Here is a 108825-nt window from a genome sequence, read left to right as displayed (position 1 = left end):
TTTTCTTTTAGGTCACAGATTTTCATGAATAACATGTCCTGTTATTTTAAGTGATGTCACAGGCCATAAACAGTGATAAAACATCCTGAGTCATGTCACAAATTCTAAGTAAACTCAAGTTCTAAACCCCTATTGTTTAGTTGTCCAGTAGCAGAGCTGTATGGCCCAGACAAGCTGTTTTTTTTTTCATCTAAGCAATGCCTTTTATTTATTTATTAATGCACTTACCTGTCAGACCTTTAATTCTTCTCTTCACTGGTGAAATTGAGACTTAGTCCAAAGTGAAACTGAGCTAAAGCTGTTTCCATGTGGGTCAGCCAGACCTGACTCTTCCTGTTCCAGTTTTCTCCAGTTTCCAAGAGTCTTTTGAAGTGTAGGTGTAGGAAACAGTACTCATTGCTCTTTGGCTTCATCTGAAATTTCTCTAAAGAAAAGACTTAAACTTTTAATACTTATAGAGTTATCTGTGTTTTGTGTTTTTTTTTCTAGTTATTATGATGAAAGTGTGAATGTGCTATGTGTAAGTGTGTAAAGGCTGCACTAGAGAGTGCAGTGTTACAATATGTTCCAATACTGCTTTACTACAGATTTTACTTTTTCACATTAATGCCAGGTTGGTTTGGATTGCTTAAAATTTTATTTAAAAACTGTTATTTATATTTTCTTAGGTTATCTTTGTCTGATATTAACGTTTATTTGATAATCTGAAAAATGTAAGTTTGACAAAAAATCCAAAGAACCAAAGAAATCTGTACTTTTTACCATGTTCTACTAAATATTTGCATGACTTTACACTTTTCAGTAATATATTGCTAGTGAAGTTACATATTCCACCTGAATGAGGTTATACCATGTGATTTTACCAAGTATAAACAGATCATTTCATTTATGGCACTTATCTGACGCTCTTATCCAGAGCGACTAACAGGTTATTCCTATTACAGAGGTAGGTATGTACATAGTGTTAGGAGTCTTGCCCAAGGACCCATATTGATGTGGCACAGCATAAAGTCACCCAGAGCAGGAATTGAACCCCCGTCTCTCACATGAGAGGGTAGCTCAATGGCATATAATGGTGTTATCCACTGTGCCACACCAACCACATATAACTTATCTTATCTTGTTTACTTTTTCACTCATTCACTGTTTCACTAATTCACTTTTCACTCATTCACTACAGAAGTTTTCTATAAAGTGAACTAATTGAAGAATAGCCGTTCAGACTGACCATTGTAAAAGAGCTGACACTGTATAAAGTGAGATTCCAAACGCAGGTTTTAGTGAGGTCACAGTTTCTGCTGATTCCTCAGAGGTCCGAGAAGAAAAAGCAGAGCGCTGTTCTTTGGTTCCGTCTCGTTTTCAGGAGCGTGTTCTCCATGCTGTTTGTGTTCCATATGAATGAAAACACAGACATTCCCAAACCTCCGCAGAGCTCTGTGGAACTTAGCGTAGCTCCAACGGCCTGAGGCTCCGTTCTCACGTGTCACTCTATACCTTCTCCTCGAGTCGTGGCAGAAAGTTGGACGACAGTGGCCGGGGGTCTCCGCTCCACTTCGCAGGGGTCCGATCGCTTCAATAACACACTCATATAAGCGAAATTACTGAATCATGCAGAATGAATGACTGCATAGCCCGAGCGCTGTAACGTTATAATCAATGCTAAACGGCGGCGAACAAAAGCAGCCTTTGTTTTTCCAAAACGCTCAGCGTCTGGCGAGGAGCCACCGAGCTGATGGACAACACAGCACCCATCCAAAAACATGTCAGATCACTCCAGCTCACAGAATACAGTATTATATCTGGCAGACGCTCTGCTCTGCTATCAGTCTAAACACACCCGCGCACTAAAACATCTCAACTTTACAAGGAGAATAAAATCAGCGAAGATACTGTAGGACTTTATTCTTTCACTAAAATACTTGTTTCTTTGCCTGAAGCAGGACTGCAGCTCTCAATAGGTGACTGATATGTACTTCAGTAGAGGAGGATCTGCAGCTGCCCTGAGGGCAGGAACACAAACAGTAAAATTATACTTAAGTTTTATGCACCTAATTACATCATTATAGATAATTAATATCATCAATAAGATTCTCAATGTGTCAGAATATTGGAGCTGCATATTGGAGCACCATTAAGAACCTCTACAATTCTTTACCTGCTGAGATGCATGGTATGTTGCTTTTCACATGCGTTACACATATGTTACACACTACTATATATATATTTCTACATTTATACATGTACTGTATATAAATTGTTAATAATAACAATATGTGACTTTTTAACTGTAACATAGGAGATTGGAAAAATGTTATCAACTCTGTTAGGAAGCTGTAGAATATGTCAATTATTGAGTTAATAATAAGTACTTTTAGTAGATTTCTATTGGTCTATTCACACAGAATTATTTACAGAGTGCACAAATCAGCGACAGGATTCAAAGGATGGGTGACCTATGTGCAGAACAATTTTAATCTTCAGTATTTTGTGAAGAAATTCACAATGAAACAGCATAATGCAATCAGCTGCATTTTTTTTTTCATTTTTCCAAGTTCCATCACAAGTAGTCTGCCTCAATTACAAGTGGAAGGGCCTTTTTCATTTGTAAAAAAATTATTATACCTTTTCATGGGGCAACACTGAAGATATGACCCTTTGATACAGTGTAAAGTAGTCAGTGAACAGCTTGAATAACAGTGTACATTTGTTGTGCCCTCAAAATATCTCAACACAGCCATTACTGTCTAAACTGAGTACACCCCTCTGTGAAAATGGCCTAGTTGTGCCATTTTTACAAAATGTGTGGAGTGTATCACTTTTGTTTGTGTTTGTATCGAAAACTATTACAAGCAAAACTGATCTGAAAGGAGTAAAATTATGTTTAAACACTGCAAAAAAACCCATTTGCAAAATCTAGACAGTATAACTAAAAATTGAGTCTTACAGAATATGCTCATATTAAGCAAAAAAAAAATATCTGTAAGCAAATTTTTGCTTGGTAAGATAATTTAAAATAATAAAAAATAATAAAATAATAATAAAATAATAATAAAATCTTAAAATCCTGTTGTAAGTTTTCAATCAAGAAAAATATATTTTATCTAATTTGAACATAACAATCAGAATAACTAGACTAGAGACTTTCTGTGCTAATTTTGAGTTTAAATGACTTAAAATTAGGTAAAAATTAGTAAGGTTGTTGTTCCAAAATGTTTTGCCTTGAAATGAGATAATTTCACTCTCTAAGATTTTTTTTTAATTATTATTTCTTTACAGTGCATCGATTAAACCCTCTTGTTTTATTCCATCAGGAATTGGTGTGTAGTGAAGAACTGAGCACTGAGTGCTGATCCAGTAAAAAAGGCTGGCAGGACTGAGCCACTAAAAGCAGATCAGAAAGCGTTTAGAGAGATCGCAGCACTGCCAGGATTGATCGCCAGTCTATTAATAAGGCCGAGTGGGGATGTCCCGCTCCGATTTGGAATAAAAGTGCTTGTCATGGTAATTCACTGCTCAGTACTGCTGCCAACAGAGCCTTGTTTAAGATGCCATTCATCCCGTCCAGTCTCCTCCACTCTACACACTTTACAGCCAGACGAAAATCCAGACTTCCAGTCAATCTCATATCCATATCCCGTTGCCTCTTCAGAAACTAAATTACAGCCTCTGGTGATCAGTGACATTCTGAAAAAGCCTCCACACGTTCTCTACTGGAGACAGATCAGGACTGCAGGCAGGCCAGTCCAGTACTCGTACTGTGTAATCATAATACTGATTCTGACATAATACTGACACCAATACATATTTCCACTATTGCTGGGCGGTATGACCAAAATTGCATATCACAGTATTTTGCAAGATTCTGATGCTTTCATGGTATATCACAACATTTTTTTATTATTATTATTTATATATAGTTTTTATTTTTCATGACTGGGCTTTAATATAGGGTTGTGACTTTACTGTACTGTTAGGAGTACATATTATATAAAACAATAAGGCTTTAAATTAAGGCTTTGATTAGTGTTAGGTTTACTTTGTCCCACAAACTTACACAATACATAAAGAAATCAGACTTTATTAGCAGAAAATCAGCTGAAGAATGTAAACAATAGACTTTAAAAAGAGATACACCAACAACTTAAACACAGCTTTCTTTACAAAACTAAATATTTTATATAGTTCCATAAACATTATAAATGAACCTAAAATATTCAAAAGTATTTAAGAGATATTTTTCAAAAGCTTTATTGCACAAATAAAGTCTCCAGTTAACAAAAAACATTTAGTTCTGTTTGCATTAATATTATCCTTCACTCTACAGTATTAATATATTTAAAAGGGCTATAGTTACTCATAATGTAATGTAAGGAATAAGAGCAGAGACTGTAGGAGTTCTTGTTTTCATGTTTCTCCAGGCAGGACAGTGTAGGACTAAGCTAAGCCACCGTTTCTGTGCTTCTTCTACACTTCTAAACAGCGCTCTGCAGCGCCTCTAGTGGTATGGTGGTATGTGAAAAAAACACACCAGTTCTGAATTCCCCTCCGGTATACCGTATGAAGCAGAGCTGTCCATCTGAGATGCCTCTAAGCCCAGAAGTTGATGCCATATCTGGACATAGCTAACATAACTGCCTTTTGTGGATAGTGCTTTCATATCAAATCAAATCATGATAACAATCATATCATTAAAAAATCATATAAATTACCCCTGTTTTTTTGTTTTGCAAGCATGACATGCTGGAATGAATGTATATTAATGAATAAAATTAAGTTGGTGAAAGAAAACATACTGTTTCCAATCAAGTAAACGTAAATGTTTTCCATACTTTATCAATATTTTTTATTTATTTGGGGTTGTAAATCCATTTTAATTTCAGTAAAATCCCATCACCAGCCAGGAATGTCCTTGACCTGGCTGTAGCTATGAAGGACACCACCAGGTGTCTCTAGCCTCCAAGCAGAACTTCTCCATAATTACCAAAAAGGAAAAATAGACATAACTGACTGACCCTATACTTAACTACTACACTTAAGACCTGCCCTGGGGTCCTGCTGTTTGATTAGAACAGCTGAGCGAAGATCCGAGCGAATGAAAACATTCTAAACTTGGGCCTCAGCGCTGCCCACCATGGAATTTGCTTTATTTCACGCCCGCCGTGACCCGTCCTTTCCTGAGAGACGGATATTCAGCAGGATTGGAGTCGACACCGTGTTTGTTTGCTTTGCTTCCATTTCAGATGAAATGCTTTTACTCTGCTCTGGATGATGTTTTGTTTTTGGACCGGACGTATAACGGCGCATTCGCTCACCCGAACGGTGACCCTGCCTTCCCTAAACTCAAAAAAATCCTCCCTGGGTTTAATTTCACTGTTTACAGACCGGCCTTCTCTTTCTTGTATCAAAGTGATTCGCTGGACCACCAGGAGAGCACAAAACACTGTAGCGTCTACACCAGAGACAGAATTCCAATCTTCTGAAACGCTCACACAGAGAGAGAGAGAGAAGAGAGAGAAAGAGAGAGAGAGAAAGAGAGAGAGAGCGGGCGAGAGAGATTCCTTCTGGCTGAGGTGCTGACATCTGCTGTAGGCTTTGGGGATGGAATGTGATCCTCTCCCACAGACGGCGGCTCACAAATTCACAGAGCAGACCCGCCACCAGATCCTCCTCAGTACACTCAGCACTGCAGCTCAGCTTCCAGAAACATTCACTCTACTGTTACTTTTGTCTTCCCGGATTGATCTACAGAAGGAGACACCTCAAACAACATCAACACGACTACCAAACCTCACCTCAGCATACAAATATACAGTAGCTATCACTGTAACATACTCAGCTACTACTGACCATTCACTTATTATACACTATATGTCCAAATATTTGTGGACACCCTTTGTAATAAATGCATTTCCCTACCTTAATTGGCATCCATTGCTGACAAATAGCATCCCCAACAGAACAGGAGATCTCTCTGTAGATAAACAAACATGTACCTATTGTCATTATGCCTAATGCCATGTGTGTTAGAGGGATATAGAGGGGTGTAAAGCCCCCATTGAGCTGTGGAGCAGTGAAACTGTGTTCTCTGACTGGAATTATGGAGCTCCATCCAGTTATTTTGGATTGGATGAGTTGGGGAGTTTGGGAATTAACTGGCATGGAGGTCATTATCCAACATCATGACCTCACTAATGCTCTTGTCACTGAAAGCAATCAAGGGTATTTAAAAAGGTTTATCCTGCTTTTGTTGGATGAACTGTCTCTACTGTCTATGGAAGGCTTTTTGCCAGACTTTGTCTAAGAGCTTCTCGATGATGTTGCATGATGATCTCCATCCCAGTTCATCCCCAACTCCCCAGCTCAGCAAGATTGAACACTGTAGCATCAGGCCAACACACAGTCAACACCTCAATAAAGTACACAGCTCTTACGACCAACATTACTGAGACCACTTCATTTTCTGAATCAGTTTTTATGATTTTTAAGATTTTGCTGTTTATAGGTATATGTTTGAGTAAACTCAACATTGTTGTTTTATTCTATAGATGAAGGACAATATTTCACCCAAATTCCTCCCAAAAAAGAAGAAAACAATTAATAAAATTTTATTGAGTTCAGAAATCAATATTTGGTGGAATAACCCTGGTTTGTAATCACAGTTTTATGCATTTTGGCATGTTCTCCTCCACCAGTCTTACAAGCTGCTTTTGGATAACTTTATGCCACTCCTGGTGCAAAAACTCGAGCAGTTCAGCTCGGTTTGGAGGCTTGTGATCACCCACCAATTCAATTTGGTGAAATCAAAGAATCTCATAATTTTAAGTGGACTCTTATTTTTTTCCAGAGCTGTATATAATACAAAAGGGCATAAAGAGAAGGTAGCTTTGTGGTGGGAGGACACAGACAATTTGCAAATATATGGTGCCAGAATCTAACGGGAAAAAGGTATGTAGGTTTTATTAACCAATACTGATGGAAGAGCCTTGGCACATGAAAAGTTAGTTGGTTGAAGACATTTTATTGAGTTGTAGTGGCTGGTAATTCACTTTTTAGAGTGTAGGACATATGGTCACCCTGCATTAAAAAAAAAATTCCGGCATTTAATAGCACAATGCTAAGAAGTGGTGCTTGTGTAAGCACAGCGTTGCAAGTTTTTGCTATTAATCAGTGCAGATCGCAGCACTGTTCACTGGGCCAAAAAAACTCCTCAGCATTTGAGGTGTGCCGATGTCAGCTGGATTCCTCCCTGATTCACCCTCTCTAGTCTTCTTCTTCTCTCTCTGTCTCTCTCTCTTTCTCTCTCTCTCTCTTTCTCTGGGGCTAAAAGTGAAATTGCTTTGCCATTGCATCATCTGTCTGGCAGAATCACTTCAGTGTGTGCCCCGGCTCTGATTGTTTAGTCTGCCATAAGGAGAGTATGGGGTAAAGGAAGACGTAAGGAACCCATTGGCAGTGGGCAGATGAGATTAGCCACATGAAAAGGCTTTTATGAGGTGATGTATTGAGTCGGCGAAAGGAAATGGCTTACACGCAGGGTGGGGGGGACCCGCCGTCCACTGCTTTGATAAGACAAATTGAGGAGTCCTCCGCCGTTTCCCCAAAGACACATTACATATTGTTCTCCGCTCACAATGGAGGAATCCCCAAATGAAGCTATATGGAAGTTATTAAGGCGCTAGACATAATCGTGGCCGGGAGCCAGCTCATTTAGAGCAGGGGATGTTCAGGAAGCCTCATAAACCTCCTAAATCTACAGGGGTGAGTGAGTATGTGTGCTGGAGGTACCCGGGTCATGAGGCTTCAAGCTATTTATCTGATTGGCCTGAACTCAAATACTGTAACTACTTTGAATAAGAAAAATGATCTGATGCAAAATTTTAGTTTAATTCAGGTTTTGCAAGTTTTCAGCTTTTTGAGGAAACCGTTTAAGAAGATTCAGGAACATTTTGTTCTAAAAAATCTCAAAGAGTTCTACAAGTTTTAAAGTGACAGTCTGTGACTTTTAGGAATTTAAGAATTTAGAAACCTCTCTGGTGACAATGTGTCCTTGCAACAAACATATGAAAAAGTGTTTTTAAAACATGCTTAATTTTTTAGAGCAGATGAAATCTGCGGATTTTATGAAGCTTTCAATGTCTTTACAAGGACGCTCTTGATTTTTAATTCTGGGTTTTTAAACAGATAAAGACTGAATTTATCATGCTCCTAACTCCAGGTTTGCAGTAATAAATTGGCAGCATCAAGGTTTCTCAGGTAATCAGCAAAAACACCCAGGAAAAAAAAACCCCTTGGACACTCCAGACACCTGTTTTTTTGTTCATTTGCCTTCACAGGGATGGTTGCAGAAGCACATTGATACATCTATCAATACAACTGCTTTCATTTTAAAATAAAAAAAGTCTTAGAAGTAAATACTTAGAAGTTAAACTTTAAAATATAACTGTGAAAGGCACTGTGCTTGATGAACATTTAGTGTTACTTCAATTTAAAACTGTAAGGGAAACTCTTGAGGTCATTTCAGGAACCTTTAAGAAAAGTTTTGGGAAAGATGTTTCCTGAAGGTCCCTTGAAGCTCCATAAGGATTTCCTCCACAGTTTGAGCATGCTTGTACACTGTAGGTTATTAACTGGTTTCCAGATCCACATTATGTCCAGATCCAGACTATGGAATATGTAGAAATGCTTAAACCCAAGTATAGTAACTTTAATACCAACTTAAGAAGAAAAAAACAATGTATACACTTCAAAAGTCAGAAAAAACTGTACAGATGATGTCACCAAATCACTAAGGTTAAGAACTCCTCTTTCTTGCGATCTTAAAATGACAGATTTAGTCAGGATCCCAGCTTATATTTGTTTGTATGAGAATACAAAAAGATGTTATCAGAAATAAAAGTTGTGACCATTAATATTTTTACCTACTGAAATTTGATTACTCCTGAAATAATGTTATTCTAACTTTTGCATAACAAATTTGACAGTGTAAAGATCACAGTATGTTATGCAGATTTGCAGTACATAGTATGCTAATATAACTTATAATAATAACTTATAATAACTTAATGCTTAATGCTTTTCTACAGTTCTGAAACCGATTCCTCAGCAGCAGCAGCAGTGAGTACCGGGTCTCCGCCTTCTGTAGAGTTTTTCCTCCTTCTTTCTGTTTTTTTCTTTCCTGCTGAGTTTCCTTCCAGTGCAGCACCTGTTGGGTGGCCAGTCTTCCCCCAGCTTTCCAGCAGCTCAGCTCCCAGTCCGCTCCACACTCCAGGTTACAGATTCCAGCTCCCGGCGGCGTTCCCTGAACTTTTTCTTTTTTTGTTTTGAACTGAAACTGAGATTAAAGCATCTATTAAAACTTCTGTACGCGCGCTTCAGGAGCATGCTGGACCCTGCTCTCGCGCGGCTGTTGGAACTCCGTTCCTCGGATCCGCGGAGAAACTGGGGAGAGACGCGTTTCCCGGAGCTTTCCGAGAAGAGCACCGCGCTGCTCTCTGGATGTTAACGGATCAGGAAGCGCGCGCTGCGGGTTCTGCTGCGGGCGGGTTCTAGGACTGTTCTGGACGGGTTCTGTTCAGGTTCTTGCTGTGTTCTGACTGTTGGAGAAACTTTAGTTTAAGTGAAGAAGCGCAGAAGTTGAGACAGTGCGCAGGTGCGCGCTCCCCTCTCCTCTCCCGGGACTATGAGGGTTTCAGCCCGCGCTGTCTCGCGCCTCAGGTGTCCGGACCCGGAGAGCTGTATTAGGACAGGTTAAAGGCTCACCTGACTCAACGCTCCGCCGCCAACCGCCAGCCAAATGCCGCCTCTCCCGATACTCTGCCTGCTGTGGTGTTTCCTGCGGAGCTGCTGGGCCGAGTCCGCTCTCATCTCCAAACTGCAGCACGGAGAGGCCAAGGAGCTCAACGGTGAGTCCCGTTACACAGCCCGAGACCCATTACACAGCCGTTACACAGCCCGAGAATCCTTACACAGCCGTTACACAGCCCGAGAATCCTTACACAGCCGTTTTACAGCTCGAGACCTGTTACACAGCCTTTACACAGCCCGAGACCTGTTACACAGCCGTTACACAGCCCGAGACACGTTACACAGCCGTTATACAGCCCGAGACACGTTACACAGTTGTTACAAAGAGTTACACACCCCAAGACACGTTACACAGCCGTTATACAGCCCGAGACCTGTTACACAGCCGTTACACTGCCGTTACACAGCCCGAGACCCGTTACACAGCCGTTATACAGCCTGAGACCTGTTACACATCCGTAACACTGTCACTGAGCTACGTTTTTAAATTTACAGTTAATGATTCAGAGTTACACAGTTATAGCTTCAAAGTTAGAGTTACAGATTCAGAGTTACAGAGTTACACTTTCAAGTTTACAGTACAGCTTTAAAGTAAGAGTTACAGATGTACATAGATGCAGTTTCAGATTTACACAGTTACAGAGTTACAATTAGAGTTACAAATACTTTCAGATTTTGTTTTAGTAGCGTTAGAGTTTTAAAGTTACTATTGCACAGTTTCAGTTTTGACTTTACACAGACTTAAAAATCTTGCAAAAGTTGACATTGCTATTTCTATCAAGTGTTATAAAGCAAAAAGCCATAACAAAAATTTGAGTAATAATATATTTTAAGTTGAGAACAATTGTAACAATGTAGTAACAAGTTTTGTTTGTGTTGTTGTGCAAGATATCACTGGGTACTGAGTTACACAGTTACACACTTACAGATGTTGCAGAGTTTGTTTAGTCAGGTTCCGTTTGAGTTACAGTTTCAGATTTAGAGAGTTACACAGTTACAGATTTACAAATGTTGCGTATGGACAGGTTCAGTTTGGGTTACATTTTTAGATTTAGAAAGTTACACAGCTACAGTTTGTCATAGAGTTACAGTCACACACCAATTTACAGAGTTACATTTTCAAGGTTACAGAGTTACACAGTTACAGTAACACTGATCTGCTCTAAAATTAAAACCTTGACTGCTGCTTGTCTGTCCATCTGTCTGTCTTTCTGTCTGCCCCTACTTGTCTCTCTATCCCCACACCCACCCCCCTCCTCTCTCTCTCTCTCTCTCTCTCTCTCTGAATGAGCTCGTTTGTTCGCCCCGAGCCCCATTATGGCAGGTAGGATGTGGAAATTACCTTTGGCTTTAAACTCTATCCGTGTGTGTGTTTAAGTGTCCCGGGGGGCGCTGCCGCTCTCTGATGGCAGAATGAGTGTATTCATGTGGCTGCTGATGTGCTCACCTCTACAACCCCCCCATCCCCTACCCGTCACACTCAGACACACTCGTGCACACACACACATCACTTACACACTCTGTAAAACTCACCAGCTTCTCTGTTTTTAATGTGAAGCTGAAATGTAAACATGGCTTTGATGACAGTTTGGATAAACACAGGTTGGTGGGAGAACTGGACCTCCAGCATGACCCACGGTGTTCAGGAAAATTCAGGGCAGCAAGAGTGTACAGTGGCGGGGGTCACCGGGGGGTTTAGCACATGCTGTGTTTATAGCTCTAGGTATATATATTTACTGTATTTAAAGCTTTTAAATATGGTGCTACAGCAGTTCTATTGATCTGCACATTAGATTGGTTTTTCTGGCATCACAGACTGATTTTACAACTTAATTACTTTCACTGCCTGCAAAATTGTTGCTATGTGGTTGCTGTGGTATTCAAGGGGTTGCTATGATGTTGCTAGCTGGTAGTCAATGTATCCCATGTGGTTAATATGGTTCCCCATGTGGTTGGTTGGGTATTACAGTGCAGTTTGAAAGTATGACTATAAAAATTGTTTGTTAAAATATTTAATTTCTAGTACATATGTGTTTTTATGCCACATTTAGATTGATGCATGCACAGCACACATGAAAATATCATAATTATAGCTTTTTCACACTATGTACAGTAGAAGGGCTGCACAGTATTGGGAAAAAACATACATATTATATTCATATTATTTTCATGAAAAAAAATCACCGGAACCAGAATGATCTATGGTCTGACATGTCCTGATATTATTAATGCACTGAATCAAAACTGGAGGTAAATAAATGAAGCTGAGCAGATATATTCTGCTTCTGATAGATACTCATAGACAAGCCATGGATTCGTCTTTAAATACAAAATTATTCATTTTGCAACCTGATATATGTGATGTAATTTGACATTGCGCTTGGCATGGCATTTCCTGCGATGTATTGCAATTGCATTTCGTGAGACAATACTGAGATGAATGGATTACAGCTCTGGAAAAATAAAGAGAGCACTTCATTTCCTGAATTTCCTGAATTTTCTGATTTTGAAGAAAAAAGAAAGTTGTTGAATGGCTGAAATAACAAAAAAGCTGCAGAGATATGAGACCTTTAAAAATGCAAAGAAAACAAATTCAAATTCAAAAAGTTCAGAAATCAATATTTGGTGAAATAACCCTGGTTTTAATCACAGTTTTCATGCTTCTTGGCATGTTCTCCTCCACCAGTCTTACACACTGCTTTTGGATAAATTGATGCCACTCCTGGTGCAAAAATTCAAGCAGTTCAGTTTGGTTTGATGGCTTGTGATCATACATCTTCCTCTTGATTATATTCCAGAGGTTTTCAATTTGGTAAAAGCAAAGGAACTTTTAAGTGGTCTTTTATTTTTTTCCAGAGCTGTATATTGTGTAACCCTACTGCATGGTGAATAGATTCAAGTAATGGCCCGAAGTGAACTGCAATTTTCAGCCTCATTGTCCTGCTGACATTTCCAAAAGCCTAAAACCCACAATACAATAAAGCATTATGCGCTGAATGACTCTCAGACTCTACAGCCTGTACTCCAGCTTCTACAGTACCTTCACTGCCACTAATATATTGTACCTTTCATTCAGATTCATTCCAAAATAACTGGAATTGAACTGAATTGGCTGTTCCAGCTCTTTTATGCAGCTCTTTTAATTCTGGGCCAGGTTTTGTGAAGGTTTTGGACAGGTTAGATGGGGCACCAGGTTCTACCTGCCCTCCCTTATTCCCCTGTGACCCTCAGAAAGAAAGAATGGAGGTGAATGAGTGCCATACGCTGCCAACTGCAGCTGAAAGGTGAGGCTTGTTCTCTAGTCCTCTTTTATCACCTCCACAATGGCCGCCTTATCACAGCTGTTCTTTACTGCTGCTGATAGAAGCTGCCACTAACTGCTGATTTGGGACTGGGCTGCTTCTCCAGCTGGAGAACTGAGCGCTAAAAGAGACCTTGTGACCTGTTTGGGCACTGGGTCAGCAAGTTTTTGGACAAATTTGGGTCTGATGAGGGAACTCCAGAACCTGCTGAACTTACTGACAAGCTTTAATAAAGTATTCAGTAAAGTATGGGCAGATTTATTGATCAAAATGTCATGGTGCATGAAGTATCTTGCCCAGAGAAGACTTTCTACTATATTAGGTTTGGAACTTTTCTGTCAGTATTTGATTGCTTTCAGCAACAAGAGCATTTGTGAGGTCCCCAACTCATCCCATCCATTTCACAGCTTAATACAGGAGACTGGAGATATATATATACAGCCATGGTTTCATTGGCTTGATTATTGGTTGTCTGCTCCAGGAAATCCTATACTATTGGCAGTACTTCTATACAGGGACTAAACAAGCTGTGTAAGTAAGTGTATTTGCACATCTGTGTCAGCAATGGGTTCATCCTGACACAGCTGAATGCATTCATTAAAAGAAGTGCCCACATATTTCCTCACATTAAAATAAATATGTTAAATTGAATCAATATTTTTTGATGATGCACTAATGATTTATTTAAAAAAAAATCATATTTGAATCAGATAAATAAATGCATTAAAGTGCATTAAGTTGCATTAAATTCTTAAAGGTTGAAGGTACATTTCAAACAGTTCATAAAGAAACACTTCTGACTTTTTCTCTTTTATTTCTCCCAATTTTGGCTATCCAATTGTCCCACCCCTTTGTGCATCCCCATCACCAGTGGCGCCTGTGACCCTAGGAGGGTGCGGTTAAGGCACACGCCTCCGCCGACACGTGTGAAGTCAGTTACCCCTTTTTTCGAGCTGCTGCCGATAAATCATTGTCAGAGCGGCTAGCGCGCTCTGTGAAAAATGCAGCGACTAGGATCCAATACATTTGCACAAAGATGCCTTGTGCTGCCCAGTGCCACCTTTGATGGGGGGAGAGCGCCATCTACCCACCCGGAGGGAGTAAGACCAATTTTGCTCCCTCTGGGTGTCGGAAGCTGATGGCAAAGCTACATAAACAGGATTCGAACGTGCGACCTCCCATTCATCGTGGCAGCACATTAGACTGCTGGACCACTCGGCACCCTGAAACATTAAATCATTTGATTAAGATTTTTTTTTTTTTTTACCGTAGAACTGTAGTGAAATTTAATAACACATCAAAAAAATTCTAAAGAATCATACTGTGGTCAAACATATTAATTTAAAGAATTCATTTTAATTTCCTAAAGGATTAGAAATGAATAATGCTGAATTTTAATTGTTGCAGTGATTGATTAGAGGTGATCAGTGTGTGTGTGTGTGTAGGCTGGAGAGGTGTTGACGGGTTGGTCGGGAGGTTCTGCAGATTGTGTGTTCTGTAGAAGCAGATTTACTCAGTGTTGAGGAATGCTGGATGAATGAGGCCCAGCGAGGATTAAATCAGTGTGTTTAGCGTATAGCTGCTCGCTGCGTGCAGTTTACGTGAAATCCCGTGTTCTGGGATGTGAATGGGCTTATTGGCAGATTTCTGCAGGCTGAGCTCAGGCTGTGATATTAATCAGTAGAGGGTAATGTGGCTCTGGGGATGTTAGTAATGGTATTTATACATATGTTAACAGAGGCTCTCTGAACCTTCTGACACCCATAACTTCTTAGTGTTCAGGTGTAATTTGAACAGTGTGGATGAGATTAGGAGTCGAGACATAAACAGAATGATCTAGAGTGGGTTTGGCACGAAACACTTAATTCTAGACTTAAAACATTCTCACAGGGACGTCCAATTTGATCCAAAAGCCATATTTTTAATGCACTAATTTAATGCATTATCCCAATCTTTACTGGAATTATTGCCCAGCTAACAGCACTGAGAAGAGTTCTCAAAAGGCAAATCAAATAGATAAGTTAGAGTCTGCAATGTTGAACCATTTTATCATGGAGCATAAAAAACATACCACATCATACAGCTCTGGAAAAAATAAGAGACTTATTTATGATGAGTTTCTTTGATTTTACAAAAAAACAAAAAAACAAAACTGGAATATAATCAAGAGGAAGATGGGTGATCACAAGCCATCAAATCAAACTGAACTGCTTGAATTCTTGCAACAGAAGTAGCATTAAACTATCCAAAAGCAGTGTGTAAGACTGGTGGAGGAGAACATGCCAAGATGCATGAAAACTGTGTTTAAAAATCATGGTTATTCCACCAAATATTGATTTCTGAACTCTTAAAACTTTATGAATAAGAATTTTTTTTGCATTATTTGAGGTCTGAAAACCTATTTCTCATTTTCTCTAAATGACAATATTTTAATTTGGAATTTGGAAGAAATGCTGTCCGTAGTTTATAGAATAAAACAACAATGTTCATTTTACACATATACCTTTTTTCCAGAGCTGTTTGTATGTACAGTACATAATAAAAAATAGCTGGAACTATTTAAAACCAACCATACAGAATGTTTCATTATGTTAAGTACTAAAAATAAAGTAATTTTATCTCAGTATTAATTAGCAGCATGTTATCTAACCTGTGAGGAGGTTGCATTATATTGAAATATAATTGAACAGATATTGATATCATTATTATTGATACATGGATTAAATATAGATATTTTTATTTAAACGTGGGCACAATAAACTTCCTAAGACCCCCACGCCCCCAATTTGACGCACTAAAGTTAAAGTTACTGTTTCTTTACTTCACGTGGTGGCGCTAATCAGATGATACCGTTACTCTGATTGAATGTATACATCCATTTAAAAAAAAAAAAAAAAGATCAACATAAACAGTAAATGCCACAATTCATAAACAAAAACCTGTATTACATTAAACGGGGCAATTTTGTGATTGGATCTTAATCATAAAGAAAAAGTAAAATATTGTGTGAAACATATGGATATGCTATGGAAAAACTCTTCTTTTGAAAGGTCGCTGTTGGTTTGTTGAGACTTGTATCTGGATCCTCCCTGTGAGCGTTATGTACTCGATCAGCGCTGACTGCGTTCAGCTGCAGGCATTTTGTATTAGAGCCAAATTATCCCTCATTAATCTGCTGTAGTCCCTCCAGCATCACTGACGGAGAGAACAGAGCACAGGGGTACTCTTTAGGACCACCAGCAGCAGCATTATTCCTCATTTCCGGCTTTTATTGGATTTACTGGATCACCCAGGGAGGAATGTGGTTAATGTGCCGTTTAGGTTAACTGGGAAATGCAGGCTGTTCTTCTGCTCTTTTTTTTATTTCACAGGATGCCACCTACACCATGCTGTCTGCCATTTAGTTCTAATTTCCCCTGCAATCGCCTTATAATCAGTCTGTTTCAAAGTGACAAGTTATTTTATTTTGTTTCAAGAGAAACAGAAAAAAGACAAAGCTCTAGAACTACATGGTTTATTTTAAATGATCATGTTCCACTACAAAACAGTAAACCAGACTGCAGACCATAAACTGTTCTGTTATTCTTCTGAGAACTCTCCTTACGGCTACGAGCTGAGAATAATGTGCGATAATAGGGTTTAGAGGTTGTCAGAGGGCATTGTGTTAAAGCAACCTGGAAAAAATAAATAAATAAGGAATTGTCAGATAAAATAAAGATTACAAGAATCAGTATTATCTTCACTTTTAGATGCCATTGCATGCCATTAATAATAACTAAATAATATCACAATAATGCGATTAACCCTTCTTACAAGGGCAATGAATGATGATGTTTGGGTGATGTAGATTTTAAGTTTAATTTGTGTCTTATTATTATGGACATGTCAATATATTTTCTTATTAGTCAGTAATGTGATTTTTCTGACCTCCATGCAATATTGGGAAAACTTTTTTTCTGCAATATATTGCAAGCAGATTTTTTTTTACCAGAAGTCAACTGAAGTCAACAAGGCAATGTCATCATTTTAGTAATCTGTGTAGGCAGTGTCATATAGTGTAAAATAAATGATATAAGCCTTATAATTGAAAATGTAATTGAAAAGGAAAGAAAATTTATTTGTAACCTTTATTAAAGTTTCTTTACTTTACACGTGCAGACACTCCCGTCACTCCCAGAATCAGCCCAGTGAGTTCATTACAGCACATCTTAGCTCAATTAGTGAGTAATATCTCAGATATTAGCTGTGTTTTACAGCCCGGTGCAGAGGGGAGAGTATGGCAGCTGGCAGAACTCGGTCTTGGCTGCCAGTCTCCACATTACCAGTGTGTTGTGTTAAGTGGTTTCCATAGCTTGTATCTAGTGTGCATTTATTGTGCCACTGTTGTAACGAGCGGGACATTGTGCCAAAGGATTTTCAGTACCCAGCAGTGCTGTAAAATGAAACAAACTGGGACAAATAAGTCCCTGTTAAAGTAAGAGTCCACCCTGACCCTCGTTTCTACACCCGGCACTCCTGGCTGCCAGCCTGTAAGCACTGAGACTAGCTGTCAGTCGACACTCGCTGCCCTGCCAACTCAAAGTCGCCTTTCTAAAAGCTGAAAAGGCAGCAAATGCAGAGTCTCTGGAGACTCAAACACAGTCAATGCTTTAGAACTACAGATATTATGTTAGAATCTTCTTTAAACTTAAAAAAAAAAAAACTGTTTTACACTGCAGACTCTAAAGTGTCCTGTTATCTTCTGAAAAAACTCCACAGTCCATTAAAGGGGCCTAGAGAAAAATTGCATCATTACATGTTACTATTTTTTGTCACTGCCAGGAGAAGCTGAAGCTCAAAGACAGCTTAATGACAGATGCTATAAATACTGTATATCCTTGGCAACTCAAAAATTATATTATTATAGCAAGTGTTTGTCTTGGAATTCTGCGTTTTTAAAACTCAAAGTTTTTAAGACCACAGCACCTCATTCCAAAATGATTCTGGCTTGTCCAAATGTGCTTTAGCATACCTGAAGCGACTCTGTTTGTGTGCTCAGAAAAGGCTTCTTCTTCATTACCCTCCCATACAGCTCCTCCTTGTTTAAAGTGAGCTGAATGGTTGAACGTTGCACAGTGACACCATCTTCAGCAAGATGATGTAGGTCTTTGGAGCTGGTCTGTGGGTTGACTATGACTATTCTCACCATCCTTCTCCTCTGCTTATCTGAGATTTTTCTTGGCTGCCACTTTGGGCCTTAACTAGAACTGTGCCTGTGGTCTTCCATTTCCTCACTATGTTCCTCACAGTGGAAACTGACAGCTGAAATCTCTGAGATAGCTTTTTGTATCCTTCCTCTAAACCATTATGTTAAAGAATCTTTGTTTTTAGGTCATTTGAGAGTTCAGGTTGTTTTGAGGCTCCCATGTTGCCACTCTTCAGAGAAGATGCAAAGAGGAGGAAAACTTGCAATTGGCTACTTTAACCCTTTTTCATAATTGAATTCACCTGTGTGAATGTAGGTGAAAGGTCAATGAGCTTCAAATAATGTTTTTTTTATAATTATTGCTAATAGTATTTAGATCAATAAAACAATAAGGTTGCCCTATTTATGCACTTGCCTAATATTGATTAAATGATTATTGCACACTTTCTGTAAATCATATCGTCGTCCTATGAATGTTCTATGAAAAACATTTATCTCCATTTTTTATCTCCATAATTTAAACAAACAAACTGTCCCTTACACTGTGCCAAAATTTCTTGATGAATGGACCAATAGACACTCTTTAAAATTACCTGAAATTAACTCTTTTTACATTGACTTACATTGAAAGTTTACAAGGTTTTTTCTCTCTCCTGTAAAGTTGCTGTTTTGGAGATAAGTGTTTTTCATTGGACAGCGATGATGTAAACTTTTTATATTTAAAGCTGATTTCTATAAGTTTAGGATTTAGGGCCCTCTCTGGTCAGAATGGGTAATTTCGCCGGGCATGCAGAAGAATCATTTTAAACTGGGCGGGTGTGATGCGGTCTCCTTTCAGAGCGGATGAATCCGATTCCAGGTTATGTTCAGTCAGAAAGAGAGAGAGAGAGAGAGAGAGAGAGAGAGAGAGAGAGAGAGAGAGAGAGCGCGCTCAGTCAGAAACTTCACTTCAACTATACACTTTGGATTAACTATGAGTGAATAGTTAGAGCTACTAAGCTCAGAGTTTCCCCTTCTGAAGTCTCCATTGCTCCACCAGTCGCTCGTGTTCAGTAAAACTGAGCCGGAACCTCTTTCAGAGGCTGTACAAATAACTGGCAAGAAGAACTCCCGGGAAATGCGACTCTACACCCCAGTTTTTAGAATGAATATACATGTATTAGGCTTGGCAGGGATGGTTGTTCCAGCACACTGGTACCATTAAACAAAATATTTTTTCCCTTCTCCATTGAGAAATGCTTCTGCTTTTAGTTTAGAAACAAAATAATACAGACTGGCATTTTAATATTTAACTGAAATTGCTGTTAAAAAAAAAAACAATAATTTATAAAGGTAAATCATGAAAATGATCAGGGGTGCACAAACTTTTTATACTACTGTAGTATCATTATACTATAATGTGATATATTGAATCGCAAACCCTATGTCTTGATACATACTATGTTGCCATATTCTTGGCAATACACAGCCTTTATTAAAATATATCTGGATCCCAAAATCCCATAATCCCAATCCACTGGATCAGACCAGGACATCCCTACTTGTATGAATACTGGAGCTGTTTTTGGTGCGACATGTAGAAACAGTTTAATCCTGTAGGCACTGAGTTCAGCTGTCAGTCTACACTCGCTGCTCTGCCAAATCAAAGTCTTGTTTCTAAAAACTGAAAAGGCCGTAAAAGCGGATTCTCTCGGGACCTCTGGAAGTGAGAAAAGAAGCCCTGGCACACAGAGAGCATTAAATATACCCACAGCATGGCACACGTGACGGTGCGAGGGCGAACCTTTGGCTGTAGGACTCGTAGACGGCTGGAGATTACAGGGTAACTGTGTCCAGCTCAGTCTGGCAGCGGGACAGATTCAGCAGAAGAACAAGTCGGTGCCTGCCTGATGTTTGCCGTGTCGGCCCGCCCGCTGGCGCACACATGCCTGTCCGTAACAGGACCCCGGGCTGAGGGACGGAGTGCAGGAGTGCAGGTCCCTTAAAGAACTGTGTCAGAGCTCTGATTTGTTTTCTGTTTTCTTGTCTGTTCTGTCTCACACTTTTAGATCCAGAAACATGTTGAACTTCATTTTCTTTACTTCCTCCCATCAACTCAAAATGCATTTCCTGCAGGACTATTGTTGCTGCCACATTATAATAAGAGTCTCTAATAACTGTGTACTTACACAGTAACAATCCATGTAATAACTAATGTAACTACTGATGAAGTACATATTGGTACAGGTTTATTACAGTTTTACAGGTTATGTTGTTGCACACGTGTGTAAAAGTACATTTTGTAATTATGTATGTGTCATGTTGTGTGATTTTGCTTTGGGAAACTGGGATAAAATATTTTGCTATACCTAACTGGCTCTGATAAACATGTAAATACATAACCTGTATGACTGTAACAAATATATGACTATAACAATATGTACTTTACCCACAGCTACACTGTTATTACATAGATAATTAATTTGTAAATAGACAGTTATTAGAGAGAATTAATATAAAATATAATTTTATTATAAGTGTCTCTTAAACATATATTTTCTCAGAAGTCAAAATCTTCTTAAGACTCTAGTTCAACAGTGTCTCAGCCTTCAGGTAGTGTGTGTGTAGTGTATTCATAACAATAATCTATTAGGTGTAATGGCATTATTCTCCCCAGATGCATTGTTTCATTCACCACTACTGTGAACAATTTTGATGCAAAAACAATCTGAAAAGGATACTATATTAAACACATTATAAGAAAAAATAAATAACTAGAAATTGGGAATGATGTATACATCTATAAAAAAATTTAAGCAAATGGCAAAACAACTGTACAATATTATACTGTATTCACATATCATATGCTTTTGTGCTCATGGCAAGGCCAGGTGAATTATGAGACTTAGATTAGAGGGTAGAGTCAAAAATCACAAAACATGTCCACGTTCAATGCAGGAGACCACATCCACATGTCTCACAGGTCAGTACAACATTCTTTAGCTTCCATGGGACATGTCAAAAGTCACAGGACACAGTTACTGTATTCTATACAAATTGTAATATTTTATATATGTTGTAAAAAACTGTTAAAAAAGTGATGAATTTGATTCTTTACTTATATATTTAATTATTTAAGCCTTTTAAAAAAAATATAAATATTATGTAATTTTTTTCTCCTTCTGAAAACTTTTTAAACTTTGTATTGTAAAGATGTGATGCAGTAGCATAATGCACTAGGACACTGAATAAAAATAAGCATTTATTAATTAGTCTGTCACTCATCAATAAGTCTAAATCCTTTAATCCAGGGTCAGTCGTAACATGTCCATTAACCCCGTCTCACTCTGAGATCAGCACCATCAGTCTTGGTCCTCGCCGGCCGTTTGATTGATCCGGACATCTGTTAAAATCTCTTTGATCCGCAGAGGGCAGAGGTTCCTCTGAGATAATGACGGGTTTAGAGTGACAGGCCACGCCCCTCGAATCAGCGAGGGAAGACCCTGTGAAACGAGAGATAAAGAAAAATAGAAATGAGGCTGGAAGTCTGTAATCAGGCAGAGCTGCTTCCTCTCGCTGGTCCTGCTGGAAGATTATATGTTGTGATAAGCGCCGGTCGGTGTTTTAGCGTAGCCGCGGGCAGTGGAAGAGCTCCTGTAGAGAAGTTTCTGGGTTTTCTGAAAGGAAGATATATTTGACTTTTTGACCATTTAAAAGATTTCCAGTTGGAATTAGATTATACGACATTTCAGGGCTGAGATTTCAAACTTTTAATGTGGGAAACTGCTGAGTCCCTATTGCGTTTTACTCCATACTCAAGTATAACATAGACGCATGTAGTATTTCCTCATGTGCTAAATAATTGTGCCATACATGCAATAAATTATAATTCTACAAATATTTGTTTAAATCTATAAATCACTCCATAGCAACAAGGCAAAATGTGATAAAAAGCTCCTTGCAGCATTCACCTAAAAACGTACAAAAAAGACCAAAAAATGTAAACAAAAAAAAAAATGTTTAGGTTAGGGGTGTATAATGTGGAACTAAAATAATGTCACAAAATTTTTATGGTATTTTAGAGATAGCAATATTTTTGGCTATAGGATAAAACGTTGATTTTTTAAATTTATTTTAAAAAAATTATAATTTTAACAATATACAAAAGCAAAAAATAAATATTTAACATTTATTAAGTAAAAGCATAAGCATGTCTTACAGTCGGTAGGAACAAACTAAAAAAAAAAAAAAATATATATATATATATATATATATATATATATATATATATATATATATATATATATATATATATATAAACTATAATTAACCAATACCCTGATTTTGTATAAAATGTTAATGATGTAACAAAAATAAAAAAGTAGTGTAACAATAAATATCTACCACAAAACTAAAGTGCAGGATATTCAGTGCATATAAACTGTACTCATGAACAATTAAAAATAAATACAATAAATAGCTAAATAAATACATATCAGACTGCTTAAAAAAAAAAAGATAATTCAGAATTGTCATAGCAGAATTTCTGATAATGTTTTTGCATATGATACAATATGCAGAACCCTTATTTAGTTTATTTAATTTAAAAAAACATTTTAAAACATTTGTGCATGTATTTCATGATATATATAGCAGTAAAAGCAGTATTTACAAATATTCTGAAATATCTAAAAATGTCTTAACATGTATGAAAATAAATATATAGTAAAAATGAATGCTTTATTTGTCTATTTAAATAAATATATACTGTGGTAAAATGTAAACAAAATTATGAAAAAAATCAGTTTATGTAATTCTTTAGAAACTGATAGATAATAATACACACTGTATCATATATCATGAAAATGTAATCAAGTATTGTGATGTCGTCTTTCTAATATATTGCCCAGTCCTCCATTCTCCATTAATATAATTATAGAAGGCACAGCCGTGGAGGTGATACAGGCTGTCTGACGTCCTGCTGTTTGGTATGGATGATCTGGAGTAACGGGCCCTCAGGTCGTACTTACCTGACTCCATAAATACCCGTCAGCCTCTCTCCCAGACGACAGCACTTCCTTCACCTTGACACCTTTATACTGTTCTTCACACCCGTCATCCATCAAACACTGACAGCCTTCAGACGGGCGTCTCTGCCATTTTTAACCCAGACCGGCCGTCCTGCCAACAGCACCAAATTCAATGTTGTCCTTAGAGAAGAGTGATTTAAATCTGTGCCCCAATCAAACATAACATTATGACCACCGTGACCATATATTTTTAGCTTTGCTTATTATATAGGACATTATAGAATTACAGAATTCTTTAATTACAGACTCATATCACATATTAGAGTAAAATCCTTTAACATTACTTTAAAGCCTCAGTCCACATACTTCTCTTACCTATAGTTACACTTCTATATCTATATCAGCTTGTCCAGAAAAGTAAGTGTAAGACATGTCCTTTAGGGAAGGCTCAAATACAAATTATAGATTGTAGTCCTGTTTCTGTTTCTCTTATTTGGACTACCAAATAGCAGCTATAATAAGTGATGGGTCATTCATTTTTCACCACTGAAGCAGTGCTGCTGGAGTTCTTAAACACGGTGTAACTCACTGTCCTTCATTCAATTTGACACTCCTACCCACTTTAGCTTTAGATAAAGGAAAGACAGAGAAAGAAGCTCTGAATCTGTTGCTGCACAGTTTGTGTTGGTCATCTTCTAGTCCTTCATCATTGGGCTCAGGATGCTGCCCGCAGGACACTGCTCACAGGACGCTATTGGTAGTTCTTATTTCTGCAATGACACTGAAGTGTTTAAACCATCATGCTAATCAGTGTCTACACAGTGCTAAGAATATTATGATTCACCACCCGAACACAGTAATAGCTGCTCTGTGGTGATCTATCCTGTGAGGTCCTGAGCATTGAAGAACAAGGTAAAAGTAGAATAATAAAGTATACAGAGAAACAGATACAGGACTATAGTGTATATATGTTCATGGACGGTGAATGTAGAAACAAGGAGGTGGTCTCAATACCCCTAGTTATGCTTAATCAGTGTATCTCCTTTTCTAACATATAGGAATGTTTATTGAGGACTGTATCTCAGTAGATGAGGTCATGCTGAGTCTGGATATCATGTAAAATGCAAAGATAGGCAAAACCATGAGCTTAACCATTGCCTTTTTTGGTGTGGTTAGTGCCGTTTGAGGCCAGCGAGAATGTGCGTACGGTAGATGCGTACTTGGCCCAGGGTAAGTCACTGTTCTGAAAGCCTGCCTCAGGGTCGAACTAAATCCCCCCACGCTGAAACAAGAGGATAACCTGTAACTGTTTGTGATTGCTTGCACCCTGCCGGAACAGATAATTCTGCGCTATTAGCCGTAAGCTGTCTGTGGATATTGCCTGTTTTCAGAGCAAACGGAATTCCAGAGGCTTTAGAGGGTTTTGGCAGCAGGTAAATGTGACGACTTGACCTTGGTTACCATCTCTTCCAGGCATGTCTACATACCTTGGCAGATTTTAGCCCTCGCTGTCAGAGAGGTATTTTGAATGCACCCCCAGCCACCCCCCCTTCTTTTCCTTTCTTTCCCTTCTTTCTTTTTGTGACTTTTCTCTTTTTTTCGTCCACTTTCTCGTTTCCTTTTTTACTGCTCATTCTCTCCGTCCCCCTGTGAGTCATTTTTATCCGAGCCGCTGTGTTTCGGCCGCCTGCCACTGATGAGTGATGTCTGAGTCTGCCCTCGAACCGTGTTGTGAAAGCGGAGGCGTGAAAGCAGGCAGATGATTGGCCGAGAAGGGCGTTTATAAGTAGCCGTGTTCATTTCTATGAAACGAGGATATCTATCAGGGACTCAAGATTATTTTCTATTGTGATTTAGAGCTGCTGAGGAGATCATTCTGTCAGTCAGCCAACATCAGCAAACTGCTCTTCTATTTTCACTCAGAATCACCTTTATACTCCCATTGACAAAAAAAATAAAATATATATATATATATATATAAGATACAAGATGAGATACGGTACTATTGGGCATAGAGGCATACAGGCACCATATGATTTTCCTTGGTTTAAGGGTAATACGTTTTTAAATAGTGATTTGAAAAATGCTGGTAGGAAGCCCTGCCATAAGAACCAGCACAATTGTCCTCAGAATGTCCTACTCCTATCACTAAGCTGTTAGTGTCCATCGTATCACTTCTAGGGGTGACTTATTGTCTTATACAATGTCTATAGAAATGTACAGTCAATAGAATAGGACTCTCTGGAATATACTTAATACTGTATAGTATAAGTTCAGAGAGGAAAGGGTGAGGTGATGATCTTTATTACAGGCCCTTTGGCAGCACACGTTAATGAGGTCCTGCGATCAGTGGCCCTACCTTTTCTGAATGCACACTCTAGTGTGCTTTTCCAACAGGGCAATGCTCGTCCATATACTGCTGCCATCTCAGGATCTTGCCTTGAAAATAAAGATACTATACCATGGCAACATGCTTCAGCATTCCTATCTCTGATTGAAAATGTCTGTGATGTTATTGGACATGCTGTCAACACCTAACTCCACCCCTACCGCAAAATCTGCAGGAACTGTGTGATAATATTGGAGCTGTATGGGATGGATTATTATAGGACTCCATTAGGAACCTCTACAACTCTTTACACGCTGAGACATCTGGCATGCTGCAGTGTTGTTACACATGTGTTACACATGCATTACACACTACTTCTGTATGTGTAGCTTAGTAAATATGACTAAAAGTTACCCATATCAATCTAAATTTGTAATCATGTATTTTTGTAAATGGTGTCCTGGTAAATTTTACCTTCCTTTTAAATAGCATTGCAATCCCATACCTCGTTCCAGGTACAACTACAATATTTTTGCAGCTATTTTTTGACAGTGAGTATATTTACTGTATACATTTTTTAAAAAATGGGATAGAACTAAATATCGATATCGATTTTTTTTGTGATACATTATTGATTTGTGGCATCAAATATGGATGTATTTGTTGAAACATAGGCACTCTAAACTTCCTAAAACTCTCCACCAATTTTACTTGTTACAAAAGTTACTGCTTCATTACTCCATGTGATGGCGCTACTCAAATGAATATAAGGTAAACTTGTGGTGAAGAATATTAGTCATTGATTTCTTTAAAACTGACACCAATAAATCCATAATTCCTGCCGTTATGTACCATAAAGGATTGCATGGTGATATGTAGGGTATTGCAGAATCACTATATCATGAAGGGCAATATATTGTGATATATCGTTTGGCTGAGGTGCCCTGTGATTCCCACACCATTTGGAAAAAAAAGTCACATTTATAAGAATCATAAATCATGAAAATATCATTACACCCCTAACAGTGCAGCCACCTGTTCTGAATGAGACTGGCACGCTGTACGTGTTGCACAACCGCGTCTGCAGCCTGCAGACTGTGCGGATGTGTCTGATGGGTGGTGAAGGCTTGGCACTGAAGCCCATAGGCTTTAGATGATCCCTATAATTAGGGCTTAAAGATTATGTATGACCATATTTCGCTTGTTTAGTGTTTAGCTTCTGAGAGAGTGACTGATATGAAGAGCTTTGAGTGTCGGGAAGCGATGAGGCCGCAGACTGTTCGTGTGAAGCTGAGCGCTGCTGTTCTTACGGGAAGATATCCGCACCGCGCTGAGCTGTGTGTTACCTCAGTTCAGCTTGAGGCTTGAGTGCCAATGAATGAGTGTATCAGCCCACACAAACACACACATACATACACACACACACTTACTTCCAGTAGTCTTTAAAAAAACTACTGTCCTTCATTGTTCCCTATATCTACACTATATTCCCAAATGTTTATGGTCACCCACTGTTCTAATGAATAGTGCATTCCAGTACTTCAGATTGCATCCATTGCTCTGGAGGCAGATGTGCAAATGCACACAAACAGCTTGTCTATTCCCTGCATTGTTTAATCTTGCCAGTAGGCAATTGCTAATAGGCTCTCTGTGGAGTATATAAACCATTACCAAACCTGTTGTCACTATGATGGAGCTCTGTCCAATGGATAGATGGAAGACGACATAGATTGGAAGGTTTTTGGGTCTTCTCTGGACAGTAGAGGTCGTTACTTCAATAAAAGCAGGATAAACTCTTTTTATCCCCTACATTTTGTAAAAATATTTAGAATTTATATTTAGAACACAATTTGTGCATCTCTAGTAATTGCACACGTAGTATGAAGTAGTACATAGTTTGTACACAATGTGAAATAATTAAAAAACAAAAACATATAATTCAGAAAGTTACAACATTCTTTGGTTTGACTCCATTTGGTCAAGTCATTCATTTCTGTTACATAACTGATAACTGCTGAAGCTCAGTGTATTAAATTATCAGTTCTGGACCAACTGGAATACCAGAGCAGTTGCCTTACAACACCCTTGCAACCACAAGAGATACCATATCAATGTGTTAGCAACACCCTAGCAACTAGATCTGCACAGTATTGGGTGCAAAATTGTATTATGGTATTTTGTTGTTCTGATTTATGTCATGATATTTAAACATACAGTCAGTTTTAACAAGATACATTTTCCCAGAAGTCAGTAATCCAACATGTCCTGATAAAAATGTCCCCTGTATACCTGTTGAATATTGAATTTTCATTTTCTCTCAATTTGCTTTACATGCAATGAGATATATTATTGCTGAAAGAATATATATATATATTATGTAGCCCTACTACACTTTAAGCCTATAAGTTAAAATTGCTTAAATAATTAAATAATTTGATGCAATTTTTGCCTAAATTATTATTTTTTTTTTCAATTCACTAACTAAAAAACTTGACTAGGTTTCTCTTTAGTATTTTTTTATTTATTTAAGAAAAACATAGATTAAAAATAGATATTAGAGGATTAGATGAAGGCAGAAAAGGCTATAGAATGAACAGTTTAGCATACGGTCAACACAGTTAGAGTTAACAACTTAGAAAATGATGCTTGCTCTTATAACCTATAACATAGAGGTCAGGCAGTTCATCATAACACATTAGCTACTAAAAGTTTACTTAAGGTAGCCTGGGGGGTATTACTACACACTGATGGTTAGTGTCAGAAGCTGGGGGACACACCCAGTAAGCTACAGATACCAGCTTAGTACCAAAAGCCAATAGAAAAGAAGTGCTCAATGATCAAAGATTGCTGTTTGAATGTACACTATATGTGGCCACAAATGTTCACCAATCTTTAAAAAAGTTGAGTTATGTTTAGAAATATCCAATGGTATGTAAATGAATGAATTAAATTCAATTTAACTGGGTTTACAATGTTGCAGCCACCACAGATACCTTGGCAGCAACCTATAGGATCTGGTTTTAATTATTCTTTTATGTGTGATAAGAGCTGAGAACTTACAATTCTAAACACCAGCTTTTCTGTTTTGCAGAATTCCGTGCTGTAAAAGCTCTGTGGTATCTGTCGGTGCTTTGCTCTACGGTTCTAAAGGGAAATGAATAATAACTGGGTGGCAGGATTGGGTTTTTCCAGTAAAAAGGCTGTGTAGTTCTGTTTTTGGCCTCAGTGAGTAACTCTGCGAGAGCGAGTGAGGTAGGAAGTCGCTAATGAGTAAATGAAGCCAGAGGATGCTGAGCCGGTCGAAGCCGGTGTACAGCGGGGGGAAATGGCTGTGTTCAGTCTGCGCTGTAGTGACATTCCTGTGGTTTCGGAGAGGTGGGATCATTCATGTGGTTTAGCAGATGAGCCTAAATCACTATTTAAAGACGTATTACCCTGAAACGCTGACACTGCTAATAATGAAGAATGACTAGAAGGAAGCAGTTAGCGCTACACAAACAGTATCATGCTAATAGACCCCTGCTAACTCAAGAATGAATGATAATATTAGCTATATCTTTGTGTAAAATATTATTTTAGCCCAAATACTGTAAGTGTAGAGTAGTTTCATTGTGCTTTAGATTGGAACCTTATAGAAAACCACAGCAACTATGTTGGAAACCCAAGAAAAAATCCGGAATATAACCTATATTGCATATATATATATAACATATATGTAGCCTATCAACGCCAACACAAATCACCAGAGATACCATTATAACTCCTTAGCAACACCCAAGCAACCACCTGGGATACTAATACAATCAGAGATACGGAGACACAGCAGCCATACTGTATTAAAATAACCACCAGAGTGAACATTCACAGTCAACTAGCTATCAACACCCTAGCAAACACCTGAGATACCATTCAATCCATTTAGCAACACCATATCAACCATCAGAAATACCATGTTTATCTGTTAGCAGTTATCACCACTTATCAGCCATTGGAGACTCTTGAAAACTCTTCTAACACATGCTTTCCATTAGGCATGGTGATCTGCCCTGTCAATATTGGCACTAAACACCAGAGATACCACATCAACCATACCACTATAACCACCTAAGCAATAGCCACCTGAGACACAACTGCAAGCAGCTATAGGATATACCACATCAACCAGAGAGAACACAACAACTAACAACCGCCTGGGATACCATTCTATCCACCCAACACCATGGTAGAAACCATTACAGATTACCACATAGCAACTATTAGAACAACCAAACTAAACCCTCCAAAAGTGTTCTATTACTGCAGCTAACAGAGTGAACATGTAACTAGTTATCTACACCCTAACAACCATCTTGAATACCGTTCTAGCCACCTATCAACAATATAGAAACCACTGTTAACCAGACAACCAATGCAATCATTTGGCAAGTGTTGTGTTAGTGCACCCACCTAGCAATCCCATAGCAACCGACAGAGACATCATAGCACTGTAGGCTGATGAGCAACCAGGCCATACCAAACTCTACACCGTTAAAACCTTCAAAGATAGCATTTAACTAGTTAGAATTTACTACTACCACTGCAACCACTTAACAAACATCAGATGCTGTATACCACAGGAACCAGGTGCCACCAACTAAGTATAATGCTGTTGCCATCAGTAGAGAGACTGTTTCAACTACCTTGTCGTCTGCACCATGGCAACCACCTGTGATACCATTCAATCAACCCCAAACAACACCATATCAACCATAGCTGTTATAACCTTTGGGTTCACTTTTACATTAAAATTTATGGCAGTTAGTTAAAGGTTATTTTTATTACAGAGGTGGGCCATTGTTGTGTTTTGGGAGTATTGCCCAAGGACTTTTATTGCTGTAGCACAGTATAGTCACCCAGTCTGCAACATGATTTGGTAGCTAACTGGCAGGTAGGAGTGTTATCCACTGTGCCACACCAACCACAAGAAGGCAAGAGCCAAATTAACCCTAAAGACATTACTTATCAGCGGCTGGTAACAAGGGTGTAATAAACTGGTTGGCATGGTCTCCTCTTTGGTGCTTGCTAGATACCATAGCAGTCATCCTCACCAACTCTAAGTGTTATATGACAGCAACCACTGAAGAGACCATGTAAACCAGTTAACTACACACTAGCAACCACCCACTGATATGTCCTTAGGGTTAATTTTGGCCTCCTTGTTGATGGTGGTTGATGTTCCTGTGGCACCTGCAGTAATTTTTCATGCGGATCTTCGAGATATCTCAGAAAATACCTTGCGATGTTCCGCTATGATTGCTGGAATGCGACGCTCAGTGGCCTCATCATCAGTCTGTCAGCAGCCGGGCGCTCGCCGCTGAAATATGGACATTATATTTGCGGAGGAAAAAAAAGTAACGGGCACACCTGTCGCAGGACTGCGCCGGCGGAGCGGCGGGCAAATTGCATTATGCGGCCGCACACATGCTGTGATTTGATATACGGCCGTGTGTCACACACCCCGGCGTGTGTAACTCAATCACGCGGGGTGTGAGGAGAATGCCTGGCTTTGGGCCCAAGCACAAATAGGTTTTCTGTGCACGCACACACACGCACACATACATAACACACACACACACTGCAGGGATGCTGGTGGGTCGGTCCTGGCGCTGCCACTTTCCCTGGAGACCGCAGATCCATTTCTTGGGCCGCAGGTGGAGGAGCAGCAGCTGTCTTCCTGTCGGCTCAGGCGGAGTCAATGCCGTGATTTATGGCGCGCTGCTTTGTGGCCGAGCGTGTCGGAGTCAAGAGACTTCAATCAAGCTCTGGCTGAAGCTCTGTCTATGTAACGAATGATCAGAGACGGGTTTAGTGCCAGGAAGAAGTGGGCAGCCCCTGCCAGGGACCTCATTACATTGATACATTTTAGATAGATTTTTTTTTTAAACAGATAAATTATATAGGATTTCTACCTTATAATATCAGCTTCAGATCATGCTGATGCTTCACTTGGGGGGAATAGTGTCTATATATCAATGCTACTGTGGGCTCAGGACATTGCTAACTGCGCTATGTAACTCTGGTGAAAGTCGACACTATGACTCTCCAGAACTGTGTAAAATTGCGTAACCTGAGTTATATTAATGCAGAATCCTTTAATATTACTCTTCTGCCCAGTTCACACGATTCTTTTACTTTTAGTTACACTTCTGTATCTCGCAGCTTGTCCAAAAATGCATGTGTAAGATGTGTCCTTTAAGGGTGGCTAAAAGCACAAATTATAGACTGTAGTCTTGTATCTGTTTCTCTGCATTCATTATTTTTATTCTCTTTTCACACTGTTCTTTACAATGCTCAGGACCCCACATGACCACCACAGCGCAATTTGGGCTATTTGGGTGTTGGGTCATTCATTCTCAGCAATGCAGTGACAGTGATTGGCATGGTGGTGGTGTATAAGGTTTTAGTATGTGTTATGCTGGTATAAGTGGATTTAAACAACAAGTGTGTTCACACGCTGTTTCTGCTTAATGGATTATTCTTAGTCAAGTAGTGACACTAAAGTGTTTAAAAACTAAAGCAGCACTGCTGCATCTGATCTATACAAGGGTTACAAGGTGTAAAGCAGATGTACTGTTTTTCACTTTATTTACTTACTTATTTAAAAAAAAACAATATAGTTTGAAAACTTGATTTTGTCCAGTTAATTTGTATATTGTTGGCAACAATCACTGCATTCTTCACTAAACATTACAATCATTGCTTTCAACTCATTCTAATCCTATAAAATAGGTTCAGATAGGAGTGTTCTCACTCTATGTTTCCAGCTGCAATACTGAACCATAAAACTATATTGAGTTGATCCGCTGGGGTGACTGCATGCTGGCTGAGGTTGGCATCATCTGGTGAGATTCTGAGAGTGGAACCTCTCTGCTGGGCACCTGAGTCTGAAATAGCTGCACAGACTCTTCTAATGAAGGCACCTGGTGCGCTCGGTGCAGACCTGACACAGCACCAACATCTGTCTGCACGTGTTGCCTTAATACCCTGTGTCCTCTGTGGCCCAATTTCTTTGTTGTGCCTCATCATTTTGGTGAGATTCGGCTAATTCCTCTTCTGCCGAGAATACTGGGGCTGGTTTCTATAAATGAAGATTTATATACAGCTCTGGAAAAAAATAAGAGACCACTTACGTTACTAAATTAGTTTGTCTGATAAAAATATTGTCATTTAGTGCATTTATTTGCAGAAAATGAGAAATGGCTGAAATAACACAAAAGATGCAGAGCTTTCAGACCTCAAATAATGTAAAGAAAACAAGTTCATATTCATAAAGTTTTAAGAGTTCAGAAATCAATTTTTGGTGGAATAATCCTTGTTTTTAATCACAGTTTTCATGCATCTTGGCATGTTCTCCTCCACCAGTCTTACACACTGCTTTTGGATAACTTTATGCCTTTACTCCTGGTGCAAATACTCAAGCAGTTCAGCTTGGTTTGATGACTTGTGATCATGCATCTTCCTCTTGATTATATTCCAGAGGTTTTCAATTTGGTAAAATCAAATAAACTCCTACTTTTTAAGTGGTCTCTTGTTTTTTCCGAAGCTGTATATATGAACCTCATTTCTACCACAGGACTAGACTGCCATGCGGCAGCATTCAGACAGGATGGCATAATGGCAAACAAGTTCAACCATTTATTGGCATAAGGGTCTTTCAGGTCTCTTTACTGGGTCTGTTTTGGAAATACCCAGCTACCCAAAACATTTTTCCTACATGTTTTAAGAATGCTTTTTTTTTAAGGTTTTAAATATTCTGGTAACGTTGTTGCAACATCACTTGTGTTTTAAATTTTAGTTCTGAGAATTTAACTTTTTAAATTTTCATAATGTAAGTATTCGTCTAGCTGAAAATGTAACATTGTGATACAAATCATTATTATGACTTACAAAAGTGCATTGTTGTTTATCTCAAAATTATCCTTAGCTAGTTTGTAAACACTACAATTATAATAATGTTGTTAAATATTCTCTGTTAACTGGGTTAGTGGTAAAACTGGCTACAACTGTACATCCAAGACTCATATATAGATTAGGAATGCACCAACATTAACTGACAAATAAACCAAAGCATAAAAATTGGCCAAATTCTGAATACTGAACACATTCATTACAAATCAATTCTTTATGAAACTTAATGCAACTGTGTTACTAAAGAGAGAAAATACTCCTAAGTAGGCAAAATGTAGATTTTTCTGTCCTACCCCTAATGGAGAAACTTTTGATTTGTAAAGAACCTCCATATTAGGAGAAGGAAGGTTACATTTAAGGTAACATTATGTAGGAACATAAATGCAAACACAAATAGAATTGCATTGTCCTGCTCACTTCACCAGAGTTACATAGTGCAGTAAACACCATGCTCACAGGAATGTTCCAAATTCTAATAGGACAGCTTCCCTGGACAGTAGAGACAGTTATTCCAACAGAAACAGAATAAACTTGACATAATACCCTTGATTTCAGAAAAAACATTATACATATATGTTTGTGTCCAATGACTAGCCCGGCCAAGCAAAGTTAACCTGTCGTTAGGACTATAATAAATCACTGTGATTGGTTTCAGCCTCAGTACAGCATCGGTTTTCGTTATCAGCTCAGAAAACTGGTACTGACCCGTCCCCCCGGCTGGAGCCGATACTGTTGGACGAGTGTGCGTTTGTGCAGCGGTGTACGTTTCTGTATGCATTGTGAGATTTATGTAACAGCAGTGCAAACACTTCTCGGAGCTGAAGTCGTCCTTTCATAGCAGCAGGGAGGGTCCTGGAACCCGACCAGCAATTTGGGAACGCCTCTCAAACTGTGTGCACTGCTAACCAGCAGAGTCAACAAGGCCGCCTGAGGGGCGTGGCCTCCGTCCGGCTGATAACGAGTGATGAATGAGGTCTTACAGATTAAAAACGGATCTGCAGAACTTCTGAACAGTGCAAACAGGTCGGGTACACAGCTCGTGCAGGAGTTCATTCAAGAACAATTACAGTGAATGGAGCTGAAGTCAGCTGGCAGCCGATTGCAGCTTCAGGTGTTTGATGTGTGTTATGGGTGTAGAACACGCCTCTGTGTGGTATGTAGCGTAATGAACGCGGGCATACAGGTACCTAGCAGTAAACAGTGAACAGTAAGGTGCAGGGTGGGGTTATAAAAACTTTTTTTGGATGCTTTAATCTAGTAATGATTTGAGATGAATCACTGTTAACAATAGAATATCAAAAAAACATATGGCTTTAATCAGCCATAAGATTTAAGCCCACTTACTCTATAATAATATTGTGTAGATCCACCTCATGCTTCCAAAAAAGCACAAGAGCAACAGGCAAGTAGGCAAAGAATGTTCTTTCTCAGATATATGTGAAGAAGCCACCAAAAAGTGAGCTCAGTTTTTCTCTTTGGAAATACTGAACTTACGGTTGGCTATGGCATCACCTCTATGCCTAAACTCTATTCTGCTCTTCTTATATTTCCTCTTTTATCATCCAGCCTCCAGTCCCTCACATGTCTGATTATTATGGAAGCAGCTCGCTCGCTCTCTCACTCATTTTTTACACTCGTTTCCCGTCGGCCCGTTTTGTTTGTGCGCTTTAATTGGATATTTGGAAAAGCTATCAGTCAGACATGATTGAGCAGCTGTTTTATTAGCATCGTGCTAACAGTGAGTGGCTGACAGATTGGGGCACTCTGCTGCCTAATGATGTGTGCCGGCTGTAAAAACACAATCAGACACAAAGTGTTTCTGTTTCTCACGCTTCCGCCGCTCTTGTTTACCTGCGGGTTCTGAGTGTAATTGGGACAAAAGTAGAACATCAGAAACCCATTAACTGCAGTTATCATTTATACAGAGGGAGATGGCAGCTTTCCTTTCCTGTGACACAAACGAGTCTCTAGAAGTGCGGTATTGAGATAAAATAGGTCCTGATACACTTTTTTTTTTTAAATGATGGCTACAGCATATAGCCTGTAAATGACAGGTGCATTACAGATTAACTACATATCACTGTCAGGCACAAACCTTGTTTCTCCATGTTTTCCTTTTTTTTCATTTATAGCATAATGTAAATCTGGCAGTTGTTCTAACATATCAGGATTTCATAATTCAACAGAAATGCTCCAAATGCTAAAAATGTTTCTATACATATACTCTAAAAATATGGTGAAATTGAATGTATGTTTATTTTATGAATATAACACATGGCTAATTTAAATGTTTAACCTCCTGAAACCCAGACTTTTGCTTGGAGTTTATTTATACTTTATCCTAGCTATTTTTTGATTAATAGAATCTAACAAGTATTAAAACTAAACTTTATTAAACAGAAAGTCGTTTTTGCAAAAAAAAAAAAACATAAACAAAAAAAACAATGTTCTCATATAAGTACTTTACAGTGTTTTAACATTTAAAAGTGATCCTTGCCATTTGGGATCAAAATAACCCACTTAGTCCAAAAAAAAAACTTTCAAACATAAAATACATAAAAAAACATAAAATTGGATAAGAATGTTTACCTGACCCATGTTTCTGTCTTGACTGGCTGTAGAAACTTTTGACTGGGCTTCTCGCCATCTTATGTTCAATCAATTATGTTTAATGTTGCCATGTTACCACTGTGTGGTATGTTTTAAAAAAGTATCATGGTGCAGAGGGGCAGAAATGTAATGTTATAATAATATCATGTTTAATGAATAACCATACTTAAATGATTTATGTATTTTTTTAAAGATTTTTTTAAAAATCAGTACCCTAAAAAATTATTGAGTTAAATATAAACATTTCAGTATTGTTGTAGTAAAAAAAAAGGTCTCAAGTCTTGGTATTGTTTTAACCAGGCAGTAAAATGTCCTGATCTGACTCGTTTGAAACCCCTGATCAGTGGTTAGCGTTGAAGTTGATGAGATTGTAAATGCTACCCTGGTTCTGAAAGGCCTTCATTTGGGTTTCCTGTACTGGTTGAATTTGGCTTTTCTCCAGCAGAGTGCCAGCTTTACCCAGCCCTGATCTGATACACCAGAGGAGCATCAGAGTAACCCAACAAGGAAGAGAATCTACTAAAATCAGTGTAGCGTTACAATTACTGATTCAATCAATCAATTAACCTTTGTTTAACCTTAAAAGCACATTAAGCATGCTGTTTGTTTAGAGTGCAGCTAAGCTAATACACAAAATATGGATACGGAATTTAAAATGACATAAATAACATTATAAACATTTTTGGACAGACAGTGTAAATTAAAGTAAATACAATAATAAAAACAAATGTAAAAAGGTAAAAACGTAAAATGCACACACAATGCTATAAATTATTTAGTCTCTCGCTGAATTGACATAGAGTTTGTACGGTATGTTTTTCCCAGTATTACATTAATACCAGTAAACAACTGTGATTTTGGAATCGGGGTAAAAAAAAGTGGCAACACTTTACTTGGATGGCCCATTTTATGGCCTTGTTGATGCTCAACTGACATTCAACTAACACTGAATTTAATGTCCATTAAATTTAACTTAACCCTATGTTGAATGTAAATGATTTAAAATAGAATCTAACCGTACACCTAACCCTAACCTTAACCCTTAATCAACCACAAAATCTAACCCTACACCTAACACTAACCTTAACCCTAACCTAAACTTAAAATCTAACCCTACACCTAACCCTTACCCTAACCCTAACCTAAACTTAAAATCTAACCCTACACCTAACCCTTACCCTAACCCTAACCTAAACTTAAAATCTAACCCTACACCTAACCCTTACCCTAACCCTAACCTAAACTTAAAATCTAACCCTACACCTAACCCTAACCCTAACCTAAACTTAAAATATAACCCTACACCTAACCCTTACCCTAACCCTAACCTAAACTTAAAATCTAACCCTACACCTAACCCTTACCCTAACCCTAACCTAAACTTAAAATATAACCCTACACCTAACCCTTACCCTAACCCTAACCTAAACTTAAAATCTAACCCTACACCTAACCCTAACCTTAACCCTTAATCAACCCTAAAATCTAACCCTACACCTAACCCTTACCCTAACCCTAACCTAAACTTAAAATCTAACCCTACACCTAACCCTAACCTTAACCCTTAATCAACCCTAAAATCTAACCCTACACCTAACCCTTACCCTAACCCTAACCTAAACTTAAAATCTAACCCTACACCTAACCCTTACCCTAACCCTAACCTAAACTTAAAATCTAACCCTACACCTAACCCTAACCTTAACCCTTAATCAACCCTAAAATGTAATCCTACACCTAACCTAATTTACTTTAACCTTTTAGTTCATTTGCATTTAATAGACATAGCTGAATGTTAGTTGAATGTCAGTTGAGCATCAAAGAGGACATCAAATGGACCATCGAAGTAAAATGTTACCAAAAAAGAATCTGAATATGTAACAATTGAACCTGAAACCTTCTTTATTTAGTTTGTTTTTCCTGTTTACGAGACTCTGCACATCTCTAAATATCAGAAAGGAGAAGTAATAACATGGCAGATCAGTTATGTAAGCTAAACAGAGGGAAAACCACAGGTTTTGAGAAGTTTTACTGGACATCAGAAGTGCTGGACAGAGTTTTTGTTCAGCTGTAATTTTAGCAGTGTGTGGACTGGCTCTGCAGACGTAAACATGCAGTTGTGGCTGGTGTTGCGTCATCTGTGCAGCCCTCAGCCCTGAGAATTAAAGCTTAAAATAAACCCAGCGCTTAAAAATCACCATTTTCCTCACGCATCCTGCTTATTCTGGACCAGAACAACACTGAGGGATGATGCAACACCTGTCCTGCTCTCCTGAGTACCTAACTCTAACCTAACATCTCTCACAGCTCCTTACACTACAATCCCAGTGTTTGGTTAGTAACATGGTTCAATTAACATTCAATCTGACAAGTTTTCTGGATGTTCTTAGAACATTTTTATTTGACATTTTTTTACATTCTGGAAATGTCGCTGCAACATCACATGTTTTAATGGTTTGTTTAGGAATGTTACTTTTAATGTTTCCAGAATGTTAGTATTTGTCTGGCTGGGAATGTTACATATGTCACGTTTTAAGAACATTTCTGAAATACTATTTCTGTAACATTCCTGCAAACTTTTCAAACTATTGGTAAACGTTATTTAAAAGGGTAACTAAATCCCCTGATTTTTGCTGACTCCATCCTTCAGCTCAAATCTGAGGGGTGGTTTGGGAGGGGCACTGAGTGATGTATGGGTTTAGAGGCAGGGTGGGAGTAAGCGCTGATTGGTTGCAGCAGTGTGCCTCTGATAGCAGTTTCTACTCTAACATCTAGAAGAACAATTCCTTCCTGCATGGTACAGACAGTTATTCCAGCAATAATATCCTTGGTTTTGGAAGAAACAATAAATGAGCTGATGTATAAATACTTTTGTCCATATAGTATACAGATATTATAATGTATGTTCCTCTCATTTTCTGTGTCGTTAGGGACACAGCCGTCTTCTCACAAGCTTCTGAAACTCTTTTTTTGAACCTTGGTTTCAGAAGAGACAATGAATAAACATATGTCCCAATACTTTTGCACATATAGTGGACATTAATGACTAATTATTTGAGTTTTAAAGTCTTTTTAATGTCCTTTCGGTTCGTTCTCGTGTTCTTATATGGTTCGAACACAGCCATATTAGTTACCAATTATCGGCGTTTTTAAATTTATTTAGTTTTCTTTTAGTTTGTTCTCGTTTTCCTGTTTGGTATGGGACACAGCCATTCTTTCACTAGGCTTTTTAAACAAGTTCTAATACCTTTAATTCAATTAAACAGTAAAAGAGTGAATAGGTTTCCAAACACATTTTTTTATATATTGTAAAGTTATTTAAATTGCTAAAAAGTTTGAGTTTTTTTTATGTTCCTACTGTTTCCTCTCATTTTCTCTCTGGTTTGGAACAAAGCCGTCTTTTCACTAGCTTCATAAACTCTGTTTTGCACCCTTGATTTCAGAAGAAAGAATGAATGAGCAGGTGTCCTAATACTTTTGTCCATGTAGTGTATGTGGTTAATGTAAAGTGTGTGAGTGTATGTGTGCGTTTAGCTGAGTGATTAAGTGACAGGGTGGGCGGAGTCTATGAGTGTTTGTTTCGTTAATCTTCACTTCCCTCCGTCACCTGATCTGGCCTTAGGTCTAATGCCGTTCCCAGCTGCCAGCGAGCGGATGATGAATTCCCTTCAGGAGAAGGAGGAGAAGGCGACGCGGTCGGGTCTCAGATTAATCAGACGCTTTTAAGGACGAATACTGAACGCCTGATCCCGTCCCGCCGATCCGGCTGTTTGAACAGTGGTTAGCCTGAGCTGTCCATTAACCCCGTGTTGTGAAATGTAGAGCCTGCGGAGGGGACGGCTGTGTCTCAAACAAGACAAGGAGACGAGAGAAAACTGATAGAACATTTAAAAAGATATTTAACAAGGACAAATACTATATGGACAAAAGTATTAAAACTCCTATTCATTCATTCATTCATTGTTTTGTTTTTCAAAAATCAAGGGTTTTAAAAAGATTACAATAATATTATAATATATAATATAATAATATATATATATATATATATATATATATATATATACTAATATAATAAATAATTACTACTTACTTTACCCTATGCTATACCCTTTTTGTCATGGTCAGAACAGAATAGCAGACAAGCGCAGATACTGATAAAAACAAAGTAGGTTTATTATAATAATAAACAGATGTAATCAGGGTCGATACAGAAATATGGTTGATCACCAGTAGACAGAGCAATGCAGACAAAACCATACCATAAACGAGAGACAGTCCAGAGTTCATACACAAGCAATCCAGTATCAGAGATAATCCAAGAGGCGGTGGTGAAAGTACAGTCCAGGTCATACACAAACAATCCAATATCAAAGGCAGAGGCAAGAATCGGCGTCGAGAAACAAAAAGCAAGGTCATACACAAAGTAAACTGAGACAAGAGATAAGTAACGCTTTGTATGAGGATAACCTACAATACGCGGCGATGAAGTCTGTTTGGCGTGCACCTTTATAGTGCCAGTAATCAGTATTCGGGGCTTCCTGGTGGAAGCAGGTGAGGTGTCACGTGATCAGGTGAGTGCGTGATGTCAGCGGGTGGTGCATTCTGGGTAGTGTAGTTGTTAACCTGAGAACCTCCGTTAGAGCTTGGTGTGGAAGGGACAGAGGAGCTAACAGCACCAGACGTGACAGTACCTCCCCCCAAGGGAGTCGGAACGGAGCCGGAACGGGGACGACCACGACGACGCCCACCCGACGGGCAGGGAGTACCGGCGGGAGGACCAGGCGTAGCCTCAGAGGTGACGGGCAGGCGGGGGTTGCGAGACTGGGAACCCCTACGCACCGGAGCCGAAGAAGAGAGTGAGCGCTTGGGACGCCCACGGGGTCGAGGAGCAGGCTTACTAGGGTACGGGCATGAAATTCGGCCAGTAGAGCAGGATCCAGCACGTCACCGGCGGCAACCCAGCAACGCTCCTCAGGGCCGTAACCCTCCCAGTCTATGAGGTACTGGAGCACACCGCCACGCCTGCGTGAATCCAACACCTCTCGAACCGCATAGGTAGACGAATCCTCCCCCTCCACTGCTGCGGGCGGCACGTCATCTGGAACACCCTCAGCAAGCGGACCTGGGACAAGAGGCTTGAGCAGAGAAACATGGAACGAGTTATGCACCCTGTACTGAGCCGGCAACTCGATCTTATAAGTCACCTCATTAACCTGAGACAACACTTTAAATGGGCCAATATACTTAGGCAGCAGTTTCCTACAGGCCCCTTCAAACCTCAAGTCCCGGGTCGACAACCACACCCTGTCTCCGGGTTGGTATTGGGGGGTGGTACCACGGTGTCTGTCGGACTGCTCCTTATATTTCCGTAAAACCTCCGAGATTTGCTGATGCGTCTCCTCCCACACCTGCTCACTCCGCTTCATCCAGTCGTCGACAGCGGGGATCTCAGTGGATGATGCTGTCCACGGAGCTAACGGAGGCTGGTAACCCAGAATGCACTGGAATGGAGTGAGACCAGACGTGGAGTTAATCAGGGAATTCTGAGCTATTTCAGCCCAAATTAAATACTGAGACCATTCTGACGCATGCTTAAAACAGTACAATCTTAAAAACTTTCCCAACTCTTGGTTAACCCTCTCACATTGACCATTACTAGTGGGATGAAACCCAGAAGTGAGACTCACGTGTACACCCAAATGTTCAAAAAACGATTTCCATACCCTAGAAGTAAATTGAGGACCTCTATCTGACAAAATGTCCTCCGGGACCCCATAATGTCTGAAAATGTGTGTGTATATAGCTTGGGCGGTCTGAAGAGCAGTAGGAAGAGCAGGAAAAGGGATAAACTTAACACCCCTAGAAAATCTGTCTACAACAGTAAGGACAGTAGTGTAACCTTCAGATTCAGGTAAATCGGTAACAAAATCTACTGCAATATGTGACCATGGTCGTTCTGGAACAGGTAGAGGACATAGCTTACCGGCTGGAAGGGTTTTGGGTGTTTTGCATTGTGCGCAGATAGAACATGAAACCACGAAAGTTTGAACGTCAGCTCGCATGGTTTCCCACCAGTACCGAGCTGAGATTAGTTGTAGCGTGCGTGTAACGCCTGGATGACCGGACGTAAGGGCAGCATGTGCCCAGCCAATGAGCTGATCGCGAAACTGCTCAGGTACGTAAATCTTGTGAGGAGGGCAACCCTCCGGAGGTTGTGTGTTAGCTTGACTCTGCTGAATAAGGTCATCGAGTTCCCATCTAATAGCTGCTACTTTCACAGTGGGTGGCAGAATGTGTTCGGGTTCGGAAGCGTGGCATGTGTCGTCTGGGGCACTGAAAACACGAGATAAGGCATCAGCTTTAGTATTCCGGTTACCTGGACGAAACGAGATCGAAAAATTGAAACGGGAGAAAAACAATGACCAACGAGCTTGACGGGGGTTTAGACGTTTAGCAGTACGGAGATACTCTAGGTTCTTGTGATCAGTAAGAACGGTGAATGGATGTGCAGCACCTTCCAGCCAGTGACGCCACTCCTCTAGAGCTAGTTTTACAGCCAGCAGCTCTCTATCCCCTATCCCATAATTACGCTCCGCTGGTGACATTTTCTTTGAGAAAAAGGCTATGGGGTGAAGCTTAGGCGGTGAACCGCTGCGTTGTGAGAGAACTGCTCCGATGCCAGTATTAGAAGCATCGACTTCAACAACAAAGGGTAAATCTGGATTAGGATGTGTGAGAATGGGGGCAGAGACAAAGGCGGCTTTTAACGCTTGGAAAGCTTGGTCAGCTTCAGGGGACCACTTGAGAATTTTGGTAGCATTCTTAGTTAATGCTGTAAGGGGGGCAGCTATGGTACTGAAGTTGCGTATGAAACGCCTGTAGAAATTGGCGAATCCTAAGAAACGTTGGAGATCTTTGATAGATTGGGGAACAGGCCAGCTAGTAACGGCGTCTACCTTCGAGTCATCCATAAGGACTCCCTGGGAGCTGATAACATAGCCGAGAAATGCGACTCTCTGAAGGTGGAACTCGCATTTCTCGGCTTTAGCATATAGATTGTTCTCCAAAAGTCTCTGGAGAACCGAGCGCACGTGCTGCACGTGGGAATCAAGGTCTGAGGAATAGATTAATATGTCATCTATAAAAAGCGTAACATACTTGCCAATCATGTCTCTAAAAACATCATTCATAAATGACTGAAACACTGCGGGGGCGTTAGCGAGACCATAGCTCATAACTAAATATTCGTAGTGGCCATTGGTGGTGGTAAACGCTGTTTTCCACTCGTCCCCCTCCCTAATGCGAACCAAATTGTACGCACTACGCAGATCAAGCTTGGTAAAGTAAGTAGCCGTACGCAGTTGCTCGAGAGCACAAGGAATTAAGGGCAAAGGGTAAGCAAATTTCTTTGTTATGGCATTCAAACCTCTATAATCAATACAAGGTCTCAGTCCCCCGTCCTTTTTCTTAACAAAGAAAAACCCAGACCCGACAGGGGACTTCGACGGCCGAATGAAACCCTGGGCTAATGCTTCGGTGACATAATCATGCATAGCCTTTTCCTCATCGAGTGTAAGGGGGTAGACTCTAGCTTTGGGTAGGGTGGCACCCTCCACTAGGTCGATGGCACAATCATAAGATCGATGCGGAGGTAATTTAGTAGCGTTTTCCTTGCTAAACACTTCTAAAAACTCTGAATATTCAGGGGGTACAACAACGGGATCAGAAATTTCAGGACTCTCTACAGAAGTAGACTGAATAACTAGACTATCCAGAGCTAAACAATGTTCATGACAGTGAGCAGACCAAACCGTGATATCCCCATCGCGCCAGGAGACAGTGGGATCGTGAGTCTTCAGCCATGGCATGCCCAGGATAACTGGATGCTCGGTGCAGGGAAGCACGAAAAGTGGTAGTTCCTCAAAATGAAGGGCGCTGGCTTGTAGAGTGATGGGCAGAGTCTGCAGGGTAACCGGCTTGGAGCGGACAGTCTTTCCATCAACAGCATGGATGGCCAATGGACGTAGAAGTTCTCTGGTGGGCACTCCATGCTCCTTAACTAGGTCCTGGCTGATGAAGTTCCCCTCCGACCCGGAATCTACAAGCGCTGGGACAGAGAGCATACCAGTAGGTAACATAATATTAACAGGCAAAGTAAAACATTTAGAGCGAAGGATTGTGTTGTGCTTACGTACCACGTTAGCGCGTGGAGAGCACTCCACGCGCTGTCCCAGGGCTGGAGCTTTCACAGGTCGGGTCAGGAGACCACACTCAGCCTTGAAATGCCCGGCCTCTCCACAATAAAGGCATAGGCGAAGCCGGATTCGACGCTGCCGCTCCTCTGGAGTTAGCCGGGTTTTCTGGATATCCATGGGCTCTGGGGCAGGCAGCGCAGCTTTCTCTGGAGTGGGAGCGCGGGGCAGAGACACAGGAGTGTGTTGAGTGCGAGGACTGATCTCGGGTCGGCGCGAGAGAAGTTGATCCAACCGGATCGACAGTGAAATGAGCTGATCCAGGGTCAGGGAATCATCTCTGCAGGCTAATTCCCTCTGTACATCTGGATTAAGTCCGCATCTAAACACGTTGATCAAAGCAGCGTTATTCCACCCACTACCAGCCGCGAGAGTGCGAAACTCCAGCGCGTAGGAAGCCACCGGCTTCTGACCTTGCTTAAGAGCCAGCAAAAGTTCTCCATTAGACTGTCCATAACGCGAATGATCAAAAACTGAGCGGAAAGTAACCAAAAAGTCAGTGTAACTAGCCCCAGAAAGGTCTTCCCAAATAGCTGTAGCCCACTCGAGTGCCTTACCAGAAAGCCGTGAGATAATGAAACCGATCTTAGCTTTATCGGTTGTAGGCGGTGAATTACTGAAAAACACGGAGCATTGTAAAAGAAAACCGCTGCATTTTTCCGGATCCCCATCAAACAACTCCGGTTTAGAGACAGAAAATCCAGGCACAGAAGAGTTAGCGTTAGGCATACTGGGGGCAGCTAACGGGCTAGGGCTAGGCTCAGTTACGCCTCTGAGGTGAGCTAGCAGCTCAGCTAGTTGTTGCTGCTGCGTGGTTTGCTGGCGGGCTAGCTCAGAAACAGCTTGGGTCACACCAGCGAGCGTTTGCTGGTGCTGACCGAGTAGCCTCCCCTGGTTGGCTAAACCAGATCTAATAGCCTCAGTATCTGCTATCTGATTTAGTTCGGCCGCGTATTCTGTCACGGTCAGAACAAAATAGCAGACAAGCGCAGATACTGATAAAAACAAAGTAGGTTTATTATAATAATAAACAGATGTAATCAGGGTCGATACAGAAATATGGTTGATCACCAGTAGACAGAGCAATGCAGACAAAACCATACCATAAACGAGAGACAGTCCAGAGTTCATACACAAGCAATCCAGTATCAGAGATAATCCAAGAGGCGGTGGTGAAAGTACAGTCCAGGTCATACACAAACAATCCAATATCAAAGGCAGAGGCAAGAATCGGCGTCGAGAAACAAAAAGCAAGGTCATACACAAAGTAAACTGAGACAAGAGATAAGTAACGCTTTGTATGAGGATAACCTACAATACGCGGCGATGAAGTCTGTTTGGCGTGCACCTTTATAGTGCCAGTAATCAGTATTCGGGGCTTCCTGGTGGAAGCAGGTGAGGTGTCACGTGATCAGGTGAGTGCGTGATGTCAGCGGGTGGTGCATTCTGGGTAGTGTAGTTGTTAACCTGAGAACCTCCGTTAGAGCTTGGTGTGGAAGGGACAGAGGAGCTAACAGCACCAGACGTGACACTTTTTTTAATCAAGTTTATTAAAAAGAATATTGAAGGTGAATGGGAGGACAGCTAGTGGCCCAAATTAGTCGAGAAAACGAGAACATAATGGAAACAAAACATTTTTAAAATTTCTTTACAACTCTCTTTACAACATAATTACTATACACTACATGGACAAAAGTATTTGGACACCTGCTCATTTAGTGATTTTATCTTAAATCAAGGGTATTAACAAGAGTGTAAAAGCCCGGTGAGAAGAAGGCTGTGTCCCAAACAAAGCAGGGAAACATGAGAAAACTGGTAGAACATCTTTACAACTCAAATAAATAACTATTAAGGACTTTGTATAAGTATATGGCGTCTTGGGAAAAGTATTGGGACTTCTATTTGTTAATGTTAATTTTATTTTTTTTCTAATATCAAGGATATTAAAAAGAGTATTAGAGTCTAGTGAGAAAAAATGGAAAAACGTAAAGAAAATTTCTTTACAACTCAAATAATTAATAAATTATCATTATTATATGCTATATAGACAAAAGGATTTGGACACCAGCGCATTCACTGAATTCTTGTAAGATCAAGGTTATGAAAAAGAATGTAAAGGCCTGGTGAGATGGAGGCTGTGTACAAAACAGAACATAACAGAACAGTAGAACATAAATATAAGACTTTTTACATCTCAAATTAATAATACTTACTTACACAAATATTGGGACACCTGCTAATTTATGCTTTCGTTTGACATTAAGTGTATTAAAATAAGTATTAGAGCCCATGAAGAAGATGAGAAGAGGCCAAAATGTCCAAAATAAGATAATATAACTGATAACTGAAAATTCATTCTTTCTTCAATATACTGTATATATATTTCCAGACAGATTAGACAGTGTTTTATTCATCAACCAACATTTAACTAGATTCTCAAGGTCCAGTTAAGTAGTTTAACCAGGTCAGGTTTAAATTCAGGGGCCATTCTCAGTCATCCACAAGACCATCCTGTAACAATTAATCAACTAATATTAATCGTTAACCAAGAGACATTCAACCACAACGTAAACACTCTCCTCGTCTGATGTGTGTGTGTGTGTCTTCATTCTGATGATGGATAAACTCTTAATAAAAAAGGTAACAATACAGTATATAGAACCATTTGAAACAGGTTGTGCTTATATAGTATATTTTTAAGTTGAAGTGAGTTTGGGCAGAATGTAATCAAACCCTCACAGCAGGGCTCCAAATTAGAGACAGTTATTTCAACAAATTCAGGAAAAAAAACTCTTTTTAATTAATTCATTTTATTTCTAATTTTTCCCATTTTCTCCCCAATTTAGCATGGCCAATTACCCAACCCACTCACTAGGACTCCCCCTATCACTAGTGATGCCCCAACACACCAGGAGGGCAAAGACTAGCACATGCTTCCTCTGATACATGTGAAGTCAGCCACCGCTTCTTTTCGAGCTGCTGCTGGTGCAGCATTGCCAAGCAGCATCACAGCACGCTCGGAGGAAAGCACAACGACTCGGTTCTGATACATCAGCTCACAGATGTCCTGTGATGTGGACATCACCCTAGGAGTGATGTGGGGAGAGAGCCCCATCTACCCACCTGGAGGGAGCAGGGCCAATTTTGCTCCCTCTGAGCGCCGGCAGCTTGATGGCAAGGCTGCATGAGCTGGGGTTCAAAAAACTCTTTTTAATAGCCTTAATTTTAGAGCATCTCATGATACAATATTATCACGAAACATTGGCCACGATAACAATGATATTATGATACTTTGATACTGTGATTCTCAAAATATTACAAGACAATTCTGTACGATACTTAATGATATCTGTGATACTGAAGAGTATAAAATAATGTTACATACAGATTACAGATATGGGAGTTTACAGCGCATATGTTTCAATAAATTTATCCATATCTGATGCCATATACCAATACGATATATCGCAGAAACGATATTTTGTCCCATCCCTACCATATAGTGTACATACATATGTGCTTTAGTGTTTGCTGACAGGGTTATAGCACTGCTTAAAAAAACCCTGCTTTTCTATTAGTGTCATTACAGCTGCTCTACAAACCACACACACACACACACACACACACATGCATAAAGATACAGATGGTACTACAAAGAGCCCACAGCCATCCCAGTGGAGAACCAGCACAGCTGTGCTAGAACAACTCGGAGCGTCTTGTGTCTATCAGAGTGGTCTGGTGTTAGGATGGATACAGATGTTTTCAGTGTGTGTATATGTGTGTGTGTGTGTGTGTAAGAGGCAGCTGGGTAAAGTGTGTTGGCGAGGGTGTATTTAAGTGGAAAATGAGAGTGTTTAAGCGTTGGCGAGGCGAGCGCACAGGGTAATGCATTCTGCTGACGGCTGGCATGTCCTGCAGGTGGTCCACTGTAATACGAAAGCTTTATCTCCACAGTGGACCTTCACTCCAGCAGGTTAATGTGAGATTAGGAAGGCTTCGTGACATTCATTTGGCCACCCACCTCGATGAAAATGGATCAGGCAGTATCCCTTTTTCTCAGGAAAGTGGAAAACTGACACATAGGCAGTTCATTTGTGAAGCTCTGGTTGGGCCTATTAGCCACTATTAGCCAGTAGTGAGCAGACGTTCTGACATTTCCTCTGAGAGGATAAATAGAACCTGACTGGAAAAAGTATTAACAGGTCTTAAAGGATCCTTAACCTCCAGTTCTAGTGTAAGAGATGTTTATAGATACATATATCTCCTATTATAGCATAAAGGAGTGTTTATTGCAGTGTTTATGGACTAATACATGATATTGTGACATATAAAAGTGTTTAAAGAAGATTTTTATAGACTAATACCTACTCTTCTAGTGTATATGAGTGTTTGTTTTTGGCATTTATGGACTAATATTTAATATCCTAGTGCACAGGATTATGTATTATGGTTGTTTTTAGAATAATATATCATATTCCAGTGCATGAGAGTGTTTATTGTGGATGTTTATGGACTATATCTCCTAGTCTAGTGTCTATGACTCTTTACAAAGGTGTTTATGGACTAATATCTTTTATTCCAGTGTATGAAAGTGGTTTTTAGGGTGTTTTTGGGCTAGTATCTACTATTCTAATGTAAATAAGTGTTAATTGAGGGTGTGTATGGACTAATATCTGCTATTCTAGTGTCTATGACTCTTTATATAGGTATTTATGGACTAATATCTCTTATTCTAGTGTGTATACTGTAAGTGTTTATTGTAGGCATGGATGGACTAATATCTCATATTCTAGTGTAAATGAGTCCTTATTAAGGGTGTTTATGGACTAATACCTCTTATTCGAATGTATAAGAGTCTTTATTGAGGGTGTTTATGGACTAATACCTCTTATTCAGGTGTATAGGAGTCTTTATTGAGGGTGTTTATGGACTAATACCTCTTATTCGAGTGTATAGGAGTCTTTATTGAGGGTGTTTATGGACTTATACCTCTTATTCTAGTGTGTAGGAGTGTTTATTCTGGGCATGTATGCACTAATATCTCATATTCTAGTGTATAGGAGTGTTTATTGAGGGTGTTAATTGACTAGTATCTCCTAATCTAGTGTAAATTAATGTTTATTGAGGGTGTTCATGGACTAATATCTCATATTCAAGTGTATAGAAATGTTTATTGATGTGTTTATAGTCTAATATTACTTATTCTGGTGTCACACAACATGAAATTATCCAAAAAGTAAAATGCAAGGACAAATGTCACTAATTTAGGTATAAAATGTCTGTAGAAAGCCGAAAACGTATGGTATCGTACGTTTTGGTGTGTCTGAGATGAGGTCATGTCTAAGAGTAGTCTGTCGGGGTCAGAGGTCAGCTGTAGAGGGCGGAGTTATGTGTAATGAAAGAGTAGGAGCACACAGGGCAGGACCTATTACAGAGTCCCGACATGTGTGTGTTTTAGGCTAATTGGAGTCTTTCCCAGCTGTTTAAAGGATCTGGAGCATTAGCTGCAGTAGCAGCAGCAGCAGTGTGTGGCCAGAACTTCAAGGAGCTGCTGAAATAACTGCCTCAATCTCACCATTTCTGCAATTTTCTGCAATTTACAGCATGAGTAGAGACATTAAAGATTAAATATGACATATGGAATTTTACTCTATGTGGAACCAAACGTGTTAATGGCATCACATCCGCCATTCGTGCTGTGCTTTATATTTTCCCCAAAGGCCCCCTTATGATACAGGTGTGGGTTTATATGATAAAACCTCCCAGAAGTCCATATTTATATGACCATTTTTCAACTATAAACTGTGCTATATGGACAAGAGTACTGGGACACATGCTCATTCAGTGTTTCTTCTAGAATCAAGGGCTTTGAATAGAGTCCATTGAAGACTTTCTACTAGAGAGGACACTAACACTCCTAATTCTTTCAATGCAGGAGTATTGAACAGGACACTGTCATTCTAGAGAACAGTACTTTCACTGCTCCACAGTTTTATAGTTTTATAGTTGCCCCAGAGAGTCTTATTCTACTGGAAATCCTTGGCATTTACCATTTGTACATCTGTGTCAGCAATAGGTGGAACTCTAAGCAGCTGAATGCATGCAGCAATCCAAAAGTGTCCACAAACATTTGGACATATAGTGTATTTTGGTGTATTTTTAAGAAAATGTTTCTATTTTTTTATTCAATCTTAAATTATATTATACACCTTTAAATACAGCTCTGGAAAAAAATAAGAGACCACGATGATGTTTTTCCTTGATTTTACCAAATAAAAAAAACTCTGGATTATAATCAAGAGGAAGATAGATGATCACAAGCCATCAAACCAAGCTTAACTGCTTGAATTTTTGCACCAGGAGTGACATAAAGTTATTTAAAAGCAGTGTGTAAGACTGGTGGAGGACAACATGCCAAGATGCAGTAAGACCAGGGTTATTCCACCAAATATTGATTTCTGAACTTTTAAAATTTTATGAATATGAATATGTTTTCTTTGCATTATTTGAGGTCTAAAAGCTCTGCATCTTTTTTGTTTCTCATTTTCTGCAAATAAATTACAATATTATTATTTGGAATTTGGGAGAAATGTTGTCCGTAGTTTATAGAATAAAACAAAAATGTTTATTTTACTCAAACATACACCTATAAATAGTTAAATCAGAGAAAACTGATTCAGAAACTTAAGTGGTCGCTTATTTTTTTCAAAGCTGTATATTGAGGGGAAATACACAAATGAAGAAAATGGAAAAATGGAGAAAAATTGGTTTGAAGGCCAAATACCATTTTATGTACAGTTGCATCATTAAAATACCACTTGAAATGGTTTATTGAATACTGTATATTTTATTTTTTTAACAAATTGAAAAAAAAAATGTTTGCTAAATAATTTAGGTTGCCCAATATTTGATTTATCCCATTTCAAAATGTTTTGAAAACAAAAAAGGAAACACAATTTAACGTAAATGTTCCACCCCATTGAAAGCCCTAAAACATTCATATTAAATCCTTTGTTTTGGACATTCTCTGTTGCATTCTTGAAACTTTTTTGTCTTCTTTATTTTTAGTCTTTGGTTGGACGTGGCTGGTATTCAGACTCAGCAGAACTTTCATAACCATAAACACTGAGTTCTGTGTCCTGGAGCCACACAGACTGTAAACCAACGTAGCATTGTTGCAATTTCACAGTGAATACGTGATGTTAGAAACCAGTGATCATGTATTGTTCTGTACTGACCACTGCATGCTTTTCAGATCTTACACCACTGGCTCCTTGGTTTGCTCATTACGGACAGCTCAGCCACACATGACAAATGACCTTACGCTTACAACAACAGTCTGCACTGCACTGCAGTCTGTACAGACTGATTGGTCTGGACTTCAACTGAGCGTCACAGAAATCGCTGCAAAAAAGCAGAAGGAAGTGTGGGATTGTAATACTATTCAGAAGGAAGCTAAACATTACCAGTAACAATAAACTTCTACAAATGAAGACTAAAGGAACAACTTTTGGTCATATTTATTGAGCTACACATACAGGAGTAGTGTGTAATGCATGTGAAATTCACATGTAAAACTGCAACATGCCAGATGTCTCAGCACTGTAAAGTTGTAGAGGTTCCTAATAGTGTCCTATGATAATCCATCCCATTCAGCTCCATCATTTTAAAACAGTTCCTGCAGATTTTGTATTATGGGTGTAGGAATGTTGATATTTCATCTAATAGCACCCCACATATGTTGTCAAAGTCGATTCTTTTTGGGTGCAACTACATATTTATGCAGATAAGTGTATAAATAGTATATTGTACATTAATATACTGTACATACAGGGGTTGGTCAATGAAACCGAAACACCTGTCACTTTAGTGTGGGAGGTTCATGGCTAAATTGGACCAGCCTGGTGGCCAATCTTCATTAACTGCACATTGCACCAATAAGAGCAGAGTGTGAAGGTTCAATTAGCAGGGTAAGAGCAGAGTTTTGCTCAAAATATTGCAATGCACACAACATTATGGGTGACATACCAGAGTTCAAAAGAGGACAAATTGTTGGTGCTCTGTGACCAAGACAGCAAGTCTTTGTGATGTGTCAAGAGCCACGGTATCCAGGGTAACGTCAGCAAACCACCAAGAAGGATGAACCACATCCAACAGGATTAACTGTGGACTCAAGAGGAAGCTGTCTGAAAGGGATGTTCGGGTGATAACCCGGATTGTATCCAAAAAAACATAAAACCACGACTGCTCAAATCACGGCAGAATTCAAAGTGCACCTCAACTCTGTTTCCACCAGAACTGTCCGTCGGAACAATAAATTATTGTGGTCTAAAACCAGGTGTTTCAGTTTCACTGTCCAACCCCTGTAGAAGGGATGGGAATCGCAGGATATCTCACAATACAATATTATCATCATACATTGACTATGATAATGATATCACAATACAGTACTTTTTTAATATTATTAAAAAAATATTACAAGACAATTATCTACAATACTTCACAACACCGGTGTTACTAAAAAGGATAAAATACTCCTAAATAATTAAATACCAGGAATTGTGTATTTTTATCATTGGTGTCAGATTTTAACAACCAATATTCTTAACTGCAGTGCCACCATGTAAAATAATGAAATAAAAATGAATAAAATATTTTTAAAATATAAATATTTGACGCCACATATCAATACGGTACCATACAGTCAAAACGCCACAATATATCAATATATTGTCCCACCTCTAATTTATAGTACATACTGTGTTATTCCGACCCAGACTAACACATACACACACACACACATGAAGCTGTCAGTGAAGCGCTGCCAGCATGGCTGGTGTGAGCTGGGCAATATGATCTGCTGTCCGGATGTTGTGGTGCGCTCTAATAGAGTGTGTTAACGGACGAGTGTTGCTGTGTGTGCAGTGGTGAGGGTGCAGCCACAGCCGTGTTAGGTTTCTATGCATGTGGAGACACTCACACACACACACACATACACACACACACACACACACACAAAAACTCTGTCATGTCCTGCACCTGCTCCCACAGTGCTTTGGGACAGTCGCGCCGGCCTGTAAAGCTTTATTTTGGGGTGCATGTGAGCTTAGGAATGGTTTATAGCTCTTTTGTAGGTTCCTCACCGGTTCTCTATAGGGGTTTTTGTTCCATTAATATGTCAGAAGATACAACAATAAATACTAAATGATTGTTCAAGAGGTTAGAGCTCAAAAGTTTAGCTATAAGTTCTTCACATGTATTTTTTAAGTATTCTTTCATATATATTGGTCCCAGAGTTTCAGGCCAATCACAGGACATAGAGGCAGGTTATCATCTCCCATTAAACAATAGAAGAAGAAAAAGATAAGGTGCTGTGCCGAAATCTGACTCCCCTTGGCGTGCAGGCATGTCACCCAGCTGTATAGGTACAACAGGTTACGCTGCTGATTCCTGTATCTACTGTAACTGTAAAATTAACACTAAATTATAAAAATTAATAAAAAGAATCTGAGAGGAATTTGTTTTGTTTATTCTGCTGCAGGACGCTTTTCCAGCGGAGTCAGATTCAGTCAGGGAGGCAGAATACGGCACGACACCTGGAAAGGCAATGCATTGAATTAAAAGCATGCAAATGTTCAACACAAGCTCTTCTACAAATCAGGCAATTTTGGATAAATGAAGACTCCACCCTATAGCATTAGGGAAACAGAGCCAGTGTGCTCATGGTAAGGCCAGGTGAATTATGGGAGTTGGAGTGAGGTCTAATAGTGGGTGCAGATGGATGGGATGTTCCATTTTTGAAGTTCAAAGCACAGGAATACACCATAGATGGCTAATTTACCACCTGCAATGGGCAGTGCAGTGCAGTGAGTGGTAGTGATGGGGGCCGGCAGCTTCTAGCTAGAATTGTCCATGTAAACAGACAAATTACATCTACATTCAATGCAGGAGACCCTGTCCATATGTCCTAGAGGTTAGTGCAGTGTAGTGTTCTTTAGCTTCCACTAGAAGACATGGCAAAAGTCATGGGACATGATATTGGTTCCTGTCCAGTGACGTGTAAGCTACTGAGCCCTGGCTGATACCAGGCAGAGTTTGCCACTTTTTTGTGTGTGTGTGTGTGTGTAAATGTGTGTGTGTGTGTGTAAAAAAGTGTGCGTGTGCCAAAAGGATTCAGAATGTGATATTTGACCTGTTGCTGAGAGGTCAGAGACTAACAGGCCAGGGTCACGCAGTTCACCCTGCCCTGTCAATCACTCTGCCATTGATTTTAGCCTCGACTGAGGCCTCGGGGGTCTGTGGATTGCTGGTGGTCCGGAGAGTTCAGGAGCTGAGAACTGTTCTCAGGATGGTTCTTTGTTGAACTGAGGGACAGGCATTATTAGGGATGCTCTGAAGGTTTGGCTATAGAACGTTTTTAGACAGAAATAATTTATTTAAATTTTGGGGTGATGAAAGGTTTTTAACAAATTTCACTGAAATTAATGTTTCAAAAATTAAATGCAATATTTGTGTAATACTTCATATTAAATATTAAAGAGGTAAGCAGTCATTACAGTGGTAATGGGAATTCATTAACCAATCACTGATGACTGAACTTTCTACAGAACTGTTTAGATGTGCTTAATTATATGTGTGTTTGTGAAAACAGAGCACCCAAACTGTTACAAAAAGGGGCAACCTGATCATGAGCTTACTCTCTCTTTCTCTTTTCTCTCTCTCTCTCTCTCTCTCTCTCTCTCTCTCTCTCTCTCACACACACACACACACACACACCTTCTTGTACACTGTTTTTTATTTTGTGTTCTTTTTCTCTCCATCGTTTTCTTATTGTTTTTTTTGTCTAATTTGCTCTTTATTTTCTCATTATTTCTCTCTTACAAACATTCTCATTTTTATCTTATTCTTTCTTTTCATCATTTTATTCTATCATCTTCTCATGCATTTTTCTTTTCCTGTCTCTATTTTCTCTCTTCCACCTGTTCACTCTTCTCTTGCATTCTCTCTCACTTTTTCATTCTCTTTTCTCTCTGTTGTAATTCCCTCTCTCTCTGTTCTTTTCTCTGTATTCACTAAGAAATCACTCATTTTTTCTCTCTCCCTGCTTATTATGTCTCCGTGTTTCTCTCTCTCTCTCTCTCTCTCTCTCTCTCTCTCTCTCTCTCTCTCTCTCTCTCTCACATTTTCCTTTGTTTTCTTTTTGCTTGTTTTGTCTTTTTATCTGTTACTTTATTTCTGTTGATTTTCTTTCCTTTGTTCTTGTTTTACTTCTTCACATTTTATCTCCATCTCTCTATCTCTACTTTTGTGCTTGTTGTCCTTCAAACATTTCTTTCTTCTCTCTGCTTTTTCTGTTTCTCTCTCTCTCTCACTCTCTCTCTCACACCTGTTCTTGTAGGCTAGTTTTTATTCTTTTTCTTGTTCTCTCCATCATTTTCTTGTTGCTTTTCTTGTCTATCTTGCTCTTTCTTTACTCATTATTTCTCCTGCTCACACATTCTCATTTCTATCTCACTCTTTCTCTTTTATCACTGTACTCTCTCATCTTCTCATGCATTTTCTTGTCCTGTCTGTATTTACTTCTATCTCTTCTAGCGCAACGTTTCCCCTTTTCCACCTTCCAGCTGTTCACTCTCCTCTTGCATTCTCTCTCACTTTCTCATTCTCTTCTCTCTAGGTCATTATCTCTTTTGTTCCCTCTCTCTCAGTTCCTTTGTCTGATTTCATTAAGAACTGAGTCTCACTCCTTTTTTAAGTCTCTCCCTTACTTTCTCTCTCTCTCTGTGCTTATTATGTTACTCCCCTATCTCTCTTACCCTTTTCCTTGTTTCCTTTTTGATTGTTTTGTCTTTTTTCTTTCTCTCACTTTACCTCTGTTTATTTTCTTTCCTTTGTTCTCGTTTTACTTCTTCACATTTTTACTCCCCCCTCTCTCTCACTCTTCTTGTATCGCTTGTGCTTGTTGTCTCTCAAGCATTCTCTTTCTTCTCTCTGTTTTTTTTTTCAGTTTATTGCTCTCTTGCTCCTTTCTTATTCTTTCTCTTGCTCTCTCGTTCTCTCTCTCTATCACTATTTTTCCTCTACCTATTTTTTTTTCTTTTTTTTGTTTTTGTCTCTTTTACTATCTGTCTTGTGTACTTTTCTTTTATTGTTCTCTTTCTCACTGTGACTCTCTCTCTCTCTCTCTCTCTCTCACTCTCTCCATACTGTAATAAATAAGCTGTGGAATTTACAGCACCTGTAGCGAGCGGCTTGGAGCAGTAACCAGCAGCAGATGTGGGATAGACTTAAAAGAGCGAGAGAGCAAGTGAGAGTGAGAGAGAAAGAGAGAGAGTGAGAGACTGAGAGAGTGAGACGGGTGAGCATGGGGGCGAAACGGTAAACGAGGGGCTTGGGTTTCACCGGCCTGCCGCAGTCACCCCCAAACATACTGGTGTATTTGGGGGGGGGGGGGGTTGGTGAAGCAGATTCCTGGGAAACAGAGACATTAGCGGGACGTTAGTGCGGTGGGTCGGGTGGGCCGGTGACGGACCCGGCTGCCACGGTTCTGCAGGTTCTGCAGCCAAACATCGGGGGAAATGTAAATGTATTAGGCTCTGTGTTGTTGTGCCAAGAATCCGACAGGAGCTGTAGAGACAGTTTGTTCATTTGATTAAGTGTGTGTGTGTATGTGGGTGTGGGTGTGTGTACCTGAAATCAAGCCTCTACTCCTTAGGGAAGGCATCGTATTAGATGTCGGAACATTGCTGTGAGGGGAGATTTGATTGCATTCAGCCTCAGTGAGGTCAGGAACTGATGTTAGATGGTTAGTTTTGATGCCGCAACTTATCCTTAAAGTATTGGCTGGAGGTCCCCCACCACTCAAGTACCCCATTGCTCATTACTGCCCACTAGGGGTGGGGAGCTCTTTATACCCCTCTAACCTTAGGTGACCTCATGTCCTCACGGCTGCTCCAGAGCGGCTTCTCCTTTTGTATTGGTCAGTTGAGAGAGCTATAATCTGTTTTACTATAGTGTATAACTTTACCAACTATACTATACTATACTACATACTAAATATACTAACTATAATGAAAATTGTGTATATAACTGATACCGATAGTACGTATAAATAGAAGGTTATAAAGCCCACAGAAGTGAGGTATTCATTTCAAACATCATTCTAACTAATTTCACTTTCATTCACATTCAGTAAGAGCAGTTACCTTAACAAAAGCTGGATAAAAGTGATTTCAAAAGAAACAATGAAGAGCAGTTGTCCCAATACTTTTGTCCATCCATATAGTGTACCTCAGTCTTGGTTTATAGTATAACAGTGGGTCATAGAGTCTCATAAACCGTATAAACAAGTCTAATTCAATGAGATTTTGTGAAGACACAAAGTGTATGTAGATGATATCGTTGCTGTACAATGAAATGTCCAAAGTTTCTCATTTTTGTCGATTTTTAGTTTACTTAATACATAATTAAAACACACAAACTGTCCTCTAAACTGAGTCAAAATTTCTTGAAGAATGGACCAATAAAAATTCTCCAAAATTACCTAAATTAAACAGATTTTACATTGACTTCCACTGAGAGATAAAGTTTTTATCTCTTTAAAGTTGCTAATTTGGAGATATTTGTTTTTCATTGGAGACAAATCTATATACCATGCTAATTATAGTGCTAATTGGTGGCCATAGGTTTCTATGGTTTGTTAGCTGCATTAGCCTCGTAGCTCTGCTGCACAGCTAAGAAGAAGCGAGCTTCAGACACTGAACATGACTCAGTTGATTGAGTGCAGTTGGAGTAGTCTGGCAGTAAAGTGTGTAAATTAGATTTTGACGCTTTGAAGCCTGATTTTAGTGTAATGAAGAGCAGAAAGAAAGATGAAGCGTCTTTTTGATTTCGGAAGACTCGCTGCAGCACTAGCCGTAAAACTAAAAGGCTCTGAGCTTTATTTCTCTTTGATGGAAGCTTATACGCTCTTTTAGGTTGTCAAAAACGTCATGCGCTGGCGGACAGCGGGACTCCCGCCGAGCCAGTACAGCACTCTCCCTGCCAAAGGGTCCGGCCTTATGACTGAAGCACTGCCTCAATTTATGTATAATGTTGCATATTTATGATGTATGATGTATAATATCACAGTGGGATTTGTAAAGCTGCTGCTTGTTGGTAGGTGATGCACAGAATCTTCTCAATTCAATTATGTGCATTAATTTCGCATAAATGAAACATATCACACATATTTTATTTTTGAGTTGACTTTGTCTTGGCAGGAGTAATGCTGGTGTAATACAGTTATTTGGCATCCTTGGTAAAATGACATCTGTTTCTGATGTTCTACATGTAAATATATACAATATTTTGTATGGAGGACTTATTCATGGAATAAAGCATGCATATTCTGGGGTGGCATTACAGTAGAGATACTGTACTATAGTGAACGTATGAGAACTGCATCACAATCTAACTCAATAACAAAACAAATACAACACAATTGAAAAAAAGCTGATTGTGGCAGAACAACTGTAATACAGAGAACAATACAGCACAGTATTACTGTTTAACTCATTTAAAATGTTAAAACTGTGCTATAGTGAATATTCGGAAACTGTATCATATTCCATCTCAATTAAAAGAGCAGAAACTGTACTAAAGTGAAAGTATGGGTAGTGTAACAAATTCTAACTCAAATAATAATAAAAAAGCAAACATTAATTCAAAGAAAAGCAGAGAAACTGTACTTTTATGAAGGCATGAATACTGTTCCATCTAACTCAATTAGAAACACATGACCTGTACTATAGTGAATGTATGGGAACTGTATTACATTCTAACTTAATTAAAAGAGCAGAAACTGTAAATCAATGGTATGGATACTGTATAAAAGTCTAACTCAAATAAAAATAAAAACAACTCAAAGAAAAGCATAGAAACTGTACTTTTATAAAGGCATGAATACTGTTCTATCTAACTCAATTAGAAACACATGACCTGTACTATAGTGAATGTATGGGAACTGTATTACAACTCAAATTAAATAAAAAAAAAAAACTCAAAGAAAAGCAGAGAAACTGTACTTTAAGGCATGAGTACTGTATCTCAGCATAAACTGTACTAAAGTGAAAGTATGTGAACTGTATCATGTTTTAACTCAATAAAAAGAGCAGAAACTGTACCAAAGTGATAGTATGGGTACTGTATCAAAGTCTAAATCAACAAAAAAATCATAAACTCAAAGATAAGCAGAACAATTGTACTTTAATAAAGGCATGAGTACTGTATCTCAGTCTAACTCAATTAAAAAAAAGCATAAACTGTACTAAAGTGAAAGTATGGGTACTGTATCACATTCTAACTCTATAAAAAGAGCAGAAACTGTACTAAAGTAAAAATATGGGTAGTCTATCAAAGTCTAAGTCAAATAAAAAAACTCAAGGAAACTCAAATAAAAGCAGATAAACAAAACTTTAATGAAGTCATGAGTACTGTATCTCAATCTAACTCAATTAAAGAAGCATAAACTGTACTAAAGTGAAAGTATGGGAACTCTATCACAATCTAACTCAATTAAAAATGCAGAATCTATATCATGTTATAACTCAATAAAAAATAGCAGAAACTGTACTAAAGTGAAAGGTTGGTTCTGTAGTAAAGACTAACACAATTACAAAATCTATTAATTTAATCAAGAAAAGCAGACAAATTGTACTACCGTGAAAATTTGGGTGCTGCATTACAAACTAACTCAATTTAAAGTAGTAGCAGTAGCAGTATTTTTCTCTGCTGGATATTGAAGTTAAGAAAATCTGGCTCATTGTTTTTTTTCCCTCTTTTCTTTTGTGAATGGGATGCTTAGGTGTGTTCCTGCTCTGTAGATTATGCATTTTGAGTGTGCATGCCTGGACTTGCTCACACATACACACACACACAGACACACACTCACACACATATGTACACACACACACATACACACACACACACACACGTGAGTGCCTTCTTTGTTCGGCGGCTCACAGGTTAATATTTAAACGGTGCGCGCTGTCGGAGGTCCAGCCTGTGAAGGGAGGTACAATGGCAGCACTGTGAGACTCTATTTATCCATCCTCAGCTTAATCTCAGAGAGAGTGAGAGAAAGAGAGAGAGAGAGAAAGAGAGAGGGAGAGAGAGCGAGAGAAAGAGAGAAAGAGAGGAAGAGTGGGTCAGGGAAAAGTCATGTTTGAGGGAATGCGTTGGGGGGCCAGCCTGTGATCACTATATGACATTATTTAACCCGCTGAGATGAGGTCATCACGGATGCACACAGGACCCTCTCACACAATCCCAACACCCCCCACACCATCCCACCCCACCTGGGAAACACCCCACAACCTGCTGCATGGTGTCTGGATGGATATTTGGATTCTTAAAGTGGCATTATGGCATTAAATGAGTTTTTAGTATGATAATTGTGCTGTAATGCCAAATTCTGCTCTTTTTTTTGGTAGGTGCCCAGATAAAATGTGGGGTCTGAATGGGTACCCCAACTGGTGGGACCCATAAAGTTTTGTTCACAGGTTCCTTTTGAGCCCCACATATAGATTCCAGTGATGGGACCAGGATAGTTTAAACATGGGCCTATCTGGGATGTACACCGCACAGTGTGTACAGAGATTAAGGTGGGCTGTAATGATGTGGCTTATTTGGAAAGCCCAACTGGTTCCCATTACCAGCACATGTAAAAATCCACTTAGAGCCCAGGATAAATGCCCACCTGAAACCCTCCTAGACCATGTTCCCCACATGTGAGCCTCATGTGAAGGTGTAAGCTGGGTCCACAAACCAAAGAAGTGGGTGTGGTTGAATGAGGTGACCTTTTTAGAGTGAACTTGAACGCATTCCTGGTGATGAACTCCTTGAAAGTTCCTGTGATGCTGTAGAAAATGAAACTGAAACTTCATGTGAAGTGCTGCTCTTTAAAACTGACACATTAGATCGTCAGTTTAAAGTCATGTCATGTTTTTTTTCTTTCTTTTTTTCACCTTTTCTCCTTTTGAGCTTGCTTTCCCGCTCTTTCCTTCTCCAGGTTTCCCCATCGCCTTTTTCATTCCTTTCTGAATGAATGTAAAACCACATTTTTCTCCCCTTCTGTCTCTCGTTCCTCTCCTGTCTGCCCTTAATTCCGCTCACCGTTCAGTTGATTTTTCCCAGGGAATTATATTGGGGAATGTTTCTCCAGAAGCATGTGTGTATATGTGTGTGTGTGTAATTGGTGGTGTGTGTGAAGGGTTTGTGCACGTCTTCATCAAAACCATGTGTAGAACTCTGCGCTGTGCTTTGAGCACATTAATCTTCGTGCACTCCGTCACCAGCAGTGTTTAGGTTCTAGTTCAATCGAGTTAAGCGGCGGCTGTGGTGATGAAGAGCTTTCTGGGCAGTTTCAAGTAGGTCTGCCAGTTAGTTTTAGGCCACACTGGTTCTGACTGGTGCTGAAAAAGGGTTAATCAATAGTTTAACCCTATTTTGGTACTTTATAGAGCCCTTCGGGTATTGTTGTCCAGGTTCTATATACTTAGAACAACTTTCTTGGCTTAAGATGCACTAAAGAATCCTGTTGATTAAGAGTAGAAGAATAAAAAACTTATAGAAAATAGACCATAGGTTATCAGAAACAATAAACTATTAATAATTTAGACTGATATGGGGATTTATTGTAAGGTACACATAGAGAAGTAGTGTGTAACGAATGTGTAATTTATGTGTAACTCATGCACCATGCCAGATGTCTCAGCATCTGAGACAGAGACATGGAGAGGTTCCTAATGGAATCCTGTGATTATCCACCCTATGCAACTCTAATACTCTAAACACAGTTACTGCAGATTTTGGAGTAGGGGTGGAGTGTTGATAGCTCATCCAGTAGCATCCCACTTATTTTTATTCAGGGATAAAGTATGTGGACAAGCATTGGAAAAGAGTGGGACTCGTTACTAAAGATGACTAATTGTCATTCTGAGCCACTTCACGACAGTCTGGCATGACAACATTGCAGTGTTTAATGACTTTTGAGGTGATGTTAAGGGCAATCGTTGTAATGGTGTGCATCCATGTAGTCCATTGTAGTGTGTTGTGCAGCCATCTGCCAATGGTGCTGGCAATAACAGGAACTCCATTTTCGGCTAAAGTAATTTAGCTTGCTGAATATCCGGTGCATCTTCATTAAGCTAGCAACTATTAATATATATACAAATGTGTGAGGGGTTTGAGGTCCCGAAGTTTCAGGTCCGCAGACAACCAAGCTCAGAGCCAAGCAGCCCTCAACCCTCAGTGTTCAGCATTACCCACAAGCCTCAGAGCCACAGGCCTGAGTCGGTGGCAGCTTGCAGGAAACGTGAGACCTTTAGTGAATGAGGCTCAGCGAGGTGGGGGGAGGAAGGGGTTTGGGGTGAGGAACAAGCTGTCAGTCAGCGGCGGAGACGCTGCTGGAACACGCCGGAGAAAAGATGAAACGAGGCGGCGCGTCATTTCCAACTTCTCTCCTGAAAGGACATCAAAGCGGCGGCTGGCAGCCACGCCAACCGCCCTGATCTGTTTATATAACTGCATACATAAAGTGTTTTGTCTTGTGCGGCGGGCGGATCTTCAGCGCAACTTTACACCCGCCCGCCCGCGGCCGCTCGTGTTTGGATAAGTTTGGCGCGAGGAATGATCTGGCTTCACCTCAGAAGGCCTGACGAGGAGCTGCCGGGCCTGCGCGGTGTTACCGAGCGGGTTATCATCACTGAACCCTAGCTTTATTACAACGATATTAATCCTAATGCAGAACTAGAGGTGAGCCATATCGTATCAGTCATCACAATAATATTGCAAAATGTTTTGACAAGATAAAGAAAACTCCATAGTTATAAAAGTGATTTTCTTAAAATTTCCTTTAAATTTCTTATGAAACACTCCAAACAAATAAAAATTTTCTCTGATAAGTTTTTTTGTCTTGTGGATTTTAGAAACGGCAACCTAATTCAGTCTGACTTTTAATTCTCACCTTATTTTAAGTAATTTAAACTTAAAAATGAGCACTTTTTTCTGATTATCATGTCCAAATTTTTACTTGATTCAAGACTATTTTAAGAAATCTTACTAAGAAAAAAATATTTACCCCATTGGCAGTTTTTTGCTCAAAATAAGCAAAAATGTCTCACATTTAATATATATATATATGTTTTAGTTTTGGTAAATTATTATTTTTTGCATTGTTCTTATGTTTACTTTTAATTGATTGCCGTTTATATGGATCATTTAGTATGCAGTGCTCACCCTTAGTATCTGGTGTATAGTATGTGATGCCCACCACTTAGTATCTGTTTCTCACCACTTAGTACCTGCTGCTTAGTATACAGTGCTCACTGCTTAATATATGGTGCTTAACACTTAGTATCTGATGCTTTGTGTGCAGTGCTCACTGCTTAATAAATGGTGCTCACCAGTTAGAATGTGGTGCTCACCACTTAATATCTGGTGCTCACCATTTTGTATGCAGCATTTACCACTTTATTTTAGCAAAAAATGTGCCCTCCATATGCATGCACTAAATATGCTTCACACTTTAGTTTTATAGCACATTTTTGTTGTCATATAACTTTATTTTTGCAACACAATTATGTTATTCAAAATCAGGGTCTTAGTAACTTACAGTTTACAAAACTGACAAACATTTGTAGATTTCCTTTTTGAAAGTTTCTACTGCATGTTTTAAATCTTCTTAAAAATTATTTTCTTTCTTAGCAAATTTTTTAAAATATATTTTATTTGTCATATCGCCAAGAATATTGCTATTACAAAAATACCCTGAAACATTGTGATAATATTTCAGGGCCATATTATGAATTATTGGGTTGTTGTTTAGTTTATCACAAATCATACACAGGGTTCTGTATTCGGGTTGGTAAAATTGATGCTGATTGTGGCAGTAATGCAGTTTTTAGAGTAAAACAAAAGACTGAAGTGTTGGATCCACCCACAGGATTTAAAGGGGTTAAAGGAGAAGTTCAGCATTTTTTAACCTCACCTCTATCTGCTGTATCTGCAGCGTACGCTCCATTACCACACACTGTCGCTTCTTCACGCTTCCCCGAGCAGAACATTCACCGACATGAAACTCACTTACTATAGAAGGACAGCGAGCAGGTGCTTCACCTCTTCGCTGCTTCACAGCAGGACGTCTTCAGGGACAAGCTTTTTGTCAGATGTCATGTGTTCAGAAGGCGCAGGTTTAAAAGTGTCATGGTGTGGGGTGACAATGTTTATATTTACTATGATGCCAGATTACTATTGAGCACTGTCTTCATTACAGGCACTTTGACAGCCCAACGTTACGTTAATGCAACCTCCTGAAATCAGTGGACATACCTTTTACCCAGGGCTCTCAAGTTTTGAAGTTTGGTGGGAGTGAGATTTGGGGGGGAGGGGGGTGTTGGATGCGCGCTGTTTTCGTCAGTTGTTCAATGGTGGGGGGCGCGCCTGACACTCTGGCTGAAACTCCACCCTCTTTGACTAGTTCTGCCTAACAACAGAGCGATCTATATTCTGATTGGCTCAACGAGAGTACATTATAATATACAGCCGATGGATTGGAACTCGCTGAGGTGCGTGTGTCACACGCTCAAAGCGTGAGACTTGAGAACACTGCTTTTACCAGTGTGATATTCCAACAGAAAAGTGCTCATCCACATGCTTCTACCATCTTAAAGATCAAAAGAAGAAGGAGTGGCATAAAGCTATCCAAAAGCAGTGTGTAAGACTGGTGGAGGAGAACATGCAAAGATGCAAGAAAACTTTGATTAAAAACCAAGGTTATTCCACCAAATATTGATTTCTGTGCTCCTAAATCTTTACGAATATGAACTTGTTTTCTTTGCATTATTTGATGTCTGAAAGCTCTGCATCTTTTTTGCTATTTCAGCCATTTCTCATTTTCTGCAAATAAATGCTCTAAATGACGATGTTTTTATTTGGAATTTGGGAGAAATGTTGCCCATAGTTTCTAGAAAAAAATGAAAATGTTCACATGCTGCCACCATCTGAAAGATCGATCTTGAAGATGCTATGTCATGGCCAGCTGCATCACCAGACCTATCCCTGATTGAAATTGTGTGGGTGCAATATCAATACTCCCAACCCTACTGCACAATCTGCAGGAACTGTGTGAAAATACTGGAGCTGAATGAGATTCCATTAGGAACCTCTACAACTCCATGCTGTGACGACTGGCCTGCTTCATGCTATACACATTCGGTACACACTATTTCTGTATGTGTAGCTTAATAAATTTGACCAAGAATTTCTATATTAGTCTAAATGTTGATCATTTATTGTTCCTGGTAACTTAGAGGTGTTTTATAAAGGTTTTTTTTTTTTTTCTCGCTATTCTGTACCACCGTCTTGAAAACACTTTTCATGCTGCTCTTGAACATATCAAACGCTCCTGATCTAATGATTATTTTCTTAATTTCCTCCAATCCGAGCTCTGTTTTTTCGTGTTCTTCTTGAGTCCTGAAGGCTCCAGTTTGTGCCGGAGGCTGAGCGTAAGAGCAGGGGCTGATGGGTAAATCATTACTCCTGCTGTTGCTCTTGGCGCTGCCACAGACTCCTGTGTCTGGCATGAATCACTGTGTCTCTTTTAGACTCTCAGAGTGTTGAAGATGTATCCGGACTGTTAGAGGTGTTAAAGGGTCTCGTGCAGAGTCGGGGGGTTTCATGGTCTACCAGTTGTCCTGACTGGGTTTAGCCGTTAATACATCAGCGATTTTTAAATATACCAGCAAGTTTTGCTTTGTGATGTACTGTATTATCTTTCTTTATATAGTACATTCATTACCCAACATTTTTTATGTAGTTGAAAATATAAGAGACTGCTTAAAAATAATGAGTTTCTTTGAGTTTTATCAAATTAAATACCTCTGGAATATAATCAAGATGAAGATGGATGATCACAAGCCATTAAACCAATCTATACTGCTTGAATTTTTGCACCAAGAGTGGAATAACATTATCCAAAAGCAGTGTGTAAAACTGGTGGAGGAGAACATGCCAAGATGCATGAAAACTGTAATTAAAAAGAGGGTTATTCCACCAAATATTGATTTCAGAACTCTTAAAACTTTATGAATATGCCCTTTTTTTGCATTATTTGAGGTCTGAAAGCTCTGCATCCATTTTTTTTCACCCATTTCACTTTTTATGCAAATGAATGCTCTAAATGACAATATGTTTATTAGGAATTTGAGAGAAATGTTGTCTGTAGTTTATAGAATAAATCAACAATGTTCATTTTACCTAAACAAATACCTATAAATAGCAAAATCAGAGAAACTGATTCAGAAACTGAAGTGGTCTCTTAATTTTTTTTCCACAGCTGTATGTTATAATATTGTTTTTGTAACACTGTATAATAAAAGCACATATACATGTTGGTATCATCAATCATAAATTGCTTTAAAAATGTGGTTGCTATGGTGTTTCTGTGGTGTAGCTTTTGGTTGCAAAGACATTGATTTGGCAGTTACTATTTTGTTGCTACACAATTAATTGTTCCTAAGGTGTTACTGTAGTATACTGTAGTATCTTGCTAGCTGGATACCAGTGTGTTGCTAGGCAGTTGCTAAGGTGCTGCTGTGGTATAGATGTTGGGTTCTACAGTGTCGCAAGGTAGTTGCTAAGGTGTTTCTATGTTATAGGCATTGGTTGCAAAGACATTGCTTGGTAGGTTGCTTGGGGGTTAATGTGGTCTAAGTGTTGGTTTCTAAGATGTTGCTAGGTTCATACCAGTGTGTTGCTAGACAGTTGATAAGGTGTTGCTGTGGTATAAGTGTCTCTAAAATGTTCATAGATGCTTTTCAAGGTGTTGTTAGTTGGTTGTTAAAGTTTTGCTGTGGCATAAAAGTTGCTAAGATGTTGCTGTGGTGTAGCTGTTGGTTTAAAAGAAGTTGCTTTGGCAGATTCTAGGATGTTGCTAGGCAGTTGCTAAGATGTTGCTGAGGTATAAGTGTTATTTGCAAAACTGTTCCTGTGGTATAAGTGTTGGTTTCTAAGGTGTTGCTAAGTGGATTTCAGTGTGTCGCTAAGATGCTCCTGTGGCATAAGTGTTGGTGCTGGCTGCTAAAGCGTTGCTTTGGTATAGGTGTTAGTTCCTAAGGTGTTGCCAGGAGGTTGCTTAGGTGTTACTATGGTATAGGTATCGGTTGCTATGGTAAAGGTGTTGCTAGAAAAGTGGCACTGGAACCTGGGACAGGTCATCAGTGTTAATTACTTCAGCTGGCTGTATATTGGTTTATATGTGGAGTTATTTCATGCTAATCTTAGAGGTTAATGAGGTTAGCATCAGTGCTAAACCTGATCCAGCATATCTGACTGCTGCATCGCTATTACTGAATGTGTGTGTGTGTGTGTGTGTGTGTGTAGGTGAGAGTGTCTGCACAGGAAGTGTGTGATGTTGTAAGGGAAGTGTGTGATGGGAACAGACAGCTGCTGGAATGTTGCAGTGCTGAAAGGGTTTTACACACTTCCCACACCCAGAGCCCACCCAGGGGACCCCCCCGCCGACAGATCCCCCCCCTCACCTTTCACACACACACACACACACACACACACACATAGACAGCTCTATTAAAGCCACTGGAAACCCAAACCTCCTCAGTGCCACCAGGTACCCTCTCCGTCTGACTGCAGACACAAAAACACTTCACCTCACAATAAAACACCATTAAATCTCCCCTTCCTGTCTGTCCCGTCCTCGAAACCAGGACACTCACCGCCCAGACCAACAAAACAACCATCCCTCACCCGCGGAGAGGATCTCAACTGTCCTATAGACAATGTTTAACCCTTTAAACTTCAGATTACTGTCCAGATATTAACTTTGAAACAGTTTATTCAGTAACTACTGCAACCCCAAATCATAAGAAGTTTGCCACAGTAATGCAAAATGCAAAAATAACAAAAATGTGCAGTGTTTGTTACATTTACTGTGGATTTAGCTTGATTGCAGACATTCTAAACGATCTATATTTCATGTTTGATCTGTTAAACTTTATTTAATTTATTAAATAAATAAATATTAAATACCTCAACAATATATAATACACCTCTTGCTGAGATGACGGTTTTGCACGTCTTGGCTGAATTTCTTCAGTAAGCTTCATGAGGTAGAGTCACCTGGAATGTCTTTCAGTTAACAGCTGTGCTCAACTTGTCAAGAGTAAATTACTTGAATTTCATGCCCCTATTAATGTGTTTGAGAGCATCAGTTGTAAAGTTGTGAAGAGGTAGAGTTGGTATACAGTGAATAGACCTATTTGAGTAATGTTCTAATCCATATTATGGCAAAAAATGCTTTAGGAAATGATGGTTAAATTTCAAGGACTTTGAAAGAAAGTTGCATTTGAAAAGAGCATAAAAATGTAATGACTAAACTGGCACTCATCAGCACTGCCCCAGGAAAGGAAGACCAAGAGTTATCTCTGTAGCACAGGATCAGTTCATCCTGTTACCAGCCAATTTAAAAGCACCCTAGATAATAACCCTCTAAATGCTTCACAGAGTATTTTAGTATGTTTAAGACCAGGTTTCCTCCAGTGATAAAACATATTAATAACAATAACATACTATATATGTTAGGGGTGTAAGAAATGATTAGCATCATATTGTATTGTATGCAATATATTTTGTTTGGCAACACTGCATAGATTTTCAAAAATACAGTATCAGTACAGTATACATATAGCAGTGTTGCATTCTATTGTTAGATCTCACTATATTGGATCAAAAGTAAACTTTTCTTTTACTCAGGTTTTATAAATATGTCATAAGACCTATTCGGACGGCATTAGTTTCTCAGGGGGTCCTTGGGTAATTTTCTCTTTTATGGGAGATCCTCTGTGATTTTATTCCCATCTGCAACGACCATGCATGTATTTTTCTGAGAAAATTACAGGCTGAATTACCTAGTGTTTTCTCTAAACTCCGTGGTCGTCTGGTAGTTTTAGTTCCATCCAGACTCACATCTCAGAGTTTAATATAAAATAACTATTTGTCCTCTGCTACACACCATAATTACACTTTGGGTGTGCGTTTCCACAGAGATCCACGTAAATGCAAAAGCGAGTGGAAATGGAGGAGCTACTGAACGTCATGTCATGTGACAGAGAAACCAAAAAACTCACTGGTCCTCCTGTTTTTTCAATGAGTAGAAGTGTGAGATATTTTTCATCTATGCGCCCCTGAGAAACAAATCCCATCCGGATAGGTTTATAGTGTCATTTTTATACTATGACAGTTTTTGTTCTAAAATTTGATTTACAGTATCACAATATATCACTTTATGTTAAATCATAAGCCCATAAGTTCTTGCTAATACACAGCTCTAGTATATATGTGTGTTGTCACGTTTTGGCACTAGTCTTGTGCTGCAGTTAGAACTCTGGCTTTAGGGAGGAACAGCTCCTCATATCTTGTTAAAACACGAGAGCGTTCGTCATCATTTCTACTGAATAACCGCAGCTCCAGGCCTGGGCTCAGCTTCAGCTTGCTCACTGCTAACCGGGTTCAGCTCCATCTGATCAATACTGACCTTCTGCGGCGCTGGTCTCTGTGTGTGATTAGAACATCAGCCAGCGTTTCTGTATCGCTGCAGTTCTGCTGTACTCAGACTTTTACGGCTGCAGTGATGAATCTGATCATTACCGATCATAACTGTCTGTGGAGTGAAGGTAACGTCCTTGAGGATTATTGCTGAGATCGGTCACAGCGTGTGCTGTGTTAGCAGTGCCACCCTCAACGCCTAACTCAGCTCATTTTTATTTATTGATTATACAAAATTGTTTTCATATATCTTTTTGCGTGTAATTATCAGGATATGAGGTGATCAATACTCAATAAAGGGTAGCCTCTATTGGTTTGGGCCATTGCCTTCCATGTTGATTTGTTTAACTGACTCTTTCTGTGGTGAATATTCAATCATTCTTATTTCTTAAAAATAAAACCTAAAATAAATAAATAAATAAAGTAAGTAAAAATCTAATTTGTATAACCCCAGTTACAGTTTAGTTGTCGAGCTTTGACACACTTTATCTTAAATTCTGTGTAGGGATGCAACTTTTTCTTTTTTTTTTTTTTTTTTGTTTTTACTGTCATTTTGACACTTTGTCACCATTACGTTTATTAAGCATAAATTTAGGCTATTTTTGCTTTTTTGTTTTATATAAATGATTTTTTGCCATTTACAAATATATACAAATATTATTACAAAATAATTTTGGTTAACAAATATTCGTAGCACCTCCAGTTCTCTTTATAAGTCTTAATAGTGTTGTACACCAATTAGCATGATGCTAACTGCAAGCCTTTGTATACTCTTTATATAATATTGAGCCAGTTACTTTATACGGACAAAGGTTTTGGGACAACTGTTTTTCTGAAAGAAGAAAAAAAATTATGTTTTATCCTGCTTTTGTAGGGATAACTGTATTTACTGACTAGAGAAGACTTTCTACTAAATTTTGATTCACTGGTGTCAGCTGGGTTAAAGTACCGGTACTAAATAAGTAAGGAACTGTACCGTTTTTTTACAAAGTATTGAGATATTGAGGGCTTTTAGCGCCCCCTTATTGGGATTTCAGATTACATCATTTGTTAATAAGTGTTAAATTACAGGCCAGGTCTAAATTGTGCTAAAATATAATGCTAACATTCTCTCTCTCTCTTTCTCTCTCTCTCATTCTCTCTCCCTGTAGGAGTTCAGGAGTCTCAGCATGAGAAGGTGGTGAGGGTGAGCGGTGAGGGAATGATACACAGCCCCGGGTTCCCGCACACTTACCCCCGCAACACTGCCATCGTGTGGAGGCTGGTCACAGCCAGCGAAGGCTCCAGAATCCAGCTGACCTTTGACTCTCGTTTCGGCCTGGAGGACCCAGAGGACGGAGTCTGCAAGTAAGCAAGCACTTATTCATTGGGTAACCCAACACCAAGCATGCTACACTGCCAAGTTCACACTTTAAGGGTGCTTTTAACAGGCATAGCACCTGGGCTTAACAAAGACTATGGCTGTATATTCACTATGCAAACAGCCGGCTTTGGCAGAGGGTTATAGCCATAATGTTAAGAACCACAGCAGTCAGGCTTGGGCATGGTCAGGGAGGTTTAGCCCCAATGCTAACAGCCAGTCTCAGCAAGGCTAGAACCGTGATACTAACCAACATAGCAGCCAGGCAGGATTTTGGGATTCTGAAGCTCTAGACCAGTATCTATTGGTGGGAAAAAAAAACATTTTAATGGGAAAATGCTTCTTTGAGGTAATGATTAAGACAATAAGCTACTAAGTGTCAATATGTTTGATTCTAGAGTATGCCTCTGTAGTTTTACATGCAGCTTACATTTATAAAAAACATATTGCCAATGGTACCAACAGCAGCATCATAAAGAATGAACAGCATTGCATGTGGGCCAGTATTAGTATCTTAGCATATTTTTTTGAAGAACAATAATGTCTAGTCATGAAATCTGAACAGAAAACAGAATACCACACATTCCTTTTACTGTGTCCCAATCCCCCCCACACCCCTGCGGTTCCTGTAATAGGAGTTCTAAAAGCTCAGACAGATCAGAGAGAAATGTGCCTCAGCTCTCAGTTATTACTTTTATTCCTCAGAGTTTGCTTGCTAGAGATGTTTGATGATGCAATCAGCAGCCGAAGGGGGGAAATAAGGCTTAGTCTTTCAGTCCTGATGTGTTTTCAGAGCCAAAAATCATAGGGCAGTATATAACTTAAATTGTGAGGTGTTTCCTCAGGGGACAGCTTGAGATCACCCACACCTGCATAAGCTGTGAGGTGATATCTTGTGAGTGAGATGGATGATGTGTTCCATGTCTGAAGTTATAGAGAAACCTTTTGTATTATTTTGGTCATATCGTATTGATACGTTGTATTAAGTATCATTTCATGAGATGTTCCTGAACCCACAGTGTCACTTGTTTTCCGGGAATACATTGTAGAAGGTGTTACTACCCACACACTGGACAGTGCTGCTTCTCTTCCAATAAGGCCAGATTTGTGGAGTGCACAATTTATAGCTGTCCTGTGGAGAGATTTTCCCACCTGATTTGTGGATTTCTGCAACTCCTCCAGAGTTACCATGGGCCTCTTGGTTGCTTCTCTGACACATGCCCTTCTTACTCCGTCTGTCAGTTTGGGTGGATGGCCAGGTCTTGGTAGGTTTGCAGTTATAGAATCCTTTTTTTTTTTTTTGGATGATGGATTAGACCAGGGGTGTCCAAACTACGGCCCGCGAGGTATTTTAGAAATAGATGGCCCGCTGTTAAGCAGGTTTTTATAATGTGAGATTCAACGTTTGAACGCTAGGTTTCAAAAACGGGGCAAAGAGTCTAAAAGCGGCGAGGGTGCGCATTTCTAGCGCAGAAAAACGGACCAAAGAGTCTAAAAGCGGAGAGGGTGCGCATTTCTAGTGCAGAAAAACGGGCCATCATGAAATTAAACATCAATTTGAAAAGTGTCAAAGAGAAAGATAGTAACTCAAGTAAAATGGTGTATAAATGAAATAATCAGGAAAAATGTATTATTTAAAGTGGTATATTTCTTTATTGGTTTTAATACGGCGTGTGGCCCTTGACTTCAAATATTTTTCTCCTTCTGGCCCCCAACAAAAAAAGTTTGGACACCCCTGGATTAGACAGTGCTCCTTGGGATTTTCAAAGCTTTAAACTTCTCCACAACTTTATCTCTGACCTGTCTGCTGAGTTCCTTGGTCTTTATGATGCTGTTTATTCACTAGGGTTCTCTAACAAACCACTGAGGCCTTCACAGAACGGGTGTTTATATTTATACTGATAGTAAATTACACACAGCTGGACCTTATTAACTAATTAACTGACTTCTAAAGGCAATTGATTGCATTAGAAAATTTTTGATTTATTCTCATTCCACTTTACAAATATGTGTTTCTTTTTTGTGTTGGTTCATCACCTAAAATCTCAGTAGAATACATTTAAGTTTGTGGTTGCCAGGTGACGATAAAATGTGAAAAAGGGGTATGAATACTTTTGTAAGCCATGATATGTCTATGCAATCAGACATGCAACTCACACACAGTACATTAAAATTCAATGCAGGAGACCCTGCCTATATGTCACATATGACAGTGCAGCATCCTTTAGCTTCTTTAGATTCCATGGGAGCATGTGAAAAAGTCACGGGGTACAATATTAATCCCATGTTTCCTGACATTTTTGCATGTCACAGTGTATATCACCCATAAAATGACTGAGGTGAAGAACCTGTTGTAGATGATCTACTTCCAGTGTCACCTGCAAAAGAGGGATTTATGTTAGGCAACAAGTGAACAGTCAATTAATGAAGCTACAAATATAGATAAGCATATCAGTTTTGTATAAATTAACCACACATCCAAACCATGAGGGCTTATAAGCCAGAGATAAGGGTGAGGTGATTATGCATGTGTTGCTGTTGCTACAGATTGAGAGTGGAGAAGAGGCTATTTGTGAGATGGAGTGAGATGGACTGAGCAAGTCAGTGCTGATGCATATTGAGAAGCGCAGCTGCAGAGCTATTCTATTCCTGCAGTTATTTGTATATATTTGCCCTGCGACTGCTATGGTGTTCTGGTTAAAAGCTTTTTCTGTCCTCCACATACTGAGCTGAGTCACCCAGGTCACTCTCGGCAGGGTTGCAAGGGGGGTGCTCTTTTTGCTCTCCAAAAAGAACATTGCTGTTCGTCTTCAGATTGCTAAAAATCATGTGGACAAGCCATAAGGCTATTTAGAAATATTTAGAGGAAGGATGAGACCAAAATTGAACTTTCTGGTTTGGTGAATGGAAAACACTGCATTCCAACATAAGAACTGTATCTTATCTGTAAAACATGATGGTGGTAGTATAATGGTGTGGGCTTTTTTGCTGCATCTGGGCCATGACGGCTTGTCTTCAGTGATAGAAGAATGAATTCTGAATTATATCAGAGAATGGAGAAAGGCATATATATATATATATATATATATATATATATATATATATATATATATATATATATATATATATATATATATATATGTGTGTGGACTTCTGTTTATGAACTGAATCTGAGAAGAAGGTCGGTCATGCAGCAAGACAATGACCCTAAGCACACAAAGCAAAGAATGGTTCAAGAAATAATAAATAAGGTTTTTAATTATATAGAATGGTCGTGGCAGGACACTTATTAATCTGTAACAGCAAGAATATTCCAGGTGACCTTATTTCTTCTCCCAGACTTCAGTAATGTCCTTCTAAAAAATATAGACACATGAGCAGGACATGAATCCTGGACGTGCCCCGCAAGCCGCCGGCTTCGATGGGACACCCGCTGAGATTGATGAGACATTTTTCAGTGAAATCTGCAGGTTCTGGAATCACAAATCAATGCGCAGCCTTTTCTTCACACTCAGATTCCCCGAAGTGCCAATAATAGATCACATGACGTGTTCCTGCAAATATCACTCAGAGAGCTGGAGCCGGGCCAGCTGTGCCGACAGGCCCTCCTACTGGACAGTCCTGGAAAACACAGTCAGTCAGTTTAGCTCAGGAGAGCTGACTGTTATCGTCCAAATATGTGTAGATATCTCTTCTAATGATCTTTCTCTCATTTTCTCTCTTTCTTTCTCTCCGTGCTTCTCTCTACCTCGTTATCTTCTTTTCTTCACCATCCTTTCTTTCTTATTTTTTTACTTCTCTATTCCCTTCTTTCCTTTCCCTCTCTCTCTCTCTTGTTCTATACAATATATCTCAATATATCTCTATTTTGTTTCCTATCCTTTCTTCCTTCATTTCTTTCCTTCTGATCTATATTTCCTCTTTTCTGCCTTCCTTTTTCCTCTCCTTACTTCCTTCATTTTTTCCTTCATTTCTTTTTCCTTCTTTCTATTCTTCCTTCATTTCTTTGTTCCTTCCTTTTTTTTCTTTCATCATCCCTCCTTTCATTCTTCCTTCCTTTTTTTCCTTCCATTCTTTCCTTCCTCATCCTTCTTTCAATTCTTTCTTCCTTTTTTTCTTCCCTTCTAAATTTTTTCTCTTTCTTTTGTTGCTATTTTTCCTTTTATCTTTTGCTCTTTTGCCCTCTTTCTTTCTCCTCCCTTTCATCCTCTTTACTTTGTTCCTTCCTTTCTTTTTCCTTCTTTCCATCCTTCTATTTTTTCTCCTGTCATCCCTTCTTCCAGGCTTCCTTTTTTTGTTCCTCCCATTCTTTCTTCCCTCATTCAGCCTTTTCACCTATTCTTCCTTCCTTTGTTACTTCCATTCTTTCTTCCATCATCCTTCTTTCCATCCTTCTTTCCGTTCTTCTGTTCTTCATTTCCTTCCTACCTTTTTTCTCTTTTTCTTTTTTGCTATTTTCCTTTTATCTTTTGCTCCCTTTTTCTCTCTCCTCCCTCTTTGTCACTTGTTCTTTTTTCCTTACTTGCCCCCCCCCCCTCACTCTATCTCTCTCTCTCTCTCTCTCTCTTTCTCTCTTTCTGTCTGTCTCTCTCTGATGAATTATTAATAGCAGTTTTTTTTCAGTGAAAGGGGTAGAAATGAGATATTTGGTTCAGGAAAGCCTGATAGCGATACCTGGGTTTTCCCGTGATTAAGACAGCTGTGATGAGGCTGATCCGGTGCTGTGTAAACACTGTCAGCACGGTTCTACTAAGAGATGAGCTGCGGTTCTGACCCACATCAGCACAGAACACCTAATAAAGCAGTGAAACACCAAGAGCTCGGATATAGCAGACACACACACAACTATCATCAGCTATTCTGTCTGTCCCGGCCCTCTGAAAACATGAGTTTTTAAGGCTTTCTTGATCTACACTGCCTGGCCAAAAAAATGTCCCCACCTGGATTTAAGTAAGTAAATAAATTATCTGGGGTTGCTGCAGTTGGTCAGGTCTAGGTTCAGCAACAGTATGTGCTGAAAGAATGAGGTCAGCTGACTACCTGAAAATACTGAGTATATACCAGGTTATTCCATCAATGGATTTTTTCTTCCCTGATGGCACGAGCATATTCCACGATGACAATGCTCAGGGAGCATGAGATCATCATTTAACAAACTTAACCCCATTGAGAATCTTTGTGATTTGCTGGAGAAGACTTTGCGCAGAGGTCAGACTCTACCATCATCAATGCAAGATCTTGGTGAAAAAATTAATGCAACTTTGTGACATTGCAGAAACATATTGAAACAATGCCACAGCGAATGTGTCCAAAGCAGTCAAAGTTAAAGGCAGTCCGATGAAATACTAGTGTGTTACCTTTTTTTTCGGTGGTTAATTTTTTTTTTCCAGGCTGTGTATGTGGCTCATTTGAAACTGATTATGGATCAGTTCATTGGTTTGAGACCCATGAGATTGTTTAGGTCATAATACATAAATCATGTATTTTTTTCATGATTATATTTAACTTTTTTTTAAACACACCGTTTCTGTTACTGTGACTTAAAGACTCACATTAAGAGTGTCATAACATCAGTACCACTGACAAGTGAGATAAATCAATCATTAAAGCAGTTGATGATCTGATTACAGTGGTGAGTACAGTATTAGGCAGCAAGTTATTGAAATTGCTATAAGCTGAATAGGTGCAGATATGTATATGATTTTTCAGGCCCACCAGTGCTAAGGAACTTTGCACTGACCTGTGAGTTATATGGGCGGGGTCTCCTGCTTTGAATGTGGATATGATTTCTTCCAAAGTTGAAGAATTGTATGCATGGACAATTCTAGCCAGACGCCACCCACTGGCCTGCCCACTGTGGGTGGAAATATTAGCCTTCTATGGTGTAATCCCAGGTGACATTCTGGATGGAGGAATGTTAATTTCTTCACCTGCACTCTCTAGCAGACCTCACTCCATCTCCAGTAATTCACATCGCCATGTGCTATGAGCACGCTGAACAATGTTGAGTTAACCTTATTTTGTGTTCAGTTCACAAATGTCAGTGCCAAATTCAGCCCCTTAACAAGGTCAAATATGCCCTATATTTCTTTTTCTCTTTCTCTGTGAAGAGCGTGTTGAGGAGTGATGGAGCAGAATGTGCAGATGGCTCATCAATAATGCATCATTCTTTAATTACTAGCAGGTTTAAATGTGTGCTGTCAATTCCCACCATGCAGGAATCACAAGCTGCTAATTTTACTGAGGAACCACAGAAAACATCAGAAACTTTTTTTTCCAAAACAGTAAATATGGTTCTTTGATATAAAAATTAAGAGAAAGTAAAGTGTCACTTAAAGGACATTTAATTGGATTTAAAGCAGCATTATGTAGCATTTAAAGCTTAAAACATCAACTTCAGAATCATGTTGAGAACTGGGCATTATGCTTTGAGCCTTTAGTAAATTTTTACACATGCATTTCTGGACAAGCTGAGAAATCCAGAAGTGTCACTGAGATTGAGGAAAGCACGTAGACTGAGGTGAAGCTTACAAGAGAATTATATTACCTCCGTGTTTTGTTCAAAAAGTTCTTTTTTCACTTCTCTTTTTCCTATTTTATCTTTGGCAAAAATCTAACTTTTTTAATCAGTATTCAGGATTTTTGTACGTTTTCATAATTTGCTAAACCTAAGTGGATGAAAAACACACTTTTTAAAGCACACACAGATTTTAAAGCTGATATTGTATTTTTCATGCTACATTATGTTGCATTAGTTTGTAGAAAGAACATATGAAATTGTACAAATTGTACAAATCGGGGATGCACAATGATTTCCAATTTATATCGGTATCGGCTTGATTTTCTTTTTTTCTCAAACTGATACTTGCTAATGTATTTATTGTATGCTAAAAAGGGATCAAGCAATGCTATTAGCACTACTAGTATTGGCCAACACTAGACATGCTACTTTAAACTGAACTGATTTAAGTTCATTTTAAAATTTTACATTTTTTTCTGTGCAATTGTCTGTTTTAAGCACAGTATGTGATGACTGTGTTTACACATGCATTTCTGGACAATCTGAGAAAAACAGGAGTGTCACTGAGGCTGAGAGAAGGATGTGAGCTAAGATCATGCCAATCTATTCCAGCCTAAAAGAAAAATACATGTGACTTGAGATATCTATGTTTTTCAGTGTTTATTTATTTATTTATTTATTTTCAAAAAATGTTCATCTCTCTTTTTCCCATTTTATCTTTGGCAAAAACTTTTCCATCCTCAGAGCAATTTAGCTTTACTGCTTCTGTGTGTGTGTGTGCAATTGTCTGTTTTTAGCACAGTGTGTGATGACTGTGTTGCTTTTACCGAATGTGGACTGAAGATAAACACTCTGCCCTGAAAGCCAAGAGCGCACACACACACACACACACACACACACACACACACACACACAAATACGCATAAACACACAGGGTTAGCATGCCCCATCCAGTGGAATGATTGGTAGCAGGCCTTGGCACGCCGCTGAAGCCCGGCTTTATTGAGTGCTGCAGAACCATCGCACCCGCACCAGCAAGAATAACACCGGCTTACTGTGAGTGTGTGTGTATTTAGATGTGTGTGTGTGTGTTGGACTGTGTGTTTCCTTCCTCTTTTAAATGGTTTGGCTGGGTTTTTTTTAGGCCAGGCTACATCAAAGCATTGTGGCAAGAAACCCCAAAAGAGTCACAGGAGGGATACAATTAGTTTGTGTGTGTGTTTGTGTGTGTGTTTGTGTGTTGTGTATAAAGTTATGGTTAACTCTAATTAAAACATGCCGCTTTTCTAGAAGTTGATTATCTCTGTTTGATACAGCTGGAAATAGCTTTGGCACCGTGAATAGTAATATAGTAAAAAGGGAATAGTTGGCTTGGGGCCAATAAGTGCCAACTGCTTGCCCAAGCTTCAGCTCATGTTCTGCAGGTATTGTATCTCTCGGCTTGTCCAGAAATGCATGTTTAATGTTACTCAACGTACAAGTTCTGCATGCTGACTGAACATGTTTGATTCAGTCCTGTTGCCACCAAGTCTCTTGCCATGCAGTTAGCCTGTAAATATATTAGTAAAAAATGTGTGGAGCTAAAGATCTCACTGAACTCCAGTGTGGTAATGTGATAGGATGTTTGTAAGTCATGTGCTGTTTTTTTTTTGTCATTAGCGTTAAATTCAAATTCATTATAAAATGTCTAGAAGGCTGGTTAAATAATAGACTTTCACGCTACATCCATGATAATACTATTTATTGAACCGACAATGAATATCACAAATTTGCAAGATTCTTCATAAAGAACTACTGCTGTTCTTTCTGCTCCTCGATTACCTGCTAAACTTCTTGGAACTTTTTCTTAATGTTGCTAAACAGGCATTACATCCAGGCCTTGCAGCGGCTCTAGAGCAGGGAGGAGGTCAGGATAAAGCTGGAGACTGACAGCTGTCTGGAGATCAGCAGGCACAGAATACAATGATACAGTGTGTTTGGTGCTCTATGCTATGAACAGACAACTCTTGTTTCTGGCATTTTCATCAAGTGATGAAACAAGAGAAAGAGAGAGAGAGAGAGAGAGAGAGAGAGAGAATGAGGAAATCATATGTGGGTAATGCCATGCGATTACCACCCCTAGTTTACGTGCCTTTAAAAGTGCTTGTATTGCTGTACTGTTCACGTGGGATGGTATTGTATCTCTCAGCTTGTCCAGAAAAGCATGTTTAATTGTTTCTCAAAGTGCAAATTCTGCATGCTGACTTTCTCCAGTCCTGTTTGCACCAAGTCTCTTGCCATGCAGTTAGCCTGTACAGATATTAGTAAAAAAGAAATGGGTGGAGCTAAAGATCTCCATGACAGGATGTTTGTAAATCATGTGCTGTTTTTTTTTGTCATTAAATTCAAGTTAATCATGTGTTTATTTTCATTTGATTACAGTTTTATTCCATCAGTATTTCTGTTTTTACAGTCCTGTATCTTAAAAAAATCTTTACATCTATTATCCCATCTTTTTATCCCGTTAATTTATCACCCGATCAAATATAAATCTGAATCAAATCATTTAGAGCGAACCAGGCTTTGAAATATTCAGTAATATCTAAAAATCCAGGCTATGGTTATTGAATTCCTTCATATGAAGCATCCTCTGGACCTCATTATGTGCTGAGGCGGTAGCAGGCCTTAATGAGCAGCGCAAATGGCTACCTTGAGATGATGGTCAGGCTTGTTGAGCTTAATTGGTTTTGTCTGAGGGAGGCCATCAGAGAAATTACAGCTAAATAGAAATGATGGGGTTTAATTTCAACAGCGTCTTACGCTAATACCCCTCTCCATCTCCCTCTGGTTCTCCCAGCCTCCGCCCTTCTCCTCAGAGTTAATCCCGCCCACTCAACGCTGCTGGGCATGTTTATGTGTGTTTAATGGTGTTGTAGTTAATAATCTCTCGTCCGTTACTCTCAGATGAGCCGCTCTGAGCTTCTGTGCTGCAATAATTCCTTCAGTTAGCCGTTGCTATTGCTGTAACTAAACGGTGTACAGGTGACAGGGGATAGTGCTGATCTTGTGTGCTGCACATACATACACACACACACACACACACACTTATTACACCCACACTCTTGATGTGCTGCAGGTGTAGCACATTTGTTAGCCATATGATGCTAATGGGTTTCTGCACTAGCAATTAAAGTCAAATTTCCCATGGTGCAGATTAACCCGGTCCAAATTAACTGCTAGGACTGCTAGCCTGCCTGGACACAGAAAAGGGGGCTGAGTTAGATTATGTAATGTTTTGATCAGAAATCTTCTCATTCATGTTTAATAACTTTGTTATGTAAGTCAGTTAGGTATATTTAAAGTGCAAAGTATTGGTACAGCTGGATATTCATTGTTTATCTTTTAAAATCAATGGTATTTCAAGGGCTTTTGTTGGAGTAACTGTCTCTCTACTGTCCAACCCCACCCTAGCAAATCCATATTATCCAATATAAACGTTGACAAAATTGTTGGTACCTCTCCGTTAAGGAAAGAATAAATGGTCATGAAACTTGAATCTGACAAAAGTAATAATAAATACAAATTCTAAGAAAATGAACAAATGAAAGTCAGACATTGCTTTAACAGAATTATTCAAATAAAATAAACTCATTAAACAGGCCTGGAAAAAATGATGCTACCCTTCACTTAATATTTTGTTGCACAACTTTTTGAGGCAATCACTACAATCAAACGATTCCTGTAACTGTCAATAAGACTTCTGCACCTCTCAGCAGGTATTTGGCCCACTCCTTATTGTCTCAGGTCTGTAGTGTGCCTTTTTCAGACGGCATGTTTCAGCCCCTTCCAAAGATGCTCAATCGGATTTATGTCAGGGCTCATAGAAGCCCCTTCGGAATAGTCCAATGTTTTCCTCTTAGCCATTCTCTGTGTTTTAAGCTGTGTGTTTTGGGTCATTGTCCTGTTGCAAGACCCATGACCTGTGAGTGAGACTTTCTGACACTGGGCAGCATGTTTCTCTCTAGAATCTCTTGATAGTCTTGAGATTGTATTGTACCCTGCACAGACTTAAGACACCCTGTGCCAGATGCAGCAAAGCAGTCCTAAAACATAACAGAGCCTCCTCCATGTTTCACAGTAGGGACAGTGTTCTTTTCTTGATATGCTTTATTTTTCTACCTGGAAACATAGAGCTAATGTGTCTTGGCAAAACATTATATTTTTGTCTCATCTTGTGTTTCGCGTTGTACACAGTATTGTTATGCTAGCTAGCATATGCTGAACGGTTGCTTTGTTTTGTGTAGTTTTCAGTGTGTCCGATGAAGGACCAGAGAGAGGGAGAGAGAAAAGGAGAAATAAACCTTCAAAAGACATCAGTATGACTTGTGGCCATTATTCCATTAGACCGGTGTAGCTACAATGTGTGTGATTGATTAGATAAGGGTGGCCAGTACTAGTCTTTGCAATTTATTTGTCTAAAAAACATTTATACATAATAGTGAAAAACTTTACATGTATTGTTCATATTTGTTAGAAATACTGTTATTGTTCATACTGTTATGGCTTGGAATATATTTTCATATTTGCTTTCTTATAGTGCTCTTAAATTGTAAAATATTGCAGTGACATTGTAAGCTAGAAATTATATGGAATGTGTCTAAATCCTATTTTTCTGCAAGTTGAAGATACTTGAAACAAGTCTTGTTTTATTTTATCTGGTTTGATCATTCTAGATAAAGCTGTCAGTGAGGAAACAGCAGTGTTGACTGTGGTCTTTTGTACTACCTATATTCAGGGGCGCAAGAGCATTAAAATAGTTTATCCTGCCTTTGTTTGAGTACCTTTCTTAACTGTCCAGAAAAGTCTTTGTATTAGAATTTGGAACATTGTTGTTAAGATTATATTCCTTTAAAACAGTTTTTATCTTAGAATTTTAAATACACCAATCACCTATTACATTAGACCTAGATTATACATCCATTCCATTCCTTTAAATTCCTGACACAGATGTGCAAAGTCACACAAACTCACTGCTCAATTCAATTTCTCTATAAAAGACGTTTTGCAAATACAATAGAGCTTACTGGAGCGCATAAACAAACATGAACCTATTGGCACCATGCCAGTCTAAAGCAAGTGCAGTAATCGTGGAGAATGTATAAATATGCTTCAGGTTCTGATATGAACTGTTCTCTCTCTGCTGCTGTTTCAGGTATGATTACGTGGAGGTGGAGGAGATCTCTGAGGGCTTGGTTCTGGGTCGCTGGTGCGGCTCTCAGGACGTTCCTGGACCTCAGGTTTCCAAAGGGAACCAAATCCGGGTTCGGTTTGTTTCGGATGAGTACTTCCCCTCCGACCCAGGATTCTGCATCCAATACTCTCTGCTCCAGCAGGTAAACTGCTTATCCTCCCTCAGTAAACCACTAACGACCTGGTTACAGATCAGTTCAGTTAGAAACATAATTCTATTATCTGTGCAGATTTCCAAAAGTGTCCGGCAATGACAATAACTGTGCAGTGATTTTAATCCAGTATGAATCTGCATTGTGTGTAGGGTTTACAATCTGACTATAATAACTGTGGAGTGATTGTAATCCAGTATGAATCTGCAGTGTGTGTCTTGTTTAAAATAGGACTATAATAACTGTGAAGTGATTTAAATCCAGTATGAATCTGCAGTGTGTCTATTTCTTACAATCCGACTATAATAACTGTGGAGTGATTTAAATCCAGTATGAATCTGCAGTGTGTGTCATGTTGACAGTCTGACTATAATAACTGTGGGGTGATTTAAATCCAGTATGAATCTGCAGTGTGGGTTGTGTTTACAATATGACTATAATAACTGTGGAGTGATTTTAATCCAGTATGAATCTGCAGTGTGTGTATTGCTTACAATCTGACCATAATAACTGTGGAGTGATTTTAATCCAGTATGAATCTACAGTGTGTGTATTATTTACAATCTGACTATATTAACTGTGGAGTAATTTTAATCCAGTATGAATCTGCAGTGTGTGGAGTGTTTACAATTTAACTATAATAACTGTGGAGTGATTTTAATCCAGTATGAATCTGCAGTGCGCATCATTTTTAATGAGTTGTGACATTTAAATATAGAGTGATTTTAATCCGGTATGAATTTGCACTTTTATGGAATTATCATTCTCTCAGTATATTCTTGTTCTTAGCAGTTTTTAAACCAAGCTGTGGGAATTTTAGGAAATTACACAAAATACTTATCCTGAGCCAAAAGACTAATATTTTTGTTGGTGTGCAAAAACCTTGCATCTCTATTTTTGCTGTTTTTTTACTTTTTGACATAAAATAAATCTGACAGGTGTTCTATACAATGTAGCAGAATTTCAGAATAGACTGAATAATAGAAATGCTCCAAAAAGACTTGGCATAAAATAACGTTACATTGGCTTTTACTGAAAGTTATGAGGGTTTTTTGCTTCTCCTGTAAAGTTGGAGTTTTGGCGTAGTCGGCGAGATGTGCAATTATCACATATACAGCGGGGACTGCAGAGCGAGCATTCCTTGCAACATTGCGTGCAGCACCAGGAGACATCGTGACTGAGAGCTCTTCCCTGGATGCACCTGTTTGTCTCTCTCTTTCTCTCTCTATCTCTCTTTCTGTGACTCTCGCCCCCTCCCTCTCCCTCTGTATAGGAAGCTACAGGCCGATGTTGCTATTTACAGGCTGTTTGAGGTTCTATCCAAGCGTGGCAGTTTTTTTTTTCAGGCAGCCTGGCACAGCTCTCTTCCTCCTTTTGTTTTTCTTCACTGAAAGCAGGAGGATTAGAGCGCAGGAAAGCTAAACCTGTGGAAAAAAAGCCACGCCGCCGTCCGTCACTCTGCACTCTTTATCCCACTGTGTACTTTCCTCCCACCTCACTCTATATCATAATTTCTCTCTGTCCCTGTCCTCTATCCCTCCCTCATCCTTCCTTTATAGACCACACACACACACACACATCATAGGGGGTTTATACAGTGTCAGGACACGTATGGGTCACAGACTGTATATACTGTACAGTACATTTCTCATTTATATATATTTGTATATATGAATGACAGTTTGTGCAATCCAGTATGAATCTACAGTGTGAGTAGCTTTTTCAATCTGACTGTAAAAACTGTGGAGTGATTTTAATCCAGTATGAATCTACAGTGTGAGTAGCTTTTTCAATCTGACTGTAAAAACTGTGGATTGATTTTAATCCAGTATGAATCTACAGTGTGAGTAGCTTTTTCAATCTGACTGTAATAACTGTGGATTAATTTTAATCCAGTATGAATCTACAGTGTGAGTAGCTTTTTTTCAATCTAACTATAATAACTGTGGAGTAATTTTAATCCAGTATGAATCTACAGTGTGAGTAGCTTTTCTTCAATCTAACTATAATAACTGTGGAGTAATTTTAATCCAGTATGAATCTACAGTGTGAGTAGCTTTTCTTCAATCTAACTATAATAACTGTGGAGTAATTTTAATCCAGTATGAATCTACAGTGTGAGTAGCTTTTTCAATCTGACTGTAAAAACTGTGGATTGATTTTAATCCAGTATGAATCTACAGTGTGTGTATCGTTTTCAATCTGACTGTAAAAACTGTGGAGTGATTTTAAACCAGTATGAATATACTGTCTCTATAGTTAGTTATAGTTGAGTGACTTTAATCCAGCAGGGATAAATATTGGGTGTAGTTGTAATAGTCCAGTAAAAGTCTATTTGCAGTGTGTGTAGATAATAATTGTGGTGTAATTGTGGTGTGATTTTAATCCAGTATGAATCTATAGTGTTTGTAGTTTTTTTCAATCTGACTATAATAACTGTGAAGTGATTTTAAACCAGTATGAATCTGAAATGTCCATGTTTAGCTATCATTTAGTGACTTAATCCAGTATGGATCTGCAGTATTTATAGATTATAGTCATGGAGTATCCAGTATTATTTTAGATTCTAGAGTGTGTGTGTGTGTGTGTGTGTGTGTGTTTTTTGTAGTCTGATAGCAATCATTTTGGACCTGATTCCAGTATAAATCTGCATCTACAGGTAACAGTAAATAATGATTTTATCCAGTATGTGTGTTTATAGTTTAATAGTGACTTGTGGATACATGTGTTTATACTTTTTAACATTTTATAAATTGACCTTTGTCCATCTTCAAATCAAGCCCTTTAATGTGGTATTTTCTATATCGTATGAATCAGAGCCCCCAGCCTGTACTGTTTCTGTGCTGCCGTTTCCAAACCCGCTGCACAAACTGTTTACACAAGGTTCTTTTTAATGATTTTTAATCTTCTTGGACAGTTTCACACAAAATATAGAACTAAATCTACCAATTATAGTGGAGAGGTGGAGGAAGCTGCAAGTTAAGACTGACGACAGACATACAAGATTATCTCATTCATTGGCTTGTAACTCTGACTTGATTCTACTCATTCAGAAGGTGTGTAAAGCCCTATCTGAACGTGATTAGTTTCTCAGGGGGTTCTGGGGTAATTCTGCCTTTTATGGGGGGTCCTCTGTGATTTTATTCCCGTCCAGAATCAAACTCTGTGGTGTGATTTTAGTTCCTTCCAGATTCAAATCCTTGGGTTTTGTCACCCTAAATTTATTAAAAAAGCACTTTGGAGCGCACGAATTCATGGAGATCCATGTAAACACAAGAGCGTGTGGAAATGGAGGAGCTACTGAACATGATGTCATGTGACCGAGAAAGCCTAAAAACTCACTGGTCCTCCTATTTTTTTAATTGCAATCAGGCTGAGTTTTATGTGTGAAATAGTAGAAGAGTAAAAGTGTGAAACGAATCCCGTCGGAATAGGGCTTAAAGCATATTTCTGCACTGTATTTGTTGCAAAAATAGTAATAGAAACATGGAGGGAGACTAAGTTTGATGCACCAGGGACCTCAGGGTTAATGATGTTGGTGTCTTCATGGGAGGCTACACAGTCATATGTGAAAAGTGTGTTTTGTCCATAAAATGTCTGAAAACAGACTTCTACACTCCTCTAAACAAACAAACACACACACACACACACACACTATCCTGACCCTCCACAGCTCATTAGTTCTGTGTAAGAGAGGTGCTGGGATCTGACCAGGCTGTGTGTTTGAACTCGTCACTCACAGCTATATTCCGCCTGTCTGAGTAAACACATTTCTCCCCTCATAAACTCCTAACAACCGTCCGCTGAACATGCTCATCTTTACAGATAATTACACTTCAGCCTGCAGGAGTAAACACTCAGCACTGTCTCCTCTGCTGTCCTGTAAGGAGGGTCAGCATGGGTGGGATGGTTTCTTTTTCCGAAATCAGTGGTATTAAAAAAAACTAAATAATCCCAAAAATTCGCTTGTGGTGGTGCATGCATGGTACTATAAGGCAAAATAGGTTGCATTTGTTTAGATTTGTCTACAGGAGATCAGAGTGGTTCAGTTTGCATGCTGTTTTTTTTTCTTTCATTTTGCCACTTTCCAAAAAAAAAAAAACAGCAAAATCTGGATGCAGAAATGTTAGTGCATATAATTCATACTGTCTGTAATTAAATAATACTAAAAGTAAAGCCCTATCCGGAGGGGATTATTTTCTCAGGGGGACATTTGTGAGACATATTTCACACTTCTTTTCAGTGATGAAACTCCAAAATGCAATTAAAAAAACAGGAGGACCGGTGAGTTTTTTGGCTTCCTCAGGCATGGGTTCAGTAGCTCCTCCATTTCCACTTATGCTATTGTGTTTACGTGAATCTCCGTTGGAACACGCTCCCAAAGTGTAATTAAAGTGCGTAGCAGTGAACAGTTAGCTATTTTATTATACAGGAAGTGGCGAAATTTGAAGATGTGAGTCCGGGCGGGACTAAAATTACCTTACGATCAAGTAAGAGTTCAGCGAAAAACAGCAGGTAATTCAGCCTGTAATTTTTTTAGAGGACATCTGAGAAAAACACATACATGGTCGTTTCAGACAGGACATTAAAGAGAAATCTACCCCAGGACCCCCCTGAGAAACGAATCCTTTCTGGATGGGGCTTAAGAAACACTCCAGTATTTTATTTATCTGCACTATTTATCTGCATACTGTCCCAATTTTTTTCTGATTTGGTATTCTAGACATCTTCTGGTCCATTGCAGACACCACTCAGTCCCTGGCTAATTGCAGTGCAGTCCAGTCAGTAATCTCCATCACTCCCCCACCGAAGTGCCCGTCCGACCCAACATCACACCTGCAGTAATAGGTGGGACGGTTTCAGGCTGTGGTGATGAGAGAGTGTCCCCCAGAGTGCATCAGTGCCTCCGGGCTGCGGGCAACGTTTCCTCCCTTTAATTTCCACCTCAACAGGTTTCGCATGGCACATTTGAGGCGGATAATTCCCCTGAAATGATTTAATAGACATGCTTGGCTTTGATGTGCGATGGCTGTCAGGGCTTTTACGAGCCCCCTCTCCCTCTCCCCCGCCTGTTTACACAAGCGTTTGAGCGTGTCCCGGCACTTTTGGCGCTGGAGAAAGCCACCTTCCTCTCCCGGCGAACAAAGCCGTTCTTTATCTCTTCTCCTACCCCACTTTCTCAAAATCGCGCTGATATTTCCCCCTCGCTGTGATGTGCTGCTGAAGCATGTTGCTTTTGGCCAAATGAGGGAAACCTTACATCCGAGAGAGGAGCAGGTGTATTGTTTCATCTTCGTGTGAGCAAACAATGAGAGGTTTTCACACAAGTGTCCATTTAGTTATTCCTGTACGGGGCGGCCTGTGGCGATGAGGGATGTCGAGGTTTTTAATAAAGTATCTCTTGTTCGTAATTTCCCTCAATTAGGCGGAGAACTTCTGTGGAAATGTTGCAATTAATCCCTCCAGGGGGGAAGATTTGGTAAGAAATATCAAATGGATGGAGACCAACATTGGGCATTTTTCTTCAGTCATTCTTCAATTGATCAAGAAGCCCAGAGGAGTACAAAAACCATGGAATACTGGAACCATGTACTGTGGTCTAATGAGATCAAGGTAAAGTTGTTTGGCTCAGCTGTTGTCCAGCATATGTAGTGACTCCCTGGTATCAAGTACCAAGACAAGTGTCTCTTTTCTTACAGTATAGCATGGTGGTGGTAGCATCATGGTCTGGGGCTCCATGAGTGTTGTTGACATTAGGGAGTTGAATTCCAACATGTACTGTGACATTTAGAAGCAGAGCATGATCCTCTTCCTTTGGTAACTGGGCTGCAAACCCAAACACACCCCTAAGATAAAAACTGCTTTGCTGAGAAAGCTAAAGGTAAAGCTGATGGACTGGCCAAGTATGTCTCCAGACCTAAACCCAATAGAGCACCTGTGGGGCATTCTCAAGCAAAAGGTGAATTAACTCAAAGTTTTAAACATATACCAGTTAAGAGAGGTGGTGGGAAGTGACCAGGCTGTGTGTTTGAACTTGTCACTCAGCTATATTCCAGCTGTCTAAGTAAAAACATTTCTCCCCTCATAAACTCCTAACAACCATCCGCTGACCATGCTCATCTCTACAGAACATTTTCACTTAAGCCTACAGGAGTAAATCCTCAGCAGTGTCTTCTCTATTGTCCTGTAAGGAGGTGGTTTCTTCTGAAGTCAAGGGTATTAAAAAAATCCAGTTTTGTGGTCTAGCATGCTGCTGTAACGCAAATCAGACCCCAAACAAGCAGAAGGTGAAGGAGTGCAAGGCAAGGTGTCTAACATCCACCAGCTCTGTGATGTCATCATGGAGAGGATCACTGTAGCAACCTGTGCAGATCAAGTGAATTCCATGCCCAAGAGTTTTAAGGCAATGCAAGATATTAATTGTGGCAACAAAATATTGACACTTTGGGCTCACTGTGAGGTGTACTTGTATTTGTTGCCAGCTATTTGGACAGTAATGGCTGTAAATTCATACTTCTATACAAGCTGTACACTGACTACTGATTTCAATAGAGTTATCTTCATTTTTGTCAAATTTTTAGTTTATTACATAATTTACTAAATTTAATTTACCTGTAGAAATTTTCCAAAATTACCTGAAATTAACTCTTTTTGAGAGTTTTTCCTCTCTACTGTAAAGATGCTGTTTTGGAGATGCATGTTTACATGTTGTTACATTTCATCATGTAGCCAATTTAATTTGCGTATTGAACTTTTGCCCTAAAGATTTTATATTTGCTTATTGCATCTTCCATCTACCATCTACTGCACTATTATTACTGATAGATCTCAAAACACATTTAAAAAAACACAAGACACGTTTGTCTAGCTATCTCTACTTCTTCTATGTTCTTTGAGTGGATTTATGTTAGGAACAGTTGCTGAATGACTCTCATTAACACCAAAAAACCTAGTATATAGCCCCACACTTCAGTTCTAAGTTCTATATTGGCCATTGTTGGACAGTAACTTGGTACTACAATGGATAACAGTTACTGATACTCAATGGCTAATAGTATTGGAACACAATAGTGAGGGATTTATACCCCTTATGCTTGTGGCTAGCATTTGGCATGGGCCAATAAGTTAATTAAGAAATGTAAGTAGTTGGCTTCTGAAACTTTAGGTAAAGATCAGCTGAAAAGTCTGAAAGTGTTCAGTTTTTCTGTGTGTGTTGTAAAGTTTCTGTACACTGGTCTATTTTTTTCTTTGAGGAGTCAAGTGTTATGATAGAGGGGTAGGAGGTGTGTTTTGGACCATTCGTAGGCAAGAAGGTTCCATCTTAGAAGGTGTGGCTGAGTGATGGAGCTCTATTTTTAGTGTGAGGAGGTGGACAGACAGCTTTACCCTACACTTCCAGCCTCCTGCCTATCTAAACCTGACTCACAGAGCTTCACATTCTACTTATTTTATATTCTCTCAGTTTCAGCTGTATGGATCTTAATGAATGTACATTTTAAAGCATTATAGAGCTCCTTCTATGTTTTGTGTAGTGTGTTACAGTTTGTCAGAATAGATGTGTGGATTACATGAACATTGTAGAGCATTATAAAGCACTCCATATGACTTTTGTAGCATATTACAGTGTTGGAGTGTTGAACCCACAACCCCCCCCCCCCCCCCCAGCATTTATAAAGTCTTTTATTTTTTTAAAAGCCTCGTCCTGATCACGCCATTCCAGTCAGAGAAAGCACTGAGCAGAGGAACAAGACTTTGTCATCTGAGTGCATTAAGCTGTATTCCCAATCCACCACACCGTATGCCTGTAGCCATTAGCATGTGACATCACTATCATAGCTTAGCACAGCTATCTGGAGCAGGTTCAGATCTTTCACTGTTGTCATGGTGATGGCTGTGTATGTGCAGTCTGTTTCCTGTGTGATGGGAATACACTGTCAGAGAGGATTTTATAATATCTTCCCCTCACACTGCGGTTTAAACTACATGACATGTCCTTAAGTCTGTAGACACCTGCTCATTCAGTTTATTCTGAGTTTATTCTGAATTAAGCAAATGTTATGAAGGTAAAACTATTAGTTATAGAACATATCTCCATTTTCAAACAATTACCAGCATTCTCAACAAACACCATCATCATTCAACAAACGTCAGCATTCCCAACACCACTTTTCTACACCAAACACATTAATCCAAACCAGATAATAATCCATTAACCACCATCATTTCCCCAACCTATATCAACTACCATCATTCTCCACAAAACACAATACTTCTCCATCAGTACCACCATTTTTAAATAAAAAACATCCTTATCTTCCACAAAACAGACATTCCCCACTAAACACCACCATATTCCAACAAGCACCATCATTTTTATCCACCCAACAGCAACATCATTCTCCCTTAAACACCATACAACATAAAAAACCTTCAATTATCAAACCACAACATCCTCTATCAAACACAATCTATGCCGACCATTCTCCATTAAATATGGATTCAACAAACGGTCAACAAATACCACCATTTTATACCAAACACTGACATTCTTCTCCAAATTCCATACTTCCTCACAACAAGCACCATAATTTCTATCAATCTTTACCAATCACAATCTGTATTTTCTTTATTAATCATTATCAAATAATTCTCTTAATACTTTATTAAGCATAATGACCAAAATATTTCAGAAAACAAACTGACAAGCCAAACAAATAAGTGTGAATGAGGAAGGATCTTCTTAAAATGATCACACACAGTTATGACTTCTATGATTTCTTGGATAACGTTGGGAAGATGCGTTATAATTCTGTACCAAACACCCAAACACTGTCATTCTCTCTCTACCACCACATAATTCTACACTGCAGAATTTAACAGTTGAGTAACTCAGTTATGGAGCTCATTTTGTCTGATGATGAAATCTGAAAAAATGGTTAGCCTGGCTCTTTAACATCCGAGCTGAGGCTTTTCTGTTGGTCTGAAACAGCAGAGCTCTGTTTCACTGTGGTCAGCCTGAACTGCTGGATCCCCCAGCCTCATACACTCTGCCTAAATAAGCAATCACTCCCCTTCACCACTTCCAGCAGGAGCAGGGAAATCAGCCTGGCCGTTAAACCCCGGGAAGAGCCTCTGGAACGCTGTGAGGGTTTGAGAGGAGAAGCTGTTAAAATAGCATCTAGCTCTGCAAACGATTGAGCTGCTGCTGCTGCTGACTTCGGGCAGGACGAGACTGAGAGATTAGATCATACAGAACCCAGCGGCACAACCAAGAGGCTTTATACTACCTTTCTGCCTTGTACTGACCTCATTTATCCTTTATATGTATGGATTGATTATCATATATCCAGTGTTGGGAAGGTTACTTTTAAAATGTAATCCCTTACAGATTACTGATTACATCACTCAAAATGTAATTTGTAACGTAATCAGTTACATTACTTCAAGTGAGTAACGTAATCTGATTACTTTGGATTACTTACAATATTGTCATTTTTTTAAGCCTGAATGAATGTAGCAACCACATATTGCATATTATCCTTTTATTTTTCTTTCCAGTTAACAAATAGATAAACAAATAAAACAGCCTTTTCAATCACTCTATAAAAAAACTTATGAAACCATTTCATCAAACAATTTTATGAAACACTTCTATAAATTGATGATAAAACAATTTAAAACCAAACAATGTAACAACAACTGTAAGTTATCTACTTGCAGGTTTGCCACCAGTGTTAATTTTGACAACAAATATTGATTTAGTCTTAGTCATAGTTTTGTGACGAAAATAGCATTTAGTTTTAGTCACAATTCAGTAATTTAGTCGACTTAGTTTTAGTCAACTTAATGTCATAAGAATATAGTCTACTAAAATTACAGTAAATTTAGTCGACTAAAATGTAAAGGGTGTAAATGTAAATGCTTTTTCATCAGTTCCCTTGAATTATTAACTCTACACGTATACGAAATGAAACGTTTAATAACCAATTGAGTAATATTGTTAATGTTTGAATGTGAAATATATTTATATATGATTTAATGTATATTATTATTATTATTATTATTATTATTATAGGTGTGTGACTATATATATTTTACATTTAAAATTTTGCTCTAGAAATCAGGTCATAAAACAACTGAATAGTTAAATTATAGTTTAAACAGAGCTGTAGATGCAAAAACAGCTTTTAAATGATCTAGTTTTATCTCCAGCACTAACCCAGCACACCTACTGGAGCTACAGTCTATAAATGAGATCAGAAACTCACATTCACACACTGTCCTGTAGAGATGCTCTCAGGATGTACTGAGAGACTTCATGAGTTAAAGTGAGAAACTTATGAGAAAGTGCTGTAAGGAACTTTACACAGACTTTTGGGTTCATAGATTCACTTATTTTATTGTTTTATTTTGGATATATTATTGAGTTCCTTTCTGACCTGTTCCTGCTTTAACACTAGCTATATCTTTCCCACTGTGAGACTAAACAGATGATCCGATCTTAATGAGTTAGGGTTCTGTATCAGTTCTGTGTTTTAGTGCACTGCCGAGTTAAACACCCCATCAGCTCATGAAATAACATCAGCATTAAAACGCGGATCTCTGCATGGAGATCTGTGACTCTGGTCTGCAGAAGCTGAAAGATTAGTGGTGTTTTTACCGGAGATGGAGTCGCTCCACGCGGTTTACACGTTATCTTGTTTTTTGCGACGTCAAAGGAGAAATATATCGCCTCTCCTCTCTCTCTCTCCCTGCTGAACACTGTCGAGTTAACTTCCAGTCGAGCTCCGTAAGTATCGACAGGTTAATTCCCAGGTTTGTAACTGAGCGCGCAGCGCTACTGCAGGAAAAACAGGTACTGATTGGATGAGTACCCCGCTTGTCCCGCCTCTCCACCTTCGCTAAAGTAGCAGTGATTGGATCTCTTCCTAACTGGTCACTACCTTTCACAGAACTAAATCAGTTCTGATTGGATTTCGTCCCTGCCAAACATTTTCGTCTCGTTTTTATTCGTTGACCAAAATGTCAATTAATTTCGTCTCGTTGTGTGTGCGGAGCCGCTGTCTGCCCCTCCTCCCTGTGTGTGTGTGTGTGCAGCGAGATGGGAGAAGGGGCAGACAGTTCCCTGTCATATCAGAGCGATTCACCGCAAAATGTTATTTGCGTTTTGTCAGTGTTGGAAGAGCAAAAAAATAGGAAAGTACCGCAATGTAATCCTTTAATTTTAGCAGAGTAACTGTAATCTGATTACCACTTACTGAAGCAGTAACTGTAACGGATTACAGTTACTCATAATTTGTAATCTGATTACGTAACGCTGTTACATGTAATCCGTTACTTCCCAACACTGCATATATCATATAGTCATACATACAGCTGAAGAGTTTTTCAATGAAATAATCTCTAAATCTAGGAATGCGCTGAAATTAAATGTCTGGAACAAGTGCAGATTGCCAAATTACCAGTTTTTCTTCCAGGTAAACCAAACACCAACATTCCCCATCAAACACCACCATTTACCAACAATCCTCACCATTCTCCAATGCTATCTTTGACCAATGAAAGACCATCATTCCCCAACAAACACCACCATTCCCACAATTATCTTTAATCAACAAACACCATCTTTCCCCAACAATCACTTTTTCCTCAAACAAAAAACATCATCCCCCACAAGCACCACCATTCTCCAATAAATACAATAACTCCTATCATTCTTCCCCTTCAAACCCTGTCATTGTCCACCAAATACTCTTAGCTGTTTCTTTGGGAACTAGCTAAACTACAATTTACTTTGAGACTGAACCAGTGGTATAATGTAATCCGTAGTGACACTCTTAATAGACAAGGAACCCTTCCCAAGAGAGGGTTCTACTGAACTGCAGCCCAGAAGAAGGCTCACCTCCAAGATGTGCAGCTCAGGATGATAACCATTGGAACATACCAAAGGAAACATTACAGTAATACAGGTACAAACGTATTAGCAATTGTTATCTGTTCATTATAAAGAATGGTAAGGCCCCTCCATTAAAGAAATGCAGACTTAGTCTTGGATTTGAACTCAGTTGATTTGGACTGTGTCAGGCAGATACAGTATTTGAACCCAAAACTTTACTGGTGCTGGTTGTCTTCTTTTACCATCATTCAGAAGGTGGTATGTTGGAAGTTGGTTCAGATGATCACCACCCAGCCTCATTCCCAACTCCCTTAACTTATCTCATCCAAAAGTAGAAGTAACTGACTCTGTAGTCCAGTAAAGACTTTCTACCAGATTTTGCAGCATTGCTGTGGAAATGTAATTGATTGCATTAAGCGTGAAGACTGTTAGTGAGGTCAGGATGTTAGTCTGGATGATTACCACCTAACCTCATCCCCAATTCCCAACTTATCCCTTTCTAAAGTATTGGATGGACCTCCATCATTCCAGAGAATACATTTCTACTGCTCACCAGCTCAAAGCTGGGGGCTTTATACCCTTCTAGCCCATGCCTGGCCCTGGCATGATGCCAGTAGGATAATGTTTGTTTATCTGTTTTATCGAAAGAAAATATTTAAATTCTTCTCTATAGGGGCTAGCCAGCTGTGAGACTGTGCATGTGCACATCTGTGTCAGCAGCAATGGTTGTAACTTAAAGTGGCTCCACAAACAGTTGGAAACAGGCCCTAAAGGGAACTGTAAGCAAGAATTCCCTGCGTCCCAACTATAATCACACACGTTTATCGAAAACATTTCCTAGCTATTAGTATCTCCATTACAATTCCTAACCTCTGACATCCTCATGCATAGCAACCTACAAAATATTTTCCCCCTTATGTGGAGCTCGCATGATCTTATTCCTCTGTTAAAAATCCCTTTCATGTTGCACCCGGGCTCAGAGCTGACGAATTGATCTCGCGAGGTCCGAAACCCTCGCTAAAATAATGCTTTCCATTGTGTTCTGCAGCTCTGACAACAAGGTGTTTCCAATTGCTTGCAGGCGGTGTGGGTCTTTTACAAGCGAGAGGGCTTTAGCAGGCCGACCCGGTGCGGGGTTCTGCCAGCAGTGTTCGTCAGAGAGAGGAGGCATGCCATGCTTATGAGTGCAGGGCTCCACCAACAGCATGTGAAAATTAATGTAAAATGAAATCACTGTAGTGGCTGTAAAAGCAGTTAGCGATTCATTGCCAGACATAAAATGTACAATTTCAATCTACACAAAATCTTACAGCTACTGCCATGCCCTATATCATTTAATTATGTCATTAAGCTTTTTAGGAGGTCTAGAATCAGTCATATGAGACAGGTATTGATTATGTCTGTGTTTTTAGTGAGTAACAAGCTCTTAAAAGCACAATAGAATAAATCTGAGCTCTACAGCATACAGCAAACTTTGATGTGAGGGTAGAAGCTTTGGGCTGCATCTACACACCTGAACATCTGAAGTCAGAAACAATGTTCATGCTTTTGTTTTTTCATTGTATATGTGTTGTCCAGTTTGGTTTCATAGTGCAATTCAGTAAGTATTTGTGTACTACACTTTAAAAAAAAGTGTAAAAAAAAAAACAGTAATTTTTCGGCAGCAGGGGACGCCAGAAAATGTCTTTTAAAACAAAAGAAAAATACTCTCACATTCAAAACAGATATAAACCGTAAAAAAAAAGTTATTGTATTTACTATGATTAACAACTATTACTGTCACTTTACAAGAACCTGTCCTATAATTACATGAAATCTTTCTCTTTCAACAGATTTTAATTCTTAAAAAAGTGTCATATACTCTTTATAAAACGGTGTAATGTCATTTTACAAGAACTTGTCCTATAATTACATGAAATCTTTCACTTTTTTCTGTCATCATCACTTACATGGATGAATAAGTCTTCTTCTATTTCACACTGATTGGTTTGTAGAAGGGCAGGCATCACAGAGCTGTGTGAGTTGCTTTTCCAGGTGTTGTGCTAAAATCGACCTCCCTGCCACAGTTTGACTCCCTTTGAGTGCAGGTGCTGATATCCCTTTTATTTCTGTTTAAAAATAAGAGATAATCTACAGTTACAGTAGATACAGGAATCATCAAATTAATCAGTACAGTGTTGTACTCATGCTGTGGCGTGATGCACCTGCACACCAAGGGGGTTAGATTTCAGCACAACACTGCTTCTTTTTCTTCTTCTGTTGTTTAATGGGTGACAATAGCCTTTCTTAACTTTGTGTAACTGGTGTGTAACTGGTAAGATATTCCAAAAGGATCTAAAGAAACAGGATTTCACACTGCAAACAAAATGGACCATAATTTAGATGATCCACTTTTGGTCAGACTATAGTTTTTACACCTGCTATTTTGGTTCAATCCAAACTCAATCCTCAGATCCTCTCTTTGATCCTCTCTTTGATCATGAGAGTATGCTATCTAAAGTATTGGGACACCTCTTCATTCATTGTTTCTTACTAAACTCAAGGGTATTAAAGGTATAATAAATCCGATTGGGGGGGGGGGGGGGGGGGGGCTACTCATTTCAGAACTTAACATTTTTGCCAAGAGGATACAAGGTGCTTAACAGTATGTGTATTTGTTATATTATGGCACTGGGGTCACAGTTCATAGTTCCAGAGAGTCCTATTCCATTGGCAGTCCTTCATTACAGGGACTAGACAACTGTGTATGTATGCATTTGCACATCTGTGTCAGCAATGGGTATAGCGTAAAGTAGCTGAATGGATTCACAACCACGAGTGGTCCGCAAGCCTTTGGGCATATAATGCATTGTGAATGAAACGAGGTCAAGTGAACAGTGTTCTTAGTAAAGAAATTTGGTCTTGTGCACGTCTCAGGCAGCTGAAGTTTTCTGTGTGAAAGTTCCAGAGCTTAACGCCAGCTTTCCCTCCGCAGCTCTGTGGCAGCTCTGTGGCAGCTCTGCAGAAGGGTTATGTCAGAGATTCCCCCAGAAATCCCTGTAATCTGGCGACCGCAGCAGCACGCGTGGCGCTCTGTTCACCTCGGCAGGAGCGCTTGGCTGAGGCTTCACACGCTCGTTAATTGACAGAATGGGAGAGCGCCTCGCGTTCACTAGCTGTTAATGGTTTCCATTCCACACGGCTGACAACTGCCAGGGCTTAGAGCGAGCGAGGGAGAGAGAGTAAAAAAGAGAGAGAGAGCTGGGCATTGATGGATATCTAAACGAACAGGCAGGACTGAGTGTGTAAACGCTACTGTAACTAATCTTCCTGGCCCAGAACTAAAGCAGATGAAACCAGAGCTGAAGTAAAGCTGGACTTCATGGAAATACAACATCAGGGATGCTCTGAGACATTCCTCGTACAACCATGTTTGTGGGCAAGCTGAAAAGAACAAAAATCAGACTTAATGGCTTGAAAACATAATATATTAAGTTGTTTAAAATGTATTAATAAGTGAAAAGTAAAAAGCTTCTTGTTACTAGTTAGTTTACTACAGTTACTACAGACCAAAATAAAATTTAAACAACTGCAAAGCAAATATTATTAATATTAGTAATAGTATTAAGCTGTCATAATGTTTTTTTTAGGGATTTCCCTGCCAATTCCAGAAGGGGAGCTAGTAACTTAGTAGTATTTATTATTATTTTTTTTTTTTACAATCTCTCAGGAATAAAATGTTTAGTTAAAGCTGGCCTCCAGCACAGTCAATTATGGTTTTGGCGCACACAACCAAATGGAAAATACATGGTATTAAAATGGATGGATGGATGGATGGATACTTTATTGATCCCCGCACCAAGCTAACTGCACAATGTAACTCTTGTGAAGCGATGCAAGACAACACTTTCCAGAACATTTAACATCTGCGTAACCCTATTAAATTCATATTATTGTAAAATACTGCTATATTACTCAAGCGCCTCAATCCACATGCTTCTCCCTTTTAGCTTGTCCAGAAATGCATGTACAAAGAGTGTCATTTAGGGTGGCTCAAAGCATGGATTATTAGTACCTTATAAGTAGTGTATCCTGTTCCTCCATTGGCTGTGTTGTTGTTGTGTTGTCCTCAACCTCCCTCGTTCCTGATATAACCACCCATCCTTGTAGACCCTTCTGCAGTCCTTTGGCTTGACCACATTCAGTCACATTGACCGTATTTGCTGCTCCCACTGGAGCACGATTTATCATCACTCGAGCCCCTGCCAGGACGCCCTTTACACATCGCTAACTGGGCCAGCTCACCCTTCACAGCCCACCTGCCTTCAGAGCAGCACACTGGAACTGCCATTCAGGCAGAAAGCCTTAAGCCATGTAATCGAGAGGGTGTACAGTCAAGGTTTCGACTACAGTTATACTATATGTCCAAATATTTTGGACATCTTTTCTAATGAATGCAGTCAGCTAATTTATGCTGCAGCCATTGTTGAGGGGCTCTATGGACCTGCACACTGAACATTGCATGGTTGGCTTTATGTGACTTGGAAAAGACCTTTTGCATGCTAACCTCATCCAAAAAGTCAAATGGACAAATTAACTCCCACAGAGTTGATTTGTACTATTTTTCTCTAATGCATATAACTCCATACTCTTTGGAGTTAAATCAACACCTTGAGAAGTTTTTCTTTTAATTTGCAGTTGTGTTCTTTAACTCCCCACATTTGAAAAGAGTAAAGAGTGAAAAGATTTAAAAACTAATCAGGAGAAGATTAAACAATCAGTTTGACTAACAAATGCCTATACACGGAGGGTAAGCTAGTGTTTTTTCCTCTTAATACTGAAAAAAATGTTCCTGCATTCCCTCTGCCAGTCAATTTTACAAATGAATGGATAATTTAATCCAGCACAGTTCCTGCATTTTTAGCACAGAAAGCAGTAGCGTGCTCTTAACAACACTTATATACAACCACTATATAAGCTATGACTCAATACACAAGGAAAGGTAGTCATGGTAGGCATGACTGCACACTGATGGTGAGTTAGGATTGGGAGGCCAGGAGCCAATAAGAAAAAATATATTTTGTGTATTGTATTAAAAAGTATATATATATATATATATATATATATATATATATATATATATATATATATATATATATATATATATATATATATATATATATATATATATATTGGGTCTGAGCTGCTCAGCAGGGCTCAAAAAAATAAAATATTTAAATGACATATCCTCTCTTAAATATGACATATGTTTGTGTGTATGTGTGTACAGAAGCCGGACGCTCCTGCTGTAATGCCGCTGCTGCCGGTTCTGCAGACTGTGGAGGCTCTGGGGGACGCGCTGGCTGATTTCGGCACTGTGGAGGAGCTGCTGAAGTACCTGGAGCCGGACCGCTGGCAGCTGGACCTGGAGGAGCTCTATAAGCCCACGTGGCACATGCTGGGCAAGTCCTTCTTCGTCCAGAAGAAAGCCAGAGGTACTGACCCACACCCTTCTTACTGCAGTGAAAAATAAATACATATTCGATTTGCTTTTTTTTTTTCTTTGCAAGAATTATTGCCAGTTGTATTATTTAGTTTTATATTTATATTTTAATTATTTGTAGTTTACATTATTTCTATTATTTTTTCTATTCTTTATAATGGGTTAAAACAAGTGTTATATGCACTTTACAACCAAACTTTATTACTTAAAAACAAAATATTTAAGCTGTAGGCTTAATGGGTGGGGCTTAATTGGTTTAGGATATGAAGATTGGTGAGTCTTAACTGTGTTCTGAGTAAGGGGCTAAATTATATTATGCTCAGTGGGCTTGACAAAACTATTATACACTAAATGTCTAGGCCTAAACTGATGTATTCTGAATTGGTGGGGCTAAGTTTCTTTAGGATATGAAAATGGGTGTGGCTTACTGTATTTTGAAAACGGGGCTAAAGTGTATTATGCTAAATATGGTGAATGCTTGGCAAAACTTGACCTAAATTGCTGTTGTCTAAGAAGGTGGGGCTAAACTGTTGTATTATAAATGAGTAGAACTGTTATAGATAACTGTTATAGATTAAATGAGTGATGTTAAACTGTTAAATGTTTTTGGCTAAAATGGGTGGGGCTAAACTGATGTATAATTAATTAAATCTTAAATTGCTTAAAAGCTTAAGGCACAAAAACATCTGATGGCTAAGTTTGGGGCTAAAATGTAGCATTCTGAATATTTCATAAATGTATCTTTCTGTGTGTGGGTGTAAAGGGGTGGTGGATCTGAATCTGCTGCGTGAGGAGGTTCGGATGTACAGCTGCACGCCGCGGAACGTGTCGGTGTCACTGCGGGAGGAGCTGAAGAGAACAGATGTGATCTACTGGCCCAGCTGTCTCCTGGTGAAGCGCTGCGGGGGGAACTGTGCCTGCTGCTCACACCGCTGCTACGACTGCCACTGCACCCCCACCAGAGTGACCAAGAAATACCACGAGGTACCACCCCCTTACCTGCAATACAGAGAATGTAGATAATCAGCCAAGATGTGTTTTAGAATGTTGCTTCTTTAGTTACTTTGGAGCTATGAGGCTAATAACTGGCTGAATGTGTGGGTGGGGTTAAACTGCAGTAGGCTGAATTGGTGAAGCTAAACTGCTGTAATCTCAGTGGGTGGTGCAAGACCTAAACTGTTATAATCTATACGAGTCTCAGTGGGCGGGGCTAAACTGCTGTAGGTAGTATAGGAGCCTAAACTCTAGTCTGAATGGGTGGGCTTTGTGGTTGTGTGCTGTTGTAGTCTGTTTCACTTTAAACTGCTAAATTATTTTAGTCTTGATAGGTGGTACTAAATGGCTGTAGTGTGAATGGGTGGGGCTAATCTACTTCTTTCTAAATGAGTAGCTAAACTTCTATAGACAGAATGGATGTGGCTAAAGTGCTTCTGTCTAAATATGGGACCAAAAAGTTGTAGTTTGAGTGGGTGTGGCAAATTTGCTTCTTTCTGATTGGGGAGCTAAACTGCTGTAGTCTCATTGGGAGGGGCTAAACTGCTGTAGTCTCATTGGGAGGGGCTAAACTGCTGTAGTCTCATTGGGAGGGGCTAAACTGCTGTAGTCTCATTGGGAGGGGCTAAACTGCTGTAGTCTCATTGGGAGGGGCTAAACTGCTGTAGTCTCATTGGGAGGGGCTAAACTGCTGTGGACTGAGTAGGTGGGGCTGAATTGCTGTGGAATCAATGGGTTGAGATAAACTGCTGTTGTCTCAGTGGGTGAGCTAAATTGCTGAAAGTTGAGTGGGTGTGGCAAATCTGCTTCATTCTGATTGGGGAGCTAAACTGCTGAAGACTGAGTGGGTGGGGCTCAATTGCTGTGGTCTCTATAGGTTAAGACAAACTGCTATTGTATCAGTGGGTGAGCTAAACTGCTGAAGGCTAAGTGGGTGGGGTTAAACCGCAGTAGACACAACAGGTGGAGCTAAAATGCTTCAATAAATGACTAAACAGCTGTAGTCCGAAATGGGTGGGGCTAAACTTCTGTAATGCTTTTTTTTTGTGACAACCGTTGTAAAAAGGTATATATTAACACATCTGATTTAATATCATCTGATATGTACACTGAATGGGTGGGGCTTGACAGCTACCTGCTAAACTGACAGGGGTTAATGTGTTTGTTTGTGCAGGTCCTGATGCTGAAAATGAGGCCGGGTGGCAGGGGGCCGCAGAAGTCTTTGACGGACGTCCCGCTGGAGCACCACGAGGAGTGTAGCTGCGTGTGCAAGGATGATTCGGACTGAATCCGACACGGAGAAGGAGCTTTATTGGCCCCCGTGAGGACTGAGCTTCACCTGGGGAGATATTTATTCGTGGCTTACTGACGGAGCCATTTCTCTACCACCGTCCCGAAACTAATGAAACCTGGAGATAGACATCTTTTTATCGGACTCGTCTGAGTCTCGGGCTCCAGCGCTCCTGCTCTCGCGGATCTGCCTGTATCTCATAAAGACATTTCCATCTGTCCCCTTTAACTGTTGAGCGTTTGGAGGGGAAATTCTGTACAACGTGGCAGAGTGTATGTGTGTGTGCGTTGGTGTGTGTTTACGTGCTGTACATGTGAGTGTGTGTGTCGGTATGAGTGCACACTTATGTGATATGAGGGGTTTGAGGAGGATGAAGCTGAACTCACCAGCTGTACTTAAGTTCAAGCGTAGGCTAGTTGTTATGAGTGGTAAATGTCAAAATAATTCATTTTAAACAGTTACTAGGACAAATATTAAGATTTAATTTAGTTATTTGTAGAGAACCTACCAAACGAGTGTGAAATTCTGGGTTATTGTAGAGAAACCCACTGATTTGGATGTATATAAATGTATTTATGTTTAAAAGGATTTGGACACCTGCTAAATCAAAGCCATATTTCTAAAATCAAAGGTCTCTACTGTCCAGAGAAGGCAATTTACTATTTAAATATAATTTTGGAACATTACTGTAAGGATTTGATTGCGATCAGCCACATTAGAATATTAGTGAAGTCAGGAAGTTGGGTAATCACCGCCCAATCACCTTATCCCCAACTCCTCATTCCAAACTCATCCCAAATATATTGAACATCATTCCACGGAACATAGTTCCATCTCTCCACAGCTCAGTGCTGAAGCAACCCTATTTTGCCTATTCCTGCCATTAGGCATGGTGCCAATACTGTAAGTTTATGTTTTATGTTTATCTGCTTCAGAAAGTCATATTCTATTGACAATACAAGTACTACTAAAAGCTAGCCTGTGTTGACCTCAAGTAGAGCTGGTCCAGTTGGTGAGTGGATTGTGTTATAGTGTGAAAGAGAAAGTGGGTGAGAGACAATAGGAAAGAGAATGAATGAACAAAGAGAGAGAGAAAGAAAAAGAGACACAGAGACTGATCTTTGCTACTAATCACTCCCCATATGAAGAGAATCCTGCACCAGCAGTTGTTTCTTTACAGCTTCAAATGTCTCAAAAGCTTTTCAGAAGTGCTGGGATGATGCCTTTGATATCAAGACACTTTTCCCTGGTGATCAGAGGTGGACCTGTCCTCTACATTTCACAGAACTACATACATAAACTGGTGCTTTAATTCCTACAGAGAGATACTTTAATCTGAGAGGAAGTGGGCGGGGACAGATGGCTGAGGGACTGTTTACTCCTCTTCTGCGGCGTTTGGACTTCATAAGCATCGCATTTAAGGATTGTGTGAAAAAGAAAGAAGAAAGCATATTATTGCTGTCTTTTAAAAAAATACCGTAACTAAAATAGAAATAGAGGACATTTTCTGCCTGAACTCACAAAAAACAAACTATGGGGTCCAAATCTAAGAACACTCTGACTCTGAAAATCAAGCTATTTATTCCTGATAAAATAAACAATCAAAAGCTTTGCATGGATGTGGTTGATATAGGTGGAGATTCCACAGACTGCTTAATTGTTGGCATGGGAGAGAGTTCTACTGATCACAGGTGTGGGTGGAGATTTCATAAGCCCCGCCTGATTGCTGATGATGTGGTTGTAGATGTCAGTTCTTCTGATCATTACTGTGGGTCAGTTGTTGCAGACCCCACATGATCATTGATGTGGATGTACGTTTCACAAATCCCTCCTGATCACTGATAGGGGGTACAGATTTCATAGGCTTCACACAATCAATGTTGGGGGTAATAATTCCACAGGTCCTACCTGATTCATAATGTTGCCAGAGATTCCAGAGGTCCACCTGGCTGTTGATGTGGGTGGAGATTTGTCAAGTTCCAACTAATTGATGGAGTAGGCAGAGATTGACTCACTCCACCTGTCCTCTAGTAGGTGAAGAATTTACCAGATTTACAAGATTACCCCACCAGGTTGCCATTGAAACATGTATTGCTCCAGGATTAAGATCAGATATATTCTTCCATAACACTAAATATAGAGTTCTGAGCTTTTCTAAAGACAGCAAAAACTTCAAAAGGAGAGCCCGAGGAACAGCTGGATTAAAGTATTATGGGGTAAAATGTGTCCCGGACCCAGTAAAGTGTGATGATCTGTTTGTAGATATCATTTTAATCTTTGTTGTACATAAACTTTCTGTTATCTGTTTTATGCAGTTATTCTTATCAAAGTCATGCTTTTTCTGTACGGCAAAATGAATCTCCACACTGTTTTATGACTGTTTGTTCCTTTTCTTACGGTATTCATCGGCCTTGGGTAGAAAGTACAGTATCAGTTTATTTGTATCAGTTTCAGTAGATGCAGTGATAACACCATTATTCAAAATTGGAATTTGGGAGTTGAAATAAAATATTTTAAACAAAACCCGACTTACAGTCTATTTTATTTGTGTCCTGTTTAGCGGCTTTGTTACAAACCACCCATTGTATTACTTGGGAAGTAGTTGGGGCACAGCCAATCCATTGGCTAGGTTGTTGAAATGCCAATGCCAGATGCTGTATCTGTGATTGGTTGATGTCAACGAGAACATCCCATCCCGCTGTACCAACTATCTGACTTCACTCAAACTCCTATAATGCACCTGGCCTTGCTTTACATGAGTACACTGACCAGTGTTAAGTCAAGCTCACTGGCAAGATAGCACCTCACTACTTATACAAGTGCAGGCATTCCCAAGCTGTCCCCTAAGGTAACACTTCATAATTAGTTAATTTACACATATACTACCAGAAGTATAAACATAAACATACACTATATGAACATATTTTAATTAATTGCTGCTTCATCTAAAATCAAGGGTATTAAAAAGGGTTTATGCTGCTTTTGTTGGAGTAACTGTCTCTACTGTGCAGGGAAGGCTTTGAACTAGATTTTGAAGCATTGCTCTGAGGATTTGATTGCGTTTAGCTGCCTAGACAATAGTTTGAGGAGAGTTTAGGCCTGCAGTTAGCACCCTGCTAATTGCAGTTTGATAGCATAAATCTATTATCATCTTAATGTGCTTTAATCAGTACTAATTTTGCTTTAATAAATTTTATTTCCTTTTTTCAAACACCCACTGTAATAGTTTTGAGGCCTTGCTGATCCATTGTCTGGGTTGTTCCTATGCCTTGTCTTATTGAACACATTTGTAGCCAGAGGGAGACGGGGTTGCTAGGGTACTGTGGCTGGCTAGTGTAGTGCTTTAATGTGCTCTAATCTATCAGTAGATGCAGGAGTCATCTTTTCTGAATTATTATCCTCTCAGGTTTCGCAGTCGTTCTAGCAGCTTCTCGGCTCTCGGCCTGCCACTCTTTGATGTAACGGCTGCCGAACGTGGCACGCCTGGCGATGCACGGGTTACACTTTGATCACGGTGTCCTCGGACCATGAGAACCAATCCACTGAACCAAACACGCTTTAAATCAATCATCCCCTCATCAGTGTGAGCGGCTGGGCGGAGGGGTGGACGGAGGGGTAGTTGGGTGGGTGGGGGTTTGGGATGCTGAGGAATGAATGTGCATCTGGTTCGTGTTGATGTTGGGTGAGAATGAGCTCCGTGCTCTGATGTAACGCAGCTACGGCATGTGGGTTCCTTCCATCCACACTCATCCATCATCCTGAGAGACGGAGAGAGCACCTGCCCTACACACACACAAATACAAACACACACACACTGTATCATGGATCTTTAGGTGGTTATCTGGCTACAGTTTAACTTCCAAAAGATCGAAAAGAATTGTACTCAGGGGAATTTTACCAATTTTGTAAAGTTTCTGTATAGAGGAACAGAGTTTAAGATCCGATTTGAGTCATTCAGAGTTGGGGTTAGATGTGCAATTGTGGTTTCTTGCATTGAAAAATGTGGTAATATGACAGAAAATCAGACAAAACATGGAACATACAACATAGAACCCCAAGTGAGCAATGGTGGCAAGAAACAACTATCTCAGACCTGGAGGAGGAAGAAACCTTGGGAAGAAGCAAAGCTCACATATACAGGGGTTGGACAATGAAACTGAAACACCTGTCATGTTAGTGTGAAAGGTTTCATGGCTAAATTGGTTCAGCCTCGTGGCCAATCTTCATTAATTGCACATTGCACCAGTAAGAGCAGAGTGTGAAGGTTCAATTAGCAGAGTAAGAGCACAGTTCTGCTCAAAATATTGCAATGCACACAACATTATGGGTGACATACCAGAGTTCAAAAGAGAACAAATTGTTGGTGCACGTCCTGCTGCCGCATCTGTGACCAAGACAGCAAGTCTTTGTGACGTATCAAGAGCCACGGTATCCAGGGTAACGTCAGCATACCACCAAGAAGGACGAACCACATCCAACAGGATTAACTGTGGACGCAAGAGGAAGCTGTCTGAAAGGGATGTTTGGGTGCTAACCCAGATTGTATCCAAAAAACATAAAAGCGCGGCTGCCCAAATCACGGCAGAATTCAATGTGCACCTAAACTCTCCTGTTTCCACCAAAACTGTCCGTCCGGACAATAAATTATTGTGGTCTAAAACCAGGTGTTTCAGTTTTATTGTCCAACCCCTGTACCTTGTATCACATATACTATCAAATGTAATAACAAGGCTAATAAAATAAAGGGGGACACATTCTCTTCTGGCCAGACAACTTATAAATGAATGATACAAAATCACTATACATCCACATGAGTCTAATATATTATATATTAGTTAGAAAAATCATAATTAGAGTTCATATAAGCTTCAATGTAATCGGTAGTGGAGGGTGAGCAACTAGTCCAAGGCAGGTACCTGGCATAAACTGGGCAGTGGGCATCTTCCATCATTCTGGCCAGACAGGTGACAGGAGAACCTGAGGGTCGAACATCGAGCAGCGTCTGGATAGACAATTGAGCAGTCAATAACTCAGAGGAAGGCAGATAGATGGAATATGTTTTGTCTGGATTTATGGAGAACAGACAATATGCAGCATTATTAGAGTGTGATCTGAATATAACAGCCTAACTAAAGAGAGAGAGAGAGCTGCCAGAAGGTAACATAGACACGGAGGCACACAAAAACACAGGCATCCACCCACTCCACTGTCAAATACCCTGAGTGATCATGTGCTGGGGGTTATGGTGGACAACAGCACCAGCATCTCAGTTGATTACAATTCTCTATGTCTATGAACCCCTGGATCTGCAGCTATTTCTAAGGGGTATTAAAAGTATTAATTACCAAAAGCTAAACTAATCAAACAAGGTTTCAAAATAGACTTAAAGATTGAGACTGTATCCATGATTCCCAAAATAGTGAAAAACCTTTAAAGTTTTCCTTTGAAACTGTTTTTGAAACATGTATCTCTCCACCATGAATAAAGTTAAAACCAAATTTTTTTGGAGAACTTTGTCAAAATTGTGTATTAAGCATCAGGAAGTGTTTGTAAACCATTTTCTTTAATAACTTTCCCTGAGAGAGATTTTAGGGCACATGCACACGTAGTTAGTTTGGCCCAAACCAATATGGTGGTGGTAAAATTTCTTCGGACCATGGTATGGACCAAAAAGCAAAAAAGACCAAAACAAGGACAAATCTGGACCAAAGCCTAAACCAGGGTTGATGTGTTTGTTACATTGTATTATGTACGTTTAGTCTGATTAGTTTCATCAACCTATGTAGGCAGAGTCTCCCTATATTCCACACAGACTGCTTTGTAGAATGTTGTCAATTTAGCAAGTAGCCTTTCTAGGTGTTGTGC

The 108825-nt window shown here is 39.4% G+C and overlaps 1 protein-coding gene across 1 annotated transcript; it reads left to right on the top strand.

Annotated features, from left to right (window-relative positions):
• Nucleotides 1-9172: 9172 nt before the first annotated feature.
• On the top strand, nt 9173-104578 carry pdgfc (platelet derived growth factor c). Its single transcript, XM_007245527.4, has 6 exons — nt 9173-9902; nt 71189-71384; nt 83109-83289; nt 100464-100668; nt 101440-101660; nt 102844-104578. The coding sequence occupies exons 1-6, from the start codon at nt 9794-9796 to the stop codon at nt 102955-102957; spliced, it is 1026 nt and encodes a 341-aa protein (XP_007245589.3). The 5' UTR covers nt 9173-9793; the 3' UTR covers nt 102958-104578.
• The last annotated feature ends 4247 nt before the right edge of the window (nt 104579-108825 follow it).

The sequence above is a fragment of the Astyanax mexicanus genome, chromosome 10 (genome assembly GCF_023375975.1).
Source record: "Astyanax mexicanus isolate ESR-SI-001 chromosome 10, AstMex3_surface, whole genome shotgun sequence".
Taxonomy (NCBI): domain Eukaryota; kingdom Metazoa; phylum Chordata; class Actinopteri; order Characiformes; family Acestrorhamphidae; genus Astyanax; species Astyanax mexicanus.
Note: the sequence above shows the minus strand (reverse complement) of the source record. Positions and strands in the feature narration are given on the sequence as shown.

Bases quoted from the DNA above. Each gene is read 5' to 3' on its own strand.
- pdgfc (XM_007245527.4), top strand. From the start codon at position 9,794: ATGCCGCCTCTCCCGATACTCTGCCTGCTGTGGTGTTTCCTGCGGAGC. The intron at 83,290-100,463 runs GTAAACTGCTTA...ATGTGTGTACAG, and splicing joins AATACTCTCTGCTCCAGCAG to AAGCCGGACGCTCCTGCTGT. The intron at 101,661-102,843 runs GTACCACCCCCT...TTGTTTGTGCAG, and splicing joins TGACCAAGAAATACCACGAG to GTCCTGATGCTGAAAATGAG.